The sequence below is a fragment of the Hibiscus syriacus genome, unplaced genomic scaffold (genome assembly GCF_006381635.1).
Source record: "Hibiscus syriacus cultivar Baekdansim isolate YM2019G1 unplaced genomic scaffold, ASM638163v2 tig00116973_pilon, whole genome shotgun sequence".
Taxonomy (NCBI): domain Eukaryota; kingdom Viridiplantae; phylum Streptophyta; class Magnoliopsida; order Malvales; family Malvaceae; genus Hibiscus; species Hibiscus syriacus.
This window is the reverse complement of record NW_024063497.1, coordinates 85069-202210: the sequence shown is the minus strand read 5'-3', so window position 1 is coordinate 202210 and position 117142 is coordinate 85069. Positions and strand designations below refer to the sequence as shown.

The following is a 117142-nucleotide window of genomic DNA, read 5'->3' as shown; positions in this document are numbered from 1 at the left end:
TCATACCAGCTAACTATTTAATTGTATTAAATCAAGTAATTTGTTGTTAGCATTTAACGGAAGTGTTGACGTGACAATTAATAAAATTGGTATAATTATACATCTAGTCCTCAATACTTATGCATTCTATCAATTTGGTCCTAACTTAAATTTAATTCAATTTAAATTTATTAAATTAATAAATTTTCTATCCAATCAAATTATGACACGTGTGACCTCTGATTGTCTATAAAATAAGCTAAAGCTGAATTGTGATTGGAAGGAGTTGAACCTAGCCATTGAACCAATTAAGTACACAACCATCTATTTATTTCATAATATTTTTAACTATAGAAAAATAAAGAAATAAAAACATTTAAATGATATTTATCTTTAAATACTTTTACATTTTAAAATAAAATAAAAATAAGTTTAATATTTTGAATATTTTTAAATAAAATTTATGGAAGAAATTAAGTAATATAAAAATAAAAATATTTTTATATTTTTAAGCAAAATAAATTTAATATTTTTATATGAGCATAAGATAAATACACTAAAGAATGATTTTCAGAGGAAAAAACATTAAAGGGAAAAATAACTAAAAAGAAGTTCTAATATTAAAAAACTACAACAATTAAGCATTAAACAATTAAAAAGAACATAATAAACAAACCAAAAAGAAATTCTAATAGAAAGTATAAGATCAACAATTAAAACATTTTGTTTAAATATAAAAATATTTTTATTTTTATATTACTTGATTTCTTTCATAAATTTTATTTAAAAAATATAAAAATAACATTTTTATTTAAAATTATAAGATATTAAACTTATTTTGTTTTGTTTAAAAATATTTAAAGTTAAATATAATTTGAATGATTTTATTTCTTTTTTTCCTATCATTAATAATGTTATGAAATAGATAATGTTGGTGTAAGAAACTAATCAAATGACACATTTGTTAGTGGCTAGAGCATTGTTCATCACTAAATGAAACCCAATATTAAAAAGAGAAAATAACCTCAGTGACAAAAAAATGTCTTATAATATACGATTTTAACCAACTTTTTTTGGATTTGCCAAAATGACCAACTAAATCATAATGCGATCGATAATTCGCAACGCGATCTCCGGTATCGCAAATCAGTTTCCAGATTCGCAACGCGATTCTGACTATCGCATTGCGATTTCCCAAATTCGCGTTGCGATTTACCTAATTCGCAATGTGAATACGTAAATCGCAATGCGAATTAGGAAAATCGCAATGCGATTACGTAAATCGCAATGCGAATTAGGAAAATCGTAACGCGAATTTGGGAAATCGTAATGCGATTACGTAAATCGCAATGCGAATACGTAATCGCATTGCGATTTTCCTAATTCGCATTGCGATTTACGTAATCGCATTGCGATTTTCCTAATTCGCATTGCGATTTACGTAATCGCATTGCGATTTACGTAATCGCATTGTGATTTTCCTAATTCGCATTGCGATTTACGTAATCGCATTGCGATTTAGTAAATCGCAACGAGATTCTGACTACCGCAATACTGAATTTCAAATTCGTAACTCGATTTCTGAATTCGCAACAGGTTTTAATTTCGCAACACAAATATTTTGGGTATATAAATACGCAGCAGCAGCAACTCATAACCTAAATCCCTAAATCGCAACTCATTCCATCTCCATCTATCACTCTCTCCGGCGACATCCGTTCTTATATCCAACGACATCCTTCCCCATCCGACAACAGGTTTTAGTTTCGCAGCTCGTTTGTTTAGTAAATTAATTTACAATAATGAAATCATCTAATGTTGATCATGTTTGGATATATTTGTGTTTTGGAGGGTCATGGGAGAATGTTCATGGTGTTTTACAATATATGCCTTTACCCATGAATCTTCAACTAAAACTGTCATTAAAAAAGTTAACTTATGAAACTCTAATGTTACGTGTTGCAAATAAATTGAATTCATAGCCCCTAAGTGGATTTAGGCTATCTTATCAGAGAAATGGTAAAGTTTATTTGTTAACCGACAATGAAGATATTGAACGATTCATTGCTTACATTAGTGTTTCAAGTGATGATGTTACATTGTATGTTGTTGAACCTAGAAGTAGTGAAGTTGGGTCAGTAGCGGGTAGTAATCAACTAAGTTTTTCAACCCCAGTTTATGGTGCTCAAAATTTAATGGTTCCACCACAATTTCATCACCAAGCAAATATTATTTCACCACATTTCCAATACCAAACACAATCTCAAAACCCACAACCTTTCCCTAATCCAAATCCCAATCAACTTTCAGCACCAAATTCTGATTTTCGTATTGACTAGTTAGACGATGATGAGCCAAAAAAAAAATTGTGAGTACTAGTCAGTATTCGAAATTTGATCTTGGTTAATACCTGGACTTTGATCTTGGTTAATACTCGGATTTTGATGATTTTTCAGAAGAAGAAACAGACCCTGCGTGTAATGATTTTGATATTGGTCAATACCCGAATTTTGATGATGAAACAGCCTTTGCCGAGGAAGATGTTGTTGATGATAATGAGGAGGAAGTTACGACTGTAAATGAACATGTTGAACATTCATTCTGTAATTCATATAACACTGAAGAAGAAAAAGAAGAAGAAGAAATCCCCAAAGAAAAGTCCCCGAAGAAAATACCACGGGAGTATAACTGGAATATGCCAGAATTACTTCAGATACCGGAAGAAGAGTTGGTAAAGATAGCAGTTGATTGTCACACAAAAATTATTAGTATCAAGAAAGATGATTGTTTTGATACAAATGAAGACTTGAAGATAGCTTTGTATACGAAATGTGTGGAAGATGGCTATCAACTAAAAGTTAACAAATCAAGCAAAGATCGTTTCGAAACAAGGTGTATGATTGACAAAAACTGTATGTGGCATATGATTGCAAAGAGGATAAAAGATTGCGAAATGTTTCAAGTTAGGACTTTTATTGATAAACATACATGTTCAAGAACCCAAGTTTTCCCTCACCATAGACAGACAAACAAAAAGGTGTTGGGTGGTTTTCTGGCTGAGTTAATGTTTTTGAACGGTAGGGTATATCGGGGACATGAAATTATGACTGACATGAATGCTCGGTTCAAGATTAGTATCTCATATTCTCAAGCTTGGAGAGCCAAATGTTATGCCTTGGAATTGTTGAGGGGGTCGCCAGAAGCATCGTTTGCCCAACTGCCGGCTTATTGTCACAATTTAAAGCTGAAAAATCCTGGGTCGGTAACTCATATCAAAACATATAGAGATGGACGCTTTGAGTTGCTGTTTATCGCCATTGGTGCTGCGGTTAGTAAATCAATATAATTTTGTTGACTCATTTTTGTTAGTTACATGCATTTCACATTTAAATGATTATATTTCTTGTGTATATGATTTTGTAGATTCGTTCGTTTATTAATTGCATGCGCCCAGTTATTATAGTTGACGGAGCACATTTAAAAGGTCGATACCTTGGAGTAAACTTATTAGCAGTAGCCATGGATGCTAACAATGGGATATTGCCAATAGCTTACGGGGTTGGAAAATCTGAAACCTCTGATTCATGGACATGGTTTATGGGGCATCTTAGGGATTGCATAGGTCATATTAGCAATCTGACAATCATATTCGATAGGGCAAACTCAATTGACAACGCTGTTAGAAGGTGTTTCCCAGATGCTTTTCATGGACTTTGTGGTGTTCATTTGTATAGAAATCTAAAATCAAGGTCTGCTGGTATAAAAAATCACAAATGGACATACTGGAAGGCTGTAAAAGCATATCGGGAAGTGGATTTTAATAAGCATATAAAGTGTTTAAGACGTGTTTTGCCTCAGTGTGCTCAAACACTAGAAGATGTCGGGTTTGAAAGATGGTCAAGAGTACATCAACTTGGAGCAAGATATGGTTTCATGACGTCTAATAGTGCAGAATCAATCAACGCTCTAAGTCGTCATTCCCGAAAATTACCCATTACTATATTAATGGAGTTTTTTCGAGCCTCTATTCAACAGTGGTACTACAAGAAATGAAACCATGCATGTAATATTTCTTTAAATTCGTAACTTATCATATATTTTACTAAGTATTATTTATTTAAATTTACAGGAACATTGGAACATCGTGTTACACCATTGACAGAAAAAAAGATAACGAAACGTGTTGTGAAGTCAACGTCATGGAGAGTTGAACCATGTTCAAACACTTTGTTTGAAGTACTGGATAATAACTTAAATTGGCTTGTCGATCTAAATGCAAAGACGTGTAGTTGTATGAAATGGCAAACATCTGGTTATCCGTGTGGCCATGTTATAAAAGTTTCTCTTCATCTAAACCAAGATGATTCAAGCGCATACGCTATGGATTGCTACACTACAGAAGTATATCGACAGGCTTATGGAGAGATTGTCTACCCTATTCCACATCCTTCTGAGTGGGACATACCAGATGACTTACAAACAGTTTGCCACCAGCCATGGACAGAAGGCTACCTGGCCGACCAAAAAGTCACGATCGTATACCATCTAAGGGTGAAGAGAAGAAGAGATCGACATGTAGTCGGTGCAAGGAAAGTGGTCATACAAGGTTGACATGTGGATCACCAGTGCCATCAGAATCATCTTTTCCTCTACCAAAATATGGATCCTCATCAAAATCCAAAGCTCATATGGTGTCAAGCAAAAGGTAATCAAAATCACAATCATATTTAAAATCCCAATCACAACCGGCTTTACCTTTTGGGACTGTTAACTTAGGTGATTTTTAAATGCAAACGTTGTATTATGTGGATTTTATGTGTGAACTTTTAACATTTTCAGTTAGGCGTGTATTAGTAACTTGAGTTTGAAAATTGCTATGATCTGTTCAGTTGTTATCACTTATTAGGCATTCATTTGACTATCGCAACACGGAAATGACGTTCGCAATCATCTTAATGTCTATCGCAACGCGGAAATGACTATCGCAATGCAAAATGAAAATCGCAACGAGAGAATCACAATGCGAAATGAAAATCGCAACGAGAGAATCGCAATGCGAAATGAAAATCACAACGAGGGAATCGCAAAGTGAAATGAAAATCGCAACGCGAATTTAGTTTCGCGTTGCGATATTATCATTGTGATTTTCATTTCACGTTGCGATTTTCATTTCGCATTACGATAGTCATTTTTTCCTTCAACATAATGCAGATTGAAATCAACAAAATCAACCATTACATTTCAATCAATTAAACAAGCACAAATAAGAATTATGTTCACATCAATTAAACAAATCAACTTTTACAAATCATCTTTTACAAATCAATTAAACAATCAAAAAATAAGCAATAATTCTTATTTCCTCATCTACTATTGAATCAACTTTTGCAGCCATACATCATTTTCACGCAGCTCACTTCTGAGATTAACCTACAGAAACCAAATATTTGCTCAAACAACACTTTCTACACATCTAAAACCTACAAACAGTAAATTATTGAATTCTAGGTACTTAAACAAACATTTTCAAACCACAAGCCTATAAACTTACCAATTGTTTATGGACATTTTTATAACGCGGATGCAGGTAGGCAGCGTCTTGTATATATCGATCTAGCCATATAATGCCAAAACCACAAGCCTACTACCGCTCTTTCTCTATCGGTGGGAGGTAGATACTTTATACTTCCTGTGATCAAACGCTCCAACGCCAAGCATACGAGAGGACCACAATCCCCTCTGGGTCCTTTCGTTTGTTTTGGTGCAGTCTCGTCTCTACTAACTGTAATATTGAGCTTCTTTGGCTTCTTGTTTCCAGAACGAGTCCAATAATTTATCGCATCCAAGAATTTAGCTAAATGAGAGCTCCATCCCTTAATAATATCTCTTAAATCAGCCAATGATATGTAATTTATCATGCTGTCATATACTATTGCCTTAAGGGATGGGAGCTGAAGCTCGACGAGAAGCCAATGTTTACGATCCAAAACAGGGATAAACACCTGCAATCATAAGTAATAATTCATTCATTTGCGCACTTATTTATGAATACCTTTAAACTCAATCTAAAATAAATACTAACCTTATCGACCTCCCACCATGCAGGATAAAGTTTATCTTGTCCATTGCCCAACGCAAATGATTCATCTCGTTGATTCTTCAAGTGAACGGCGTTAAAAGACGTAGTTGTATATCGTGTATTTCTTTTATTTTCCTTAAGTTTCCTAATTATTAGAAGACGTGACACCCACGCATCGATATGCTGTTTTACAAAAAAGACATATATTAGTAACTTACATAAATTTAAAAAAATAATCAAAGAAAAATATAAGACTTACCCCTCCATCGAAATAGTCATTGTCTTCGACCCCTAATAATACGCCCTACCAAGACCGATCAAGCAACAAATAGATATCACCGTTGAGCTTGCATATGTCAGTGAAACACCCTTGGCTCCGCTCATGTAGATAAAAATCAACTGCGGTCTTAGCTCAAAGGGTGTTATCCAGAATTGTGTCCGGTAGTTGTCTCCTCTCCACTTCAGATACAGGTATGGTACTGGCCGGTAACTCATACGAGAGCCAACTTGAATCCATCATGTCCGGTACGTCAGAGGGTTTCTCAAGAATCTTACATATGACGCCATGTGAATCGGGCTCTTGAATGGTGGGAGGGACCTCTTCAACGATGACAGTGGCCTCTTGAACGGTGGGAGGAGACTCTCGAGGAATGATAGGGGCCTCTTCAACGATAGGAGTGGACTCTTGAGGGATGATAGGCGAGTCAGGCTTCTTCTTGCGGTGTCTTCGCACTATTGGGGTGTACGGAGACTTAATAGCACGTGCACGCCGTCTGATGCGTAAACTCTGTCGTACAAGAAAAACCCGACGTAAAGCATCCACCTTATCGGGCCGCTAAATAATTAAATACAAAAATCAGTAAATAAACAGACATGATATTTAAACAGTGAAAACAAAGACAAATATGTTTCAAACTTGCATTGAATTCACCCAAGTCATTATTCTATCATAGTTCACAAAATGCATCAGATAACAAAGGCAAATATGTTTCAAACTTGCAACACTGTCAACTTAGTATTTGTCTATTGGTTGAAGTAATGCAATTCATTCAAGTTTCAATTTGCAGAAGAAGAATAGTTTCTGGAACTTAAAATCGCAACGTGAAAAATGATTATCGCAACGCAAAATGAAAATCGCAACGAGAAAATGAAAATTGCAACGCGAAATAAAAATCGCAACGAGAGAATCGCAATGCGAAATTAAAATCGCAACGCGATTATAGTTTCGCGTTGCGATTTTCGTTTTGCGTTGCGATTTTCATTCTCTCGTTGCGATTTTCATTTCAACCAAAAGACAAAACAGTGTTACTAAAATATAATTTCAAGAATAAACTATTTCTTCGTCTTCTGCAAATTGAAACTTGAATGGATTGCATTACTTCAACCAAAAGACAAAACAAAGACAAATACTAACTTCAGAGTATTAAAGAATACACAGTTTAGCAGAATTGGCACCAAACGAACAAATTTACTTTCAACCAAATGACAAAACAAAGACAAATACTAACTTCACAGTGTTAAAGAATACACAGTTTAGTAGATTTGGCAGCAACCGAACAAATTTACTTTCAACCAAAAACAAAACAAAGACAAATACTAACTTCACAGTGTTAAAGAATACACAGTTTAGCAGAATTGGCAGCAACCGAATAAATTTACTTCAACCAAAAGACAAAACAAAAGACAAATACTAACTTCACAGTGTTAATAAACAGTTTAGCAGTATTGGCAGCAACCGAATAAATTTACTAAGCAATCTAAGTGAAATGGTTAATCTAAGTGAAATTACGAGTAAATTTATCATCAAGTTAAATATGGAAAATCTTAAACTTACCTCGTTGCGTAGAGTATGAACCTCATTCTACAACGATACTACCATCTCACGTAGAGCGGCAACCTCACCACGTAAAGTAGACACCTCCACACGCCATGCACCATCGTTATCGCGTAGAGTACCGATCTCCTCACGCAAGGCATTGAACTCATCACGTAACTCCCTTGACTCATCCCGTGGAGGTGGAGGTGGAGAACAGGGAGATAGAAGTCGTGGCATCTTTGTCGGTCGCCTATCATGAGGTGATGGTGGAGAAGAGGCTCGATGATGTGACGGGATAGGTGATGGCTCTCATTCTAGAGGTGTATAGTCGGGTCGATCAGGTGATGGCTCTGGGTGAGGTGATAGCTTTCGAAGTGGAGGAAGTGGAGGCTGCTCATCATTCGTGCCATCAAGAAAACGCTGACTAGCTTGCCACCAATTAGTGGCAAGCTCAGCCTCCGTGGGTGTCAATCTCATTAATGGAGTGTTGTCCTCCTAAAAATATAAAAACTCAAACAAAGTTAAACGTCTACTATTAATAACTTGTTTATATATGATAGTATTTGTGTTAACTTACATTATTTATTGTCGCATATGGTATTAAGTCTTCCCAATCCAACAGACGTTTCCTCTTCCAGGAAATAGCCCTAGGAATATCATTTGAAATTTTTAATGCATATGTCCGCATGCTGGGGAAAGCCTCGAATATCCAAATCTACAAACAATATAATAACAAACATTAGTAATTGTTAAATAATTAATTATAATTTTGAAAACATTATATAGAAATTTTTACCTTAAAGGCCCAAACAAAGCCTGACAAAGTGTATTTCGACCCATCGCCACGCAAACTTTTGCGGTCATCAAAGGCAGAAGACAACTTAGTCCAAGTAGCTTTCCATATATACGAACCCCACGGAAACAGATTACATGCATTTAGGTCATCTACCAATAATATTAGCTCCTGAGGAATAGGTTGTCTGGCCTCTCTGCCTAAAAAGCCGGCATACAAAAGTAGTAGAAGGCATACTCGGACAACATCGATGTCATTCATCCGAGTAAAACCATCTTTCTTATTAAATAATTTCTTCAGGTCGTCGACGTGTAAGTTCGGCTTCTCTATTGACTCATCAGGAAAAACCCTGGATAACCATGATGGGCGGGTGATATGACGAGTGTACCGGCCTACATCATCGTGTCCGAATCGTAGACCAGTGATTAAGTAGAACTCCTTCCGTCCAAAACAAGTATACGCCGGTAGAAAATGAAACCATATCTCTTCCTCACCACGTTGTATACTGTCGGGTAGATCGCTAGTCATGGTCTGAAGCCACAAATGGGTCAAATTAGCATCTCCACCCGGATGTTGTACTCTCAGCCATGGCCCGAAGCAGGTTTCCTCAAACAAATTTCTTTGTGCATGTGAAAGCTTCGAAGCAATTGTAGTGGCTAGGCTAACTTTATTCCTTAATGTCAATGATGCCGAAAAAAATTTATACAAAAACAATAAACATACCAAGTTAGATATACCAAACACTACACTGTGAAGATATATCAAAAACAATAAACATAAATAGTAGTTTATTCTTGAAACTAAAATTTGCAACACTGTTTTGTCTTTTGGTTGAAATGAAAATCGCAACGAGAGAATGAAAATCGCAACGCGGAAATGACTATCGCAACGAGAGAATCGCAACGCGAAATGAAAATCGCAACGAGAGAATCTCAACGCGAAATGAAAATCGCAACGCGAAATGAAAATCGCAATGCGATTTTGGTTTCGCATTGCGATTCTCTCGTTGCGATTTTCATTTCGCGTTGCGATTTTCATTCTCGAAACTATTCTTCTTCTGCATTACTTCAACCAAAAGATAAAACAAAGACAAATACTAACTTCACAGTGTTAAAGACTAAATAATTTAGCAGTATTGACAGCAATCGAATGAATTTAATAAGAAATCTAAGTGAAATGGTTAATCTATTATTGAAATTACCAGTAAACTTATCATCAATTTCAATATGAACAACCTAAAATAATGTAAAAATTTCAAAATAAAAATAATTAAAAAAACTAACCCTCGGAGGTTGATTTTCCATTTCTGAATGATTGTGAGGGATTTTCTGACCGTGAATGGTTGTGAGGGATTTCGCCGGCGATGGGGACGGAATCTTCGGAGATGGGGACGGATTTCGCCGTAGAGAGTGAGAGATGGAGATGGGACTGAGTGTTGTGATTTTAGGTTTGAGGTTATGAGTTGCGATTATTGTGGACGGTTCAGTTTTCGATACATTAAGAAATTCGTGCTTGGAATTTGAAAAAAAAAATACGCGTTAATACGAATGGCGCTATGTAAATCGCATTGCGATAGTCAGATTTGCATTGCGATTTCCTAATTTGCATTGCGAATTAGGAAAATCGCAACGTGAATTTGGGAAATCGCAATGCGATAGTCAGAATCGTGTTGCGAATCTGGAAACTGATTTGCGATACCGGAGATCGCGTTGCGAATTATCGATCGCATTACGATTTAGTTGGTCATTTTGACAAATCCAAACACATTTTATCTTTATTTATTTTTTATCTTATAATAGTTGACACGTGTTTTCGTTTGATTAAATAGATAATTTATTTAATTAAATAAATTAAAATAAAAAACCTTCAAATAAGGTGGCAACACATGTCACGACTATGTGTTGAAACATGTCACATCCTGATTAAAGGGTTAATTTATTGAATTAAATAAATTATAATCAAATTAATAGAATGTATAAATATTGAGGACTACCCCTTTAAAAAATGTATAATTGTACTAATTTTAATTAACTTATGTGTCAACACTTATGTTAAATGTAACGACAAATGACTTGATTGATATAATTTAAATAGTTAAGTGATTTAATTGAGAAAATTAAAAAAATTATGATCAAACTGAAAAAGACAATAGTTAAGTAATTACACGTGTAATTTACTTTTAAAATTAAATTTCTAAAATAAATTAATCATAGATTAATCATTGATTTTTTTAATATTTTCTTAATAATATCAATTTATTTAATAATATATTTTGATAAGTCGTTTTAATAGTATGTTTCGACGTGGGATGTTTACCTTAAAATTTTATTGAAGTGAAATATATATAAGGGTAAAGTATAGTAATGGTCACTGAATATTTCTAAAGCTTACATTTAGGTCCCCTAACTTTTAAAACTTGCAATATAACCCCCCAACATTTATTCTGTTTGCAATATGGTCCCCCAACTTAAACCACCGTTAGAAATTAGGGTAAATTATATAAAAGGTTATTGAACTTTTCAGACACTTGAATTTAGGTCCCCCAACTTTTAAAACTTGCAAAACAGTCCTCAATTTCATTCTAAACCCCAATTTCCAAAGTAATTCAATTTCATTCTAAACCCTAAATTCCAAAATAATTCAATTAAATTCAATTATTTCAGATTTATTATTATTTAATTTCATCTTATTTCATGTGATACGTATTTTTTATATAAATATAATAGTATAATTCATATCTGTTGAAGAAATTTTTTAATTAAAAAAAGTAGTTAGGATATAGAAAAGGTTTAAAATAATTCAAATTTTAAATTTATAAAATGTTATTTTGACGTATAAATAAAAGTGTAAACTACTAGGTTGACAACTTAACTATCTAGCCCTTTTTACTTTTGTCATCGATCTTTTAAATTTATCAATCATACAACATAATTATTTAACTGTTTCAACTAAGCCACTAGTCGTTACCAATTGATACAAATGATGAAGTGGCAGTTAAAAGGAATTGACATTATTATACATTCAGTCTTTATTATTTATATAATCAATTTGGTCCTAAATTAAATAGAATTTAATAAATTAATCATTTAATTAGGATCTGACATGTGTTAGCACATGATCATGACACGTGTCATTGGTGACACATGTCACCACCTAATTATTTATATATGCTATCAATTTGGTCCTAAATTAAATAAAATTTAATAAATTAATCATTTAACCAGGATCTGACATGTGTTAACACATGATCATGATATATGTTATTGGTGACACATGTCACCACCTAATTAGAAGAAAATTAAGTTACAAAGAAGTAAAATTTGGGTCTTGGGCAAACTTAAACCTGAGTCACGCAAATGAAAGATACAGGGTGGAGCCACTAAGCTAACACCATCGTTTGTGTTAAGAGATATACAATAATACATATACTAATAGTATGACCAATGCCAGAAAAAAAAGAATATAATGGAAAATGGAATTAATGAGATTTGAACTTCGGCAAAAATTTGAAAGCAATAAATGATGGGAAAATATTATATTTTTTACAATAAAATATTATATTTGATAAATTGTTTGATAGATTTAATATATTTTTTAAATATTAGTTGATACAATATTTTAAAAGAATAAATTTAAGATTTATATATTTTTAAACTAAATTTAATAATTATATTTTTCATATTTATAATTCATGATTATATATATAATCTTAAGTTGAGTATTTCTAATATAATTAATAATTTTAATTTCTTATTAAAAATAAAATATTCAAAAAATATAAATGATTCATACATTAATATATGAATATATTTTTTTATTTATACATCTAAATATAAATATACATTTATATAAATATATTTTTATTCGTATATTGAAATATTTTGATTAAAATATAAACATATTTTAAATACTAGTTTATACAAGAAAAATAAAATATATCAAAAATATAAATGATTCATACATTTAAATATAAATTGAATCATTTATATTTTCTATACATCTATATTTAATAAGAAAATAAAATTATTGGGGGACTGTTTTGTAAGTTTTAAAAGTTGGGGACCTAAATTCAAGTGCCTGAAAAGTTCAATGACCGTTTATATAATTTACCCTAATTTTCTAACAGTGATTTAAGTTGGGGACCATATTACAAACGGAATAAATGTTGAGGGACTGTATTACAAGTTTTAAAAGTTGAGGGACCTAAATGTAAGCTTTAGAAATGTTCAGTGACCATTACTATACTTTACCCTATATATAATCATGAATCGATTTCTTTTTTTTTAAGTGAGGTCCAAAGACACGTGTACACACATTTCGTGCCCAATCAGATTTATTTTTCGAACCAATCAGACGGCAGAAGAACCAACTGCACTGATATTTACAAAAACGCAGCGCACCAAAGCCAAGTGGAGTGAGTAATAGCGGAAGATGCAGGTACAGGGTTAAGTATTGTGCACCCCTCATTGTCCCTCATAACAGAGTTTACATCTCCCCCCTCTTTCCGGGCCAGTATTTAAAACCATAGAGCTTGAGAGGGAAGAAAAAATATTTAAATAAAGAAATCCCCAACAAAGAGGGGAACGCAATGAAGCAGAGCTCACATGAGGCAGTCTCCTCATCGTCTTCCTCTATGACCTGCTTACCCGACCAATCATAGCCCGCCACTTCATCATCTGTAACCGAAAACCACCACCTCAACAACAATAGCAATAGCAATAGCAATAACAAAACCTTGGCGTCGATATCGGCGGCGGATGATTTAGCGGCGGTAGGGTCGAGGGACGGAAACACGGCGGCGCAGGAAACGGTGACCGTCGATCAACGAGGTGAATACTCGGCGGATAAGTAGATGGACGGTTCATAATTTCCCGAGAATCAAAGCTAGGGCACTATGGAGCAAGTACTTTGAGGTAGGCGGTTATGATTGCCGTTTATTGGTGTATCCGAAAGGGGACTCTCAGGCTTTGCCTGGCTACATATCGATATATCTCCAAATCATGGACCCGAGGGCACGTCGTCGTCAAAATGGGATTGCTTCGCTAGCTACCGGTTAGCTATCGTCAATCTAACCGACGATTCCAAGACCATTCATCGTGATTCGTGGCATCGTTTCTCGAGCAATAAGAAATCTCACGGTTGGTGCCATTTTACGCCCTCTTCTACTGTTTTCGATTCTAAATTAGTGTGTATCAAAGCTCAGTTAATGGGCAGGAATATTTGTCTATGTGTTTGGAGAGTAAGGATACAGATAAAACAGTCATTTCTGATCGGAGTTGCCGGTGCTTATTTAGAATGTCAGTTCTGAATCAGAAACCAGGGTCGAACCATATGCACAGAGACTCATATGGGAGATTTGCGGCAGATAATAAGAGTGGGGATAATACTAGTTTGGGTTGGAATGACTACATGAAGATGTCGGATTTTGTTGGGCTAGAGGCACAGGGTTTTTGGTGGATGATACTGCTACATTTAGTACCTCGTTTCATGTGATCAAGGAGTTTAGTAGTTTCTCCAAGAATGGAGGGTTGGTTGCACGTAGGACTGGTAGTGGAGCGAGGAAGTCTGATGGACATATGGGAAAATTCTCTTCGAGGATTGAGAATTTTACAAGGTTAAAGGATCTTCTGAAGAAGAGGAAGATAACAGGTCTTTGCATCAAGAGCCGGAGATTTCAGATTGGAAACTGGGATTGTCATCTCATTGTTTATCGTTGAGGTATGCAAGAGTCATTGCAACTGTTTAATGAAACGGATTTTGTGATCATTTTCTATGGACAAACTGACCGATACTTCTAGTTTAAGGAAAGTGATGTTTGTATGTTTAAGAAAAGCTTATTGTAGATAGCTACAAAGATGGTTGCATGCTTGTTATCACCCTCTACAATTTTATTCTTATTTCGTTTTAATATAATGCCGCTAATTGGTTAGCGTAAGCCTCCATATTTTGTGTCTATATTCATATATGATTGACTTGAAAATGGTTTTGGCTTGCACTTTTAGGGAAGTGGTGACAGATTTTTTAGCACTCACGGTAATGAAGCTATTTGTCACTTTATATACATGTATAATGTGGTCCGTGGATTCAAAATAAATTAAAAGCAAATTTATGGAGGAAGAGCTGTATTTTACCTTTTTAATCTGGTTTGTCACAAGTCTTATGATCCTTGCATCTGTTAAAAGGTGACATGGGATGATTGTTGCTAAATTGTGTTTGGAACATGTACTGATTGAATTTCCCCATGGGCTTGATTCCATCAGGGCAGTCCCAGCCACCGTGCCACCTTTCTGTGTTTCTTGAGGTAACAGGTTCTCGAAATACTTCAAGTGACTGGAGCTGTTTTGTGAGTCATCGGCTGTCTGTTGTGAACCAAAAGATGGAGGAGAAGCTGGTTACAAAAGAAACTCAGAACCGCTACTCTAAAGCTGCAAAGCACTGGGGTTGGCGTGAATTTGTGATGCTTACCAGCTTATTTGATCAAGATTATGGGTTTCTTGTTCAGGACACTGTTGTATTTTCTGCGGAGGTCCTTATTCTGAAAGAGACATCGATAATGCAGGATTTCACTGGTCAGGATACTGAGTTACCAAATACTGCTCCTCAGATAGAAATGGCTGGAAAGAGAAGTGCATTCACATGGAAGGTGGAGAACTTCTTATCTTTCAAGGAATAATGGAAACCCTCAAAATTTTTAGCAAATTTTTTTGAAGGCGGTGGATGTGAGCTTCGAATTGGTGGGTTATTGTCTCCAATCGGTTCTCCACTGAACATTTGTTTTAGTTGTTTCTCTTGATTAACTGGTTGTTTGTGATGCAGGTGTGTACGAGTCCTTTGACACTATATGTATATATTTGGAGAGTGATCAATCAGTTGGTAGTGATCCTGACAAAAACTTCTGGGTTAGATACAAAATGGCTGTAGTGTATCAAAAAAATCCAGCCAAGACTGTCTGGACGGAATCTTCTATTTGTACAAAGACATGGAATAATTCTGTTTTGCAATTCATGAAGGTATCAGATATGTTAGAAGCAGATGCAGGGTTTCTTGTACGTGACACTATTGTTTTTGTTTGTTAAATATTGGATTGCTGCCCTTGGTTTGAGTTCTCAGATCTTGAGGTTAGCATCTTTTGGATCTCGTTTATTTTATGCATTGTTTGCTCTTTGGATAGGCAAGTTTTGTATTTTCAGATTTGGAGGTTGTCTATTTGGGCTGTCTGTTGACATAACTTATGGGACAGAAAAGATTCCTTTTTCTCCGTGCTACAGGGATTTGGATCTTGTTGTCTTTACCTGAAGGTTGTGTAAACTTGATCCTTACCCACATATTTGGCTTGGTTCTTCTGAACCACTTTCGGCTTTGCTATCTTCTTGTTTGTTCCCATGCTGACTACTTTCACGGAATCAGGAAGGAACTAGTGCAGGATATGATAAATTTATCACAATATCTTTTTCTTTATGTTTCTAATGAATCAGATCAGCATTTTGATGTTTACTTTCTCCACTTTTGACAGGTTTTGGCTTCTGAGGATGATCAGGATGCTTTAACCACTGATCCTGATGAACTCATTGATTCTGAAGACAGTGAAGGAATAAGTGGAGATGAAGATGATGTCTTTAGAAACCTTCTTTCCCAAGCTGGATTTCACATTACATATGGAGATAATCCATCACAGCCACAGGTCACTTTACGAGAGAAACTTCTGATGGATGCTGGGGCAATTGCTGGTTTTCTTACTGGACTTCGTGTTTACCTCGATGACCCTGCCAAGTAAAGCGCTTGCTGCTTCCAACAAAGCTCTCTGGTAATTGTGACGGGAAGAAGACTTCGAAGAATGATGGATCTTCACCAAGTTCGATGAATTTGCTTATGGGAGTCAAAGTTTTGCAACAGGCAATTATTGATCTACTCTTGGATATAATGGTTGAATGTTGCCACCCCTCTGAAAGAGTTGCACGTGATGATTCTTCAGATGTAAACTCTAAACCTTCTTCTGATGTTAGTGAAACTGCTAGCTCACTGGTTTGTGATAGGAAAATGGAGGTGCAGAATCTACTCATTTCCTTTGTATGAAAGATTGGATTCTTGTGTGGATGATGGTATCGCAGCCTCTGCTGTACAAAGTTCTGACGTGAATGGGATTAATATCTCTGGAAAATCCATTCTTGGACGGCCTATTACTCCATCGGAAACCTCTGCTGGAGGTTCTTCTGAGAATTCCTCCCTTCGCGTGAAGGTATGTTTTGTGAACAATGTTGAACTCGAATAGTCATCATGTAATTTTTTTGTTCAATGATTATTAATCAACTCCTGAACAAATTGAATTTCCAGACCAAGTGGTCTGAGCAATCTGAGGAGCTCTTAGGGTTGATTGTTAACTCTTTGAGATCTCTAGATGGAGCTGCTCCACAAGGCTGTCCAGTGCCAAGGCGGAGGCCCCATTCTGCACAGAAGATCTCTCTTTTGGATAAAGCTCCTAAGCATATCCAACCTGACTTAGCTGCATTAGTGCCTAAATTGGTAGAACATTCAGAGCGTCCACCGGCTGCTTATGCGCTTCTTGAATGACTTCAAAAGCCAGATGCAGAGCCTGCATTGTGAATACCTGTAAGATAGACTTTGTAATGGACTTAATTTCTTTTATGTTATGGTATTTGTGGGATGTTCCATTAGGATGCTCTTTGAGAGAAATAAGTTTATGAACATTTGGCTCAGATTTCAAACGGAATATTGTTTTGAAATATGTTTTTTTATTATAAAGTTCATTTCTTTATCTTCGATCTGCTAATAATGATTATTCTATTTCAGGTATTTGGAGCACTGAGTCAACTGGATTGTGGCAGCGACGTCTGGGAATACATCTTATTTCAAGGTTTTGAGCTATTGACAGGTCCAAATGACGAACTTCTGGCTGCAACCATAGATTTCATCTTTAAAGCTGCATCACAATGCCAACATCTTCCCGAAGCAGTATGTTTTGCTTTATCATTTCGTCATTGTATTCTGCATGTTAACATAATTTCCTGAAGTATATATAGCTATTTCGATTCTCTTCTGCAGGTTAGATCTGTTCGTGTTAGGCTAAAAGAATTGGGATAGGAGGTGCCTCCTTGTGTTCTTGATTTTTTAAGTAAAATTGTAAATAGTTGGGGAGATGTTGCTGAGACCATATTAAGAGATATCGATTGTGATGAGGATTTCAATGGAAATTTCCCGGCAATGGCTTGTGGGTTCTTGTTTGGTGAAATGGATCCACTTGTGAAAGATTGCATGTGGTGGATGAGCAGGCTTTTTGCTCTGGTCGATATTTTTCTGACATTTATATTCTAATTGAGATGCTATCCATACCTTGCCTTGCCGTTGAAACTTCTCAAACATTAGAGAGAGCTGTGGCTCGAGAAGCCATTTCAGTTCAGTGCGTAGCCATGGTCTTGGAAATGCGTCTAGCTCAGAGATCGAATGTCATGCCTGATATGTTGCTTTAAGCAGGGGGATGCTGTGGTAGAGGGAGAAGCCAGTGAGCAGCTTAGGGTTCAACGGGATGAGTTCTCTTCAGTTCTGAGTCTTGCTGAGACATTAGCACTCTGTAGCGATCTTCGTGTCAGGGACTTTGTGAAAATGCTCTATACAATATTATTCAAGTGGTATGCTGACGAGTCCTCTCGAGTGAGGATGCTGAAAAGGCTTGTTGATCGTGCTACCAGCACTACAGAAAGTAGTCGTGAAGTGGACATAGATTTGGATGTTTTGGTTATTTGGTTTCTGAAGAGCCAGAAGTTGTGAAACCTGTTCTAAGCATGATGCGAGAAGTCGCTGAACTAGCAAATGTTGATCGGGCTGCTCTTTGGCACCAGTTATGTGCTAGTGAGGATGCAATTATCCGCACACGTGAAGATAGCGAGACTGTAATTTCAAACATGGTTAGGGAAAAAGCTACTATATCCTTAAAATTAAGCGAGTGTGAGGCCATGAATAATCGTCTCAAGGTATGCCTAGCGGTACATTCTGCGACCGCACTCCTATCTCTATTCTTTTTAGGAAGTTCTTAAAGTTACCACATCTTACAAATTGACAGTCTGAAATGAGGGCTGAGATGGATTCAACTTGAGTGGCTTCGCTCCGATAGAGATGATGAAATTAAAAAACTCAGAGCTGAGAAGAAAGCACTACAGGTTCGTCTTCATGATGCAGAGACAGCTCTCCAATTTGAAGTCTCAGAACGTGATGAATTGAAGGTACTTGGGACGATAAATATGTGTTGCCTCTTTGCTTTTGCTTTGTGCTTCATTTGACTGCTATCTTTACTGTTTTATCTGACTGGAAGATATGTATGTGATAGAGGGTAGTAAAGGAGAAGAATGCTCTTGCTGAAAGATTGAAGAGTGCTGAAGCTGCACGGAAAAGATTTGATGAAGAATCAAAACGGTATGCCACTGAGAATGTGACCCGAGAAGAAATTCGTCAATCGCTTGAGAATGAGATTCGTAGATTGACACGAACAGTTGGCCAAACTGAGGGTGAAAAGCGGGAAAAGGAAGAGCAGATTGCTAGGTGTGAAGCATATATGGATGGCATGGAATCGAAGTTGCAGGCCTGCCAGGTTTTCCCCTCACCGTCACCATTTTTTTATGTCGAGTTTTGGATTAGACATAGTGCAGAGATTCGGGTTCTAACTTGAATTAAAGAATGCTTTGTGTGTGTGTGTCCTTCTCTCGATCTCTCTCGTTATTTCTCATTTATCCGTTTACTTCTGCAGCAATATATTCACACCCTTGAGACTTCGCTCCAAGAAGAAATGTCACGACATGCTCCACTCTACGGTGCTGGTTTGGAAGCTTTGTCGATGAAGGAATTGGAAACATTAGCGAGGATTCATGAGGAAGGGCTGAGGCAAATCCATGACCTCCAGCAGCAGAAAGGCAGTCCGGCTGGTACTCCTCTTGTAAGTCCCCATACTATCCCACACAATCATGGGTTATACACTACAACGCCACCAATGGCTGTTGGACTTCCACCACCTTCCCTCCTCCATAACAGTGTAGGAATCCATGGAAATGGAAATGGAAATGGAAATGGAAATGGAAATGGGTATGTGAATGGGACCGTCGAGCCTTGGTTCAATCATGGTTGAGTTTCTAGGGCCACCTGTTTACGTTGTGCTGGTGCCGGGCATTTAGTAGGTTTACCTATCCCCCCCCCTCCCCATAGAGCTAATGAACATCACCATTTGAGGAGATATCTCTTTTTTGAATTATCTTTTTTTTTTTGGCAATTTCTTTTAACCGGTAGAACTGTTGGAGCCCATTTGTGACGTCCAAATCTAATGGAACTAACAGTTGGAAATATGCCATTTTTACCCTCTTTGATTCGAATTTTATTAAAGTTGATTAGAGGTAGGCTTTTATCCAAAGTTTTGTTAATTATGATTCTCTCTTTTGATCCTGCGTTTATCTATAAATTTTATCAAAAATTTTTGGGATATTTGATTAAAAAAGGACAACTTAACCAAAGGTATCAAGTAGTAATTTGTGTTTAAGAGCTTCTTTTATACAATCCGATTCAGAAGGACAAATATAATTTTAAAATTTTCCAGACTCGTGTATATATTTAAAAGATCACAGTCCACTCCTCTATATTTGGAAATTAATTGATTAAAGCAAGCGAGGTATAATATAATACTACCATCCATACAAAGTCAAATACGTGGATGCATGAAGATATGCAACCCACAAATCATTTATTTGTATACCATAAGAACAATGTTGGACCTTGAAATAAAAATGGATTTGATTTTCTTTGCTATATAGTAAGGGAGACAAGGAGGTGAAGTATACAAGGCTATCAACATTCAGCTATAGCTTTTATGGTCAAGTCGGGAGTATCTGAATCGGAGATGAATCTGTACCAGTGATTCGCTAGTCCTTGATAAACCCAAGTTTTCGCAACGATGACATTATTTCCTTGGTGCTGCATTCTTCCGCTCGAAGGATGTTGGGACTGTCAGATGGAAGGACATGCCCTAGAGGGTATCTTCTGTTGGAGTGAAGCTTAAGAGCAGTGTTGCTGATTCCTTTCAATACGACTGTTTTATGGACTCCTCCGAGTAGGGCTTCGTAATCCGTGTCTCCGCATTCTCCAACAAAGACAATCACATTTGATAACTCCATGCGCCAACGAATGTACAGGTACCTAAAGTAGAGCAAGTTGTATTATATGCCACTACCTGATGATTTATCCGATGAAATATCCCGACTGAGAAGAAACGAACAATATTGAAGAAACATAAAGAACTTGAGCAGGAATACCTTAAAGCTTGAGCTCGAGAAGCTAAAACCGGGATTACATTCAATGTGGTGCCGTTTTGACAGTAGATAACATTGCATCTAAGGGCCTGAATTCTCATCAACTTTCGAAGCTCCTTAATCGGGGGAACCTGTGGATAGAAACAAGCATTTGAGGAGAATTGTGGGTTAATTAAAACTGCAAAAGAACTGGAGAATAGAGAGAACGAAGCTTATAGAGTCGAAGTTGTGCGGAAACATGAGAACTGAAAATAGATTACCAATTCAGGGTCCTTCACATTGAATGCATAGCAATCGACAGTAGATCGAGATTCATCTTTGGACACAATCTCTCCGTTTTTATCATTAACAGAAGTAGCCCATCGAACCAGAGTTTTCCTTAAATCTTCTCCACCCCAACGGTATTCAATGTGCGATTGATAATCCGAGTCCACTATGAAGCGAAGCCCGGTACTGTCCTCAGACCTTGTAGAAGGATAGTACAATTCACCACCACTGTTACAGATAAAAGCATCGAAATCCCATGGACTTATGCTTCCTGAGATAAAAAGGGAGTGTACCTCAGATATCGACAAGGATGTCGATAATATGAACCCCACAGGATTCTCTTTTCCTGCTACATCCATAATTGCCTTCATTATTTTAGGAATATCGGAGATTGAATCACAATCAACGGCTATCACATAAATGTATTTCCTCATCCTCATCGCTAGACACCTATTGCCACCGACAATTTGCTCTGCCTTCTCCATTAAACTTGCCTTTTCGGCACCCCCTATAGTACCCTTCGACAACTTTAAAAGGCCTTCTCCAAGTTGCTTTTTTATCAATAGAATCCAAGTAACTATCAAGAGTTCCAATTCCTTCACTCTTTTCACCATCCAGTGATAATTTCAAGTTTAAAGATAAATCTTGTATGTTTCTCAGAGAATCACCAGGTGAATTCGGTTCTTGATTTTCGAATCCAAGATCACTTCTCTGCCACTGTGGTTGCCTTGGCTTGCACATGGCTATCCGGGACAAATATGTTTTACAGTGCTCCGGCCAAGAGAATTGATGAATATTTTTCAATCCATTCTGTCGGCATCTCACCCACAATTGCTTATCTGAAACAAGTTTTAGAAGAGCATCAGCAATAGACTGCTGATCATGGGGATCAACTAGTACACCATTGTCGAGAACCTGCAACAAATTTGTCATTACCGATAAGTATTGTATATAACACTAAACTTGCTCCATATCTATATAAAGCCAAGAAAACCTTTCTAAGTTTCAAAATAGCAATGATGAACGAACCTTGTGAATGTCAACAGGACCCCCATTTTTTGTGGCGACAATAGGCAAGCCATATGCTGCTGCCTGTTCACAGAAGTTAGCTGAAGCTTCTAAAATGTCAAAATCTGAAACAGAAAAACTATAGGAATAGCAGACAAGTTAAGCACCTCGATTAAAGTAAGCCCAAATGGCTCAATAAAAGCTGGATTAATAAAAGCACCCTGTGAAAGAAGAAAAAACAAAAGATACGTTAGAGAAATTTTACGCAAAAGCTTTCACTAGTTGAAGATCCCTCGTCATTATTTTCTGCACCAAGACTAAAGAAGAGAAGTCAACAAGCAAGAGCAAAGTAAGGATCACTTGCTGACTTAATCAAAAGCTAAAAATATTCCAAGTAGAATAATATGACACGGTCCATTCGATCACCGAGAAGTCAAATAGTGCATCTAATTAGAAAAAATCCACTCTTCCATTAAAAAACAAAGAAGACAATAATTTCTTAAATTGAGAACTAGTTCACCACGTGTACCTTTGTTTTTGCTGCTAGACCATAAATGTCGGGAACTTCGTACTGCTTGTGGTGCTTAGGATATGCTACTTGGCCATATAAATCATACTTGTCAATCAGTTTAAGAATCGAGAGAAGCACAGTTGCATTGGTGCCAGACATTTCATCACTATTTTCACGGTTTCCCATTATTAATGTCTGCAACAGCCTGAGAAGTGAGATAATTGGGATAAAACTAATCTATAAGAAAACTAGACTGCAAGCCTTATCAGTTCAAATTCAGGTACATACAAGATTAGCGAGCTCCCGTAAAGGTCGGCACTCTCCAAAAGCTTTCACTAAAGTTGTAATATTCTTCTTAGGGTCTGGCCGAGCAAGCGCAAGAATCATCGGTTTGCGAGGGTTTGTAAAGAAACGCATTACCTGCATACATTATTCTTATTCTTACTATTATTATTATCAGATACCGCACCAAGAACGACATGTTAGTAAAATATTATTAGAGTATAGCGAGCAAAGAAAGGTCAGTGAAGTGCAGCAATCCCGCTATTATCAAGGAGAAGTTAAATAAATTAATATATTTATAACCTCAGACCAAATAGGAGGGTCAGGAGTAGGATTTTCTTCATTTCTTTCCATATCCCCATCCATTTCTCCATCATGAGGAACAATGTGATGAAACTCCATCCCAGGAGGAATTACCTAGATATGATTTTAGCAGCATAAGATACACAGAAATAAAGCAAAGAGAAAGAACAGTAAAATATTTCATGTGTAGAGTGGTCTTGGTTTTAAAAAATGTAAAGCGCCCTAAAGCGCCTAGGGTCATTGACGTCGAAGCGCTAAGCGAAAGCGCTCGTTTTATGCACACGAAGGGCCAGAAAGGCCGAAATTCACAAAAAAATACAAAATATTTATAAATTATCTTATAAATACTTAAATATCAACGTTTCGATGCATATATTCAAAACTTAAGTACTTAAACACCAAAATATAATTCTCAATTTACTTATATGTTATAAACACTTAAATACTTATATACCATTAACCATACGACTATACGAGCATATTAATCTCAAAAGATGAACTACACCAAAAGTAGTCTAAAGTGAGATGAACAAAAGTATTTTTCCCTCAATTCCTTATAACTAAAAATTCTCTAAATCGTCATCGTCATCAACTCGGACAACACCATCTCCTTCATCACTAGACACTCCAATATCTTCTTCCATCTCCTTCATCAACTCGCATTTTTTACCCTAGCTCGCCTAAACTAAAAGCCGATCTAAGCCTGATAATCTAATAGCCCGCTAAACCCTAAACAAGCCCAAAAATCGTATATGCTAAATCCCAAAATCGTATCTTCTAAACTCGCGATTAAGCGCCGATTAGCGCTTTGCTAAAAGCGCTGCAAAAGCGCCGATTACTACCGCTTAATGAATTCGTAGTGCTTTTGCTATGCTGAAGCGCCAGGGGCCTCGCTCGAGTCGCTTAGCGCTTTAATCGCGCTTAAGCGGCGCTTTTTTAAACATAGAGAGTGGTATTATTAGAAATAATAACAAAACAAAAATGATATCTTGATACTTACAACCATACGGGGCATAAACCTCCCATGACATTTAACACCTCTTTTGATCCTTGCTCTGAGTTTGCGCTCCAATACAGGATCAAAGCCATCATAAAGGCGCCACTGTTCTTCTATCTCCTGTCTGGTGCTGGTTATAACAATTTCAGATGCATCAAGAGATAACTCCTCAGCCTCTATCCGCCGCATGATTTTGTATGTTGTATTTATTTCTTCTCTAGACTGTCGACCTTGTTTCAAGATCTGTTCTAGTTTATCCCTACCAAGTGAGTGGCCGGTAAAAAGCATTGGCACATTTAGAGCACCAGATAGAAGGGCCGCAGAATCTCCCGCATCTGCATAATGTCCATGAATAGCAACAGGCCAGACTGGCTGCCCAACGCCAATTTGCTCACCCAGAACTTTGGACATATGTAGAATGTGACTAAGTGCATAATCAACAAACTCAGGAATATGAGGCCAAAGAAGTTCTTTGGGTATATATTTATCTTTCGGACCAAAGGGTATACGAATAATATAAGCACCACTGCTCTCACCAAGCTCCTGCATCGTGTTCTCTGCAGTTCTTGAAGTAAGCATCTCTGTTGGTTCAGCATAACTCCAATCCACATCTGGAGCTGACACTTGTCTTGTCAACAAGTCAACCCGGTATACTCCTGGCATTGTGCCCAAGGCCCTAGCAAGTTCTCTACATACTTAACCTGTGTACAATACAACCTCAAATTTCCCAGTGTGCTCTAGAATGATTGGCCATATTTTGAATCAGATAAGAACATATCACGCTCAAGTTTAAAATGGGGAAAAATTACATGACCACCTGTATCAGAATCACGACCAAGCTCCATGTTTTCACCCCTTATCAAGCCATGAAGACTGCAGGGAGACCACCGGTTAGAAAGAACTATATTACATCATCAATGTTTGAGAAACAATGAGCTATTATCTAAAAGTAAGATCTAAATTGTGTCACTCTAACAGATAAAGAACACATTTAAAATATGAATCACTGAACACGGCTGTAACATGTCAGCTAATATAGAAGTGCAGGTCATGCCTTATCAACACAATATAGAGCTTCTTTTCTTTGAGCTGATTGGCCAAGTTCTCCATCAAATCAACAGAAACAATTCTACGCATTCTTCCTTGGACACTATCACCATGAGAAAAATCACCAGGAAACTCTCCTTTCTCTCCTTCTGAAAGGTCTTCAGACATATCAGCAGTTGCCTCTTTGCGGCCTCTTTCACGTTCAAGGCGACGCTTAGCATTGTGTTGAGCTTCTTCCCCCTCAAGCTATTAAGCAACCAAATAGAAAAGAGAAAAACCAACACAGCTGAAGCAACAAAAATTGGAAGTAATAAATTAACATTCGAATGAGCATAGCGCTACATTATAAAAAGTTCATTACAAATCAAATCATCAAGGTAAAGCAGCTAAAGTTTATAATCAATACAACAGTTCCCGCAATCTAAAATAATATGTTGACATGAGTTAATCAATCTGCGTAGTCCATATAATAGAATTTAAATTCCTTGCCCAATTTAAGAGTAACGGCAATACACGCTGACAACGAAAGCAATTTGGTACTTAACTTAAAAATCACCGAGCCAAATGAAAAACAAATAAATTAATTGCTTCATACACTAGACAACAACTATAGTATTGTTGTTGTTAAGACCATCACCGTTAACCAAATTTTTTTTTGAAAATTTCACAAACAAGAAATAAAACATAACAATTTTTCACTTCTATGTTACTAAACACTTAACACCAATTCGGGCACAGTAAAGTAGGTGTTTATCTCTTGATTGCTAGAAGCAAAAGCTTGGAACTGTTGATCTATCTATTTTAATTATGTTAGATGCGAGGTCCAAACTAAAATAGCACCAAAAGACAAAAACCTGCTTCTTCTTTCTAGCCAAATTCCAAATCCTCCAGCACATATTCTCCAGTCTCGTGTTCCTCTCCTTGGGACCCCTCGTCGCAGCCGCCTAGCCGGAATAATCAATATTTAAAATTAAACAGTTAAAAGAGTCCATAATTCAAAATAAACTCAAAAAAAATGAGACGGGAAGGATAAAAGAGTACTATTGTGTTTATAAAGGAGAGGAAGAGCAAGAAGACTAGGAGGGAGTGAAATGAAAATCGTACTCGAATCCAAGAACGGTGGAGATCGGACTCATCGTAGCCAGTGATGACCTCTTCCACGAAGTAGCGAGTTGGACTGAAATGACCTCTCTCCCTCAGCAATAATGGCGATTTAGCTTCGTCGATTCCCGGACCAACGTCCAGAATTGCTTCCAGGTAACTGCTTATCCAATCGTTTCCGGCCATCCTTTTTTTTTGCGTGCTAGGAAAAAGGATGAGAAAAGAGTGAAATCTATTAAACCTGTTGAGACGGTTATGTTTAGTGTTTATTTTTTATATATATACTTTCGAGTGGAGCTTTTTGAATTTACATACAGCGATGAAGATGACGGGAGTGGCCATCTATTGGTTAAGGGAGACCAACACGTGTCACGTATTGATGATATAGCATTGAATTGGTCTAGTTATGAGTTTAGTCCCTATATTGTGATGAGTTTGGGTTTTTAATCCCTTTGACATAAATTGATCGTTTTGGACAACAAAAGACCTTAACTTCTACTCCGTTACAGTTAATGGACCATTTGATTAATAATTTTTTTCTTAATTCCTCATTTTCATCTTTTATATCAAGTAAAATCTAAACGTTTTGTTTTAGAATTGAGGTGTTTGAAAATATTTATTAGTTTGTACATGTTTAAAGAAATAACCACATACTATTCAAGCTAATTTTCAAATTGATGAAATTATTTGATTGGGACAATATTTTAAATTGAGAATTCAATGAAATATTTTAAAATTTAAGATTAATTTAAAAATTAATTCTCATTTTTAAAATGATTAATGTAATTAACCCATACATACATACATATGGTAGGAATAATATACTAAATCTAACCTGAAATATCTAAAATTCTGAGATTTTTTCTTTAAGGAATAAATTGAAGAAATGTGTCAAAATCCCAGAGCAAAGAAATCAATCAACATATACCTAACATTAGCAAAAATGTTCTAAGCTAAAAGTAATAAAAGACAATAAAAGTAACATGGGATATGCCTGCCTTAATATCGTTATCTTGATTTTAATTTATAAACTTCAGTGGACCGACCTATCACGTCTTGTCCAAAATTCACATGCAAATGTAATATAAAGCATCTATACTTTAGGTTATTAATTAAATATCAACTTAACTATTTTTTAAAATGATTATAAGATTAAGTTCAAGGTTGTTTGACGCCTTTAATATATCAAAATTATATATATTATGATAAAATTTAATATATAATATTTTTTTTGAAAATTAATATATAATATTAAGATTGTAATATTACACAATTAGGGGTGTTTAATCGGTTAAAACGGTGGCCGATCAAACCGAATTATTATTAACCGAATAATCGATTTTTTTCTTTAACCGTTAATCGAACCGAACTTTTTTTTTGAAAAAATAACCGAACCGAATAAATTTCGGTTAATTTGAATTAACCGATTTTTTTTAAAATTTTCTAATTTATATAAATTGAATATTTTTTAATTCAAAAACATTTACAATTAGTTTAAATAATATATAATTATAAAATAAAAAAATTATATGGATTTTTTTAATTAATTAATATTAATTTAAGTTTAAAAGTTCTTGGATATTAAATTATTAATTAGATTTTAAAATGATTTGGGCTAAGTCCATATGTTATGTATAATATATTTAAAATTTAATTTCAGTTAATTAACCGATTTCGAACCGAATTAACGTTAATCGAATTTTAAAAATTTATTAATTATTTCCTGACCGAACTAATTCGGTTCGATCGTTAATTGTTAAAAAAAAAATAACACCCCTGGACACAATCTAGTGTTAGGTACTTATGGGGATGAAAAGAGAAAGATGCTGAGCAAGCACTAGAGAAGTGAGACCAAGTGTACGTTACGAATTATTGGAAGCGAATATAGTGCCTACATAGATAGCTTCGACTTACCGGGGTTTGATACTTGATCAATTTGCCTTGGAACAACAAGACCGTCCAATTCTAAAGGATAAAGGTGAGGTTATGGATTTTGAGCTTTTAAGTTTATATTTAGTAGATATAAAAATATGTATACATTTAATTAATTTTTAGTTTATTTTAATATGTTAGATTTTTAAATAAAATTAAAATTTTAAAACCTAATATTATAAATGAAAAATTTGATTTGATACCTTAGCAAACGAAGGGAAGACAAACGAGCAAAGGCATCTTTTTTCAACTCTATAATGTATTAGACATTGGACCATTTAACCGAAAACCAGATTTAAAAGCCTTCCTATGAACGTGGGGATGGGGCCATTTCCTTTGAATAGACTTAACATTAAAATGTGTGACATTAGTTAGTTCATGGCCAAGTCAGATTTGATTGATTTATGATGGTCCCTTTATAATGAGAATTTAATAGGATTTAAGTAAAAAAAAGCGTCATAATTCATTATAAACCAATTTCGTGTCACGAATGTACAACACACCATATTTGAGTAACGATGTACTCAAGAAAGATGATGGTACAAACCCCGTCCTAGGACAATACTCTGTAGATTACAAAAGCTCTCTCCAATGGCATTCGGACTGCATCTCGTTGCTTGAAGTCTATGTTGATTGCATTGGTTGATACCGGAAAGGGATACGTAGACGATGCCTGAAGATGAACAAAGCTTAATGAAATGATTTCAGAGATGGTACAAACCCCGTCCTAGGACATACTCTGTAGATTACAAAAGCTCTCTCCAATGGCATTCGGACTGCATCTCGTTGCTTGAAGTCTATGTTGATTGCATTGGTTGATACCGGAAAGGGATACGTAGACGATGCCTGAAGATGAACAAAGCTTAATGAAATGATTTCAGAAATCGATTTCTTCTCTGGCCTGATGTTGACTTCTTGAGTTTCCTCCTCCGTAGATTGCTTGCCCTATAACAAAACTCAGTTTGGTTATAACTGAGCAAGAATTAAGGTAACTAAACACAGACTTACGGACACTAGTTTTCCACAAGAAACATCAATCAGAAAGCTAATACTTACCAGTGTTGATTGAGGAATTACTGAATCAGCATGAACCTTTTCCCATCCTCATTCCGATGCCAGTTAAGAAGGCATGGGTTCGGTTCTTCAACTCCAATGTCGAATGGCCATAATGGATTCACGGAATGCAGAATATTCTGGTTGTGGGTCCTGAAACCTAATGGTGAATTACAAATACATGGATTAGCATAAGCACTTCAGCAAGGGGTTACAACTTGATACTCTAAATGATATAGTCGTAAAAAATATTCATAGATTATGTTTGTTCACCTTCCAGCAAGACCTTCCTGATTTCCTCCATCCGACCGTTATGTACACTGGAGCTGATCTGTCAGGCACAGGATAGCGGTTGCCACTGATACATTATAGCGAATATTTGAGAGATACTGCAAATCGATAACATCAGTTTTTATAGATAATCTATAGTTGCACCCAAAGAAAATGTTTTATGCAGATGCACAATTGAAAAGACACAAGCCAAAACAACTGCTGGGGTAGCAGAACAATATTCCAGATGTCTTATGGGAATTTGGTTCCTAAGCTTTCAAGGGATCTAGTTCTCTAGCTTTTATTCCTTCCAACCATGGAATATTAAGAAGTGTCTTGGGGATGTCAAATTAGATATTAGGAAGAGAAATGAGGTGATTGCCTCCCTTTCTAGAGGCAAGAAGTAATTTTCAGCAGGGTTGATTTGATACCGAACCTTTTTGGAGGACATAGTTGAGCTAAGAAACCAGAGAATCACTACATAGGGTCAAAGGAAAGTTGATTCTTCAGTAACTATAGACCAAAGCAGATTGTACAAACTATTCTTTCTTGGGTTTGCTTATGATGAATATTCTGACCAACTGTCTTGTCTTTTATGTTTCAGATTTCCTTCTTTAAGCAAGAGCATATGATCAGAGGATACTTGTACTAGACACTTGTAAATCAACGAAGCTACCAGTTTCATGGTCTAACTTTAATCCTTATCCCATTGTGCAAAAGCAACATGAAAAGGTAAGAATGTACGTACCGATCTTTCATATGCATGGACATGACCAGCAAAGATGAAATCCACTCTATGACGAACAAACCAGCGCTCAAAGACAGCTCGCATGCTTTCACCTTCCATAAAGTGAGCTTGATTGCTATTGTAGATGGGGACATGCATGAGAATAACAAGCCAGGGTGTCTTCTTTCTATCCACTCTTTTTAGCTCAGTTCGTAGCCACAACCATTGAGGGGTATATTTCACTTGTCCAAGAAAAATGGGAAAAATTTAGATTTACTTGAGTTTCTTTCAAATTTCAACAAAACAATGAATAAACAGCCTTGGTGTTCATCTTCATAATCTTCTTAATAACCCCAAATTACGTAACATCAATATTTCAGAAGTTTGGGATGTCTTACCATGTGGGGAATAGCTGGATAGGACAATAATATGAGCTGATGCCCGTCGGATTGCATACCAGAGAGGATTGTTGCTTCTCGATGCCAAATGTGGTGTACTAAATCTATGTAGGTATGATTTAAATGGAATAACTTCTCCCTGAACACACACACATCCAGGGAAAAGAACATGTGAGGAAAGAACAAAAATGAAGATAAGCTATGATCTAGATACATCAGTCTGTACAGCTTGCTAACCCAAAAGGGGGGGAAATCTAGGATATATTATTAAGAAATAAACAAAGAAATGAGTTACATAATTCAAAAGGGTTTCTTATATCTTTATTCTCAAATAAGTGCATAGAATATAGTGGTAAAGAATCCAGTTATTATACCTCAAATATCAGGAAAGGGCTTAAGGAAGATTTGAAGTCACAATACCTCAAAGGTATTAATGCCACACACAATCATTATATCTTTAGTTCTTAACGTAAAATAGAAGCTATAATAAAAGGAAAAAGACGTGTGTGTATAAGAAATTCAAGATGCAGAACTGAGGCATTACCACATCTGGCATATATTCTATCTCACGATTCCCAGCTGACCATATCCATGGTTGATAAGCAGCACTTCTCTCAATAAAACGACCCCATGAATCCCATCGAATACTAACATCATTTAATTGGTATCTATCAGCATAAGAGAGATCACCAAGAAATAAGACAGTCTGTCCTCCACTCTGCATGTAATGATCCAGAGTTGAAAGAGAATTATATGTTTGACCCAAATCACCTATAACATACAAAACCAATCAGGATGAGAAAAATTCAGGAAGTAATTGTTTTGCAACTTGTCTATTCTTTTTTTTTCTTTTTGGATTCTCAAAGGAAACCATCTGGAATATACAAATAAAAATCATTTTTTCTATTTGAGCTTTAAGAAACAAGATTATTCATTACTATGTAGATTAATATTCTAATGACATCTTACCAATAATTCCAAATGTAAAAGGAGAATCCGGGTCAATCTTTGGAGGTGTTTGAAACCAAAATTCTCGAGATGAATCACCTTCACCGATCTTGTAATAGTACTTGATCTCGTACTAAAAAAATGAGAATGTTAGTTGTCTTTGTCTAAGTTGAAATATCAATTGAATGAATACACAGAAAGATTGGATCTAACTATCAGGGGCAACTTCATAACATGAAATCATCTGTATGTTAGATTTGTTAGCATATTGCAGAAGCTCCAGTTTCAGGTAGAATTATTAGATGACTATTCGAGAATTCATGCTTTAGGTTACATCATCTATCTAGTTTGACATTCATGCTATAGATAATAGATTAACATATGTTGTTTGATATTTACCTCTAGACCATCAACAAGGCAGTGATGAATATAGCCAGATTTATAGTTGTAAAAGGTGTAATTAGTCACCGTGCCGTCAGCAATAAAGTCATATTTCTTCTCTGATGTGCCATATTGTACTCTGGAAGGCCCAGGTTTATCAGGGGTAACCCATGATATTATCACAGCTTTTCCATCATAGTCACCTTGAGTAATATGCACCTACGCCAATAAATTTATGGATGTTAAAACAACTGCTTACCAAAGCCAATTATCGGAGCTGTAATTCAAATATCAATAAATGGCCTTAACCAGATAGTACTGGTAACAAATCATCTTCAAGAGGAAAATTTTCAATGGATTTGGCAAAACTGTACTCTAGACTGTCTTTTCCATGGAATTTAAAACAAATTTAGCGTTTTTCATTGTGATAAGACCTCATTAATCATCATATCATAAATGTAACCCTCATTCATACAACCAAGATGTGCGAAAAACGAGCATCTAAATTGGCTCAGCATGAAGCCGACTTGGGTTTGGATCGGCAATGAATTGTTGCATCGTCATATAATCCGGATTGGAAAAGAAAATAAATAGCTACAGTAATGAGATTACTGATTGACAAAATACTTGCCTGTTGTGGAGCATTGTAGCCTTTAGGAACTTCAAAAACTTTATGGTCAAGAGGGATATCAAAAGATTCCATTTCGAACGAGTGAAAGTACTTGTAATCCCCGCACTTCCCTTTTCCACGATAGCTAAGATAAGAAACAATTTGAATAAAAGTTCAAACAATGTGAACTGCAACCCGGAAGGCATCAGCGCCAATGTTTTGTGTTCATAAATCAAGTTCTGAAACAACACCAATTTGCATCAATAAAAAAAACAAGTTATGTTATCAAGGTGCTAATGTATCATATATTATTTCTCACCTAAACTATATTTATCAACAAAAAGAATCAGGAAAATGGTTAATGAGAGCAGGTTTCAGATCTAGACTAAATTTTCTTCCCCAGATTTTCGAAGAATCACAGCAATGAATGGAACTTCAAGATCGAAGTAAACAAAGTGAGGTGAAACTCAAAATGGATGCGGTACCTAGGCTGAACCGTCTCTATTAAACATACCCAGAATTTCAAACACTACGAGAAATCAAATTCTGTTGAGCAAAGCTTACTTCCTCAAAGGCCACCACAACATTATCAGGAAGAAAGAGAGAATCGCGAACGCTAGAACGAGTTGGGATTACAGATTTATATGGAAAGACAAAGTGTAAATGTATGTAATCGACAAAATTTACCTGTAAAAATGTTGCGTAGAGAGAGGGGAAGTGGAATTTATCTGGCGGGTAGTTGTTGACGGTTCTTATATGATACTGTTTTCTTTTTTGACGATTTCGTTGTTTTATTTTTCCTATGATTAATATAATAATAAGAGTTTAAATTATATCTAAAATTAATTTTAGGCTACTAAATAATTTTTCGTTGAATGTTATATTTTAGTCTTTAAATAATAACAGTCGTTAAATTTGATTGTTAAATAATATATGTTATATTTATAAAATTTTAATTTTTAAATTTAAAATCTTAAATTATAATTTATTTAAAAAACCTAAAAATTTTATAAAATTACCAAAAAAAAATCAAAATCTCTTAAAACCTTAATTTTAATCCTTTGCACCGTCGGTCATTACCAACTCCGTCAACCGATCGAACAGTTAACATTGTTCGACTGGACAACCATCAAATGATCGAAACTCTTTATTTTCACAATCGGTCGAACACCAAACGAATGTGTAAATATAAGATTTTGCGATCGGTTGAAAGGGATTCTCCACACTACAATCACTGATTTTTGCTGCAATCAGCGCTTGAAACATGGGGGTTTGGTTGGTGGCAACCAATGGTGGTAAGAGATTGAAAATAAGATTTTTCGATATTTTGATTTTCTTTTTATAATTTTAGAAAATATTGAGTTTTAAACAAATAAATTTTAATTTTAAGTGTTTATTTCAAAATTTTATATGTCTAACACGTGTTAAATAACAATTTTTCTTAACAGTCGTTACATTTTAGGCACCTAAAAATATAACATCAGAAAACGTTAAATACCTAAAAATATAACAAAGAAAATGTTAGGCACATATTTTTAACAAAAAATTCTTTAGATACTTAAAGTTAAATTTGAGAATAGTTTGAACACTTATTTTTACATAGGCCTCTCTCTCTCTCTCTCTCTCTCTCTCTCTCTCTCTCTCTCTCTCTCTCTCTCTCTCTCTCTCTCTCTCTCTCTATTATATATATATATGATTCCTAGACTATAGGATGTTGTTTTATTGAGTCCCCTAACTATTAAAAATTATAAAATAGTTCATTGATTATAGGGCTTACTTTGTTGAGTCCATTGACTATTAAAGTTACAAATGGTCATCAAACTATTTGTATGTTTCAAACTCATTTTTTTCATTAAAAAAATTGTGGTTGTCTGAGTCAGGCGTAAACTTGTTAACTTTGAAATGATAAAAACTAATCCCCAAATCATTTGAGTTGTATTTTATAGATTGACTCTCTGTTTACATAATACATTCGAGATAAGTAAGCAACGACGATGTCAATAGGCATCATTAAAGTATGATTTTATCATATCCCGATCAACATATTAATGACCAAATCAGACGGTCGTCAATTTATAACAAAAAGGATAAGTTTAAAATATATGAATAGTCGAGTGACCATTTTGTAGCTTTTAATAGTCGGGAGTCTTAACAAAACAATATTCTATATCGTGGAATCATTTATAATTTTTAATAGTCGAATTATTCAACAAAATAATACCTTATATCGAGAGATCATTTATATACTTTATCCATTTTTAATTAACATGAGTGAATATAATGTAATATATGTTTGAAAGATTATTTGACAATAGATGTTCATACACCCCTATAGATGTTATACTCGAACCTAAAACAAAAAGAGATAACATAATCCTTTAATCACTAAGATAATTTCATTTGTGCTCCATAAATATTTTTGCTATAAATAAAAATATTTTTGCTATAAATATTTTTTAAATGCTTAAATAACTTAGGAAGCGTAAGATAGCAGGTAGTGACGTTGTTTAGCGTAAGTTAGGAGCCAGCTTTGTAGTTGCGCTGTAAATGTCAATAATCATTACACCTATTTTAGCTTGGTTAAATTGTTTCGGGATCCCTGCAGTATAAAATAAAGTGCAAAACAATCAAAGGCTCCACATATCCTACAAGATATATGACAATAATTTTCTTTATAAAAAAGTGATATGAATGAAAAATTTTATTTCAAAATTTTATTCATAACAAAGTATTTATTAAAAAATAATAAACATAGTGATAAATAATTTTTATACAAATGAAATAATAATTTATATAAAGTATGAAAGCTAATTATTATTTAAAATAAAAAATTGTTAATGACTTTTTAATTTAATTATCATTTGGTTAATTCATAACATTAATTTAATATTAGGTTTATTAATAAATTAAATTTCATCGTCGATAAAATCTGATATATTTGTAAGGTACATCTTAATCTTAATTAACATTAAGTATTGAGATCCATACTAAATAATTATTTTTTTATCTATAATAGAAAATTAAATTTTATCATAACAAAAATAAGATCATGGTAGGATTTCATGTTAAGGAGATGAACTTATAAATTTTTAAAGGACAAAAACATATTTTCAATAGAAAATATAAAAAAATCTAAAATATATAAGAATTTATTTTTTTTAAATGCGTCTCTAATAATAATGTTATAACTCATGTTACTAACTCAGACGTATACTTAATATTATATACTATAAATATTTAAAATTTTATAAATATTAATTTTGATTTTTAATTACTATTTTAAAAATTCATTTAAAATAAAAAGCCCAACTCATGAACCAATGGTCGTTATGTTCGAGTGTGAAAAAGTCAAGAAGGCGCGGATCCGGTATTCGGCCTAAAATTACAAAGGCATTCAACAAATTCCATCTAATTTTCATCAACTGTTGAAGCTCTCAAATCTGAGCTGCCATGGCAGCGATCGTACGACTGCTTTTGTTCGCGTTTCTCTTTACCGCACCGTTGTTTTCATTGGGGTACTAACTTATCTGCATTGCCTTCTCTATGATGCTACCAATTCTCTATTTCATCGCTGAAAATAAGTAAAGTTGATTGAATTATTGCAGAACTTTAGAATTTTTTTTACTAGAACATTGATCATGGCATCATGTTTTGTGTTTCATTTTTTACTTTAGTTCTTCTCCCGTTTTTCATTACGTTTCGTTTAACCACTTGTTCAAATTTCTGGTTTTGCAATTAAGGTCTCGAAATGGGTTCACTATCAATGGTAGAGTGAAGATTCCCCAAGGTATTGCGTCACCTTGTTTTTAAAGTTCTTACATATGACTAATTTGTACCCATTTTATGCAAACTTATACGATTATATTGTAATTTTCTCTGTTCTGATTTTTGTTACACTTGCATTCTATTCTACAGTATTTTTCAAGTTAAAATGTTTTGTGCAATCAATATAATTCGGATAACTATAATCAGAATCAACTATTACAACGAATAATAAAATTGATAAACGAAATATATCCGGTCCTAAATTAGAATAAATTTATATTAAGCTCACATATAGTGAGACTTAAGCAAGAATAAATATGAAGAAAACATATATAAGTGGAAACTTGAATTTAAGATCTCAAAATTTTTAGATCCGATAAAGTCTCATTGTCTTTTTCCTTTCTAGTTAGGGTTGTTTAGGTAAGGCTTATGCCAAGATCTCTGTTGTCCCATGTTATTTTTTATTGCCCTTTATGTATTTTAATTAGATTTAGTGAGATAATATAAAATCTTTCTCCACCGAGGCATTGTTTGTCTCCGGAATAGCACGATATGGCTTTGCATGTTTCCCTTTCTATTTGTTTCTGTAATGTTGCAACTGTTAACTGATGACTTTATTCTGTAGGTTTCGCTACAAAAGGGTTTGCTTTGCCCGGTAGAATGTCAAATGTCAAAGTTATACTCAATGGTGGCCAAAACGTTACTTACGTGAGACATGATGGATATTTTTCATTGTATCCTATCGTTTATCTCTTCTTGTGCACATCGCTGATTGAAATCCCATATGTTTTAGTTATTGACTTTTTTTTGGTTCCTTTCCCTTTCAATGCAGTTTTTACATAACTAGATGATGTGATAGGAACCTCAGAATTTGAATAGATGAAATACAATTTATTTACAGACTGAGTGCAAAAATCTTAAACACTCAACCAATTCAGTCCTTATGGATAGTACCAGACTCCAATACAAGAAAACCCAATGTATTTTTTGAAGAAAGAGTATTAGCACCCATTCGGCATCGATGGGCAGAGGTGCAGGAGCAGCAGGTGTTTTGTAGTCCACGAGCAGGACACAACAATGAAACATGGAAAATGGGATGGACTTTTGAAGTCTCGGGTAACTCAAGCTCATATGCAACCGGTTCAACTTGCCGAACAACTTTGTAAGGCCCAAAGAAACGATGGGAAAGCTTGACATACTTTCGATGTGCTAGAGATTGCTGGCGGTAAGGTTGTAAATGAAGGAAGACAATCGCCAATCTAAAAGGAGATTTTGAGCTTTGAGGAGGTTGTCTTTTAAAATCTTCTTCTTAGCGTAGCATAACGTTCAAGGAGCTGATGTTCAAGGGTTGCAATGCAAGTTTCACCAGGACGGATAGAGAGATAGCAGGAGGGTCCCGTCCATATACTAACTTAAAGGGTGATGCCGGTGGAGGAATGGTAACCAGTATTAAAGGAGAACAGGATAAGTCATGACTCCAAGTTCGTGGCTGCTCTTGAGCAAAACATCTGAGGTAAGTTTTGAGGCACCTGTTAATCACTTCCATTTGGCAGTCAGATTCGGGATGGTAGGCAGTACCATCCAAAGCTTGGTGTTGCTTAGCCGAAAAATTTCTTTCGGAAAAGCACTGAGGAAAACAACATAACAGTCTAATATAATTAATTTTGGGGAACCATTGAGCCTCACTATTTCCCTGCAAAAAACTTCAGCAACAGATTTGGCAGTATAAAGGTTAGAGAGGAATAAAATGAGAATATTTGCTGAATCGAGCCACGACCACCGATATAATGTCATAGCCACCAGATTGAGGAAATCAAAAAATAAAATCCGATGAAATGTCTTCCCATGTTTAAGCAGGTATAGGTATTGGTTGCAAGAGGCTAGCAGGCGCTAATGCTTCATATTTTGCTTGTTGGCTGCAATGGAAGCAAGTTGAGTGGTTATGGAATCAGTATTAGGTGAAAGGAGTCTTGTTGTGGGATTTTGAGCATAAGCGGTTTAGCAGATAAATATGTGATGGCCATAATGGATCAACCTGCTCTGGTACCAAACTGATAGGAACTTCAGAATTTGATTAGATTAAATGCAATTTATTTACAAACCGAGTGCAATGATCTTAAACACTCATCTACTCTGTTTAAAATAAAATAAATAATCAAATATTTAAACCGAAGACTCCTAAAGCTTAGCAAAAATAACAAAGTAGTGCAGGTAGAGGAAGTAATACTGAAATGTGCTGAAAATGCAAAAGTGCCCTAACAATCCTCTAACACATCTGAATCCTCAGACAACTAATAGAGACCTTTAGCTTCTTCATTGTTAACTCTTAACCCACGTGAGCTTCCAGTGACTTTGTTTTATTTTATTTCCTTCTAAAATATGTCTTCATAGGAGATGTCGTATCATACTGTGGTGTATTCTTCCTTAATATAAATGCCTATAGTTACAATGTACCATCAGGGACTCATTTGATTGAAGTGGTTGTCATGGGCTATTTCTTTTCTCCAGTAAGCATTTTATTTCTTACCAGACTCTTGACTTTCCATCAAGTAGTTATTGTTGTGTTTTTCATTTTCCCCTTTAACATTGGTTCATTTTAAACTTGCTTAGGTTCGAGTCGATGTTAGTGCTAGAAACCCGGGCAAGGTGCATGCAGCTTTGACAGAGAACAGGAGGGGTCTCAACGAATTGGTTTTAGAGCCATTGAGAGAGGAACAGTATTACGAGGTTGAGTAAGCTTTTGGTATTTATGTTTATGTTTCCTTTTGTTTTTAAGTTGTTATCTATGGTTTTGCCTCAGATTTATGTTTATGTTGCAGGTTAGGGAACCTTTCTCCGTAATGTCTCTTCTGAAAAGTCCAATGGGTCTCATGTTGGGATTTATGCTGGTTGTTGCATTTTTGATGCCCAAATTCGTGGAAAACATGGGTAAAGTACTCTATCATTAGTTGAGTTGTATATATATCATTCTTGAAGTACTTGTGTCAATATTGCGTTAGACACATGAATATGATCTCTAAGGATCTCCAACTATATATAAAATCTTAGAAAAGTCTAATTATATCGTATTAGATACATATTCATTCATATCTGACACTCCCACCTGAATTCGAGCAACACAGTAAAAAACTACCCTTCTCAAAGGGTAGCTTGAAATGTCGGTTTTTACTAATTTTATTTTCAACATATTATTTGTTCCAACAGATCCCGAAGAAATGAGAGGAGCTCACGAGGAAATGAGAGGCCAAGGGGCTCCTTCTTTGTCTACTTCGCTACCTAGAGGTGCGAGGAATTAAGTGATTTGATCAGGAACCATAAACTCTATGGTTGGCAGAACCGAAGGGATGGTTCAAAACTCAAGCTTGGATGCTATTCTGCACTTCCCCAATAGTCATTGCTTGGCTGATAAAACAATGGACCACGATATCCTTTGATTTACTTTGAGCCATCTCAAATTCCTATTGTACTAATAAATCCTTCACATTTTCCTACTTTAACTTGTTTTACCATCTATTCCTTGCTTCACAAGCTTTGAGCTAGAGAGTTATCAACTTTTGAGGAACATAAAATTGTTTTGGAATTATATATTTTTATAACCGTTATATTTGATTTATCAATTCATTAATTTAGATCGAATAATGCAAAGATCTGTTGTGAGGATAACTCTTTTAATTAATTTTATTTCATTCATATTGTCAAGATTCGAAATTGAATTTTTAAACTTCAATACTTGCATCAAAATTTTTATAGTAATTGCACAAGCAATGGTTCAAGTTCTTAGTTAGTTTCCCAAATTTAAAACATTCTAATTAAAATTTTAAAACATGATTATTATATCAATCAAATTCTTTCATTGGAATGATTATTACCAATTTAACATCACGTGAAACATATTTAAAATATATGAAGCAGGTTGTAAATATAAGTATTTGTTCTATGAAACATATTTAAAATATACGTTTCGATTCTATGAACCGTTTGAATATGATATATTATAATCCTTTTAAAATCTATTTATATTGTATTCTTTTGACACGTCGTCTTCAAATTATTTATATATATTTAAATTTTTATCAATTTTTTAAAATTTATTACTAAATTCAAATCAGTATTTAAGATCTTTTAACTTGATTTTTTTATTATCTACATTAGTATAACCTTAAAATGTCACATCATCAAAGTAACTCGTGTACTAATATGGATAAAAATAAAATTTTAAAAAAAAATTATCAAGTTTAAAACTAAAAATACAATTTTTTACCTATAATTGATATATTTAAGAATATTTTTATATATGTTTAATGAATCAAATTTTAAGGATATTCTACTCCAATCATAATAAATATATGTTTTTATAGTCCACTCAAAAAAATATAGTACGGTTTATAGAATAATTATTATTCTTATACTTTATTTTTATTATATTCTTATTTACTTCTAAATAAGAATATTTTATTTATCGTATTTATTAATGAAAAAAACATTCCCCCTGCGAAGCGGGAGAAATCGTACTAGCGTACAATAATTATCCAAATTCTTTTAACCTGATCTGATATATGGCATTGTCCGAGCTAGGCGTAGGCCGAATCTAAGTGGGCTCGGCGCGTAAGACCCTTCGTCAGTTACCGCTCTCCTTAGGTCTCTGGCTTTTGCCCCCCTTTAAGTTTCATTTCAAATTTTCGTCTGTTTCTTCTGTCTCTCTGATTCTCCGTCATATCTTCATTGATTTGAATCCCTACACTCATTTCTCATTCTCAAATTTCTCGCTCCGTTCTTTTTAATTACTGGAATTATAAAATAGATATTAGAGATCGTGATTAATTCTCCGTTTTGATTCTGTATCTGCGTTAAGAGTTTGGAATGGAGGGGTTGCCTACTACCACGAAAGGAGAGAGACGATGGAGATCGAAGAATATACAGACATCCAGTCCTTCTTTGCTGATGGCTTTTTTATCTTGCGTCGCTTGGCTTTATGTCGCTGGCCGGTTCGTAATTTCTATGCCTTCAATTTTGCTTCTCAATATTTAATTCCACTGCTCCAGTCGGTAGATTATTTTTGTCATTTCGGATTGTATTTAGGAAAACAAATTAGGATCATAGAATCTAAAGTTATACTCATTTAAATCAGCCTAATATTTTTCTTAATTATTGCTTTTTAATCAATTATCGTTGCTAACAAACTTATTAATCTGAATTTTACTTTTTTCCCGAATCCCGAAAATTTGATGAAAATTAGGTTGTTTTTTTACCTTCGTCTTTGTTTGTCAGTTGCTATTTCCACTACGCTTCGTTGAATTTGTTTATTCATTTCGGATTGCATTTAGAAAAGAAAAAGATTGTAGAATCTAAATTTACTTTCAGTAAATCATCCTAGCATTTTTGTGGGTGGAAAAATGTTTCCGTAGCTAACAAATTTACTAATCGTAATTAATTAATTATTATTTATTTTGCAAAAATTTGATGAAAATTAGGTTGTGGCAAGATACAGAGAACAGAAAATTGCTTTCTGATATTCTTAAGAAGAACCTTGAACAGGTTAGAACTCAGAAGCCAAACAAAAATTTCCTGGTTGTATGCTTGTAGCTTATTTCCTCGGTTACTATTTGTTTTGTAAAATAGAATGTGCCTAGTATTCGATTATTGCAACTTTGAAACAACTTAATCAACTGTAATTTAAGATCTTAATAATTAATGTGTCTATTTAACTATTTGCAGAGACCAAAGGTTCTTACTGTTGAAGATAAGATGATGGTCCTAGGATGCAAGTATGTTCATCAATTATCATTCTTAATGCCCCTGTTGACAATTTTTTATGGTGTAATACGACTGTTTCTTTTTTTTTCTTTTTTGCATCTTGCTTAATAATGAACTTGAACTTTAGGGATCTAGATAAGAGGATTGCAGAAGCAGAGATGGATTTGACCTTAGCTAAGAGCCAAGGGTACCTCAAGAACCAGTTGCGAACAAGTGAGTCTTTTTCAGAAAAAAAGCTTCTTGTAGTTATTGGTGTTTATACAGGATTTGGTAGCTACTTGACGCGACAAACATTTAGAGCATCTTGGATGCCTAGAGGTTAGTATGTGTTTTCATTCTTGATGTCTGATATTATTTCTATTAGACTACTAACATGCTGTTGCATGGCTAGAACATATACATTGCTAAAGAAATCACATCTTAACCACATTTGTCTGGATTTGACAGGCAATGCACTAAAAAAACTGGAGGAAAGAGGGGTAGCGATACGATTTGTGATTGGTCGGAGGTATATCATAATCTTCTGCCTTCTTTTCATTCTTATGCTTTTTATATGAATTATTTGTCTACTTTGCCCGGTTTCATTCATCTGATATTGTAAAATGATGCAATTGTTGGGATAAAAAATTGGATTAACTACTTTGGAATTGGTAGCGCTAATCGAGGTGATAGCTTGGATCGCAATATCGATGAGGAAAATCGTAAGACAAAGGATTTCTTGATTCTTGTAAGTGATTGAATTTGAATATGATTGCAAATTTTATAATTGGCTTTTGCGAAGGCCTCGATATCTCTGTAATCGGAAGCAAAACTTTGGGTCTTATATAATTTTCCAGTTCCTCTTGAAACCTGACTGGCTTAAATGTAGATTATGATCATGCTTACCTCGTTGATTTATCAGGAGGGTCATGAGGAGGCTCAAGAGGAGCTTCCAAAGAAAGTAAAATTCTTCTTCAGTACTGCAGTTCAAAATTGGGATGCTGAGTTTTATGTAAAAGTTGACGATAAAATTGACATTGACCTCGGTGCGATTTCTACCCTTTTTTATTTGTATAGAATATCACAACTTTATGGCTCTTGGCTTTTGTATGTTTATTCACCGGAACTCTGATATATTATCTTTTTTCTACTTGGCAGAGGGATTGATTGGACTTCTTGAACACCGACGCAGTCAAGACAGTGCTTATATTGGATGCATGAAGTCGGGAGAGGTGTTTTCTGAAGTGTATGTATCTTTGATATGTAGTTTGCCATTGTATGTTTACTCAAGATGGATCTTAACATACATGCATAGCGGTCTTTATGTGTTTCCCAGTCCCTTCAATTGCTTTTAACATGTTCAATCTTCTCAAGAAAAGATCCCCATTATAGATGCTAGAAAATAATAACCATACTCTAATTAAATATATTTATAATGCGTCTATGTGAACATCAAATTCTACTATGTACCTTTTTTCGCTGTCACAGCTGTTACTTTGTTGATTGCAGCATGTCTGGACATTTTTGCTTTTCAATGTTTGGTTATGTTTACTTTTCCCTAACTAGATCTGGGAATATATTCATTATTTTAAATGGTACTTTGAACTTGAGTTGTTTACATCCTAAGATTCTCAGTTCAGCTTTTGAGTACTTAAATTTTGTTGATTTCAGGGGAAAGGATTGGTATGAACCTGATTGGTGGAAATTTGGGGATCAGAAATCGTAAGTTATCTAGTTTGTGGATGATTGCACAACCTTATTTTTACTTCTATGTGTTATCCATAAGTGTTTAAACGCACAACCACATTACTTTGCATCTTTTTTTGGCTATTGTGTATGGGTCTGTTTGAGTGTCATCTTACTTGAAAGAAGGTCCCATCCTCTTTAATAGTTTCCAATTATATGAGAATTCTATTTGCATTCTTATGTTCAGGTATTTCCGACATGCCACTGGTTCCCTTTTTATACTCTCCAAAAATCTTGTTCGGTATATCGATGTAAACAGGTTAGTTGTTATTTGTTTATGTATAACTTTGAAAGAACAATATACACACACTACTATGAGGTTCTGAAACTGAAAATGGGCTAAGGTGTCTTGAGATTATTGATTAAGCGGTTTGTGTGTTTTAAGAGGTTCTAGTCATGTTAGAGTATGGCAGTCCATGTGCAGAGTATGCATTTGTCTGGAACTGAATGGCTGATGAACGAATACATCTGCTTTATTTGTCAATCCCAAACCGCTTTCCTTACATGCAAAGTTGAACCTAGTCAAAGATTCATTTTAAAAAGATTGTGCCATGAATATTCCTTGGTTCCATTTGATGCGACTTAAATGGATTTGAATTTTACCTCAGCTTATAATAAATGCAGTGCATCTTTGAAGACTTATGCTTTTGATGATACATCTGTGGGATCTTGGATGATGGGTGTCCAAGCAACTTATATAGATGATAATCGTCTTTGCTGCGGTAGCATTAAACAAGGTGAACTTGCCTCTGTAATATATTATTGTTTAAATGTGTTACAAATTATATATATATACACACACACACTTGTGTGCGTATGCTTGTGATTTTTTTGCTTGATCAACAATTGCAATTTCAGAAAAATGAAGACAAAACACAAATCACTTTAATCATCAGAATAACCATGTCGTTACTCTTTGATCTCTAGTTTGCTATTAGAGGCATGCATTCTGCCTTCAATTTCCGTGAAAGGTAAAATATATAGTTTGATACCTAATTTGGCTTCAAGGTCCAATTTGGTACCTAAAACTTTTTTTCTCGATCCAATTAGGTACCTAAACTTGGATTTAAGGTTCAATTTGGCACCTAAAGTTTTTTTGGGTCCAATTTGTACCTGAACTTGACTTATTTTTTGGTTCAATCTGGTACCTGAACTTCACTTTTTGGTCCAAATAGATAGTAATGGTAAATGGCTTATTTGAATCAAATTGAACAATGAAGTCAAGTTCAGGTACCAATTTGAACCTAAAAGCCAAGTTCCTGTACTAATTGGACCGAAAAAGGTTTAGATATCGAATTAAACCTTGAAGCAAGTTTAGGTATTTAATTGGGGAAAAAAAGGTTAGTTACCAAATTGCACCTTGAAGCCAAGTTCAATACCAAAATTGTGTATTTATGCTTTTGCGAAAGTTATTTATCAAATGGTATGAGAGCTACTAACTTGCACGGCTCATGTTAAAATCCTGTATCTTGTACTGTCTAATTTTCAGATAAGGTGTGTTCTTTGGCTTGAGAAGAGAACATGGGTAACTTTTCATCAGTATTGCATTGAAGTCAAGGTTTGAGTGCAACGTTACCATACAGAATACAGCAGCAATAAGGTACTTTCGAGAGTGCCGAGTGGATTGGTTTAGAAGATGTATATATACAGGATTTATTTAAGAGGGTGAACACAGGTTAATCTGCAATCTCTGTTAAGTACCTAACTATTGGGAGGAAGCATGATTCTGTTTAATAGGTTTGACCGGATTCCGATTGTAGTATTTCTTCCTTAAATGTAATAGCTGCAATTTTCCACGGGAAACACTGATATTTGCACTTCTTCTGTTTACTTTAAATTCAAGTTACAATTTGTTTTACTTTTATAGTCAGATCAAATTGGGATTTGGTTTAAGGTTTGAATTGATTAAATTATCGACTTTTATGGTCAAATCAGGTTTATGATTTGAGTTGATTAAGTCGAAGGCAAACCTGTTACTTAAGAAAACAAGTGACGCCATTATTAGTGTCTCAAACTATGAACAAGGAACCCCACCGCATAAAGGGTGTTGCAAATGCAAGTCCAACATTACATTCGAATGAAGCTGAGTTTTTTAAATTGCGTTAGTTCACACCGGTTACATATTTAAGCATCCACCTTTGCTGCTGCAGATGCATAACTCACGCTACTGTCTCTCGTAGTTTTGCACTGACTCGATTGCTCATATCGTAGGAATTTGATCTTAATTTTTGTCGAGCTGTTCCTCAGCATCTGAAACATTTGAATATGTATGAACAATGAAACATTCGAATGAGCAACAGACATAAGTAAAGTTCAATAACTCAAAGAACCACACTGCGAATACGTATATGGGCGGATTTTAAAGGGGATGGAATCTTGGGTTTAAAGAAAAGCTTGACGAAACTTACGTGAAGAAAAACACTGATCGGATGACGTCCGCAGATTGTGTTGTCATACTCCAATAAATATTGTTTGAATGCATCTGCATCTCCTGTTTCTATTATATCCATACCCATCTTGTCCAAGGCCTCGATTGATTTGTGTATGGCCCCGTACTTCTTGTCATAATGCATATAATTGAACCTGGTACCAAAAGCAAAAGTTAACGTAGAAAACCCATAACCGATATCAGTCTAGATGCATGTGCATCGCAGTTAATGAAGATGAAAGTTACAAGGAACAAGAGATTGAATTAAACATTACCGAGAACCCCAGTGACAAAAATCTGATGAGATGGAGAAGAAATTATGAGGATCGTCAATATACTTAGCCAACAAATTTCCGTACATTGCTTCATTTTCATCGCTAAGAGCACCAACCAAAATAGGTACGATTCTCACTGGATGCCTATATCGTGATCACCCAAATCAGCTTAAACTATAAACAAGTGTAGAACCTCTTTGAATAAAAGGGGAAAAAAAGTTTACCCCTCGAACACTTTTGAAAGATATGGCAAGTGCATTTCCATGCTATGCTCAGTTTCATCTACTCGGAGATTCATTGATTCAAATTTTCCTGTGGCTTTCAGTTCTTCAATAACTGAAAAATTAAACAAATATGACACAGCTTAAGTTCAGTATGAAGAACCATTAAAACACATAGAGGACGACAATGCTTTAGGATAAAAAGTTAGAAGAAAGAAATATATAAAATATTTCAAAGAACAGAAAGCCAATTCACAAGCTATTCATCTCAACTCGGAGAAAATAAAACAACACATAAAACCAAAAACCATAGTCAATCAGCTGCAACTAACATAAAAGAAAACATGCTGAAGTTATCAACAAAGCTAATCTGACCAATAAGCCAGAAAAAAGGGGATTCGATACAAACAGAAATAAACAACACTTTACCTTCCAAATCAATAGGTAACTCCCCTATTGGTGTCTGGTAAACTGTAGCTGTCGAGAGAGCACATTTTGGAGTGTAATAATGGTGAGATGGACCAAGAAGGAATACCCACGTGCTGCAATTGTAAATTTTCTCACGTCAATAAGTTTGGAAACGAATAAAGCCAATGAAGCAGTTAATCCTATGTTTAATTACTATAAATTCAGATAGAGATCAGTTCTACTCATTACATTATAATTGAACAAAATTTGGCTCAAACTATGAGAGAAGATATTTTCTGAGAATTGAGATAAATTGCAATATTAATCTATTGCAATTAAAAGGGAGAAATATGATAAAAGGCACACATGTTTGTTGGGTCAATGTTTCCAAAAGCGTATGCAGCAGCACGACCTGAATATGAATAACCCGCATGCCTGAATTCCCAAACCACCATTCAAACAAATCAACACAGTGCATTAAAATTTTAGCTTATGTCAGAAGAGATACGTTTAATGAGGTGACATGACAAACTTACGGAGCAATTACACCTCTTACATCAGAAGATTTAGGTAAGCCAGCTGCCCTAATCCATCCATCAAGCTCTTCTGCTAACTTTTGTGCTGACAAAAGAATATATGCAATATAGAAAGCAATATGAGAATCAGCAGTGTAACAATTTAAGAACAAAGCAATACCGCATAGCCAAGAAAAACAGGCAAGCCATTTCGTTGATCAAATTCTCAAATATAGGTCGAATTTACTAATCTTTTAAGCTTCATAAGATAAGTGCATTGAAAAATACCCTAATTCAACACTTAAACTATCGAATTTTTCATCTCTTGAAGCTCTATCTAACTGATGATTAATTTTGTTGCACACATAACACTCCTTTAATTGATAAGATAAATCCAGAACCGAAACTAGATTGTGAAGATTGTTAGGGTTTCGATGGAAGCACGAGAGAGAAATAAACGACTTACGGTTATCAGTGTACCAAGATCCTGCATGCGAGGCTCTTCTGATTTTCTCCATCGAGAATCGAGCGAAAGCCCCAATTTTCTTTCCCACGAAACTGGATGCAGATTCAGAAATATTTTAGAGGTTTTTGGATGCAAAATGAAAAGAAAAGATTTCAAATAATATTCTCTCTCTCTCTCTCTATTTTATAGTAACTGAATATGTAATGGAGGAGTCATGGCAAAGTATAAAGGAAAAGAGACATTTTTCAAATAGGAGGATTGGGACTCTCTCTCTCTCTCTCTGAAAAAGGTTGCGCGATGTTTCGAGTGGATGAGTTTGTAATTTCCGTACTTTTAGGATTTAGTTTAAAATAACTAATCCATACATTATATAATAATACTTCCGTAATTTAATACAAGGATTTTGTTTGTATCTTAATTAACTATGTGAATCTATTGCTATTTCTTTAGGTAAAAGATTCCGAGGGAAAATTAATTCAATAAGTCTAATTTTTATATGAAGTAAATGATCTCGTTTTAAAAAGTATAACGACGATGAACCTAGTCATGTTTGGGAAAACAACAGGCTGCAATGAATCCAACCTTACACTCCGATTCTTCAAGATTATGTACAATATTAGAAGATGATGATTTTTTAATTTGGATAAAAATTACAATGGCATCTATTGATGATTTGGATGATAGACTAGAGTACCGTCTCTCCTCTTGTGAAGAGAATTACTTGCTCTTTTGATCCTCCAAGTTGTTAATAGCAGGAGTCGAGTATTGATAGATAATGTGGGTGAACATGCACGTGGTTCGAGAGGCGACCTCTCTGTTATCCGTTCGAGATGGTATCAGACCTCTTGAAGGGGATGATTCTGTGGGATCTTCAAGGAGAAATCTTGCATCACACAATGATGTAATTTCCATACTCTTCAACCATAACCTAGAAAGAGAAAAACAAAATACACGAGAACAAAGGATGACTGAAAAATGGTCCTTCCAAAACTGAGACGAGAACAAGTATTCAAAGGAGAACGGTAACCCGAAGAAACAACAAGTTTCCATTTCTTTTTCATCTTTCTTGGGAAAATTGAAAATTTTAAGCAGCTTTTGGACGAATTTAGATCATATTACTATTTCAATCAAATGTGTTTTTAAATAAACTAAATTGAGCCGGATATGTCTCAATTCAGACAAGCAAATTTCTTCTATTGGGGTTCATCCAAATACATATGAAGGAGGACAAGTATCCGGTTCCATGGTCTACATTAACATATACATAAAGGGAACCCAAAACGGGGTTATAAGTATTCAGTAACATATCCAGGTAATGTAGAACATAAAAACTAACTCGCACCAACATCTTACCGTGATTTTGCATCTGCTTCTAATGTCAAAGAGATATCAATCACTAGATCTTTCTGCAGATGTACCCAGATCAGTTAATGACCGGCACAATGCGGTTAGGAGATCGGACATAGCCGCAAGGTTAACTAACCCACTATATAGCACTGTGAGCTAATTTCCCAGCTTCAACTCGCAAGTATCAAGTCCAGCCGACAACGACAGATAGAATGGTTTCAACCATTTAGGTTATATGGAGATAGATTAGGTGATCACTTGCCCAATGGAGCTATTTTTTGAACAGTGCCAGCAACAAGATAGAAGTCCAAGTATTCCTGACTCGACAGGTTGAGCAATGTCCCGTTCTCGTTTAAGTAAAACTCTAACGAACTCATCTGAGCTTAAATGCCCGTCACGATTGGTGTCAAACACATGGAAGATGATCTCGACAATGTTGTCTGTAAGTGATATGCCGCAGACCTGTATATGTATAAGTTCAATTCATCATGACGATTTCTGTGAAAAGTCTGGTATTTGGCAATCACTAACACGACTCACGCCCCACAGAATGCCATTAATTCAATCACTTTTTAAAAATTTGATAACTATCTATCGACAAGTTATAACAGGTCACAGAAGAAATCATAAATCATAAGTAATGCGACTTACGTGAGATGCTGCTCGTTTGAAGTCATCCTTTGTCAGTAGACCATTAATTTTCCCATAACTGAAAACAGCCAACGAAAATGGCTGCAATTTTCTACGTAGCTTAGCAAAATGTTTGAATTCATCCAAGTTGATCCGAATCTCCCGAAGATTTAGCTCATTGTTTAGTTCATCAACCCGCTCAAGTAACCTATCTAAATGACTCATATCAGCAGAAGCAACCATCGATAAAGCAAAATCCTTGGCTGATATGCTTCCTCGGGCCTTGTAGTCATAATGATCAAACTCCAATCTCAGCATCTACAGAATACAATAGACATTAACCATGACAATCATCAAAATTTGTTGGTGCGGGAGAGAAACCAAAAAGACAGTAAAAAGGTGAAAAGCCTAAGATAAGAGCAGAAATTCAGCACAATTTTCCGTGCATTACAAGCATACAACACGTTAAAGAATACCTTTCAATTTGATTACAAAATCAACTCCTTCAACCATCAAAACAAAGATGATTTTTGGCTCAATCTTAACACCTATCACTCAAGCTACAAGAAAATGGTCCAAGTTTGTCGAAACTTTAGGCAATGCACTACAGTCTCATGCCAAGAATACCATAAAACATCCACGATTAGCATAAGCAATTTTTTTTTCTTAAAATTACACCAATAACAGGCAGAGTAAGAAACAAAGAAATTATGAAAATGACTTCGATTTTGTTAACTTGGAAGAAAAGGGCTCACCTCATCCTGCAACATTCGCATGAATTCAACAAATTTACCATGTTGAAGGCGTGCATTTCCATCTTTTCCAAAGAAGTACTCAACCAGACCTCCGTCTTCCACAGAACCAGTAACTTTTAACCCAGTGCGAAGCCCATCCCTGTGGACTGCCCCTTGTCTGTTATTAGCTCGCATCAAAGCCATCACTTTCTTAAATTCTTCCTTATCAATCTCCCTATATAGATATATTTAAGTCAATATTACTAACTTGTTAAGATAAAAGGGTACGACTGGCTCAAAATTGTTTGTCAATGGATATAGAAATACTAACTTATTGTTGTCTGTATCAAACATTTTGAACGCTATGGAAAAACTTGACTCGGGGATGCTCAGTAATGTTATGAAAAATATATACCTGTTACAAATAAACTGTTCAGAGTTTGTATCATCCAAATAAAGAAGCAAACGTACACAAATAATCTAACTAAATTCTGAGATACAGGCAGCTTACTCCTTGAAAGAGATGTGTCCATCAGTGTCCGTATCAAAAAGCATGAAAAGTTCCGAAGGATCACAGTGTAGCTCGCCCGGACTCCTTTCCCCTGTCAAATATCCATCTCGAACAAGGTGGGATTCAGAAGGAGGAAAAACAGGTACAACTGCCCGCATTAGATCAGCCGGTGTCATGAGTAATTCTCCTTCTGAAGTTCGAACTGAGGCAAAATACTCAAAAACCTGTAAGCATAAAGATGCAGTAGATACTATAAAGTCCTGACACAGAATAAACAACAAAATATTCATAAGATACCATTTTCAACAAAAAGTAAATATTAGAAACTCAATCCAAAGAGTTGCAAAGAGTAAACTACGAATCCAAAAGAATTAAGGACTGGAAGAACAAAATTCAGATCCTTCAATTCTTTACAATCTAAATGCAATAAACTAAAAATATTGTCCATTTAAACTTATTATTATAAGGACTAAATTTCATTTTAGAAATTATTCCTACCTTGGATATTTAACGCAAGTAACTCAAAAATATTTACCTTCTCAGGTGGACTCCGCAATCTTAACCGCTTCTCATAGTTAAAGAAAACCTTTCTTCTATACTCCTCTGCAACGAAAAACAAGAACACAATCAATCTAAAAGCTAAAACGCCCGCAGATATTTCGCTATTGATTAAAAAAAATAAAGAGAAATTAGAAGAGATTAATAACCTCCGAAAATGAACTTAGAGCTATAGCTAGGGAGTGATAGTTTACGAAATGCGTTTTCTGAACCGTCAACAGCAGATCCAGCAGTTTCCTTGGACCAATCAGCGAAAGACAAAAAACGTTTATTGAAAAAACCAGAACTCGAATCGGAAGCTGAAACAGAATACCAGCAAACTAAGCCTAAGCTCGAACCAATTGCGATCGTCGAGATCCATTTCAGAAAAGAGCTGGAAACGGAGTCCTCTTTATCATTAGATTTGATGTTTGAAGAATTGATCAGCGGCAACGAGGAGGATTGACGGATTTGGAGCCGTTGATGGATCAAGGAGAGACGGTGGATCAACGGTGAGGAACTTTTCAGGGAGGTAAAGGAAGCCATGGTTGTCGGCTGAGGTTCTTCAGTGTTTGGGGAAAGGGATTAAAAGTAGAAATGAAGACCTGAGGCAACAAAAAGATTCGATGACTTGAGGATCGAAGATTCGAAGGAAAGATGATCTCGCGCCGCGGTGGTCGGTCTGTATGCAACAAAACGACGCTGCAAAAAGAATTGAACGACATATACTCAAATTTCGAGTCCAGAAGGCCTAATGATGAATAAATCTATGGGCCTCGATAAGAATACACCCTATGAAAATAAGATTCGTTCTAATTTCTGTTTCAGTCCCTCTACTATGATAAAATATTTTTTTGGTCTAATTGTTGTTGTTCTTAGTATTTTCCCATGGCTCTGGTTCGGGTTTAGAACCTCTACTTTGATAAAAAGTTCAAATTTAACTCATGTATTTTGATTTAGTTTCGTTAATTTTATACCATTATTAAGAAATCCAAACTGATAACGTAATTATTTATGCTAAAGCTATGACATAAATTTATTTATTTTATTATTATTTAATCATGAAAATCCAATCAAGTATATATAAAATTTTATTAGAAAAGAAATCAAGTTAAAATAATAGAAAATTCGGACATCAACGCATGACTTAACAATAATTACTGGATTAAGGACTAATTTAGCATTCGACCATATAATGCTTGTTGTAATAGAGATAATGATGCAAGTAATCGGCTTTGTATCAAATGGAGGTTTAGTTAATACAGTAGGAGTACAAGGGGAATATTGTATTGACTGTACACTGTTACTCATGTTTTGTTATAGGAGCTTTTGCTGTTTATATATATATATATGCGTATAGAGTTCAAATTATGCCAAATTAAAATGAAAAGATTGAATTTCAGCATAAATAGAGAGACAAACCAGAATTAGACGGTAAGAAAAGTTCAACAGCTAAGAACTGAAACGATCTCCGGTTCTCAACTCAGAAAGCTTCAATTAATGAAACCAAACCAGCTGAATCAACACAACTATAACTTAGTTCTAATTCGAATTCAAATAGTAATCATTGGATTAAATGTGAAAGATAAAACAGATTTGTAAATTCGGATTTAGATTCTATAGAAACCGTAAATATCCAACTCGTTGTCGACCTTAACTATAACCAAAACCCTATATGTTTGTCGAGTGTGTTCGTTGAATCGTCCAAAAGCTTTTATCTTCTAGGAGCCCCAGTTTGGAATGTTTGATGTGGCTTCATTGACCATTCTCACCAGAGTTACCTGCCACGACGTAATTTCATTACAACATTGTATGATGTCGGAGAAAAGAGAGTAATCAAAATCTTAGTCCATAGCCTAACTATATAGTTTCATATTTATTAAATGTTCCATTTTAGCTTAGCATGCATTACTATAGAAGGATGAATGATAGAACATACCACACTTTGCGGAACACCGGGAGGAGGCAGGGGAAGGTTTCTTGGCGGTTCTGCAGTAGTGAAACTTCTTTTATCGAACCTCCATTCTCCGATCTTTCCATAGGTCAACTTACCCTGAAATCAGGGAAGAAGAGATACCATTATAAGCAAACGAAAACACTTTTTTTTCTTCCGACTTGGAAACTAATACTCCAGGGTAAAGCATTTTCATTCAACTGAATCTAGATAATTGGTTCAGAAAATAGGTTACCTTCAAATCATAGTCACATCCATAAGTGAAATGGATGATGAGCTTGTCACCAACTTCTGTATCCCAAGGAGGCTCATAACATGCCACATAACAGACAAGTTCTAGTAAGAAGTATACGGGAAAAAATCTTTATACCGATAATTGAAATTTCAGATGAATTCCAGAACCCCGGAACATAGCCCTATTTTCCGAATTTAATCAGAATTCCATAATATTATATATAACAATAGTATGAAGGAGAAAAGTCCCTATTGACAACAGAGACAAGTTGAAGAACTCCAATCTGCTTTGCAAACAAAACTCATCCTAACATTCACCTAGGCTTGCTCTTCGGAGTATAACATAAGCGGGACCTAAACTAAAAGGTGATATCTATCGAATATGCTAGCTATAGGTAACAAGGTGATAAAATTGGCATCTTGTACCGTGTGAAGAAGATATTATGGTTAAAAACGAATGACAATCCCATCAAACCTGGATCATGAAATCTTTATGCAAGATGTTACCAACACCATGCAAGGCAGAGGAAACCGCATAGGCGTACCTACAAGTACAAAACAAGGAAATTAACTCGAGGAAAACCCTAAACAAGAAGTTAAAAGTAGATAAAACTCACATTTCAAGCACCCAACCAAAAGCTTTATCTGTCTCGGGATCTTTCTTCATTGCCAACGAGACATTCATCCAAGTTGGAGCATTTTTTTTAGGGAATCCTAAATAATGTTCAAAGAAAGATCAAGACAAGGAAAATGCTTCTATTGTAACTAAGCAACACCCAAAATTCATACCTTAGCAATAATGACAGGAGAATTTCCTATGGGGCCGATGTTGGTTATCGGACCCTTGTCCTCAGGGAAGTACTTTCTCCAAACCGACTCATACTTTTTAGGTTCTATATAAAAGAAAGGAAACGCAGCGGCCGTGACCAGCTTTCGATAAATTCGGTATCGGCTTGACAATGATATGATCTGGCTCTGCCATCAATATATAACTGGATATATGTACATAATGGGATTCACAAAAATCAATCAAAGATGAAAGACATAGAGATTCAAGATAGATAACAACATCAGAATTCTCATACTCTTCTTTTTATGCCTGCCTGTTGGTGCCATTGCACAAACGCCCAAGGTCTGTTTAGGACTATATAACCCTGTGATCAGCATAATACATACAGTTAGATATATCAAGAACATATATTACCCAAATTCCATGCCCTTTTTTTTATTCTAATTGAAATCTATGGACTAAGCCCCATCAATAGCAAATTGAAATTACCTGATCCATTCCAGCTGGTAAAGACTGAGCAATGAAAGTGGGGATCTCGTCCATGTACTTGTCGGGTTTACCCGAGTGCAATATCCGAGTAAACCCACCCATATCTGAATTGGGTCCATTCCTTATGCTGCTTGAACCAGTAGTACATGATCCGGCACTGCCAAGTGTTGTAAACCGATTCGGAAGCTGTCACGGCAGTGTGAAACAACCTCTTCTTTGAATTTGACACATGAGACATCATCTTGATTAATGAGTCAGAATTCGATGATCTTGAAGGACCGGGAAGCTCTTGCTTTAGAGAAGCGTTGGCTGAGATTAGGATGTTGTAGGTGATTAGAGCTACTGAGAATGTTACGATTAAGGTGTAGAAGGTGTTCCTACACCCCATTTTCACTCTGTTTTTCTTTTTAGTAAAGAACGCTCTGTGTATGTGGTGGAGCGGCTCAAGGAACTGGCGGAAACAGCCTATAACGGAGGCGGATAAAGAAAGTCGTTGTGTGAAATATACTCTCTTTCTTAAACCAAGTACTAGTCGTATATTATTCAGTTTAAGCAACTGTTGGGATTAATTGAACTTTTTTAGCTGTAATTCATCATGTTTTCAGTGTTGACCAAGAGCTTATTAGAATAGTCAAAATCTTCAACCGAAAATGGCCGTATTTCCATTTTGATACCTCAAACATATATCAGAAACGAGATTGTAGCAGCAGTCAATTTACAAATTGAAAATGGGGGACAGCATTAGTCGATGAACTTCAAAACGTCACATTCGATGCCAAAACTTTTAGAAAATACAAAGACAAATTATCATTTCGGCCAAACCGAACCATACCATCCGTGCACGCTTTGTTAAATATGGTACTATGTTACATTGATTGCTTGCAAATGTAAATCAAGAAATTAGGCAGTTACATTAAAAGGGGTTTCCAAGGACCACTTCCCCATGGTTAAAAAAAAGTTTCTCTGTTTCGTTGGCCAGCTGGGTTCTTTTTCCCGAACACACATCAACAAGCGTCTCGAGTAAAGAAGATAAAAGTATAGATTCCCTCTGCTGTTCTTTTAGATTGATTCTCATCCGTCAGTGTCATTTAAGGTGCACGGCATCAGGGTAAAGATCCATGGACACACAGTTCAACAATGCCTGATACTTACCAGGAGAAGTAAATTACCCAGATAACATATACCTTCAAGGAAACTAATAAGTGGCTACGTCAATTGAATTATTCCTCAACTGCTTTTCGTATTTGAGGGAATCGATCAGCCCATCGAGAATATCCTGCATCAGGATCAAAACATAGCATGCATGAAGCCAGTTCGAAAATGATCTTAAAGTAATTATAAGGTTTACATTTATATATATACACCCTCGGAAAGGACAAACCTGCAGTAACAATCTCTAGAAGATCCATGTCTGCTTTAGCAACATCAGACATACCCTACAATAATGAGAAGGAAAAATATTAGTTCCACAACTTATGAAACAAATATACACACAGATGAACATAGCATCGGCTTTTACCTGTCCCCATGAAGCCAAGCTTCTTGCAACGAGCCGTGACAGGCTATCAAGACAGCTGATACTAAAACCAGGATGATTCAAAAGATCATTTTCGGATGTCAAATCAAATATCAGTGAGCAAATACTTGAAGCCATCATGACAATAGATTGGTCATTAGTTTTCTCTGCAAAATTCAGCAATTGCTTAAGAATATGTGTTAAATGCTAGAGTACAAGTTAAATGAAGTAAAAAGCAAATGATATTCCATGAAAATTCTACACTGAAAGTAATCAAATAATTTATCAGTTATCACTTTCATAGTATTTCCTTCAAGTGTCAAGTCAAGGCATTGACTCAAAGAAATGATTGAAACAGTACCTGTCCAAAGTGCCAGTGCCTTCAAAAGATTAAAAAATGTTGATTCATCCTCTGGAAAGGGAAATCGCTCTCTCTGTTGATAAAAGAATAGGAGTCAATACATTACACAAATGAAGTATTTTACGAAAACATGATAACAACCGCCACCTTTAAAAGAAAATTCAAAATTGTATCACACGCCAAGAAAACACAATCATTATCCTCAACCCCATGTCTGTTCTGCTTTATCAACTTTATGAGGCAGTCCACAACCTGCATTGAAACCAATATTTTCACATGATAATAAGAAGTTTACGCCACGTATGACAACAGCAGCTCATATATAGGTTGCATTCGTATCGGAAAGATATACTTACAGCTTTATAACCTCCAGAAGAGGCCAAAAGTTTGCATCCTTCAATTTCCAAAGTCATTTGACACAACATTGGTAGCAGAAAGCATAGAGAGTAAAATGGACTGCATCAAAGTTAATTAGCAAAAATATTCAGAAAAGTTGGTCACAAGCTACAAAAACGAAACAAAAGACATACTTATCAAATCATCAATAAACTACAGCATTAACTTGCCGTACCTTGAATCATCTTCACCTTCAACTGAAAGCATATACCCCAAAAGTTCCTCGATTTTATCTTTGCATGCAATGGGTGTTTCTGCAAGATAGCTAAAACAAACACAAAAATCAGCTCAACAAAAGAATCACTCTAGGTGCAAAAAATCAGCATACAGTGCTTTATAATGTTCATGTACACCTAAATATATAAAGGGAAATGACGTTAATACTTTGAATAAGATGGCATAAAAAATACCTCCCAACAAGACGTACTGAAGCGAGAAGATCATTTCCTACTTTTTGCCCATGTTCCTGAAAATGTTAACTGTAAATAAAAGAGGTGAAAGAATTATTAGTATCATATTTCTAATCATACCTTCGCATCTTCTAGATATTCAAGAACCACACCAATTGTCTCATTAAGCCCATTGATCACCTTTATGAAAGTACTTTCATCAATAGGGTTCCCTGTGATTGAGTTTCCTCATTAAATTCCTTAAATAAACAGCTTATAAAGTACATACCGAAAAATAACAAGCACCCTTGCAACAAATTGAAAAAAAGTTTTGAAGGTAGAAAAACAAAACAGTATAATAAGCAATGCAGCACAGCCACACTAGTATATCTAGGAATTGTTAACATGCCTTCAGTTTCACCAATGTTTGATATCAGTTTTATTATCTTCTCCACCAAGGAAAAGACAGTAGTCACTTTCTGTTGCTTTGAAATTATAGTTTCAGCTGTTGATGAAGAAGAACTCTTAGAAGCTGCATATTTTGTGTAGGCTAGATCATTCAGCAAAACAGTAACTTCAACCCTTGAAGACTCCAAGACAAGCAATAGACACCTGAGAAATAAATTTCTAAATAATAAACCGTCCCAAAAAATTAATGTAGCATTAGAAGAACCAAGAAATCTAAACAATCACTCCTTTACCTGTCAGCTGGAATAGGGACCTGTACATTAGGCAAGTTTATCTGACCAATCAACCAACCTTCACCCTTTATAGATACCATGGATTCAGCTAGAATAAGGGCCTCAAAATTTTCAGCAGGTGCTGTATTAAAATAACAAAAACATATATACCAGTGAGTTTCACTGATCAAAACTGAAAATTTTGATCAGGAAGGGATAGAACAAATTTAGTTCAACATGCCAACACGGTTCTGTAAAATTTTTGCAACACCATCACGTATATGATTTGACCAGTTCTCATTTGGAATAACACGGAGTGCATCATGAAGTAATGTCTAACAGTGAAAATCTGATCAATCTTAAGTAAGATGGTTCCTAAGAATTAACTATCCAAAGCAATAACTTCTTAGATAGGAAAAGGAGGAGGGCAAGGGCATACCGAATATTCTGAAGAGAAGATGGCAGACAATAAGTGAAGTGCTTCAAACTTTAAGGCACTTTGTAGGAGAGCAAATTGTCTTGCTACTTCTGCCACCTAAATTGCCATGGAAATGATGAAAATGATCAGAATATGATGTTTGTGAACTAAAGATTGAGGAGAAAAAGCTTAACGGCTACCAAAACATCTAGACTTACAACGATTGATAACTCAGAAAGATGGTCATTTTCAATGATGCCTTGAGAAAGCTTCTTTAGCATCATTTGTAAAACCTTCATGGCAAGTTCCATCAAATGAGACCCTGCAACAAGTTCAAATGCTAAACATTTTCTTCATAGACAGTAAAATTCGACTTGCAAATCCGTAACACTGTATAATTAATTATGCCAAGTACCCAAAAAAGTTACACACAAAAACACAATACAAAACAATAAATTCTCTCCAATTTAAAGCTTCCAGCTATCATCATGATGTAGACTGTCATGATATAAGGCCCTGGAAGTGCCAAATTCTAGAAATTTGAGTATATAAATAAGCTACCATCTGACAAAGCGGACATTTGACCAGCAAGTGAAGTCATCCCTCCACACTCGTACACTGCGGTTATCCCATCCTCAGAAGCAGCTGACACCAAGTACAAAAATTCATAGCTTTCTTCCAGCACAGGTAAGCCTGATCTGCATTCAAATATATATATATATATAGAACAAGCAAACTTAGAATAAAAAATCAGCTTAGTCAAAGCTAGAATTCATATTTTTGTACAGAATATATCTAAATTACTCTATAAAGAGGAATGTGGATAAAAAGCTTACTCCTTTGACATTACTTCCAAAACCATTGGAATCTTTGATACCATTTCTTTTGAAGAAGCAATCTCAAGAACTTAACAAAACGCAGATAGAACCGTAACCGACAGCTGCTAATAGGCATCTCGGTTTTCACCATTACCACTACTCACCACACCTTTGCCTAACCCTTTTTTAACCAAACAAACAAAAGAGAGTAAATTTAAGCATAAAATAGAATTGAAAAAATCAGATAAAAAGCATAAACCAATACCGGTCCTTAAGAGGCGGTCCAAAAAGTGAGGTCCAACAGCATCGTAGATAGCTTTAAGGGAAACAAGATCGTCACTTTTAGTGAACTTGGTGACGAGAAGCAAGCCAGCGAGCCGCTGCTCGTCTCTCTCGCCTTTTAGTAGCTTCAAGATGGTGTTACATTGTATGTTGTTGAACCCTAGAAGTAGTGAAGTTGAGTCAGTAGTGGGTAGTAATCAACTAAGTTCTTCAACCCCAGTTTATGGTGCTCACAATGTACAACGTTGTTATCAACCTCAAAATTTAATGGTTCCACCATAATTTCATCACCAAGAAAATTTTGTTTCACCACATTTCCAATACCAAACACAATCTCAAAACCCACAACCTTTTCATAATCCAAATCTCAATCAACTTTCAGCACCAAATTCTGGTTTTCGTATTAATCAGTTAGACGATTATGAGCTAACAAAAAAAATTATGAGTACTAGTCAGTATTCGAAATTTGATCTTGGTCAATACCCGGACTTTGATCTTGGTCTATACTCAGATTTTGATGATTTTTCAGAAGAAGAAACAGACACTGCGTGTAATGATTTTGATATTGGTCAATACCCGAATTTTGATGATGAAACAGCCGCTGCCGAGGAAGATGTTGTTGATAATAATGAGGAGGAAGTTACGACTGTGAATGAACATGTTGAACATCCATTCTGTAATTCATATAACCCTAAAAAAATAAAAAAAGAAGAAGAAGTCCCCGAAGAAAAGAAAAAGAAGAAAATGACACGGGAGTATAACTGGAATATGCCAGAATTACTTCAGATACCGAAAGAAGAGTTGGTAAAGATAGCAGTTGATTATTACACAAAAGTTATTTGTATCAAGAAAGATGATTGTTTTGATACAAAGGAAGACTTGAAGATAGTTTTGTATACGAAATGTGTGGAAGATGGCTATCAACTAAAAGTTAACAAATCAAGCAAAGATCGTTTCGAAACAAAGTGTATGATTGACAAAAACTGTACGTGGCGAATGATTGTAAAGAGGATAAAAGATTGTGAAATGTTTCAAGTTAGGACTTTTATTGATAAACGTACATGTTCAATAACCCAAGTTTTTCCTCACCATAGACAGGAAAACAAAAAGGTGTTGGGTGGTTTTCTGGCTGAGTTAATGTTTTTGAATGGCAGGGTATATCGGGGACATGAAATTATGACTGACATGAATGAGCAGTTCAAGATTAGTATCTCATATTCTCAAGCTTGGAGAGCCAAATGTTATGCATTGGAATTGTTGAGGAGGTCTCCAAAAGCATCGTTTGCCCAACTGTCGGCTTATTGTCACAATTTAAATCTAAAAAATCATGGGTCGGTAACTTATATCAAAACAGATAGAGATGGACGCTTTGAGTTGTTGTTTATCGCCATTGGTGCTGCGGTTAGTAAATCAATATAATTTTGTTGACTCATTTTTGTTAGTTACATGCATTTCACATTTAAATGATTATATTTCTTGTGTATATTATTTTGTAGATTCGTTCGTTTATTACTTGCATGCGCCAAATTATTATAGTTGATGGAGCACATTTGAAAGGTCGATACATTGGAGTAAACTTATTAGGAGTAGCCATGGATGCTAACAATGGGAAACTGCCAATAGCTTACGGGGTTGGCAAATATGAAACCTCTGATTCATGGACATGGTTTATGGGGTATCTTAGAGATTGCATAGATCCTAGTAGCAATCTGACAATCATATTCGATAGGGCAAACTCAATTGACAACGTTGTTAGAATGTGTTTCCTAGATGTTTTTCATGGACTTTGTGGTGTTCATTTGTACAGAAATCTAAAATCAAGGTATGCTGGTATAAAAAATCACAAATGGACATACTGGAAGGCTGTAAAAACTTATCGGGAAGTGGATTTAATAAGCATATAAATTGTTTAAGACGTGTTTTGCCTCAATGTACTCAAACACTAGAAGATGTCGGGTTTGAAAGATGGTCAAGAGTACATCAACTTGGAGCAAGATATGGTTTCATGACGTCTAATAGTGCATAATCAATCAACTCTCTAAGTCGTCATTCCTGGAAATTACCCATTACTATGTTAATGGAGTTTTTTCGAGCCTCTATTCAACAGTGGTACTACAAGAAAATAAACCATGCATGTATTATTTCTTTAAATTCGTAACTTATCATATTTATATTTTACTAAGTATTATTTATTTAAATTTACAGGAACATTGGAACGTCGTGTTACACCATGGACTAAAAAAAAGATAACGAAACGTGTTATGAAGTCAACGTCATGGAGAGTTGAACCATGTTCAAACACTTTGTTTGAAGTATTGGATAATAACTTAAATGGGCTTGTCGATCTAAATGCAAAGACGTGTAGTTGTATGAAATGACAAACATCTGATTATCCGTGTGGCCATGTTATAAAAGTTGCTCTTCATCTAAACCAAGATGATTTAAGCGCATACGCTATGAATTGCTACACTACAGAAGTATATCGACAGACTTATGCCGAGATTGTCTACCCTATTCCATATCCTTCTGAGTGGGACATACCAGATGACTTACAAACAGTTTTGCCACCATACATGGACAACAGACTACCTGGCTGACCAAAAAATCACGATCGTATACCATCTAAGGGTGAAGAGAAAAGGATATCGACATGTAGTCGGTGCAAGAAAAGTGGTCATACAAGGTTGACCTGTGGATCACCAGTGTCATCACAATAATCTTTTCCTCTACCAAAATATGGATCCTAATCAAAATTCAAAGCTCATATGGTGCCAAGCAAATGGAAATCAAAATCACAATCAAAATCAAAATTTCAATCACAACCGGCTTCACTTTTTAGGACTTATTAACTTAGGTGATTTTTAAATGCAAACGTTGTATTATGTGTATTTTATGTGTGAATGAATATATTTTTAGTTAGACATTCATTAGTAACTTGAGTTTGAATATTGCTATGATATGTTCAATTGTTATCACTTATCAGATTGTTGTCTGTTATCTTTTTGAAGGTGTTTTCCTTGAATTCGTAACGCGAAAGTCAAATTCACGTTGTGATTTTTTGTTGTGATTGTTACGAAAGTCAAATTCGCGTTGCGATTGTTGCGAAAATCAAATTCGAAACGCGAAAGTAAAACTCGCAACGCGAAAATCGCAACACGAATTTGACTTTCACGTTGCGAAAGTGTACCTTCAACAGGTCTTTTTTGCATTCAACATAATGCAGATTGAAATTTTCTTAAACAACAAATCAACTTTTACAAATCAATTAAACAAGCAAAAAACAATTCTTATTTACACATCTAAAAAAAACAAATCAACAGTTGGTTGTTTATGCACAAATACATCAGTTTCACGCAGCTCACTTCAGGATTAACTTGCAGAAACCAAACATTTGCTCAAACAACACTTTCTACACATCTAAAACCAACAAACAACAAATTATCTAGGTACTTAACCAAACATTTTCAAACAAACAAAGAGTATATATGTTAACAGCACTTGCTCAAACTTACCAATTTGTGTTGTTTATGCACACTTTCAGCACGCGGATGCAAGTAGGCAACGTCTCACATATATCGCTCTATCTATAAAATGCCGAAACCACAAGCCTACTACACCTTTATCTCTATCTGTAGGAGTTAGAAACTGTTTACTTCATGTCATCAAACGTTCCAAGAACATACATACGAGAGGACCACAATCCCCTCTGGCTCCCTCCGTTTGTTGTGGTGCTGTCTCGTCTCTGATCATTGTAACTTTGAACTTCTTTGGCTTCTTGTTTCTAGAATTAGTCCAATAATCAATCGCATCCAAGTATTTATCTAAATGAGCGCTCCATCCCTTACAAATAATATCTCTCAGATCAGACAATGATAAGTAATTCAACATGATGTCATATACTATCGTCTTCAGGGATGGGAGCTGAAGCTCGACGAGAAGCTAATGACGACGTTCCACAACATGGATAAACACCTGCAATCATAAATAATAATTCAATTGCGCACATCAAATAAAATTTATGAATATCTTTAAAATATTCAAAAATAAAATACTAACCTTATCGAACTCCCACCACACAGGATAAAGTTTAGTTTTTCCATTACCCAACACATATGAAGTGTCTCTCTGATCCTTCAAGTGAGCTACGTGAAAAGACGAAGGCATAATAGTCTATCGTGTATTTTTTATTTTCTTCAATTTCTTTATTATCAGAAGACGTGACACTCATGCATCAATATGTTGTTTTATAAAAAAAATACATATATTAGTGAATTTAATAAATTTTAAAAAATTAATCAAAATGCAATATAAGAAGAATATAAGACTTACCACCCATTCGAAATAGCCATTGTCTTCAACCCCTAATAAAACACCCCACCAAGACCGATCAAGAAACAAATGCATATCATCGTCGAGTTTGCATATGTCAGCGTAACACCCCTGACTCCACTCATATAGATAAAATCAATTGCGATCTTAGCCCATAGGGCATTATCCTTAATTTGTGTCTGGTAGTGTTCTCCTCTCCACTTCAGATATCAGAATGGTACTGGCCGGTAGCTGATACGAAAGCCAACTCGAATCCATCATATCGAGCACGTGAGGGGGTTTATCAATATGTCGACATAATATGCCATGTGAATCGGGCTCTTGAACGGTGGGAGGGGCCTCTTGAACGGTGGGATGAGCCTCTTGAAATATAGGGGGCCTCTTGAACGATGACAGGTGAATCGGGCTTCTTCTTACGGAGTCTTGGAAGTATCGGGGTGAAAGGAGACGTAATGGCACGTGTACGACGTCTGATGCGTGAACTCCGTCGTGCAGGAAAAACCCGACGTAAAACATCTACCTTATCGGGCCACCAAAAATAAATTAATACATAAATTAGTAAATAAACAAATAAATAATGTTGAAAAAAGGTTATTTACATTTTTAATATAGTATTAAACAAACTTACCTTATTGTGTAGAGTATGAACCTCATTTTACAACGATGCAATAATCTCACGTAGAGCGGCTACCCTCATCACGTAAAGTAGATACCTCACCACGTAAAGCACCATTGTCATCGCGTAAAACCTCTACCTCACTACGTAAAGATAGTACCTTATCACGCCATGCACCATTGTCGTCACATAAAGTATCGACCTCCTCACAAGCACTGACCTCCTCACGTAACTCCCTTAACTCATCCCGTGGAGGTGGAGACCAGGGAGATAAATGTCGCGGCATCTTTGTCGGTCTCCTATCATGAGGTGATGGTAGAGAAGAAGATCGATGATGTGATGGAATAGGTGATGGCTCTCGTTGTGGAGGTGTATAATCGGCTCGATCAGGTGATGGCTCTAGGTGTCGAGCTGTAGAATCGGCTTGATCAGGTGATGGCTCTCGAAGTGGGGGGTGCTCATCATCCGTGCCATAAAAAAACGCTTACTAGCTTGCCACCAATCAGTGGCAAGCTCAGCCTCTGTAATGGATAGTTGGCCTCCTAACAATATAAAAGCTCAAACAAAGTTAAACGTCTACTAGTAATAACTTGTTTATATATGGTAGTATTTATGTTAACTTACATCATTCATCATCGTATATGGTAGTAACTCTTCCCAATCCAACAGCCGGATCCTCCTCCAGGAAATAGCCCTAGGAATATCATTTGAATTTTTGATTACATATGTCCGCATGCTGGGAAAAGCCTCAAATATCCAAATCTAAAAAACAATATAATACACAAACATTAGTAATTGTTACATAATTAATTATAATTTTGGAAACATTATATAGAATCCTTACCTTAAAGGCCCAAATAAAGCTTGCCAAAGTGTATTTGGAACCATGGTTACGTAAACTTTTTCGGTCCTCAAAGGCAAACGACAACTTTTTCCAAGTAGATTTCCATATATATGAACCCCACGGAAAGACGTTACATGCATTTAGGTTCTTTACCAATAATATTAGGTCCTCAGAAATAGGTTGTCTTGCCTCTTTGCCTAAAAAGTCGGCATGCAAAACTAAAAAAAGGCATACTCGGAGAACATCGAGGTCATCCATCCGAGTAAAACCATCTTTAACAAGTAATCTTTTCAAGTCGTCGACGTATAAACTGGGCTTCGCCTTTGCCAGCTCAGGAAAAACCCGAGATAACTATGATGGGCGGGCGATATGACTAGTGTACCGACCTACTTCATCGTGTCCGAAGCGTAGACCAATGATTAAGCAAAACTTCTCCTGCCGAAAACAGGTATACGCCAGTGGAAAATGAAATCATATCTCTTCATCACCACGTTGTATCCTCTCGGGTATATCGTTAGTCATGGTCTGAAGAAACAAATGGGTCAACATAGCATCTCCACCTGGATGTTGTACTTTCAGCCACGGCTCGAAGCAAGTATCCTCAAACAATTTTCTTTGTACATGTGTAAGTGTCGACGCTATTGTAGCGACTAGGCTTAATTTATTCCTTATAGTCAATGAAGCCGAAAAAAATTTCTAGCAAATACAATAAACATACTAAGTTAGATATACTAAAAACTATAAATTATACAGTATAAACAGACATGATATTAAACAGTGAAAACAAAGTCAAATATGTTTCAAACTAGCACGGTATTCACCCAAGTCATTATTCTATCATAGTTCACAAAATGCATCAGATAACATTCCAGAAGTAAGCACTTATATACAAAATATAGGTTTAGTGTAGGTTTAAGGACAACATAAAGAGTAGTAGTTTATTCTTGAACTTAAATTCGCAACACTATGAAGTTTGTATTTGTCTTTGCTTTTTTGTTGAAGTAATGCAATTCATTTCTGAAACTTAAAATCGCAACGCGAAAATGAAATTACAAATTTAAGTTTCAAAAACTATTCTTCTGCAATTGAAACTTAAATGAATTGCATTACTTTAACCAAAAGACAAAACAAAGACAAATACTAACTTCACAGGGTTAAAGACTAAACAGTTTAGCAGTATTGGCAGCAACCGAATAAATTTACTAAGCAATCTAAGTGAAATGATTAATGTATTATTGAAGAAATTACTAGTAAATTTATCATAAATTTAAATATGAAAAATCTAATAATAATTTAAAATTTTCAAAATAAAAATAATTAAAAAAATTAACCTTCGGTGGTTGATTTTCCATTTGTGACCGTGAATGGTTGTGAGGGTGGCTTTGAGAGATGGAGATAGACGGATTTCGCCGGAGATGGAGACGGATGTCACCGTAGAGAGTGAGAGATGGAGATGAGATTGAGTTATGATTTAGGGTTTTAGGTTATGATTTACAATTATAATGTTTACATTTGTGTTGCGAAATTAATATTGTGTTTCGAATTCGAAAATAAAATTCGCGTTGCGAAAATAAACGCGCTTTGCGAATTACAAATTCGCGTTGCGATTTACATATTCGCGTTGCAAATTTGAAAATCGCAACGCGAATTAGGAGAATTGCAATGCGATTTACATATTCGCATTGCGAATTTAGAAACTGAGTTGCGAAATTGGAGTTCGCGTTGCGAATTTGTTAGTCATTTTCGCAAATCCAAAAAAAGTTGATTAAAATTGTATATTATAAGAAATTTTCGGTCACTTAAGTTATTTTCTCTTAAAAATTTTCGAGGTAGTTTCCAGAGGAATCTATAATGGCCCAAAACATGTAAGGCGTAGTTTCATTAGGTGGGTTTCAGTTGTAGTTTGAGATCGCCTCGGCTCGCATAGATTCCCGGGCCATCACCAACGCGCTATATTGGGACCATTTCAAATGAAGCAACTCTTATTTGGGCTAAAAAAACCCATATTCACCACCTTAGGTCATAAACCAGTCAATCACTAGGGAGAAATTTAAAATATATAGATATCATCATAATTATCTTGAAATATAAAATTAATATAAAGAAATTTAAATCGATATTATTTCGACTCTAATTCTCATTCATAAAAATTAACTATGACTCACCTCGTATATAATTTTTTTAATAAAAAAATCAAATTTATAAAAAAAATAACTCATCAGATTCAAAAATATTTTTGAATGAGAAAGAAATAAACAATAACAATATTATGCCCAGCTAGAGGCATGCAGCTGGTGCAACAATCACTACGAAAACCCTCGTATAGCAGTAGGTGGAGCATGAAAGATGTTGAAATCGAAAGGGAGAGACCAAGCCAATTTTGTCTTTCCATCTGCAAACACGGTTGTCAAAGCATGGACAGCCTCCATATGTAAACGTGGGCTTTGCTAAAGGACACTATCCACAGATTACAAAATTAAACAGATTACAAAATCATATACTTTGAATTATATTCAAACTCGTAATCTAATAAACTATGTCAAACATTATAATCAAGCTTATTAACATAAGATTCGTTAGATAAATTAAATTATCTTACAACTTTATTGATCAAATCAATTGAAGATTAATTAAAATTTAATCGATTCGACTTTGAGTCTCATTTTACAACATTAGACGTAACTAAACCCTTGGATTGTGCAGATGATGCTCGAAGACTAATCATTGTGGATTGTCCGATCTTGTTGATATGTTAATCCAACTAGACAGGCTTAATCTTAAATCCTCTAAATAAGAACTCATGATTCCAATACCAGTTGTGAGTGGCCGGTACGGGAATAAAGAGGATTTTTATTTAATCAATAATTTATATAATTGCCAGTTAGACCACATTGGCCCTTCTCAACGGTCGAGAGGCAGCTGGATCGACGTAGGCTAAAGCAAGTGAGCTGTAAATGGCCGGCAGATGCCTGTAACCGAGGCTTTGGATGTTTCTTTTTATACCAAGCGATATCCCACAAAGTGTTGTGCATCACATCCTCCCATGGCGGCCACACCACAAGAAAAACCAGCGCAAGCTAAAGAAACACGGCCGTTAAGAGCCGAATATGAAGACTACTCCCAAGTTTTCGAAGACCAGATATCATCAACCGGTTGCGGCGGGTGTTTCCGGGGACTTTTCCGGTGGCGGCATGGATACCTGCTGCAATCCGAAGAGAACAGAGAAAATCGGGTGAAGAGAAAAGCCAAGAAATTGCAAGATATCGGAGTTATTGGCGGGTCCAAGATGGAAGAATTTCATTAGAAGATTTAGTATTTATGGGATCAACAAGAAAAGAAGGTCGACGACGATGCAGTACGATATTCAAAGCTATGAACTCAATTTCGATGAAGGGATCCATAGAGAAACCGACGCTGGATACCTTGGTTTCTCTGCTAGATTTGCAGCTCCAACTGGGATAACAAAGGGCAGCTTTTGGGATCGCATTATACGGTTTTTTGATCATTGAAACTGAGATAAATTGGTATCAATTGTAATTGAGTGATTCTTTTTTTGTACATGTTCATCTGTGTTTCCAGATTCATATATAGTATACAGTCAATAATAATGTTATTTGTTGATAAATGGGTCAAATGTTGATGAAAAAATGGACTAAATATTAACTGTGTATAATTTGGGTTATTTATGTGTCCAATTGAGGTACCAGATTTGGATTTTTCTTTCCCCCGAACATCAACGTTTTGATCTGGGTCATCCTTGAATTTCGTGTTTGTCTAGCATTGTCAGATGTTTTGACTTCAAGTTGAGTTTTATTGCTAGTGGGATTTGTTATCTATTAAGTTGTGGTTGAGGGCATGTGATGCTGGTTTTGTTCTCTCTAGTGTGAGTTTTTCATGTATTTGGTTGATGGTATTTTGGGTATGGGAATGTTGTGTGGCTTTTTGGTCATCTTTTTGTATTAAACAGTGTGCTTAGGGTTGACAGTGTAATTGAATTCAACATAGTAGGGAGGTGTTTAAACCCTCGGTTGTCATGTTCGGTATAATTCATCAATAAAATCATACCATTTTTCCTTTTAAAATAAATTATAGTGTTCTGAATAAATCATCTCGAATTAAAATTATTTTGAATTTTGTAAGCTCGAATTGAATAGTTGAAATTGTTTATTTTCTATTTGAATTAAATTTAAATTAATTTACGAGATTGATCGATATTAAAAAAAATAAATGCAGAGATTAATTAATTTGCTCAATAAAGTTTGGTACGTTTTTGAAAAAAAGACAAAAGAGAGTATGGGGATCTCCAAACTTGCATAAAAGTAAACCACAAAGAAAGTCAATTGTAGTGGACAGGACACCCGTATTTCAAATATCCCACCTACTCTGATCTGGAAAATAATGCACCTAAAGTTCAACTTTTGACCCCAAAAGCTATTATTATTCTAAATGTATAGCCAAAAAAAAGTCTAGGAATATAACCACTAGCAAATTATCCAAAACTATCTCATAGGTTATTTGGACAAGTGTGTTATATGGAATTTTAATAAAGGGAATGAAATTTAGAATTAGACCATTTTGGTAACACAAGCTAGCTCTATATTTCATATATTCATTATATCATTCATCATTACAGGCAAGGAATAATAGAAAAGATCAGAGAAAAGAAGGCTTCCAAGATATGCAGCCAAATGTGAAGGCTTTATATGTCATTTCTTCTGCAAATTCGAACTCTAGATTAAAATGCTGGAGAAATAGCTATAATAATGATGTAAGCATGACTGTAAAGAATTATGCAAAGTTTTATGCACTGTACATCACTTATGCATAGCCAGCATATTGCACCAATGCACACCTGCACAAAGGGCTACGAATCGGGTTGCGAAATTTCTGTAGTATGTTCGATTTCATGGTTGAAGTTGAAATGTAACGAGACGTCGTTGATTGATATCAGGTGGAGAAGATGGTCATGGTCATGTTTCTCACTTTTCACCTGCATTACTTCTTTTGAAAAACAGGGTTGGTATATGAAACTGCAATGCTCTAAACAAATTAACCAAAAACAAGACATGCATTACGTTGACTATACCTTTTACGTTTGTTCTTCACTAGGGTTGAACTTGATGCATTGCTATGCCAGTTCCTCCTCTGATTGATGAACCAATTGTTTATTGCTTTAGTTAAACCTGTTTCTTGAACCAACTCGCCTTATCTTCCTCCTGAAAATCCGAAAACCAACAATTAACCGACTTTAACATGTTCTAATGAATCTTGACCGACCGGAAACAGAAACCGATTTTTAACCAAATTACTTACAGTAGGTATGGCCACTTGGAATGTGCCTGCCACCAAGCTTTTAAAACTGATGTTGTATCACCAGGTAGCTTTCCTGCTCTTCTCTTGCGTAAAATTTCCTCCCTTATGTCCACAATTTTCTCCTTGTAACCCTATAAGGAATGTAAAACTAAGTAAACATTGATTTACAAACTGATGTTGTATCACCAGGTAGCTTTCCGCTCTTCTCTTGCGTAAAATTTCCTCCCTTATGTCCACAATTTTCTCCTTGTAACCCTATAAGGAATGTAAAACTAAGTAAACATTGATTTACATGATAAAAAAAACACATTTAATTCATTAATTTTATTACCGTTTGAGTTCATGTTTCAGTTCTTGTCTCACACGCTCCATCAAAGACCTTTCACTCTCTGTGGGGACGAGAGGTCCGAATCCCATGGAATCCGGACCGTCAAAACATCGATCAAACAACTTGGCATCACAGTCCAATTGGTCTTCATCATCATCGGACATTGTTGTACCTGTTCCCTCCCCGGAGAAACTCCTGTTCATGTGTCAAACAGAAATGACGCTGTGAATGTCGGATATTGGTATTTGTTTGACGTAATGCAAATTGTTGGAAGCAAGAATAATAATGCACAACATCTGCTTGACATTTAAACAAATATACCTGTTAAGCTCTGTAAGGATTGTTCGATTCCCAGTATGCCATAAACTGCTTCCATTGCATGCACCCGAACATGTTGTTGCAGTTGTTCTTTAAATGAACATAGCAAGAGAACATAATGCGTCTACATTGAGAGGGAAGAGATAATAGTTCAAAATACAAAAATCTATTAAAATGATACGGGGGATCAATTAAAATGATTTGAAGACTGGGACCAATAATCCGAGTTATAGTTTGAGGATGTTTAGTGAAATTAAACCATATATAATGGAAACACTCTGTTTCATAAGATTTAACCCCAAAACAGAGTGAAAACAAGAAGAAACCAGGAAAGCATTTATGAATGGTTTTCAAACTTCAAAGATGTAGTGGCAGACCAAGAATTGATCGAGCTCTTGTCATCGGCAACCATGCCCTGGGCTCCGCCGCCTAGAGCCGAGTACTTGGCCGCCACATGCTGCGACTGAGCCAGCTGAGAGTCGATCATCGGGAGCTGATCACGGCGTGGCGACCCTGAGACACGACACGTGTGCTGACAGTAGTGCTCGTACAAGGGTGCGCTAGTATCTCCGCCTTGCACCTCGCATTTGCCAATTCATGGCCCCATCTCTTTCCACCACGACACCTTCGCTCTTGTTGTTATTCAAAGTCTCGCTGTTACTGACAGTGTTCTTCAAATCCCCCGATTCCACGGCCATCATGGAGTCTCCATGAAGGTTGAGTAAGCCATGGTCAGAGAATTGACCACCGTGCGGCTGAGGCTGCTGCGAACGGAGGAGGGCGGTGTTCAACCAATTGGGACCAGCGGTTTCTGCTTGTTGCTGTTGTTGGTCGTCGGTGAAGTGATGAAGAAGAAGGTCTTGGAAAGATGGTATTGTGGTGTGAAACGCCATGGAAACGGATACGAAAGAGAGAAATATGTCGACAACGAACTACGTTTCGACGATTATGAATTCATGGTTGTTTGATAGAGAGAGAAAACCAAGGGAAAGAAGTTACAGTCTTTGTACCTGTAGAGAGAAAAAGTAAACACAAAGGTGAGGGTTTTTCCTTTAAAGCATAAAAGGTATAAGGGAAAGGGTATGAATTATGAGATCATTGTAACTATGGAGTTACTGTAAGAAGCGTGTTTGATGAGAGAAAGGCAAAGCAGCGTTGAAGAAGCTGTTTTCAGGTCAAGAACCTTGTTTATGATATGAAATGGTGATGGGGTCATTTTCATTATATATATTAGTCTAAATCTCTCATATTCGGAAGTATTCCTATTAAATTATAGGTTATATATAAACACCTGAATTCACAACATTACTTGATAAATATTAAAGTTTGATATGATTATAAAAATATGGATTATTATATTTTAGTTGTCATAAATAATGAAAGATAGTAGTAAGTTTGGGATTGAGAGACGATTATAAATGCTAGAGTAGACTCCACAAGCATGTATGGGAGAGGTGATAATTTTGTTCCATGCAAGAACAACAAAAAACAAAAGTGCATATGTTGACGAGTGACAAAAGGAAGCTGTTGATTTCATGTTATTAAACTGTGTTGTATTTTTGCGTTTTGTTGCGTGCCAAATAAGAAAGCGGAAGTGCAATTGATGTGGGAAATAATGGTTAGTAATAGTGCTAAATAAGTTGGGGGAAGTGCGAAGCTAGAATACTGCTCTGCTTCCAAATTATTTATTTGTTTTGTATCAATTCTCTGAAAATGGAATTTCAGTGTGAATCTTCCCTAATAATTGTGGAGCTTTGAATCAATGGCGAATGGTACATCTTGGGGAAGTAGTTCGGTTCTGTTTTTTGAGCATTTCATGTGTATGACGGTAATTAGATTTCTTAAACATTGTTTTCTGGGAAAACATTGGGATTGGAAGTTGAAGGTCTCTTATCGTCTCTCACTTTCGCCCTATGTTTTATGCTCACCCATCCATCTTGTTTTCCCCTAATGACAAAAATGTCAGATTTTTTTCGACGATATTGAGATATTTATTCAAGTTTTATCATTACTTATAACTTAATATTAAATAAAATTTATAATCCCAATTCTTTTACAATATTTAAAAGAGAAAATAACCTCAGTGACAAAAAATACCTTATAATATACGATTTTAACCAATTTTTTTTGAATTTGCCAAAATGACCAACTAAATTGCAATGCGATCGATAATTCGCAACGCGATCTCCGATATCGCAAATCAGTTTCCAGATTCGCAACGCGATTCTGACTATCGCAACGAGATTCTGACTATCGCAATACTTAATTTCAAATTCGCAACTCGATTTATGAATTCGCAACATGTTTTAGTTTCGCAACACAAATGTTTTGGGTATATAACTACGCAGCAACAGTAACTCATAACCTAAATCCCTAAATCGCAACTCATTTCATCTCCATCTATCACTCTCTCCGGGGACATCCGTTCCTATATCCAACGACATCCTTCCCCCATCCGGCAACAGTTTTAGTTTCGCAGTCGTTGTTTAGTAGTAATTTACAAAATGAAATCATCTAATGTTGATCATGTTTGGATAGTTTATTTTGGAGGGTCATGGGAGAATGTTCATGGTGTTTACAATATATGCCTTTACCCATGAATCTTAACTAAACTGTCATTAAAAAAGTTAACTTATGAAACTCTAATGTTACGTGTTGCAAATAAATTGAATTTAGAGCCTCTATGTGGATTTAGGCTATCTTATCAGAGAAATGGTAAAGTTTATTTGTTAACCGACAATGAAGAGTGAACGATTCATTGCTTACATTAGTGTTTCAAGTGATGATGTTACATTGTATGTTGTTGAACCTAGAAGTGAAGTTGGGTCAGTAGCGGGTAGTAATCAACTAAGTTTTTCAACCCAGTTTATGGTGCTCAAATTTAATGGTTTCACCACAATTTCATCACCAAGCAATATTGTTTCACCACATTTCCAATACCAAACACAATCTCAAACCCACAACCTTTCCCTAATCCAAATCCCAATCAACTTTCAGCACCGAATTCCGGTTTTCGTATTGACCAGTTAGACGATGATGAGCCAACAGAAAAATTGTGAGTACTAGTCAGTATTCGAAATTTGATATTGGTCAATACCCGGGTTTGATCTTGGTCAATACTCGGATTTTGATGATTTTTCAGAAGAGAAACAGACCCTGCGTGTAATGATTTTGATATTGGTCATTACCGAATTTTTATGATGAAACAGCCGTTGCCAAAGAAGATGTTGTTGATGATAATGAGGAGGAAGTTACGATGTAAATGAACATGTTGAACATCCATTCTGTAATTCATATAACACTGAAGAAGAAAAGAAGAAGAAGAAATCCCAAAGAAAAGTCCCTGAAGAAATGCCACGGGAGTATAACTGGAATGTACTGAATTACTTCAGATACCAGAAGAAGAGCTGGTAAAGATAGCGTTGATTGTACACAAAAATTATTCGTATCAAGAAAGATGATTGTTTTGATACAAAGGAAGACTTGAAGATAGCGTTGTATACGAAATGTGTGGAAGATGGCTATCAACTAAAAGTTAACAAATCAGCAAAGATCGTTTCGAAACAAGGTGTATGATTGCAAAAACTGTACGTGGCGTATGATTGCAAAGAGGATAAAAGATTGCGAATGTTTCAAGTTAGGACTTTTATTGATAAACATATATGTTCAAGAACCAAGTTTTCCTCACCATAGACAGGCAAACAAAAAGGTATTGGGTGGTTTTCTGGCTGAGTTAATGTTTTTGAATGGCAGGGTATATCGGGGACATGAAATATGACTGAAATGAATGCTCGGTTCAAGATTAATATCTCATATTCAGCTTGGAGAGCCAAATGTTATGCCTTGGAATTGTTGAGGGGGTCGCCAGAAGCATCGTTTGCCCAACTGTCGGCTTATTATCACAATTTAAAGCTAAAAAATCCTGGGTCGGTAACTCATATCAAAACAGATAGAGATGGACGCTTTGAGTTGTTGTTTATCGACATTGTGTGCTGCGGTTAATAAATCATAATTTTGTTGACTCATTTTGTTAGTTACATGCATTTCACATTTAAATGATTATATTTCTTGTGTATGATTTTGTAGATTCGTTCATTTATAATTGCATGCGCCCAGTTATTATAGTTGACGGAGCACATTTAAAGGTCGATACCTTAGAGTAAACTTATTAGCAGTAGCCATAGATGCTAACAATGAGATACTGCCAATAGCTTACGGGGTTGGCAAATCTGAAACCTCTGATTCATGGACATGGTTTATGGGGCATCTTAGGGATTGTATAGGTCCTATTAGCAATCTGACAATCATATCCGATAGGGCAAACTCAATGGACAACACTGTTAGAAGGTGTTTCCCAGATGCTTTCATGGACTTATGGTGTTCATTGTATAGAAATCTAAAATCAAGATCTGCTGGTAAAAAATCACAAATGGAATACTGGAAGGCTGTAAAAGCTTATCGGGAAGTGATTTTAATAAGCATATAAACTGTTTAAGACGTGTTTTGCCTCAGTGTGCTCACACTAGAAGATGTCAGGTTTGAAGATGGTTAAGAGTACATCAACTTGAGCAAGATATGGTTTCATGACGTCTAATAGTGCAGAATCAATCAACGCTCTAAGTCGTCATTCCCGGAAATTACCCATTACTATGTTAATGGTGTTTTTTTCGAGCTTCTATTCAACAGTGGTTTAAGACGTGTTTTGCCTCAGTGTGCTCACACACTAGAAGATGTCAGTTTGAAAGATGGTTAAGAGTACATCAACTTGAGCAAGATATGGTTTCATGACGTCTAATAGTGCAGAATCAATCAACGCTCTAAGTCGTCATTCCCGGAAATTACCCATTACTATGTTAATGGTGTTTTTCGAGCTATTCAACAGTGGTACTACAAGAAAGAAACCATGCAGGTATTATTTCTTTAAATTCGTAACTTATCATATATTTTACTAAGTATTATTATTTAAATTTACAGGAACATTGGAACTCATGTACACCATGGACTGAAAAAAAGATAACGAAACGTGTTGTGAAGTCACGTCATGGAGAGTTGAACCATGTTCAAACACTTTGTTTGAAGTACTGGATAATACTTAAATGGGCTTGTCGATCTAAATGCAAGACGTGTAGTTGTATGAAATGGAAAACATCTGGTTATCCGTGTGGCCATGTTATAAAAGTTTCTCTTCATCTAAACCAAGATGATTCAAGCACACTACGCTATGGATTGCTACACTACAAAGTATACGACAGACTTATGGCGAGATTGTCTACCCTATTCCACATCCTTCTGAGTGGGACATACCAGATGACTTACAAACAGTTTTGCCACCAGCCATGGACAGAAGGCTACCTGGCCGACCAAAAAGTCACGATCGTATACCGTCTAAGGGTGAAGAGAAGAAGAGATCGACATGTAGTCGGTGCAAGGAAAGTGGTCATACAGGTGACATGTGGATACCAGTGCTATCACAATCATCTTTTCCTCTACCAAAATATGGATCCTCATCAAAATCCCAATCACAACCGGCTTCACCTTTTGGGACTGTTAACTTAGGTGATTTTAAATGCAAACGTTGTATTATGTGTATATTATGTGTGAACTTTTAACATTTTCAGTTAGGCATGTATTAGTAACTTGAGTTGAACATTGCTATATGTTCAGTTGTTATCACTTATTAGACATTCATTTGATATCGCAACGAGCTATGACTATCGCAACACGGAAATGACTATCGCAACGCGGAATTGACTATCGCAACGAGAGAATTTCGCGTTGCGATTTTCATTTTCGCATTGCGATTCACTCGTTGCGATTTTCATTTCGCATTGTGATTCACTCGTTGCGATTTTCATTTCGCATTGCGATTCTCTCGTTGCGATAGTCATTTCCGCGTTGCGATAGTCTGTTTTGCATTCAACATAATGCAGATTGAAATCAACAAATCAACTATTACATTTCAATCAATTAAACAAGCACAAATAATTATTATGTACACATCAATTAAACAAATCAACATTTACAAATCATCTTTTACAAATCAATTAAACAATAAAATAATAATAATAATAATGAATTATTTCCTCATCAATTATTGAATCAACTTTTGCACCCATACATCCATTTCACGCAGCTCACTTCAGGATTAACCTGCAGAAACCAAACATTGAATCAACAACACTTTCTACACATCTAAAACTTAGAAATAGTAAATTATTGAATTCTAGCTACTTAACCAAACATTTTCAAACCAAAAAGAGTATATATGTTTAATAACACTTGCAATTGACTTACAAATTGTTTATGGACACTTTCATAACGCGGATGCAGGTAGGCAGCGTCTCGCATATATTGCTCTAGCCATAAAATGCCGAAACCACAAGCCTACTGCACCTCTATCTCTATCGGTGAGAGGTAGAAACTGTGTACTTCCTGTCGTCAAACGCTACAAGCACATGCATACGAGAGGACCACAATCCCCTCTGGCTTCCTTCGTTTGTTGTGGCGCGGCCTCGTCTCTGATAACTGTAACATTGAACTTATTTGGCTTCTTGTTTCCAGACTTAGTCCAATAATTAATTGCATCCAAGAATTTAGCCAAATGAGAGCTCCATCCCTTAATAATATCTATCAAATCAAACAATGATATGTAATTTATCATGCTGTCATATACTATTATCTTTAGGGATGGGAGCTGAAGCTCGACGAGAAGCCAATGAGTACGGTCCAAAACAGGGATAAACACCTGCATCGAAATGTAATAATTCAAATTGCGCACTTATTTATGAACACCTTTAAAATATTTAAACAAATATACTAACCTTATCGACCTCCCACCATGCAGGATAAAGTTTAGCTTGTCCATTAGCCAACACATATGATTCCTGTCGTTGATTCTTCAAGTGAACTACCTGAAAAGACGTTGGCATAATTGTATATCGCGTTTTTTTATATTTTTCTTCAATTTCCTTACAATTAGAAGACGTGTCACCCATGCATCAATATGCTTGTTTTACAAAAAATGACATATATTAGTGAATTACATCAATTTAAAAAAAATTAATCAAACTGAAATATAAGAAGAAATATATGACTTACCCCCCATCGAAATAGTCGTTATCTTCAACCCCTAATAATACACCCCACCAAGACCGTTCAATCAACAAATGCATATCATCGTTGAGTTTGTATATGTCAGCGTAACACCTTTGGCTCCGCTCATGTAGATAAAAATCAACTGCGGTCTTAGCCCAAAGGGTATTATCCAGAATTGTTTCCGGTAGTTGTTTCCTCTCCACTCCATCTGCCGGAATGATACTGGCCGATAACTTATACGAAAGCCAACAGTCATCCATCATGTCCGACACATGAGGGGGCTTCTCAATAATTCAATATATTACGCCGTGTGAATCGGGCTCTAGAATGTTGGGAGGGACCTCTTCAACGATGACAGTGGCCTCTTGAACGGTGGGAGGGGACTCTTGAGGGATGATAGGGGCCTCTTGAACGATAGGGGAGGCCTCTTGAACGATGACAGGTGAGTCGGGCTTTTTCTTACGGATTCGCACTATTGGGGTGAATGGAGACGTAATGGCATGTGCACGTCGTCTGATGCGTGAACTCCGTCTTGCAAGAAAAACCCGACGTAGAGCATCCACCTTAGCGGGCTGCTAAAAATAAATTAATACATAAATCAGTAAATAAACATACATGATATTAAACAGTGAAAACAAAGAGTAGTAGTTTATTGATGAAAACTTAAATTTTCAACACTGTGAAGTTAGTATTTGTCTTTTGGTTGAAGTAATGCAATTCATTCAAGTTTCAATTTGCAGAAGAAGAATAGAATCTGAAACTTAAAATCGCAACGCGAAAATAACTATCGCAACGAGAGAATCGCAAAGCGAAATGAAAATCGCAACGCGTAAATGACTATCGCAATGCGAAAATGACTATCGCAATGCGAATTTGACTATCGCAACGAGAGAATCGCAATGCGATTTTCATTTCGCATTGCGATTCTCTCATTGCGATAGTCAAATTCGTATTGCGATAGTCATTTTCGCATTGCGATTTTGTTGTTGCGATTTTCATTTCGCATTGCGATTCTCTCGTTGCGATAGTCGTTTTCGCGTTGCGATAGTCATTTTCGCATTGCGATAGTAAACTATTCTTCTTCTGCAAATTGAAACTTGAATGGATTGCATTACTTCAACCAAAAGACAACCAAAGACAAAATACTAACTTCACAAGGTTAAATAATAAACAGTTAAACAGTATTGGCAGCAACCGAAAGAATTTACTAAGCAATCTAAGTGAAATTACGAGTAAAATTATCATCAAGTTAAATATGAAAAAATATTAAACTTACCTCGTTGCGTAGAGTATGAACCTCGTTTTACAACGATGCTACAATCTCACGTAGAGCTGCTACCTCACCACGTAAAGTAGACACATCAACACGCCATGCACCATTATCATCGCGTAAAGTACCGACCTCCTCACGCAAGGCATTGACCTCATTACGTAACTCCCCTAACTCATCCCGTGGAGGTGGAGAACAGGGAGATAAACGTCGTGGCATCTTTGCCAGTCGCCTATCATGAGGTGATGGTGGAGAAGAGGCTCGATGATGTGACAAAATAGGTGATGACTCTCGTTGTGGAGGTGTATATTCGGGTCGATCAGGTGATGGCTCTGGGTGAGGTGATGGCTCTCGAAGTGGTGGCTGCTCATCATCCGTGCCATCAAAAAAATGCTTACTAGCTTGCCACTAATCAGTGGCAAGCTCAGCTTCCGTGGGTGTCAGCCTCTGTAATGGAGTGTTGGCCTCCTAACAATATAAAAGCTCAAACAAAGTTAAACGTGTACTAGTAATAACTTGTTTATAAACATATGGTAGTATTTGTGTTAACTTACATTATTTATTGTAGTATACGGTAGTAAATCTTCCCATTGCTGCAAGGATCGTTTCCTCTTCCAGGAAATATCCTTAGGAATATCATTAGAAGTTTTTAATGCATATGTCTGCATGGCGGGAAAGGCCTCAAATATCCAAATCTACAAACAATATAATAACAAACATTAGTAATCGTTAAAGAATTAATTATAATTTTGGAAACATTATATAAAAATTATTACATTAAAGGCCCAAATAAAGCCTAACAAAAGTGTATTTGGAACCATCGCCACGCAAACTTTTCCGATCATTAAAGGCAGACAACAACTTATTCCATGTAGCTCTCCATAGATACGAACCCTACGGAAACAGGTTCCATGCATTTAGGTCCTCTACCAATTTAATTAGATCATTAGGAATAGGTTGTCGGGCCTCTCTGCCTAAAAAGCCGGCTTGCAAAAGTATTTGAATGCATACTCAGACAACATCGACGTCATCCATCCGAGTAAAACCATCTTTCTTATTCAATAATCTCGTCAAGTCTTCTACGTGTAAATTCGACTTCTCCGTTGACAGCTCAGGAAAAACCCGGGAAAACCATGATAGGCGGGTAATATGACTAGTGTACCGATCTACATCATCGTGTCCGAAGCGTAGACCAATGATTAAGCAAAACTCCTCCCGCCCAAAACACGTATACGCCGGTGGAAAATCAAACCATATCTCTTCATCACGACGTTGTATAGTCTCTGGTAGATCGCTAGTCATGGTTTGAAGAAACAGATGGGTCAACATAGCATCTCCACCGGATGTTGTACTTTCAGCCATGGCCCGAAGCAAGTATCCATCAAATATTTTTCTTTGTGCAGGTGAAAGCTTCGACGCAATTGTTTTGGCCAGGCTTACTTTATTTCTTAAGGTCAATTGAGCCGAATAAAAGTTCTGCAAAAACAATAAACATACCAATTTAGATATATCAAAAACTACACTGTGAAGATATGAACAATAAACATAAAGAGTAGTAGTTTATTCTTCAAACTTAAATTTGCAACACTGTGAATTTAGTATTTGTTTTTTGGTTGAAGTAATGCAATTCATTCAAGTTTCAATTTGCAGAAGAATAATAGTTTCTGAAACTTTAAATCGCAACACGAAAATGAAAATCGCAACACGAAAATGACTATCGCAACGCGAATTTGACTATCGCAACGCAAGAATCGCAACGCGAAATGAAAATCGCAATGACAGAATCGCATTGCGATAGTCATTCTCGGTTTCAAATACTAAAATTGAAAGAAACTTGAATGGATTGCATTACTTCAACCAAAAGACAAAAGAAAGACAAATACTAACTTCACAGGGTTAAAGACTAAACAGTTTAGCAGTATTGGTAGTAATCGAATGAATATAATAAGCAATCTAAGTGAAATGGTTAATCTATTATTAAAAACACCAGTAAACTTATCATCAATTTCAATATGAAAAACCTAATAATAATGCAAAAATTTTAAAATAAAAATAATTAAAAAAACTAACCCTCGGTAGTTGATTTTATTTATTTTCCATTTCTGATCGTGAATGATTTCGCCGGAGATGGAGACTGATATCGTCGGCGATGGGGACTGATTTCGTCGGAGATGGGGACGGATGTCGCCTTAGAGAGTGAGAGATGGAGATGAGACTGAGTTGTGATTTAGGATTTTAGGTTATGAGCTGCGATTACGGGATATACTGTGGATGATTTAGTGTTCCGATATATTAATATATTCGTGTTTGGAATTTGAAAAAAAAAATACGCGTTGGATACAAATGGCGTTATGTAAATCGCATTGCGATAGTCAGATTCGCATTGCGATTTACGTATTCGCATTGCGATTTACGTATTCGCATTGCGATTTACGTAATCGCATTGCGATTTAGGAAAATCGCAACGCGAATTTGGGAAATCGCAATGCGATAGTCAGAATCGCGTTGCGAATCTGAAAATGATTTGCGATACTGGAGATCGCGTTGCGAATTATCGATCGCATTGTGATTTAGCAAATCAAAAAAAATAATTAAAATCGTATATTATAAGACATTTTTAATCACTGAAATTATTTTCTGTATTTAAAATGAACTAATTACATCTTAGGAAAAGTGAACTTTGGTGGGGTCTTATCAAATACCCCAACGGTGAAGTGAACGGTTACTTAGAGGCCACGTGTCGAGCTCCAAACTCACATTAAAACAAAGAATCGGGTGCGACCCGGCCTAGGTTCCGTGGAGCATCCGCTACCTTTCTAGAGGCAGTCAACATCGACCAATAGTAGTTCGCCACGCTCACTCAATGTCTCAATCATTCGCAGGGATCAACACGCTTTACGGGACCTATTTATTATATTCAATTATCAATAAAAATGAACTAAAAATAACATCTACCATTTAAATTAAGACTGTTTTAATGATAGGATTGAGGCGTTGATCTCAAGTGTTAGTTACATTATAGGAAAATATTATACGAGTCTAATTTTTATTATGATTTGAGTATATATATATATATATATTCGATAATTAATTTTGAATTGGTGTCCCATTTAGAGGGCCAAACAGTCCAAAATACACATCCCTCTAAACCCTCCTCTTCTGTCATTTCCTTCAACCATCACAATCTTATCTTTACATTAACATTATGTGGTGTTAAATTTGATTGTAAAATTGTCCAAAACTTTAAATAAAAACGTTGTGCATGCAGATTTCAACTACTTCAAATAAAAATCAACGTGGGTCCAACCTTCATTAATTAATTTAAATATTAAAACTAAGATTAATAGTGTTGTTATTTATAGTAGTAGGAAAGTCTAATGTAAATGTTTGTCTTGTCCTCCTTTTTGTGGCCAAATCCTTTGAATATTACATCCTCTGCTCACCACTGATAGCCTTGCCCATGGTGCATGAATTGTGTTTTTATGAAGCCACATTTATGTTTTCATTTTAAAAATGGATGGACTAAACCTCAAGGTCTAATAAAGTACAAGGACCGGTGGCATATTTTGTCCAGAAATTAACAATTTTATTTTTGTCCAAAATAAATACCATTTGTCCAATTTTCCTTTTAGATGTCACTTTGATAATTCTTGGAAGCAGTTGAAATTAAAGGCTGTTCCAACTATGAAAAGGACATGTTGTTTCCCCCTTTGTCCAATAGGCCGAGCCGAATCCTTTACTGAAGGCGGGATTTCATGAGCGATGTAAACCAAAGTCAATGTGATTAGAAATTGGACGAGTATTTTGAGCCTATCACATTGATATATATATATATATATAATTATAAGTTACATTTGTACGAGAAATTACAATTGAATTATATTAGATTTTTTTAAGTAATCATAAAGTTTAAATTTAAATTCAGAAGCAAATAAAAGATTTAATCTCTTCGAAAATATACATGGAGACTTGATTAAAAAAAAAGGAGAATTTTGAAGTAATTTAATAAAAGATATTAATGAACGTAGACTTTGATGGATTTGTTTGGTTACCAGTTTCGCTAAATTCACACGGCATAACATTTTTTATTTTATAAATATAATTGAATTTTGATTAAAACCCTTATTTTCAAGTAACGTGGGTAAATAGAAGCAAGTAGAGGGTTTTGTTTTTTCTTCACAGTAGGTGGTGTAAGAAACAGACAATCAGTTTTCGCAATTCAAAGAATTACAAAAACACTGAATTTGACAAAGAAAATACTAAAAAATATACCAAATTAATAATTAATTAATGCACCAAGAAAGAACAGTGAAACCCCGCAAGGAGGGGTTATATTATGCCCCCACCAAGTCGATGTGACTCGCCTTATCCACAAGTATGAAAAAATGTCCCATGTTTTCCGTGTAGAAATAAGACTTTTAGCAGTGAAATTCAACATTATTTGTTGAGAATTTATTTTAAAAAATATATATTAGTTAAAATATTTTATTAATTTTAATTTAAATAAAATTAAAAGTTAAATAATTAATAACTTAATTGAATTCCTTGACTCGAAAAAAGAAATAAACAACCAAATAGAGAAAAAAAAAAGATAAAATTTTTGTATCTTCAAATCAGAAATAATAAAAGAGAATATATTTTCATTCATTTAAAAGTAAAACAAAATTACAAAAAAATGAATGTTAATTCTTTTTAATAAATCATAACTAAATTTTAGAATAGTGTACATATTTTTTATAACTAAATTTAATAACTTATTATATACACTTTTTAAGGACCAACTTAATAATTTAATATATATTAATATATATAAAAATTAAGTTGATTTAATGGGATGAGACACTAGATCTCTTAATAAGGTCAGATATTCAAATCTTGGCGTTTGTAAATGAATAAAATTGGGTTGGGAGGGTCGATTTCAACTCTGTAGTACTTGATCATAATTAATTGATTAATAAAGAAAAAATGAAACAAAAATTAAACTTGAGATATGATTTTGAAAAAAATTAAAATTTTAAATACTAAAACTGATCAAAACTGATAATTTATGTATTAAATGTGTAGTTTACCTAAAAAATTGAGGGGCATGGCCCCTCTAGCCCTTTACTAGTTTCGCCTATGAAAACTTTTATTTTGCACCTATTTGATTTTGATGTACAGATTCCTCCAAATCTGAATTTGTCATTGAAAAATATTTGTATAATTTAGATTGAGTGATTCAATTAAGTAAATAAAATAAATTAATTCGACGATTTAATTATATGGTTTGAATAGAAATTTTTTAATAAAAATAAAATACTTGAAAGCGACTGAGTAATAATAACATAATTTGATATAGAACTAATTTTCTCAATTCATGAAAGCATTGATGTTGACTTAACCCTACATATACTCAAATCTCAATCACATGGTAGCTATGGAAAGGGATTGAACAATAATAACAAATTTTGAATCTGAATTGTTCATATATATATATATATATATATGAAAGAATCTAAGAAATTAAAATTTTCTGAAATGTCAAAGTTCTTGTTAAAATAAAACTTTTATCTATATCTTACTTGAAAATTATAGAACTACTTACCATTCAAAGAAAAAATGATCATTATATTTATGTTAGTGAATCATAAATTTAAGCATGAAATTGAATACATACCGTCTGGATAAACAATGTTTAGAATTTGATGGCAGTGCTCGACAAGAACATATAATTCACAATGCCGTATGGCCATATTTGCTTATTTTGGTTCAAAACCTTTGAATTGTGACAGTAGAAATGGGGATGAAAAGTTCACTGTACATAAATGGAAATATCAAATATATTAAACCAAACCAATGTGTAAAATGAATCAAAACATCCAAATGGATACATAAGTGATCTCATTCACAAGCATTATATCCCTAATTAGTACAGCAATTTGATTTTGAGATGAAGCGACTTTGGTGATTAATGACTACTTGGAAGATGCTAGAATGACGGTTTGACTGAGGAGCATTTACTATGGCTACACCGGAAACAACCGTCATGCGGTCCCAATGACACGCACATGAAAAGGAGGTCCTCGACAAAAAATAGGTTCATCGGGTGATTCGCATTTTGCTCTGGCTCTTAAAACGTCATTAGCATCGTCGATTACAGCAGCAGCAACCATGGTGTACTCACCCGGGACGAGGAAGTACAACGAAAAACTATGCTTGCCTTCTTGAAGTGGAGGAACCTCCATGGTAATTCCACTTAGAACACCTGATTAACAAAAACATAAATCCTAAGCAAAAGAAATTAAGGCATGATCCACACACTAATTGGCCCGTTTTTCTTTTCTTTCTCTTTCAAAAAAGGGTTCTTGAGATTTCTCTGGCAAAACTAAAGTTAGAGTATGTTTAATGACTATAAAATGGTATTATGGAAACGGAGATACGGAACTGCCGTACAAAGATACCATAAGACGAAAGGAACTAACCAGCCCATAGGACAGATGCCTTTGCGCCATCCACACAGTTCTGTCCTGCCACATCTCTGCATGTAACACTAAGGCTCATCTTGATGGTTTCCTTAGTGTTATTCCGAACCAGAACTTCCATAGGAGTCATATCATGTGCAATTACGGGATTCTTTGACGTAGAGCTAGTATCGGATTCTTTTGGTGAATCGAGTTTTGTAGCATTTTCAGAACCATTTCTAGCAAGCCTGAAGCCGAAAGTCAGAGGATCCGGCAACAGTATATCCATGATGGATGACTGAAGGGCTGCTCGTATAGCATCTGTGATGTTCAGTTCTCCAGAGCTGTTCCGTCCTGATTGCCACCTGACTTTTATTCTGGAGGTGAGGCTCTTAATGGAAGCATTTAGTTCAGATTTTGTATTTCTTTCTGAGAAACTAGAATCTTTACCACCGGTGGACCCATCGGATTGCATATCTTTCGAGAAAAATGAATCATCGAGAAAAGGTAACTTAAAATGCTCGAGTGGTATTAAAACCCTCGAGAAGTATTCCCTGTCGATTCTTGTTTTAGGATAACCATATTCAGCAGCATAGTCAACAGAAACGTTGCCCTCGCTGCTCGGTTTTTCCAAGACAAAAACACTAATTTCAAACACGACGTCAGTTGGATTAGACATCTCGAGCTCGAGAAAGCGTAATCCCCAGCTTCCTCTAAAAGGATCAATCTTCACCAATCTTTCTATCTTACTTCCACAACTAACAGATTCATCTGAAGGGTTACCATCCACATTTGCCAGATTGGAAGGACTCCCACTCACATGTGCAGGAATCTCCATGGAAAGCAAACGAGCTTTCACAAAAGACAAGCCTTGCAAAACACAGATTTGTAGTGGGACAGCTAGACGTCTTCCAGGGGGCACAGACGTTTTGTTTTTTTCAAGATCCCCAACTTCTCCCAATGGACCTGAGAAAAGAATGATGAACTTCAGAAAGTTCTTAAGTGCAGTTCAAGAATGATGGTACCGTGGAGAAGTTACTAATCATTCAAGTCAAATGAACTAGATTATGTTAAGCTTCAACTTTTAAATTATGATTGCATGCAAATAATTAACTGCAAGGAATGGGCGATGATATGCATCAAAGCTACTAGCACTAATACTGCAGGACTACGTTATAAAAGAAATCATAAAAGATCAATTCATCCAATCTAATAATAAAGCAGGAAACAAAGAAGAAATTAAAGAAACTTGGAAAATTCCAGAATACTGCAATAAATGCATCAATGGGCTATTGACAACAAAAGGGAAATCTGCTTCAGTTGTGTGAGACACTGAGTGACTACCATATAAATTTAAAAAAAATACCTGCATAATGGATCAACAATGAGGGACAGCTTCCGTCCTTCACAGTTCTACCCATGCTCACAGAGGCACTCTTACCAGCTGCAGTATCACTCTCACCCAAGCCAAGTTGCCAGGCTTTCAAGGTCAAGGGTATGGTCACTTCTGCACCAGGTTTCAGTGGAAGAGCAGATTTTAATTTTTCGAATCCGATTGAGATGACAGAATCTTGGTTTTTCCCGGACAGTGAAATGTGAGCCTGCTCAACTGCAATCGTGCCGGCATTAGCTAGAGTTATCCATACATCTCGAATTTCACCTTCATATAGAACAATGGCACCATCACCACCTACAACACGTGACATGAGCAATGGCAATGGAGGTATAACAGAAATATTCGGCACAGATACATTTCTCAACCTTGGCGACCCACAGCAACGAAAGGGATCAGAAAGCACAAGTCCTTGTGCAGCTCCAAGGAGCAAATTATCAACATCCTTAAAATGGTGTTCAGTAATTACACCAAAACAATGAACGGTGCACCCTGGAATCACCACTCGTCCAACAGATGTAGGGATTCCAGATAACATGATCACCTGGGATGAATTAGGTGGGAGATCCACATTAAGGGGAAAAGGATCAAAATTCCCCGATTGCACGGAGAGATAGATGCTATCGACTTTTAAATCAAATCCACAAGGGTTAGCTAACTCCACAAAGACCTGAACTGGTTCACCTACAATCCAAACCAAATCTTGCTTGCTATTATCTGATGACTCTCCCTTGCTGAATGGTGTATAGATAAAAGGTCCTGAAGGTGCAGATCCTGCCCACCAATCTTCTCTTGCTGGATTGCGTTTTACAATGTCCATTTGCGAGGGATGGAGAGGAAAAGAATACACCCTACATTTATAGACAATAATTAAATCTTTTTGCCTATGGAGGAATTAGGAAAGTGAAAGCCAACAGGTTCTTCATGATTGACAAAATGCAAATACCGAGACCTCTGCAAAAGAACTCTATAGGGAAGCAAGCAGAAAAAATCCATGCAAAAACTAAGAGAACAGAGAATGTCTGATCAACTACCTCTCATAAAATATCCCCACTATCAGGTGCAGCAGAAGTACAGCAACCATTAGAGTGATGAAACAACATATCCCCCCCCCCCCAAACAAAAAAATATAGATGAATTCAAAGCAGTGAGACAAACCTTATGAAAGGTAAGGCAGGGTCAGCACATCGAGTTCCTGAAGGCAACCTTTCAGCTGCATTTTTCAGTGCACTTGCAAGGCCATTTTGTCCAGCAGGTGTAATCAGAGGATAGTAAGATCTTAGTAGCCTTGCTGCTGCACTCCAGGCAGTAAGAGGGTCTCCTGCACGAACAGCAGATAGAAGTATCTCTCGCAGCACAACCATCTGCAAGGTGCTCCATTGTGATTCAAACAGTGAAACCACTGACTGATGATGCAATTTCCCACTATCAGCATGCCCTGTTCCAGTTTCCTGCCATAGAAGAAAGAATATATTGATGGTAGTCTAGAAACATTCAAGTGCCTTTATAAAATGTGCACCACAAAGTTTGCTTCTATACTCACATTAGAAATAGAATGATATGCACTGGATGCTCTACTTTGAACACGATATGCTTTGGTGGTCATTGCCAGGACTTGCATGGCACTGGTAGCAGCATGTCTATTTTCTTGTTGTAGGTATAACTGTGCTACCTGCCTTGAGAAGAAGGCAGCTTTGCGTTGATAACCAAGAGTACCAAATAAACGAGCTATTTCAACATATAATATGAGTCTGTCGCTGGCATCGATCAAAGATTTTGCACCATCAGCAGCATTGGTTAACAACTCCACAACCTCCTTAGTCAGTTCTCTCCTACAATAACCGCAAGAACTAAAAGTAAACTTTCTTTCAAGAATGTATTTTTACAAGACTTAACACATGAAAATACATACAAAATCTTGGAATTTATACAGGCCAATCATAGAAGTGCCTCCACCTCATTCCTTCTTAGAAAATGTATAAGTAGCAGCGAACAGATTAACACTACAAAACAATGGTAAACAAAAGGGATAGCTTTTTTTATTTTTTTGGTGGTGGTGGTGGTGGTTTGGGGGGGGCATGAATGATACAGCCAAATTGTCAATATGCCAAGATACATTCCTAATTTATCGAATGAAATGTGTGATCTCCCTACAATTGTTCTCAAAAATACCAAGGAGCTATGCATATCATGTTCACAAGCTAACTCAATAAGATAATAATGACATTAAACATTGGAACATACCTGCACAGAAACCTGGCCAATTTCAAGGTAGCTTCAAGTTCAAAGGTAATTGGTGAAACTCTGCATTTAGAAATAAATAGAAGGGTCAGTTCTCAACAAGCTAAAGACAGATAAATTTCCATTTATTAGTAACATATGTTAACACTTAGTACTGCACAAGATTAGGCTGACACAAATAAGGTGCATCATAAAGACTTCATACATTTTGCTTGATAAAAGATTCAAATGAAACTGGGTGCAACACAAACATAAATATAACTTGGAAGAAGGGGATAGAGAGCAGATGCCAAAAGCTACAAATATTTGTAACTGAAACTGAAAGAGGTGCAATGAAAAATGACATTAGATACCTCTGAACATTGTCTTGAATGAAGGATTTCCTATAATGAGTAATGACACTATTGTACCGATACCTAACCTCATCCTCTACACTTGTATCCTTCTTGTCCATTTGATCCACCTGATGATAAGAAAAATAGATATATAGTAGGTGAATCAATTTCATGGCATACAGGCAGATATTTACCCACAATTAAGATTCAAAAGAACAGTATATCCTAATCTTAAAAACCCCCATCCAACCCTGGCAAAATAAAAAGAAAACAATGAACTAGAGAAACAGATCAGTCCTTATACATGGGATAAATCCTCAATTATAGAAATGAAACATCATCTAATCAAATGCGATAAATCCTGGAATTTAACACTTGTCACTAGAATTGACAGTGGTGATTACCGAACAAATGCCTTACTGTATAATTTTTACGAGACAGACTTATAACTCCAAGAGACTTTCGTTAAAAAAGCAGACATTTATAAATTTCAATAATAGACCTACCAGCCGTATCCATTTGTTTCCATTGAAGATTATCTATAAATGTAAATAAGCCAATGAGTTTTAAGGATCCATAAAAATAACATAAAAGCAGATGTGCTTGATTAAGAGTCTGCAATTACCAGTATGGCACAAACGCTACCTTCCAATGCCCCAGCATACCAAAAGTAATCTGCAGTTAACCTGGCTAGCTCAAGTGCAGTCGTATAATGCGCATTTGCATCAACAGGTGATCCTGCTAACAAACAATAATCCCCTATTGTCTTCTGAGCACGAGCAAGTCTTCGTTTTTGGCCTTGATCACCTGCATTGTTAATTTATGCAAAACATACTGATCAAGAAGAAAATTTCTGAACAGTATACAATTGGTCCACACAACAAGAGAAAAGAACAGATTAAAATGCTTAGGATGTCTAAACATAAACCTCCTCCGAGCTAAGTGTGGCTTGAGAATCTAAAGGCGTCTTCAAAAGAGTTCCCGAAGATTCTGCTTTAAGAACCCACTTCTCAAATTCCATCAATAATGAAGCAGCGATATCTTGCATCATCGTCTGTAAGTGAAACTCCTGCGTCGAACGATCCGCAGGAGGAAATAGAACCATATTCTCTCTTCTTACCATCAACCAGCTACAGCAGAAAGGTAATTAAACCAAGCAATTAACCAATGTGTAGTTTATTAAGATAAACAAATAGTAAATAAAACAAGCTGAATTATCCTTAAAATATATAGAAAGAAAAAAAATCTAAGCATTCCCGACACGCCTGAATCTGGGTAATATAACCATTCATTCAGCAAATTACTAATAAATTACAAATAATGAAAGTAAAAATCATAACAAATAACCAGAAATCAGCATCTGGTTTCCATGAGAAGTAAAACATCTTGATTAATGAGAACTCACTTGAGAATCGCCAGGACAAAAGGCGAAGCAGCGAAGAACGAGAGCAGATGAGTAACTTTTGCAGGCGGCATTGAATTGTTCGATGACGACATCAAGATCCGGAGAAGAAGGACAGTGGCAAATGCCGATCACGCAGAGGATCTTGCGATTGGGCTGGAAATCTTCCCATGGACTGGGCGGGGACCCGCCCAACAGGAATTTGAACCGGAGCGAGCCCTTGTCCCAGGGCTGGTGGGCGAAAGGGGATTTTTGGTGCTCCGTGTAGAAGGAGCTGATGGTGGAGAGAGGGATCGTGTGGTGCGGCAGAAGCATGGAGTGGTAATCCCGCAGGAGAGAAGGAGGGACGTTGCCGATTGGAAGGACGGCGATTCGGATCATGCACGATGTCTCGATGCTCACGTCGGGTTCCATTTTCTTGTGAGATCGGACGGTAGGGGCACGGGAAGTGTAGTGGTGATAGCGTGGAGATGGGCGTGTAAGATTACGAACATACGAATCGCGCCAGCGGGAGAGGCCCCTGAACCGAGTGCCGAGTAAGATTCAGGTCGATAAATGGGGTTGTACCTTACTATTTGATTCCTTTATTTTGTTCATAAAGAACTCAACTTCATTTTTTTAATATATATATTAAGTAAAAAATATATTTATACTTTCAAAAATAATTAATATCATCTTTAAATTATTTTTGTGTTGCAACGTGGTATTTTATTATATTAGTACGATAGTATATGGTGTTGAGATAGTCTATAATAGTAGGTGACATGACAGAAGAGTTAAATTGATTTTTTAAATTTAAAGATTTATTTATTTTTAAAAAATATAAAAATGTTTTAAATTTTGAAAATAAAATTATTTAAAAAATAAATATAATAAAATACTAAAAAATTAAATTACTAAAAAATAAAAATATATGCTATTATTATTTATATCAAATTTAACCTGATTTCTATTTGTATAAATTTAAGTTCATTCATCATGCACAAATTTTAGTTTATATTACGTCTAATCATCTTAAATTTCAAATGGCTTTCTAATTCTATTTCACTATATTTTTCTGAATTAAATAAATCTTAAATTTAAAAAAAATAAAACTTAAAAGTCATGAAATTAAAATTTATATATAAATTATTATGAAACAATACGTTTATATATATAATTAAGAAGAGCATTTTAGTGAATATAACATTATAAAGAGAAATAAATTTTACCTAAATTTGATAAAAAATTAATAGAAAAAACAACATATCCACCAATTTCTGTTATATACAACTCTATAAAGTTAATGTGGATATGAACAGTGCGTTTGAGGTTTTTTGTCACCCCCAATATTTATATATTTTTTAAATTTTCCAAGGAATAACAAATTGTCTCTACAAAACAAAAATAAAATAAAATAAAACTTATATTAGAATTGAAATGTACAAATATAACAATATAATTATAATACTAAATAAAATAAATCTCACATTAAAACTCACCTCTAAATTCAATGAATCATTTACCATTAACATTTTTAATCATTATAGTTAATTTGTTTTTTTTTGTTTTTTTGTAATTTAATTTTTATTTTTTAATATTTTTGCATTTGTATATTTTCAATTTATAATTTAAAATATTTAAAAATAAATAAATAAGCCCCTGAATTAAAAAAAATGAAAATTTAGCCCTAAACTCAATCAAAAAAATCAACTTAACCCATCTGTCATGTTATCAACCATGTCATCAGCCATTGTGGAGCGCCACATCAGCATTCTAGATTGTCACTTCAATATTACAAAATGTCACATTAATATTATAACGGTCAATGATAAAAACAATTGGTCAAAAAATCATATTGAGTTCTTTCTCTAAATTTAAAGGTATGCAAAAACAGTTTGAATGTCACATTGATTTTCTTTTAAGTACAATAACCTTAGATACCTTTTATCAAAATATTATTATTATTATTTTAAATAAAGTGAAAAGTTGATATAAAATATAATAGTAATATCAAAATTTTGAATTATAAATTGTATTGTACATTTGATTATAGATGAATTAATTATATATTAAACTGAGATTTAATTAAGAAAAAATAATTGTACATGTTAAGCCATCTTGATTTAGCATGACAAAATTGTGAATGAAATTAGTTTCAAAGAAGCTTACACAGCAAGGTCATGAGATTACCAACAAAGAATCACAAGTATTTCTGCATAAATTTCGAAAACAATAAATGAGAGTTTATCATACTCGAATTTAGATTCAGATTGATCGAATAAGGTTTTCAAAGTTTAAGTTTAATGTTTAGAACAAGAATGTAGAGAAGCTGCACCATCACCATGAGAGGAATCTCAATCTCTACCATTTACGATTCGGATTTCTAAAATATCTTTAGGGTGCGTTTGGTTCACGGAATGTAAGATTACCAGTGGGAATAAAAGATTACCAGAGAATAGGATTATTGCGAATGTTACATTACTGTGTTTGGTTGGTTTGGCAGGAATGTAAGATTACAATGTTTGGTTGGATGAATAAAATATTACTGGAATGTATATTTTACCAAATTGTCATTGTTCTATATTTTTTTAACAAGTGAAATTCTAAATATTTAAATAAAAATTATTTATATCAAAATTCTATTTGTTGATAATATATTACTTGAGTATTTAAATATATCATGTATTATTTTTATTTTAATTAATATTAAATTTTACATAATTTATGTAAAAATATATTAAAATTTTACATCAACATTTAACTAAATGTTTACATTGTGGAAATTCTTCATAGATATTCATAATAATAAAAAGATGTAAATTATTTTTGTTATTTAAGATATAATATTTATTATATCTTCTATATACAATAATTTATTTATTTATCTTTTATATTTATACTTAATTATGCATACTTTATCATTATTATTTATCTCATTAATTTATATTACAAAAATATAATTAAAATAAATAAGAAAATATAACACTAAAAATTATATTATCTATAATTTTATATTTAACTGTCATTCATCATTATCTTTGTTAATATTTTAATAAAATATTTTTGTCTTCTCATTGTGCTTTAAAATCCATTATTTTTTTGCAATGCTTAAATAAAATCTTATTTTAACCAAATTAACTATGGAAGGGAAATACAGTAAGAACTAATTCGTTTTATAACTTATTTTAACCAAATTAACTAAATCTTATATAATCGATCTTATGAGGTTATATTTTTTAAAATTCGATCTTATGTGGAATATTCTCTGAAGTCAGGACAGGTAGAGGTCGAGTGGAGGGCATTAACTTTCGGACAAGGGTCGGGGGTAGGCCGAAAACTCGACCCACCCCACCCCACCCGTGCCCATCTCATCAGGATGAGAAGTCTTGACTCTTCATTTTCCCTCGAGTATCAGCTTCTAAAGTATGTGCCGAGCATATATATATACGGAGATGCAACTTCTAAGGATTCTCGAAATACATGAACTTCTTTAAAAAAAGGTCACCATACCAGTGTGAGATACATACTAGCATCCTACACTCACACTCGAGTCTGAATAACATGGGGAGAATCATCTGTAAAAGTAATAATTGGAACTCGATCGGTAAAACCCTGCAACTTAGCATATTAACAGAATCCTATAAAAGTAAACTGGCCCCTTCATGGCTCTCAACGCCAAGTCCAATAATTCCAAGAGAATCAATAACTGCTCATTAGGGAAAACAACAAAAAACAAAACATTAATAGTCTTTGACAACAATGATGAAGGGGGGTGATCCTATATGGTTCCTAGTTCTCTATTCAGATAATCTACGAACATCCTTTTACCGTTGTCAGCATCAGAAGGCGGAAGTCGCCCACTCAAACTTGTTTGTCCCGTTAACTTGATGAACGTACGCCGTAGTCTACGTAGCTCAGGCAATCCAATAGGTCGGGAAATATCAATACTTGGTAAATCCTGACCGATAGAAATAGCAGCAAGTGGTCCTCCAATGGCTTGGGATTGTGCCTCCACAATAACATTAATCACCTCATGTGTAGCTTTGTCCATCTCATACAAAGAATTTGCATATGAAAACCGTGTTTTGCATGGCGATCGTCGGTTGCAAAACCTTAACATCTCGTGATTTCGAGTCCACTTTTTTCGTCAAATAAGAAACTGCATCCGCAATGGGATCACATGATTTCTCCACGCTATCAATTTGAGGCCTCAACTGGAACAATGGTGAATCCCATCTGTTTCTTCTATCCGGATTCTCGAACCTTCTAACTAAATCCTCAAATATGACATCATTATATGCTTCCTCTCCTTTCTCCCTACGGTCCTCGTTCCATTTCCTACACTGCATATCCTCAACATCGCAATAAACGCACAATACCGTATCCCTGCAGCGCGAGCCAAACACCATAGCTCATATCGGTAACCCTTGATACTATTCAAAAAATCAACTATAATGATATTATCTTTGGACACATATCTATCAACTTCAGACCGGAGAACTCCTCTCAAGTTCTTCTCCGCCGGCATATAAGCATAACTCTAATTGTGGTTAAGATGAAACGAAGCTTCATCAATGATCCTCACCGTCTGTTTGCATTCCGAATCATTCAGAGCTTCAACCAGACATATTGCAGCCGTGGATTTCCCACTGCAGGGCTATCCACAAATTACCACTAATGCCATTTTCTCTTGAATACAAAAACTGGGTTATTGAGAACTTAGCTGCCCAAAAAATAAAAACAAATTATTCGGAAATCAAGATTGTTCATATGACTAGCTAAAACTGTAAATATTCTTTAATATTTTCATATTAAAAGATGAATACTCATTACATTCAATTAAAGCAAAATCAGCTTCCCTTCATGGAATCATGATTTAAGAAAATTATAATCCAATTAGAAACAGGCCGAGTCAATTACCCGAGACTAAACGGATAGAACTAAGTTCTACATCGTTTTTCAGCAAAACCCAGAATCAAGGTAAAACGAAATATAAACAGAAAAACAGAAAGAAAAAAAAACTTATGAAACTAGTGACAAATCAGAACAACGCAAAAACGAAAAGTTCTAAATTGATAATTTAAGGGGTGGAGATGTTACCTCAGCGTAGATTTGAATCGCAGGTGCCACAGATAGAGGAAGGGGCGGGAGGGAAGAGAAGTCTATGATAGGAAATAATTATAGACATGGACATAAACACCCAAGACACATAAACTGATAAATCTGAAAATCTAACAGATAAAAGTCAGATCCCATACCGTGGAGTTCAATCTGTGCCGTGGAGTTCAAGAACAAAGAACGGGAGAAGAAACATAGGCAAACGAAAAAAAAGAGGGTATTTTAGCTCTTAGAACCAGGAATAAAAGAATACCTAAGAAAAACAAGGAATTAACATTGTAAACAGAGAAAATTTTTGACTGAAATATATTATTACTCCCTATTGGAAATATTTTCCATCCAAACATGGGAGTTTGAGTCTGGAAAAAAAATATCCACAAGGAATCTTGAATTCCATAATCCAATTACCCTTAGAATCCCCTCGCTAACCCGTCGGCTACTTTAGCCCTTGTCGGCATCCGTAAAATTCTCCATGGCTGGTGTCACAGTCTTCCGGGAAGTCCCCTCCCTATTTTCTCGCAGCGGGAGTATACGACTCATCTTTTCAGCTAGTTCCATATAAAGTTTCTCTGCCAAACAATACCAGACAATCTACATCGTGAGAATCCGACAGTGGTTTGCGATCATCCATGGGGTTCGAGGGCAAACTTGTCGGAACGAATTGACACAAAAGCACTTTCTCAGGTTCATCGACAACTAACAACTAAGCTGGAGTTGTTTGCAAAGCGCAAATCCAAATCAAGCTTTGCAATTCAAGTAATAGGTTTGTCATGATTAACAGCGTGAGTTGCCACATTTTAATAGATTGAAACATTTGGGTGACCTTAATTCTTTTCAAGTGCTGGTTCCTGGCTCTCTGTTCTTCACAAGTACCGTGCATCGATGCTATCTCTTGCTCAATGAGTACAAATCGATTGTAAGATAACCTAATTACAAAAGGTTCTGGTCATTTTAAGTTCTAATCATTTCATTTCGAGTTCCAATCAAAGGATCATTTCAAATTCTAATCATTTCCTGCAGAAGCAGATTCTCCTCTTCCTTGCTTTCCTATGCCTACCTGACTAAATGGGGAACAGGGAGCGAGCATTCATTGTACAAAGCACAACAAAAATTTAAACACTGAGAAATCACCACTTTAACTAATAATTAAAATAACTTGTACATAAAGTAATCTTAACACGATTCACCACACCTACACTTGTTCAACTTCAAATGAATACCCAGAAAATTTAAACCCCAAACTAGAAAATAACATGAGCTCGTAGCAAAGAAAGATAAACCCAGTGAGACCTTTGCATGTTAAAGCAAATAAAGTAACTAAATCCAGACCAAGTTAAGCTTTACAACAGTAGGAAAAGCTAAAACCTAACATTTTTCGATCTCTCCCCTTGAAAAAATAAGGGATGACCGAATATCAAAGAACCTTGACGAATTAATGCAAAGCTACAACTACAAATCGAGCCTCAGCATCCTCCTCAAGTCACTTGTGGCATCGCTGTTCTTTACAGAAACCTCAATCTTCTTAGTGAAAAACGCCGGCTTCGGAACGGAGCTTGGAGGCGGCGAGGTTATGAAGGCAGACCCAGCATAAAACGTGACTGGGTTGACCTTATTGTTGTTTCTGTTGTTTGATTCGGTAAGTCGTGTCTGGGTCGGAATCGACCACGGATCTGGACCTAACAGATTAGTTGACCCCAGATCTACATCAACGTTTTCCTTTTCGAACCTAACGGACTTCCGGGTCGACGGTTTTTTTAGTTCTTCGCCGCGTTTGAGGATCTTGACTTGACCCATCACGAGATTTTTGGCCCGAACTTTGGGATCGGCAGATGGAGGAGTAGGGGAGATGGTCGGAGACCGATTCCTACGGTTTGAGTGTGCCCGATTCCTACGGTTCGGGTTCGGGAAATGATTTTTGTGGTGTTTCATGGGATTCGGTAGCTTTAAACAATCCTCTGGTTTTAGAACTGCAACACCCATGGCCGGAAAACAATATAAATATAAACAATAATAGAGAATTAAAAGAGCTTTGAAAACGGAGATTGAAAGAGGCTTTTCAGAGAGGAATCAGCATGAAAATTTAATCAATTAGGGAGAGAAGAAATATCTTTAAAGTGGTAAGGATTTGGAACATGATTATTGTTAGAATAAGGAGGGGAATTTATAGAGGAAAGCTAAAATGAATTTAGAGTAATTTCCTATATGTCGGTTTGAAAGCTACTCTCTCGTCATGGCGGTGTTGCAACTTGTCTCTTTTTATGCATAAGTTACAATACTAATACATATGCTACACCTACTTGATGAAAGGGGAAGATATCTCAATAATAATAAGACAGTTCAAAGATTAAGAGGTTCTGTGTGATTTATTAAAATGACATACTGATTTTAAAAGTGAGTCGAGATTTAATGTAATTCGGTTTTGTTTATTTTTATGAACAAGATAAATAATAATTTATCATAGATATAGAAAATATAAAAAATATAAATACATAATATCACATGTATCTCAAAATTTAGTATAAATATCAAAACCTAGTGTATCTTAAAAATTCTCTCAATCCTTATAAAACTATTTTTACAACATAAATCTCAAAAGTTATAAAGATTTTAAAAAATATTACGTCTCTCCAAAATAATTATCTCTATCTATCAATTATGCTAAATATATAATTATTAATACTAATTATAATTTGAGTCAAAATATAACAGTTTTTTAAAAAAATCGAATTCAAAATATTTTTATACTTCAATTAATTGAAGTTAGAATATAAACTCAAACTTAAATTTTAAGTATATGAAAATTTTATATTATATTTAAAAAAATATATATATAAATATTAATATTGTTAATAAATTGATTTTTAAAATATAAAGTATTATTCGTATTTGATCGCAAATGATTTATTTATGTTTTTTTTAAATTAAATTTTATTTATAATTTTATTAAGAATTGAGTGACTTATATATAATTTACACTAATATATTTTTGGATTTTAGTTAGTCCAAGCCGTAGCCAGTAAGGCAACATTAAAGAATTCAAGATTTTTCGGGTGTGTTATTCACGGAAAATAAGGCGCGTGGAGAATTAGTTGTTAGAGGAAATAGCCCACAAAAAACTCGGTCACGATTTAAAGAGGAATGGGTTGTGTCTGACGTGGGTTTGGAACCAGCCGATGGCATAATTATCCATCATCTTAACACTTCACCCTTGTACTTAATTTTATTTACGAAAACACCCAATATTCCCATTTTGGACGACACGGTGGGCCAGTTTTGACGTTTTATTAGCTTGTGGTTTCATGCCACGTACTCAAACTTTAATTGGGTAAATTAAAACTTTTGGATTATTTTGAAAGACATCCTATAATTCTAACATAGATTACATTGGTCTCTAAAATTCAAAAAGATTGAATTAAGTTTGTTATAATAGAGGTTGCCACGATTGTCCGGCGAAATTAGGGGTTCGCAAAGCCATACTCACTATTGAATGGTAAAATTGTTAATTTAGTCCTTTTAAATTTTAAATATTTTAAATAAGAAAATTATAAAATTATATTTTGGCTCCATGATCAATTTTTAGTTCAAGATTTTATAAATATATAGAATTTTAAGTTAAAAACAATATAAAAATTATATTTCAACATTTCAAAAAATCATCAAATTTGTGCAAAAAAAATCTAACTTTATTACCTATAACCGATATGATAATTCCCATTATTAAATAATACAAAAAATCCATGAGATTAATAGTGTAGAAGGCGGTGATGAAGTTTAAACAGAGTTATGACTTTTTCTATTTTTTCTCAAATCAATGAGTATAATATTTTTTTTAATAGTATGGGACGATAATAAGATAATATTTGTTTAAAAAATTTAACTCATTGACAACGCTTGTATATTATACATACACCACTCAAATCTAAAACATCTAAGAAAATTATAATCTCTTTTATCACTGAGGTCATTTAACAAATTCAATAAATATAATATTTATATGCAAAGATATTCTATATAAAATATATAGATAAATTTAAACTCCTACATACCTATTATATCAACAGTTTATAATTCACATGTTTTAAAATAAAATATTATTCCTAAAATTTAATGATAATTTTTTATTAACATGTTTAGATTGATTTGGAATCCATCTATTTTAAATATTTCAAGAACTGCATAAGAAGGCTCTAAAGTTTAAGGATTGATTTGGAATATAATATAATTTGGGAGTGTGTTGTGTAAATTAACCCTACGAATTTAAATGCAATGAAAGATACTGGTGAATAAAGTAGGTTTTGTAATTAAGTGGAAATGAATGGGCACTTGTTGAATAAGAAAGAGCATGACAGAGAGACGGACAGCTGGAGATAACCCGTGTGTAACGTGCCAAGCGATGATTGGGTAGACGTATAAGTGCGAACTCGTCGGAATGCTGACAGCCGACTCAAATTTATTGAATTTAGTTTTTTTTATTCAAATTGATACCTCAACTTATATTTTTGTTCAAAATTATAGTTATAATTTTTAATCAATTTTAACCAATAAAAAAGTTACATTTGTGTTAGGTAGGTCGAATACCTAAAAAACGTCTTTTAAAAATAATTTTAAGAAAAAACATTTTTTAAGACAAAAGTTGGTATGCGTTTACCAAAGATTCGATTAAAACATGTTCGGGAGTCGGTTACGCGTGGGGAATGATTAACACCTCCACAGTGCCCAAAATTGGTACTATGTCGCTTACTTATTGTAATGGTAGAAACATGTTAGATTGATTTGGAATCCATCTATTTTAAATATTTCAAGACTGCATAAGAAGGCTCTAAAGTTAAGGATTGATTTGGAATATAATATAATTTGGGAGTGTGTTGTGTAAATTAACCCTACGAATTAAATGCAATGAAGATACTGGGAATAAAGTAGTTTTGTATTAAGTGGAATGAATGGGCACTTGTTGAATAAGAAAGAGCATGACAGAGAGACGGACAGCTGGAGATAAACCCGTGTGTAACGTGCCAAGCGATGATTGGGTAGACGTAAGTGCGAACTCGTCGGAATGCTGACAGCCGACTCAAATTTTTGAATTTAGTTTTTTTATTCAAATTGATACCTCACTTATATTTTGTTCAAATTATAGTTATAATTTTAATCAATTTTAACCAATAAAAAGTTACATTGTGTTAGGTAGGTCGAATACCAAAAAACGTCTTTTAAAAATAATTTTAAGAAAAAACATTTTTTAAGACAAAAGTTGGTATGCGTTTACCAAAGATTCGATTAAAACATGTTCGGGAGTCGGTTACGCGTGGGGAATGATTAACACCTCCACAGTGCCCAAAATTGGTACTATGTCGCTTACTTATTGTCGTAATGGTAGAAATCATGAATTAAATATCAAGTTAAAATATGATTCATTTATTGAATATTAATTAATTGCTTCAAATTAATAACTTAAAAGAGGAAATTTAAAGGACTGAAATAATAACAAATAAATATTACAAACCTAAATACAAATAGCGAAAATATGTATTTAAATTTATAAAGACCAAAATAGAGAAAAACAAAACTTTAAGTATTAAAATAGCAAAAATAGAAAATTAAAAGACTAAAATAGAACAAACAAAAATTTAAAAAGCTAGAATATTAAAAAATAGAAATTTTGAAGACCAAATATCACAAAATGAAATTTAAAAGACTAAAATAGAAAAAACAAAATTTTTTAAGTTTTAAAGCAGTAATTACAAAAACTCAATGGACTAAAATGATATTAATAAACATTTAAAGTACTAAAATAACAAAATAACAAAAAGTTAAATTATTAAAATAATAAAAACAGACATTTAAAGGACTAAAATAAAAAAATAGAAACTTAAAGAGTTAAATAGTAAAAAATATATCAACTAAAATGACTTAAACAATAATTATAAATAAACTATAACTCATATAAATATTAAACATTTCAGGTACTGGAAATAGAAAATAACCCAAAAATATTTAGGACTAAACTGAAATAAACAAAAACATGAAGCCCGAAACATAAATAACCAACTGTAAATATGACTAAATGATAAATTTACAAATCATGTGACCAAATTCAAATATTAACATACTATAAATAATATGACTAAATTATAACATACACAAAAATAAGAGATCAAAGTAAAATATATTAAAATTGCATTAATTAAATAAAAGAAATACAAGATAAAGAGGACCTATTTCGTAGATCCCCTGCGCGAGGTTTGCTCACTAAGTCATTCATGAAACGACATCGTTTCATTTTATATATATATGCCCAAACAGGCTTATATCCCACATGTTTCCTCATTTGTTTCTCTGCATGAAAGAGAAAAAGGAAGAGCAGGGAGAGAGTTCTAGAGAACTCTCAAGAACCGACGATTATTCGTCGTGCCGGCCATCGATGATCGGCGGCGACCACCATCCGCTGTCATTGGAAGAAAGAGAATAATGCTACTGAAACATTTTTTAGCCACGAGTATGAATTCGGGCTTTATTTGGCCTGAAGTGGTTTCAAATGTCGGAGATCTATGAAGAAACGTTTCGGTTTCTTCGACTCCAGCGACGTTTGATGTTTTCGGCGGTCCACCAAGGTGACTTCTCTCATTTTCTTCTAGTTTTCCCAACACGAGCCTTTTTATATTTTTTTTGTTCGAGACACTCCAACTGATATCTCTTTTTTTCTCCCCCCTTTGTCAAATATAATTGCATGCATTTATAGTGAATATTGATTGATATGTAGTGAATTTTCATTAATGTTCGAATAGTGGTAGGGTATAACACTACCGATTTTCTGGATTTGTTTTAGTTTAAAAAATGCTTAATGGATGCTCCACTGATTTTGTGCTTTTTTAGTGATATTTGGTGTAGCAATGATGACCTTCGGTGGCTTGGTGGATCGATGGCTCAGTTGATGTCTCGGCTCGACCATGCGTCGTGTTAGGCGGCGTCTTGGATGTTGGTAGCGGAATCTTGATGTTTAGGTTTTAAAACCCTAAGTGTTGAGTGATCTGGACCGTTGGATGGGTTCAGATCCAATGGCCAAGGCTGATGTAGTGCTATATTAAGGTCCAAAAACTCTAATCTATCAGGTTGGGTTACTGGTTCAAATCTTAGGCCTCGGGTCAGGTCTGGACTCAGGTAGGATCTGCTGTTGGGTTTATAGCTGGGCTTCAATCGGGCTGTTATAACTGGGCTTCTGGGTTGTAATTAGTAATTAAATTGAGCCTTGTACTGTTGGGTTTGAATATTGGGCCTGTAAACATATGTAATAAAATAATAATTATTATTATTATTATTATAATTTAATAATGTTTTTTTGACCCGGACAAAACATGTGTCTACAGCTGCTCATCTTTGCACATTCTTGTGTTAACAAGAATAGGGCAAAGACAAAAAATTAACCAGTTTTTGTCCGGTTCTTTTTTTTTGGTTTTGGAAACTTGATAGTGTTTGATTTGGGAAACGACACTGCTCATACGCAATGAAGAGTTATGGTCGTTTAAGGGTTGACACGACTTCTACATAATAAGAAAACCTAGTTAGGGGATGACACTGCTCATACGTGATGAAGAGTTCTTGGCCATCTTTAGGAAGGGTGATAACTCGGTTCCTACGTGATGAGGACTACTGGTTATCTAGGTTGACATAACTCCTACATAATGAGGAAATCTAGTAGGGTGATGACACGAATCATACGTAATGAAGAGTTATGGCCATCTAAAGGTAATAACACGACTCATACGTGATGAAGAGTTCTGATTATCAATGATTGACACAACTCCTACATAATGAAGAGATCAGATCGGGTGATGACACGGTTCCTACGTGATGAGGATGGTTGGCTATCTGGGTTGACATGGCTCTTACATAATGAGAAGATATGGCCAGTTGATGACACAATTCATATGTGATGAGGACGATAGGCCATCTAAGGTTAATAACACGGTTCCTATGTGATGAGGAGGTTGGTTATCTGGGTTGACACAACTCCTACATAATGAGGAAATCTGGTGGGTGATGACATGTTTCCTACGTGATGAGGACGACAGACCATCTAAGGATAATAACACGGTTCCTACGTGATGAGGATGGTTGGTTATCTGGGGTTGACACGGATCCTACGTGATGAGGAGATCAGGTCGAGTGATGAGGAGATCAGGTCGGGTGATGACACGGTTCCTACGCGATGAGGACATCAGGACATCTAAGGGTTATAACACGGTTCCTACGTGATGAGGATGGCTGGTTATCTGGGTTGATAGAGGAAATATGGTCAGTGGATGACATGACTCATACGTGATCGTAAAACTAGAGTTCATTGGATATTAAAGAATTAATTACCTGCTAATCCTTCAATAATTAGCTATTTGACAAGTGTCAAGATCAAAGCTATTTGGGAAATGGTTAGTGAGGAAATGGTAAAATGTCTCAGGTTGTTGTGTTTTGGTCAATGGTTGGCATTCTTATTTCTTTGATGTTCACTGATTTGACGAGGTAGCTTGTATGCTCCTCTACTAAATGTTTCTTCGCCTCCCCTCTCCTGGTCACATTCGGATGTAATGTCTTATCAAGGAATTTGTGTGATCGTCTCAGCTGCACCATTTTTATATTTGAGCCACCTTTTCAGGTTTTCAACTCATATCCTCTTTTGGTTTCACAACGTCATTTAAATTTACGTCTTGAACCCCCTTTTGTTATTTTTCTATCATACATTAAAGATTTAGAAAACCTTTTGCAATAAAAATTAATCCTGATGTGCGGGATGAAATCTGAAGATAATATCTTCTGTTTTAGATATCCCATGTATGATTAGAAAAGACTTTTTAAGGTACATAATGTAGGCCTTTGATGGTTATGAAAGAAAGGGATAAAGGCTCAACAAGTTTTAAGGGTTTTAAACCAAGGATCAATTCATTCTGATGCCTTCAATCATGTCTTACTCAATTGAATATGCTCATATGTTATTCTCTTGATGTTCTCTAGATGCTTCATGATTTTCGAGTGAAGTGATGTTTGATCAATCTCATGGTTTGAAGTTTGATACGCCCTTTGACCTCGAGGAAATCTTTACATGTGCTTCTGTCCCTTTTTCTTTGTTCATTTTCTCTTTGCTTCTTTTCTTTTTCTTCTTCTTCAAGTGTAAATCGCTTGACTGAATCAGAATTCACAGGATTAGGCAAATTTTTTCCATCCATTCAGTCAAAACTAAAGCTTCTTCTGAGAATGCCTTTTTACAACATAAGACCTTCCCAGTTTGGCATCCACTTCCCACGAAAGTTTTTTTTACATAGGAAAGATCTTTTTCACACTAAATCACCTTCATGAAATTCTCGAGGCCTGACCTTCTTGTCATAAGCTCACATCATCCTTTCTGGTACTTGGCTATGCAAATAGTTCTTAGTTTTTTATCTTCAATCAAATTCAATTGATCAAATACTTTGTACTCATCACCTCATCAAGTTTCAATTCCATCAATACTCTCAAAGAAGAATTTCTACTTCACATGTAAAACTGTTTCCATCCCATATACCAAAGAATTGGTGTTGCCCAGTAGATGTACGAATGAATGTGCGATAAGCAAGCAGTGCATAAGGTTTTCTCATGCTAGTCTCTATAGTTTCAGTTGCTTTTGTGATGATCTTCTTGATGTTTTTATTCGCTGCCTCTACTGCCCATTCATTTTGGGGCGATAAGGAGCTGAATTATGATGTTTGATCTTCTACTTTGTGCAAACTTCCTTTATTAAATCATTGTTCAAATTCAACGCATTCTGTAAATCTTTTAAGGTATTTCATATCAGCAAATGATTCCTTTTTTAAGAATCTGCAAACTGATCCTTTTGTGACATTAGCATAAGAGGCAGCTTTAAACCATTTAGTGAAGTGTTGGGATTTTCAGAAGCTCGAATCGACAATCGAACGGTTTGCAAAGAGGGGTCGGAACAGTTTTGTGTTTAAGGAGTAAGGAGATTGAAAGATAGAGAATTACACAACGATTTATAGTGGTTCGACTTTCTCAACCAAAGTCTACGTCCACTACCTTAGCTCCTCACCAAGGATTTTCTAACAAATTCACTAATTTGTTCTTTTTTTTAGGACAAAGAGTAACCTTACAACTCCCTAGTTTTTCCGGGCTAAACTAGAACCTTTCCCTAGCTTTTACACGGATAAGCTAGAACATTTCCCCTTTACAAAAGAATAAAATAAGTAAACAAGAAAACCTCTCTAAGGTAGCTGTTTACAAGATTAAGCTCACAAGAACACAATTTTTACAAGAAAAAGTTGAAATAAGAATGAAAAACTCTTCTCTTGTGTTTGATTGCTTGGATAGTTGTTCTATCTCTTCTCAAGTGTCCTTAGCTTGTATTTATAGCTTGGAATGTGTTGATGTTGTATATAGCCATTGGGGATGTTTTGGAGCCATTTGGGATGATTTTTCTACTCAAAAAGGCTGCCCATAATATGGTGCATCGGTGCACTATCAAGGTGCATCGATACCCCTTCATTAAATTCAAATAAACTAGCCGTTACTAGCCGTTGCAGCCTTCGTGCATGGATGCACAGTAGGATGCATCGATGCACAGCCTTGATGCATCGATGCACAGAAGGATGCATCGATGCACTAATTGCATTCGGTGTTTGAGTGCATGGATGCATGTATGCACTGCAGGGATGCATGGATACACTTTGACACCCTTTAGCATTTTGGCTTAAATCCGAATTTAATGGACTTTGAATTATTTTTGAAACCTTTTAAAACTTTGAATAAATTCAATTAAGTCCAAAACATTTTGTAAATTCAATTCAAGTCCAAAAACCATTTTGCCTTAAATGTTATATAAAACATAGTTCAACATAGTCAATGGCCACTAAAATAAAACGATGTCCATTTGAAGCCTTCGGTGAAATTGCTCCAATGACATCGATGCCCCACATTGAAATGGCCAAGGTGCATTCATTACATGGAGTGGTGAAGGAGGAACATGTACTTGGTTATCATAGATCTGGCATTTATAGCATCTTCGAGCAAATCTGATGCAATCTCCTTCCATAGTGGACCAGTAATATCCAAACCTCATGATCTTTCAAACTATTGTTAATCCATTTGCATGTGTTCCACAAACCCCTTCATGGACTTCTTCAAGTATTTTCTTGGCCTCAATTCTATCCACACATCTCAAAAGAACCTAATATTTTCTTTTTTTGTACAAAATATCTCTATCGAGAATACTCCATTACAATCTTCTCAAAGTTTGTTTGTCATTCTCAGTTGCCTCAGCTGGATAAGCTCGATACTTCATATATTGGAGAATATCGTAATACCAAGGGATACCGTATTCCTCGTCTTCCTCGTCTTCCTCAATGTTACAGCAATGAGTTGGCATTTCTCTTATACTCATTCGAATAGGCATCATTCGAGATTGATCATCAACCTTAAACATGGCTGTCAACGTAGTCAGAGCGTCCGCCATTTGATTTTCTTCACTTAAAAGATAAGTGAAGAAATTTCTTCAAACTCGTTGATCAAATTCATCACCAAGTCCTTGTATTCTATCAATTTTGAGTCTCGAGTCATCCATTCCCCTCAAAGTTGATAAATAACCAAAGCAGAATCACCAAATACTTCCAAGATTTTAATTTTGCGCTCAATTGCAGGTTGAATACCCATGATACATGCTTCATATTATGCCATGTTGTTTGTGCATTCAAATGTGAGCTTACTAGTAAAAGGATAATGATCTCCTTCTGGTGAAACTAGTATTACCCCAATTCTATGTCTCACAGCCTTCGAGGCACCATCAAAGTTCATTTTCCAGGCTTCATTATTAAGAGCATCTTCTTCCGCCGCAAATATACTCATTAAGTCCTCATTTGGAAAATCAAATTTTACTGGCTCATAGTCTTCTAATGTTCTGCTTGCCAGGAAATCAGCAATAACACCTCCTTTTACTGCTTTCTGATTTATATAGACTATGTCAAATTTGTACAACAACATTTGCCATCTTGCCATTCTTCTGGTTAAAGCAGTTGATTCCATCAGATATTTTAATGGATCCAGTCTTTATATTAACCAGGTTGTGTAATACAACAAATATTGTCTCAGTCTCTTAGTAGTTCATATCAAAACACAACACAACTTTTCAATTGAGGAATATCGACTCTCACAGTCAGTTAATTTCTTACTGAGATAGTAAATAGCTCATTTTCTTCTTTCATTTTCATCATGCTATGCAGTACACATCCCATTGACTTCTCAAAGACAGTCAAGTACAAGATCAATGGTTTGTTTGGGATTAGTGGCATTAGGACTGGATCATTAGTCAAATAATTCTTAATTTTATCAAAACATTCTTGGCAACTATCATCCCATTCTCCTGGGTTTTGCTTTCTCAATAATCGGAAGACTGGATCACACTTCTCTGTTAACTGAGAGATTAATTTGGCAATATAATTTAACCTCCCCAGAAATCATCGTATTTCTTTTTGCATTTTAGGGGTTAGTAATTCCAAGATTTCTTTGACTTTTTCAGGATCAATCTCTATCCCATTTTCACTGACTACAAATCCCAATAATTTTCCTGAAGTAGCTCCAAAAGTGCACTTGACTGGATTAAGTTTGAGCTGGTATTTTCTCAATCTTAAAAATAGCTTCCTTAATACTTTTACATGTTATTCTTCGGTTTGTGATTTGGTAATCATATCGTCCACGTATACTTCTATTTCTTTATGCATTAAGTCATGGAACAAAGTAACCATGACTCTTGATATGTTGCCCCAGTATTCTTGAGTCCAAAAGGCATCACCTTGTAACAAAATGTGTCTCACATTGTCACAAACGTTGTCTTTTCCCTATCTTCAGGGTTTATTTTGATTTGATTATACCCTGAAAAACCATCCATGAAGGAGAAAAGAGCATGACCAGCTGTATTGTCAACTAATGTGTCAATATGTGGCAGTGGAAAATTATCTTTGGGACTTGCTCGGTTGAGATCTCGGTAGTCTACACATATTCGAACTTGGCATTTGTTTTACCTTTCGGTATCTACTCTGGATTGATGTCTTCACTCATGCGAGCATATTTATTCCACCTTGCCCCCTATTGTGGAGGGTGATCCTTGGTTAAGGTTGAATCAGAAGGAAAATATTATAGGCTCAAAAGATGACAACAAGATATATATATACATACATATATGGATAAATGAAACAAAGCCGTTCATTATCTCATAGACAGAAGTCATTGCAGAAGAGGTATCCCTAGGGGATAGATTTTCATGAATAATTTTTATTCACATGAAAAAAATGTAATTAATGCATGATAGAATTATTTCAAATTAATTCTACTTTCTGCTTCTTGCTCCCAGCATGTCTCAATTGTTCAGGTTCATCTTCAGGAAGTTGATGCGAGATTTCTCACATTGTTTCTTTTGGTATGAAGGTTCATGCTCAAGTGAACACCTTATACTCAATGCCTTAGGTTTTATTGTAAAAAATGTTGGGTTTACGTCTAAAAAGACGATGGTGTGACTTTATTGACTCAAAGGTGTCAGTATGAATCTTTGTATCTCCATGAATTATTCTATGTCAAAAAATCGAGGGATTTTTTTTAAAAATTAGATAGGATAAGAAAGGTCTTGTCATATGTTAAAAATCTATAATTCTTGAAGAATTAAAAGAATCATTAATTCATTCGATATTAAAAGAACTAAAGATTAAAATTTGCTCAATTATTCAACCTTAGAAGGTAGCATAAGTTCAGTCGTTTAAAGATTAAACAATATAAAAGACAAAACAAAAATGATTTCAAACAAAACAATGTTCTCATTACAATGTGGTATATGTCATGCCCCCATTCTTCTTCGATTATCCATGCTTCTGAATCCATCAGGTTATGGATCTTACGCTTCATATGTAGTAATTGTGCACGAGATCAACATCGTAGCCCTCGGGATATGGGGACTCTTTCTCAGATAATTCTGGAAGGCCCAGTCATACAACCAGCTGAAAAACTCCAACTGTACTGATTTTAGCTAATTGCTTCCATACGGTATCACTTGGTTAGGACCACTTCATCGAATCCTCCACAGATTAATTACATGTTTATGAGTGATGTATGCAAAATGCTTGACTGAATGCAATGCATAATACAAATGTAAAGGTATCAATTTCCAAAAGTAACCATTCTTAGAAAGAGTTTCATTCTTCCAAAAGAACTTTCATCTTTACAAGAGAGACCAGTCTATGAATGTGGTCTGACCCTTTTACTTGGCTCCATGATCTCAATCATAATCCCAACAACTTTATTTTCTTTCTAGAAAAGACTCCAAATCCAAACGGTGAGTAGTTGAGTGCAGCATCTGAATTAACTTCCCTCAAATCTAGACATTTATTTAATGATCGAAAAATTTCTGTGAAGACACCTGGTGCAAGATTTATACCTCTCTCCAACTTGACAAAGAAATCTTCTTGAGACAATGTCACGGAAACACTGTAACATCCTCAATATCGGGTTAGTGACCAAATTGTAAAGTTTCAAAAATTGGTGATTAAAGTAGGATAATTGAATAGTTTAATGATTTATTGGAAATATGATGAAGGTTATTTAGTAATTATTGAAAGAATTAAAGGGTAAAATGGTCAATTGACAAGTAAGATTTTTATATTTCTTTTATAAGATAAGGAACCACGTAGGAAATAAGAGAATTATCTAGAGTTTTCTTTATTCTTCCTCTTCCTCTAGTATCTACAAGTTCAAAGGTGAGTTTCTTTGTTTATGGATTAATTGTTGATTTTAAGGTTTGGTTTTAATTATTAGATGATAACTAAGCTTAAGGAAAGCTTAAGTTATCTTAAAATCAAAGTATGATGGAGTTAGGAGGGATTAAAGATTTGAGGTTCTTGGGTGAAATCTTGAAATAGAATTCATAACTAGAGTTGGAAGTTAAATTTGACTTGTCAAGGGTCTAATTAAGAAGTTAGAAGCCATAGAATTTGAATTAAAACATATTGTAAAGTTGGTTTAATTCTTGAATTACATATGAGGAATAGAATTTTGAAGTTAAATATGGTTTATATGGATATAAATTGGTTTAAGCATGTGTATATGAGTTGAGAACATGAAAGGGGGTAAAAGATGAAGCATTTGAGTTGATTTGAGTGGATTTTCGGGCTTAAAAATGAATTCTGGACTATGTGCATCGATGCACATTCAATGTGCACCGATGCATCAAGGGTAAATTTCCAGAAATTGTTCAGTGTGTATCGATGCACAGGAAGTGCATCTATGCACCCCTTAAAAATGGAAACATCGAATGCAATTAATGCATCGATACATAAGGAGTGCATCGATGCACATGTTAAGGGATGCATCGATACACTGTAGAATGCATCGATACACTTCAAGGGGAAATTGAAATAGACATTTCTTTTGGTCTAAGAAATGATAGATTAGAGTATATCAATTAAATATTGATATGTATCAATGTATATTATGTAGATATAGAACATGAACAAGTTCCAGAACGATTAACAAGTTAAGATTCGATTGAAACTGAGGAAATCATAAAAGTGGATTGGAACTTAGTAAGGCCAAGGTGAGTGCATATTATTAGATTGTGCATATTATTATATGGAAATTAGACTTGTGATAAGTCTGTTTCCAATATTTTATGTTTGTATGAATATAATCATGATTAAGTTTTGTATTATGTTATATGCTTTGTTCATATTATATGTTATGAGATGTGAATTTATGATTGGGTTATATGGAAACAAAATATGTAACTATATGTGAACCTTATGAGCTGTATGAATATGTGAAATAAGTTATAAGGGCACGAATCATGTATAATAGTAAACGTTATATGTGATAACCATAGAAAGAAAATAAGTTAAGTGATCATGAACATGTAAATATATGTTTAGATGAAGATATAATAGCAAAACATAAATTACATGAGCCAAGTTTATGGAAACTATTATAATTTACTTATAGTATTAAATGAAAAGTGAGATAAACTAACTAGCATTGATTTATAGGACAATATGAAAATAGAATATCAATTAGGAGATTTGTACATAAATAATGATAATCATATGAGAGAAAAGTTGTATGAGAAAGATTGATGTGCTTAGATGAGCTATGATATTGAAATTACATGGTAAAGATCTATGAAGTCATAGGAAAAGGTTATAAGAGTAATGTAAACTTGAATTAAGAGAATATAAGAAATTTGTATATAAATGAATTTATATAAGTGATATATGTTAGTATGCTACAATATATGTTATAGGATCTATGTAAGCATAAGAGAACAAAATATGAGCTAGGGGTTATGAATATAAATGATGATATGATTATGTACAATAAATTAGGAAATTATGATCTAGGTGTTTATAGGTTTATAAAAAGATATAAGAACAATATATAAGCTACGAAATAGGAACTGTGGATTTTAATGCTATATAACATTATCTATGTGATTAAGTACAAATGTGATATCCATATATGACAATGATTTGTGAAATTGTATGAAAATGTGATATGATCTACGAGATAATAAATCATGTGAATTATAGGGAAGTGATTTGTGTGTATATGTCTGATATGTCTTACATAATATGTATGATTCCACAAGAAATGACATGAGCTATGTTATTACATGATTATAAGAGATCAGACATGCGATAAGAGATAAGTGTTATGAATGTGTGAATATGAAATGACATAGATAATAATGCCCATGTTATGTGTCATGAGAGCTAGGGGTATAGTTGGTATGCCAAGAGTCGAGGGTCTAAGCGGTCATTCGGGACATATATGTATTCCTTGGAACATGTGTGATGTCTTTTGAGACACATACTTGATCCTTTGTATATGTATATGATTCTTAAGGAATTTTCTACGTGGTCCTTAGGGACATTTATATGGAACTTCGGTGCAATTCTACGCGGCACTTCGATGCAATTCTACGTGGCACTTAGGTGCATTTATACGAGCTATGGTGACAACATTTGTGCACAACCTCTATAGACTCAAATATCTATAGTTCTCACATGTGTACATGGGCTAATAAAGAAATAACAACAAACACATTACATGTGACTTGTATGCTTTTATGCTATGAATTATATTATATGATTTATATGATTAAATGTGGATTGTATGATTAAATGAGTAAAAATGTTGGTTAAAATGCTAGGTAAAGAGAATATGTACGAAGTGAGATAAATAATAATGATATTGATAATGAAATGAGGCTAATGATAGAAATGATGAGTATATGTGATATATGTTCTTACATGTAATGATATATTGCATATGTGTTATAGGGATTTGTTACATGAATAAGGGTATGAGTGATAGCATAATAGTTCATGCATGATTACAAGTTATAGTTTACATTATATATTTAATTGCCTCATTAATTCATAGACTTAGCATGTGATTGTTTCACACGTAGGTTACAGAAGTGAGAAGAAAAGTGAAGAAGAGCAAAACAGGTCAGCATCTCCCTTACAAAGAATTCAGATCAAAAATAGATGATTAAATGTGTTTGGTTAATTTGAATATAGTTGGCATGTACTAATTGATTGAGTTGAATATGCTCTGATCGATTTTGGTTATTTTAGTTAATTTATGTAAATAAACCGCTTTTATTTTAATGAAAGTTTTAAATTTTCTTTGAATTTTGTCTAGAGTCAAAGTTTGAAAAGACAATGTGACACATCAGACTCGTATTCGGGTCGGGTATGGGTTAGGGGTGTTAAAAAGACACTCGCTTTTGTTATATGTGCTCTTTTATCTAATCTTAAACTCTACTCGTAATCTTCACAAGCTTGCTTTTTAAGGATTGGACCTTCGAAATTCTGTAATGAATTTTATCCACTTGAAGGCTCTCGAAATTGAGTAGAGCATTATACTATTCTATTATTGGTGTCAAATCTTGTTTGTTGAAAGTGAAGTAGTTATATGCAGAATTCCTACATCAGACCAAAGCTTTAAGTAATGATTCATTTATCTTTTCGTAGAGAGGGATATACTATGTCACCATATTTCTTGTGAAATTTCTTCTACGTAACTACTCTCCAAATCTCTATTGGCTCTTGTAGATCATTCTATTTGAAAATGACGTTAACTTCGGCTAACATCTATAATACGTAATCCCCAAACAATTTGTCTCCTTTTTTTTGCCCTTTGTTTCTTCAGACCAAGCTCAGACCGTTGGATTGAGTTCTTCCTTGTTATGAAAATTTATTTCCATTTTAATGACCGCTCTTCTAATCTGATGATTACTTGGTTAATCAACACATTTCTTTTATTTATGATGATCATGCAGAATGCGAATATGTAAATGCAGATACAAAATTGATGATCCTCTGAAATGCAATGCATCATGTAGAATGCGAAGATGCAAATGCAAAATATTGATTGCAACAATGGATATCGTAGAATAATTTTCACCAGAAATAAAAGCTTTCACATTACAAGTCAGTCCACTTTACAAACACGCATTTGCTTAAATGTTGAGTCTGAAATGGATCGCTTCACCTTGGATCTTCGTCCTTGAAAATGCCCCTCAAGTATTTATAACCTAACTTCGTTAATGCCCCGACGGTGCTGAAGTGCATTACTCCTTGATGGTTAACGATGAAATGATCATAGATAAAAATCTATTGTTGGATTACTCCTTTCAGTCTCGAATGTTGCACGATCATCAAGCTCACTGCTTTGTCTTGAATCTTCATATTTGGAACTGATGCCCCTCAATGCTCTGTAAACTAACTCCGTTAATGCCTCGACGGTGCTGAAGTCAGTATGTCGCTCCTTAATGACTAGTTATGAGATGATCGTAGATAAGAATATACTGTTGGATTACTCCTTAGATCAAAGGATCAACTTTTCAATCTCAAATGTTGCACGATCTTCGAACAAGTCTCATTCTGATACTCTGGACTTCTCTTAGCCCTCGACGCATGTCTGTGTACGTAACTGCTTGATTGAATTTTTTTTTTTGTCTATTCTTGTGCAAAATTTCCACTTGAGTATCCCCTTGCGAATCAACACTTTTGCATTATGTTATGTTGATGCAATGTAATGCAAAGAAAGATGAAAAATAATGCAATCAAATGAAATAAGTTAGTGTACATAAACAAAGAAAAGAAATTAGTTAGTACATGTAAGATAATCGATACAGACAAAAATGTTATTCAAAGATGAATAAAACACCTACCCCGTCATGATATCTACCCGAACATGCTTTAATTAAATAGTAATCCTACCTAGACATGCTTTCTACCTAAATGATTAATTTCTAGAAAATAATCCTAATCGTATGGTATTTAGTTCGCCTGCTTTTATTCGGAAAAAAAATATATTCTACGAATTTAAAGCAAAAGAAAAGGGTTTAGAAACGCTCCTCCTTTGTGTACACTTAATTTGGGTACCTACTGACGGACAAAGGTTCGACATGTTTATACCTAGGGTGATCGTTCTACGGTTCACTATATGTATGGTTTCGGCTCTATGAGGAAAAAGATACTCGAATTTTCCTTGATGTCGGTGCCCCATTGGGCTACCAAACCTTCAATCTTGGCCCATTATAGGCTCATGCAGATCTAGTTCAATTCGAGAGGATACATTCCCTTATGTCCATGC

The 117142-nt window shown here is 35.1% G+C and overlaps 8 protein-coding genes, 1 long non-coding RNA gene and 5 pseudogenes across 11 annotated transcripts; 3 read left to right on the top strand and 11 right to left on the bottom strand.

The window, feature by feature from the left end:
* Positions 1-13098: 13098 nt before the first annotated feature.
* On the top strand, positions 13099-20090 carry LOC120192218 (annotated as a pseudogene).
* Positions 20091-20456: 366 nt separating this feature from the next.
* Positions 20457-26671, bottom strand: LOC120192245 (probable sucrose-phosphate synthase 1). The gene is given in 15 exon segments (XM_039195049.1): positions 20457-20856; positions 20973-21100; positions 21230-21784; positions 21786-22151; positions 22266-22328; positions 22412-22465; positions 22774-22950; positions 23044-23175; positions 23341-23454; positions 24341-25026; positions 25029-25038; positions 25147-25210; positions 25392-25630; positions 26239-26328; positions 26489-26671. Coding segments are annotated over 15 exon segments (3135 nt in total). The 3' UTR covers positions 20457-20582.
* Positions 26672-29157: 2486 nt separating this feature from the next.
* Positions 29158-33543, bottom strand: LOC120192193 (annotated as a pseudogene).
* Positions 33544-36212: 2669 nt separating this feature from the next.
* On the top strand, positions 36213-39914 carry LOC120192233 (ER membrane protein complex subunit 7 homolog). 2 transcript variants are annotated; one of them, XM_039195044.1, is made up of 7 exons: positions 36213-36319; positions 36545-36591; positions 37192-37303; positions 39013-39076; positions 39180-39296; positions 39389-39497; positions 39774-39914. In XM_039195044.1, the coding sequence occupies exons 1-7, from the start codon at positions 36255-36257 to the stop codon at positions 39863-39865; spliced, it is 606 nt and encodes a 201-aa protein (XP_039050975.1). In that variant the 5' UTR covers positions 36213-36254; the 3' UTR covers positions 39866-39914. The 2 variants fall into 2 exon arrangements, with proteins under 2 accessions (XP_039050975.1, XP_039050976.1); XM_039195045.1 differs by having other exon boundaries at positions 37195-37303; positions 39774-39901.
* Positions 37308-56039, bottom strand: LOC120192234 (annotated as a pseudogene).
* On the top strand, positions 41214-45843 carry LOC120192231 (hydroxyproline O-galactosyltransferase HPGT3-like). The gene is made up of 12 exons (XM_039195042.1): positions 41214-41554; positions 42041-42104; positions 42285-42334; positions 42451-42641; positions 42771-42831; positions 42978-43050; positions 43225-43348; positions 43461-43548; positions 43974-44024; positions 44236-44307; positions 44673-44785; positions 45538-45843. Exons 1-12 carry the CDS (start codon positions 41430-41432, stop codon positions 45558-45560), a joined length of 1035 nt encoding a protein of 344 aa, XP_039050973.1. The 5' UTR covers positions 41214-41429; the 3' UTR covers positions 45561-45843.
* LOC120192232 (protein MEMO1-like) lies at positions 46094-48532 on the bottom strand. Its single transcript, XM_039195043.1, has 8 exons — positions 48362-48532; positions 47917-48001; positions 47747-47815; positions 47402-47514; positions 46976-47087; positions 46752-46895; positions 46457-46631; positions 46094-46298 (listed from the first exon to the last, which is right to left on the bottom strand). The coding sequence occupies exons 1-8, from the start codon at positions 48411-48413 to the stop codon at positions 46173-46175; spliced, it is 876 nt and encodes a 291-aa protein (XP_039050974.1). The 5' UTR covers positions 48414-48532; the 3' UTR covers positions 46094-46172.
* On the bottom strand, positions 49623-52773 carry LOC120192230 (calcium uptake protein, mitochondrial-like). Its single transcript, XM_039195040.1, has 7 exons — positions 52291-52773; positions 52119-52186; positions 51584-51807; positions 51404-51487; positions 51094-51307; positions 50360-50656; positions 49623-50170 (listed from the first exon to the last, which is right to left on the bottom strand). The coding sequence occupies exons 1-7, from the start codon at positions 52664-52666 to the stop codon at positions 49955-49957; spliced, it is 1479 nt and encodes a 492-aa protein (XP_039050971.1). The 5' UTR covers positions 52667-52773; the 3' UTR covers positions 49623-49954.
* Positions 56040-56769: 730 nt separating the features above from the next.
* LOC120192262 (neurochondrin-like) lies at positions 56770-60573 on the bottom strand. Of its 2 annotated transcripts, none has more exons than XM_039195061.1 (17): positions 60431-60573; positions 60184-60346; positions 59909-60045; positions 59566-59669; positions 59369-59464; positions 59171-59264; positions 58951-59071; positions 58659-58861; positions 58391-58482; positions 58271-58326; positions 58036-58125; positions 57821-57920; positions 57612-57716; positions 57465-57537; positions 57107-57270; positions 56969-57023; positions 56770-56863 (listed from the first exon to the last, which is right to left on the bottom strand). In XM_039195061.1, exons 2-17 carry the CDS (start codon positions 60225-60227, stop codon positions 56808-56810), a joined length of 1590 nt encoding a protein of 529 aa, XP_039050992.1. In that variant the 5' UTR covers positions 60228-60346; positions 60431-60573; the 3' UTR covers positions 56770-56807. The 2 variants fall into 2 exon arrangements, with proteins under 2 accessions (XP_039050992.1, XP_039050993.1); XM_039195062.1 differs by having other exon boundaries at positions 60184-60340.
* A 10342-nt stretch (positions 60574-70915) lies between these two features.
* Positions 70916-71419, bottom strand: LOC120192240. The gene is made up of 2 exons (XR_005522764.1): positions 71323-71419; positions 70916-71237 (listed from the first exon to the last, which is right to left on the bottom strand). It is a non-coding gene; the product is annotated as an uncharacterized LOC120192240 (long non-coding RNA).
* Positions 71420-71749: 330 nt separating this feature from the next.
* LOC120192239 lies at positions 71750-72900 on the bottom strand (annotated as a pseudogene).
* A 13545-nt stretch (positions 72901-86445) lies between these two features.
* LOC120192244 (trafficking protein particle complex II-specific subunit 120 homolog) lies at positions 86446-92942 on the bottom strand. The gene is given in 12 exon segments (XM_039195048.1): positions 86446-86804; positions 87022-87966; positions 88367-89244; positions 89552-89844; positions 89937-90225; positions 90638-90697; positions 90988-91097; positions 91595-91764; positions 91767-91776; positions 91898-92081; positions 92083-92099; positions 92375-92942. Coding segments are annotated over 12 exon segments (3588 nt in total). The 5' UTR covers positions 92786-92942; the 3' UTR covers positions 86446-86583.
* Positions 92943-96131: 3189 nt separating this feature from the next.
* Positions 96132-97037, bottom strand: LOC120192215 (annotated as a pseudogene).
* A 1731-nt stretch (positions 97038-98768) lies between these two features.
* Positions 98769-99576, bottom strand: LOC120192207. Its single transcript, XM_039195029.1, has one exon. It carries the CDS (start codon positions 99449-99451, stop codon positions 98921-98923), a length of 531 nt encoding a protein of 176 aa, XP_039050960.1. The 5' UTR covers positions 99452-99576; the 3' UTR covers positions 98769-98920.
* Positions 99577-117142: the final 17566 nt, after the last annotated feature.

Coding starts and splice junctions, on each gene's coding strand:
- LOC120192233 (XM_039195044.1), top strand. CDS start 36,255: ATGGCAGCGATCGTACGACTGCTTTTGTTCGCGTTTCTCTTTACCGCA. Junction 36,592..37,191: donor TAGAGTGAAGATTCCCCAAG/GTATTGCGTCAC, acceptor GACTTTATTCTG/TAGGTTTCGCTACAAAAGGG. Junction 39,297..39,388: donor GAGAGGAACAGTATTACGAG/GTTGAGTAAGCT, acceptor TTTATGTTGCAG/GTTAGGGAACCTTTCTCCGT.
- LOC120192231 (XM_039195042.1), top strand. CDS start 41,430: ATGGAGGGGTTGCCTACTACCACGAAAGGAGAGAGACGATGGAGATCG. Junction 42,105..42,284: donor TTAAGAAGAACCTTGAACAG/GTTAGAACTCAG, acceptor AACTATTTGCAG/AGACCAAAGGTTCTTACTGT. Junction 43,051..43,224: donor CAAAGGATTTCTTGATTCTT/GTAAGTGATTGA, acceptor TTGATTTATCAG/GAGGGTCATGAGGAGGCTCA.
- LOC120192232 (XM_039195043.1), bottom strand. CDS start 48,413: ATGGAGAAAATCAGAAGAGCCTCGCATGCAGGATCTTGGTACACTGAT. Junction 47,088..47,401: donor GTTACCTATTGATTTGGAAG/GTAAAGTGTTGT, acceptor TTAATTTTTCAG/TTATTGAAGAACTGAAAGCC. Junction 46,299..46,456: donor CGATCAGTGTTTTTCTTCAC/GTAAGTTTCGTC, acceptor CAAATGTTTCAG/ATGCTGAGGAACAGCTCGAC.
- LOC120192230 (XM_039195040.1), bottom strand. CDS start 52,666: ATGGCTTCCTTTACCTCCCTGAAAAGTTCCTCACCGTTGATCCACCGT. Junction 51,808..52,118: donor TGCGGAGTCCACCTGAGAAG/GTAAATATTTTT, acceptor TTATGCTTACAG/GTTTTTGAGTATTTTGCCTC. Junction 50,657..51,093: donor TGCGAATGTTGCAGGATGAG/GTGAGCCCTTTT, acceptor TGTATTCTGTAG/ATGCTGAGATTGGAGTTTGA.
- LOC120192262 (XM_039195061.1), bottom strand. CDS start 60,227: ATGGTATCAAAGATTCCAATGGTTTTGGAAGTAATGTCAAAGGA. Junction 59,465..59,565: donor TTTCTGAGTTATCAATCGTT/GTAAGTCTAGAT, acceptor ATGGCAATTTAG/GTGGCAGAAGTAGCAAGACA. Junction 58,862..58,950: donor GTCCCTATTCCAGCTGACAG/GTAAAGGAGTGA, acceptor TTTATTTCTCAG/GTGTCTATTGCTTGTCTTGG.
- LOC120192207 (XM_039195029.1), bottom strand. CDS start 99,451: ATGGGTGTTGCAGTTCTAAAACCAGAGGATTGTTTAAAGCTACCGAAT.